Source organism: Vulpes lagopus, chromosome 12 (assembly GCF_018345385.1).
Source record: "Vulpes lagopus strain Blue_001 chromosome 12, ASM1834538v1, whole genome shotgun sequence".
NCBI lineage: Eukaryota > Metazoa > Chordata > Mammalia > Carnivora > Canidae > Vulpes > Vulpes lagopus.
In genome coordinates, this window is record NC_054835.1 from 44,624,626 (window position 1) to 44,768,804 (window position 144,179).

General features: G+C 36.5%; 1 protein-coding gene and 2 pseudogenes across 1 annotated transcript; 1 reads left to right on the forward strand and 2 right to left on the reverse strand.

Moving 5' to 3' along the window:
* The window catches only part of LOC121474009, a 4,135-nt pseudogene extending 1,846 nt beyond the window's left edge, over positions 1 to 2,289 (reverse strand).
* Positions 2,290 to 7,386: 5,097 nt separating this feature from the next.
* LOC121474010 lies at positions 7,387 to 98,069 on the forward strand. Its single transcript, XM_041726841.1, has 24 exons — positions 7,387 to 7,491; positions 13,635 to 13,739; positions 14,244 to 14,297; positions 27,559 to 27,663; positions 35,297 to 35,350; positions 36,274 to 36,327; positions 37,172 to 37,276; positions 37,809 to 37,862; positions 53,447 to 53,500; positions 54,343 to 54,447; positions 56,186 to 56,290; positions 60,419 to 60,472; positions 61,028 to 61,132; positions 70,899 to 70,952; positions 73,093 to 73,146; positions 75,300 to 75,404; positions 76,021 to 76,074; positions 76,697 to 76,801; positions 77,605 to 77,658; positions 80,422 to 80,526; positions 81,911 to 81,964; positions 82,717 to 82,821; positions 97,275 to 97,379; positions 98,017 to 98,069. Exons 1-24 carry the CDS (start codon positions 7,431 to 7,433, stop codon positions 98,019 to 98,021), a joined length of 1,815 nt encoding a protein of 604 aa, XP_041582775.1. The 5' UTR covers positions 7,387 to 7,430; the 3' UTR covers positions 98,022 to 98,069.
* A 39,737-nt stretch (positions 98,070 to 137,806) lies between these two features.
* LOC121474011 lies at positions 137,807 to 138,388 on the reverse strand (annotated as a pseudogene).
* Between the last annotated feature and the right edge of the window lie 5,791 nt (positions 138,389 to 144,179).

The following is a 144,179-nucleotide window of genomic DNA, read 5'->3' on the forward strand; positions in this document are numbered from 1 at the left end:
CATATCCTCTACTCGCTGCTGGTTGACTTCTCTTAAGTCCTGGACTGGCCTGTAATCATTAGAGTGCGGTTTCTGAACCAGCAGCAAGGGAGTGTGTTCCATGCCGATTGGCAGGGCCTTAATATGCCCGAGTCCAGTAGTTGCCGTATGTGGGGTGTGATTCCCGTACATGCTACGAGAGGCATAGGGTATTGACAGACCCTGACAGGGTCTGCCCCTGGCTTTAGTTCTATGTATGTGGCCGGTCAGTGCCAGGCCAGCCCAATTCCCCCAGTTTCTGCCCACACTTGGGGAAATTCCCACAGCTAACGGTCAATGTCAGTCATTGGGGCTGATGGTGTTTGGTGGAGACGATACTCGTCTTCTAAACTCAGGACAAGCACTTGAATAGGGTGCCCCTCCTTGTTTAGGACTTTTGCTCCTTCAGGGTGGAAGCAAATTTGTGTCCCCATCTTGGTGAGCAAATCCCAACCTAACAATGGGTAGGAACACTCAGGGATGACCATGAAGGAATGGGATACCCGGCCCATGCCGAGATCCTCAGTTCTTCAGGTAGTCCATGAGTACTGTTTGGTGCCCGTGGCCCCTTATACCCATGAAGTCTTGTTTGCCAATTTCCCTTGGGGTTGTAATAAAACCAAATGTTGTGCCCTAGTGTCCACTAGGAATTCAACAGGTTGCCTCTCCACTCTAAGAGTTACCCTGGGCTCGGGGAGGGGTGCCGAACCCCAACTCCCCTAATTGTCCAGGTCCTCCGTTTACAAGATCTTGGCAGGGGCCTAAGATCTTTTCTTAGGGCAGTCTTTCACCCAGTGGCCCTTTTCTTTGCAAAAAGCACATTGGTTTTTGTTCAGCTTAGGGCACTCCCGATGGGGACCAGGGCCATCCTCCTTACCTGTCCCTGAAGCCAGCTTCTTGAGGTGTCTCCATCTTTCCTGTGGGTCATCCATGGTTGTAGCTAGCAGGATCTTGGCCAGGTTTCAGGTCTGCTGCTCACTTAGTTTGGTTTATTGTTCTTCTGGACTTCCTCTATTATTATAGGCTCTTGACAGTGCTACTATTACTGAGTCCTGCAAGCTCTTCTCTCCTAGTCTCTCTACTCTTTGCAATTTCTTTTTAATGTCCAGAGCGGCCTGGTTAACAAAAGCCATGATAATTGCGGCCTTTGTTTCTGGGGCCTCTGGGTTCATAGGGGTGCACTGCCTAAAAGCCTCCACGATTCTAAGAAGGCTGCTGAACCCTTATCCTTACCCTGTCTTATATCATAGACCTTGGCCAGATTGGTAGGCTTGCATGGCAGCCTTGAGACCTGCCATTAGAGTCTGGCGGTAGACCCAGAGTCTCTCCTTACCTTCAGTCAAGTTGTAGTCCCAGGTGGGGCAGGATAAGGGGAAGGCAGCATTTATGAGGTCTGGGTTTTGAGTCAGCTGTCTTCTCCCAGGACAGACTTCCAGGCTTCCACCTGAATTCGTTCTCTCTCTTCGGTGGTGAGGAGAACCTGAAAGAGCTGTTGGCAGTCATCCCAAGTAGGCTGGTGGGTAAAGAGAACAGTATCTAAAAGCCCCATTAGATCTCTCGCATTATCAGAGAACTTTGCAATATAACATTAGCTGTCCGCCAGTCTCGTCATGGGGGATGGGGCATGGCGGGGAGAGGAAGGGTGGTGGAGTCGGCCAGCCCGCATTTGGAGGTGGGGCCGCCCGGTGGGTCCCTACGTGTGTCCCAGCTGCTGACCCGTGCACAGGGACTCCCTCATCAGGGAGGGGTGGCGCCCCTTCTGCAGGCCCCAGTGCCTCCAATGGAGGGGTGGAAGGGGGAGGGGGTGCCCAGTAGGTCAGCGGGAGGATCTGGTCCTCCGGGGAGGAATCCTGGAAGACTGGATAAAGGGGTTGGGTCGTAGAGTCGGTCTCCTTCTCGGCTTTCCGCAGGGCTAGAATCTTGGTAGGTCCTGCTTTGGGGGTGTAAAAATGGTTTTATCCAAGGAGGGGGATTCTCGATCATGTCCTGCCAGATCAGGATGTAGGGCACCTGGTCAGAGTGACCGTCTGGCTTGTCCCCGAAGATCACGGCCTTAACCACTTCTCCATCTTCAGGAAGAGCATGGAAGTCAATTTCGCCTCCATTCTAGTGGTTTCTGGCACTGCCTCGCTTCTGGAACAAGAAAGCTATCGTTGCTGTAAGTTCCGTATCGAAAGTATCATCTATGAATCTCAAGAGCAGGCTGGACTTGCCCACGCCACTCTCACGGATGATGAGGATCTTCAGAGTAGTCAGCACGTCCTCGTCCATCCTGACCCTCCTCCACTCTGAGCCCAGCTAGCCACACGGTCGGGTTCTCAACTGTCCCCCAGGGAGCGGAGCCCGCGCATGTGCAGCACTGCGCATCGGCCACCTTCCTTGCTCCCGGCACTGTTTAGGTTGCGCAAGCCCGGGTCTCCCCAGTTCCGCCTTCTAGTCTTATAATTCAAGAGAAAATAACAATGCTGTTAAGTGGAATCATTAGTGCTACTGATACATAATATAATTTCAAAGAACAGTTACAAAACTACAAACTTTGTTGATTTAACCTGGATTTCTAAGAGCATTGCCAGAACGTGACTCCATTTTAGTCTGTGTAACTAATTGGAGATGTCTCCTATCTTTGTTCTCATCTGCAGTTGAATTAAAATGATAATATATAAGCATGAGTGGCATTTTTCTTATGTTGAAACTGGTGATGTCTTAAACATATTTCTGGGTTCTTTTCCCAACTTCAGAAGAAATAAAATTATCAACTTTCAAAATATTTGGGGGGAGTATGGCAATTAAACACACAGATAAGTAAAATGTTTACTGACAATTTTGCCAGTGGATCAAAAGCATTTCCTTTCAAAGTTTTATCTTGAGACTTTTGTGTCATAATTTCTAGATCTATACATATCTGGTAAAATATGTTGAGAAAAATGTTAGCTTGGAAGAGGAAACTATTTTGTGATTTAGTTTTTAGAATGTGGATACTAGAGAATCATTCATTTGGGTTTTGCCATCAGGACTAAGCAGTATCTAAAGGTATTCTGGAATCACTGATAGACCTGAAGTCTAAATATAGAAAAGACAAATGATGTGAGAGGAACAGAAACAGAAAGTAGGAAAGTTGTCAGAAAGAAAAAAAAATATTAAATAGGTGTATGTGTGTAGCAGAATCAAATTTGGTATTATTTATTTCTTTCTAACTAATTTCCCTCTCAATCTCCATCCTATTCTGGCTGTGAGTGGGATATAATATGTTGAAAAGTGAGAGGACAGGACTTAAGTTGGCCAATTAAATTTCATGTAATTTCAGAGACCTCTCTCCAGGGTTAGGTTTATGGTAACTCTGGGATTGGCCTATAAACTGCAGGATACCAAGTACATCCCCTTTACTGTCCCTAACCCTAACTCTAGATTTGAGAAAGAAAAAAAAAGGATGATGTGTATATATGCATGCATATGCAGTGGACTATTATTCAGCCGTAAAGAAGAGTAGGAAAAAAAAAAAAAAAGAGTAGAATCGCCATTTGCAATGACATGGATGGAGTTAGAGAGTACTAAGCGAAATAAGCCAGTCAAAGAAAGAAAAATACCACACGATTTTTCTCATATGTGGAATTTAAGAAACAAAATGAGCAAAGAGAGGAAAAGAAAGAGGCAAACTGGGAAAGGGACTCTTTTTTTTTTTTATTTTTTTTTATTGGAGTTCAATTTGCCAACATTTAGCATAACACCCAGTGCTCATCCTGCCAAGTGCCCCCCTCAGTGTCCATCACCCAGTCATCCTAACCCTCCGCCCACCTCCCTTTCCACTGCCCCTTGTTCTTTTCCCACAGTTAGGTGTCTCATGTTTTGTCATCCTCACTGATATTTTCACTCCTTTTTTCTTGGGAAACTGACTCTTAATTACAGAGAACCGATGATTACCAGAGGGAAGGTGGGTGGGGGATGGATAAAACAGGTGATGGGGATTAAGGAGTGCACCTGTTGTGATAAGCACCAGGTGTTGTATGGAAGTGTTGAACCACTATCTTGTAGACCTGAAATTATATTATACTATATGTTAACTGGAATTTAAGTAAAAACTTAAAAAAATAAAGTTAACCTAGTTTATTCTGGTTTAAAATTAAAAGTTTCTTTTTGGTTGATTCAGTTTATTTTGGGAACTTCTACTGTATGTATATCCATTCACTTACCCATCAGTGGATACTTGAGTTGCTTCCACATTTTAGTTATTGGAAATAATGCTGCTATGAACATGGATGTACAACTTCATTCTGTTTTTGTTGCCAAATAATATATTCTGTTGTATGTGTATGTTGTGTTTATCTACTTATCAGTTGATGGGCATTTGGTTCTTTTATGTTTGGCTATAATGAACATTTCCAAGTATACACAAAATTACAAAGAGGAATATAATGAACTCACATATACCTATTACCTAGATTCAACAATTGTGAAGATTTGTTACATTTGCATCTTTTTTTTCTAACTGAAATAGTTCAAAGCAATCCCATTTCATTTTGTCCCTACATACTTCATTATCCATCTCTTAAAAATATGGACCATTTTTTACATCACTTAAATACCATTATATAGTTTAATTTTAAATTTCCCTTCTTATCTCTAAAATATTTTTTAATATTTTTATAGTGAGTTTGTTCAAATAAAAAACCAAACAGGCTTTACACACTGCATCTGACACTTGAATCTCATGTAATCTACAACTGTTCCTCCACCCTCTCTTTTTTTCTAGGCACTGTTTTTTTTTAAAGAAACTGTTGTCCAATGTGTTATAGTTTCCCATATACTGAATTTGTCTGTTTTCTCATCTATCTTCTTCCTCTATTGTCTGTATTCCTTATAAACTAGGAGTCAGCTCAAATGGCTTAATTATTTTCAGTTTCAACATTTTTAAATTTTATATATTAGTTTTAGTTTCAACATTTTTTCACAAGAATACTTCATAAGTAATACTATGTACTTCATATTCCATTCCATCAGGAAATACAGATCTCGTTTACCTTTTTGAAAATGGCTCTATAGTTGTCCAAAATCGTTTACTTAAAAGTTTGTCACTACTCCCTTCATTTTGAGATGCCATCCTAATTATATACTTGATTTCTATATGTATTTGTCTATTTGGGGAATTTACATTCTGTTCTGTTGGTTTGCTTATGTTCCAAATTGCTTTGAATATATTAATAGCTTTATAATATTTTAATATTGATAGATCTAACACCTCACTCCCCAGCCCTCATACACACACACACACACACACACACGGCTCCTCATGCCCACCCACCCCCCCACCTTGGCTCTGGCTATTCTTTATGGAAACATATTTTTTGTATGATTTTTAATAGTAAGGTATTTGGTTTTTCTTTTTTTTCCCCCATCTTCCATTTGCTGTGTTAAGTATTTCCTAATGAGAAGAAGTTTGATTTTTTAGGGTTTAGAAACCACTTAGGATATCATAGGACTTATCACATGTACATGTTTATTATCTTGCCAAGTTAAAAATCCCAATATAATGAAGAAATATGAAGGCATATAGTACACTATTATTTCTTGTTTTCTTTGGTACAGAAATATTGACCATCCTTTCTAATTTAAATTTAACATAAAAATATTCCACATTCACTATAGATTTGCATTATTCTGAGTCAAGATTAGACCATGTGGTGATGTATTCATTTGGCTCTAGCTTGGGCCTCCAGGGGTGCAGATGATGTCATACGTGCCTCAGTAGGTGTGCATAACAAGAGTGCCCCCATAGACATCCTGAGTCACCCACTAAGAAGCTCAGGAAAGAAAGACAGCACCTCTGTTTGGCACTAAGTCAATGGTTGCCCCAAGGACTTGCCTGTAACCGTAGATTCACTAGTGGGTGGAAGATGAATTCCATATGGCTCAGGGTCCCCTTCATGTTCCTGTACAGATGACCATTTCCTTCCTCCCTCCTTCCTCATCATTCCCTCTTCTTTTCATTTGTATTTTTTTTTCTTTTTCAGCTAAAGTAGGTCATTTTGTATTGTTTCCTGTTTCTTGCAGATATTTTGTAGCTTGTTTTCCATTGCTTTAAACATAGTAACCATTATAGTTTTATGACTTGTGCCTGAGAATTTCTAAATCTGAAGTTTTTGTAAGCATGTTGCTACTGCCTATTACTTATGCTTATTCTCTCTTAGGTAACTTGTTTCATTCTGCATTTGATTCTTTTGACTGTGAGAGATTTTCCTTGGATAATTATTGAAAGAACCCTTTGAGGCTAAGGATGGAAGCACATTCCTAGGGAACACTTGCTTCTGCTGGGCATTTGGACAGAATCACCCACACTCTATGAGGCAAACCATTACAGTTCAAATCCAGATGGAGCAAATATCATTTGAGCAAAAACAGTAACAATGTTCTGCTCACTTCTCTAGGTTCTTGCTTTCCATTAGATTTTGCAGTAGTAATTCCTTACTCTCTTACCAGCTTTTCAATACTTTTGAGGACATGCTTTGTTTTTAAAGATTTTATTTATTATTTGAGAGAGACAGAGATAGTATCAGAGAGTACAAGCAGGGAGGAGAAGCAGCAGCAGGCTCCCCACTGAGTAGAGAGTCCAATGTGGGGTTTGATCCCAGAACCCTGGGATCATGACCCGAGCCAAAGGCAGACACTTTGACTGAGCCACTCAGGTGCCCCAATGCTTTTTACATTTTGTCAAAGATTTCAGTTTTTAGCAGAAAGATTGGTCTGAATAACATAGGCCTCCACATAAATGGAAACAGAATGTGAGTATAGATTTTTGTCTGAAGTTAAGGTGTCGGGCAGCTCCAGTGGCCCAGTTGGTTTAGCGCTGCCTTTGGCTCCAGTATGATCCTGGAGACCCGGGGTCGAGTCCCGCGTTGGGCTCCCCGCATAGAGCCTGCTTCTCTCTCTCTCTGCCTGTGTCTCTACCTCTCTCTCTCTCTGTCTCTCATGAATAAATAAATAAAACCTTTTTTAAAAAAAATTTAAAAATAAAGTTAAGGTGTCTAAAAGTTCAGAAAAAAAAATTGTTAACCATAATTTGTTAATTATTTGTTAACAACAAATAATTATTTGTTAACTATTTGTTAACAAATAACAAATAGTTATTTGTTAACAACCTAATTGTTAACCATATTTTGATTTTACCTTTGGTGTAAATGATTTAAAAATTTCCCAATCACCTAGAAGATTTCTATTCTAATTCTAACATTCTTATTGACCCCTTTAATATTTATGAATGGACTTTATTGAATCTTGGTGTTTCTCATGAGGCAAATAATCATAATGCACCATAAATAATATCAATGGTCACATTTTGGAGTTAATAAGTTTTTCCTATATTCTTTTCTTCCCACAGAAGAGATTATTGATGTCAATAAAGTGGTACTCCTTTGCAAAATATGGGGATTAACCTTTCAGAAAAGGAAATTAATGATCTAATACATGATCTATCAGTTGATGGTGAGTATTTAAGATATATTTGAATTGGTTAGTATGGGCTTCTATAAAAGAATCTCTGAAAACTCTGGCATTAAGAAGATGGAAATATTAAAGGTGACTCAGACTATATGTAAACATGTTTTGCTCCTTGATATTTTCAGCAACTTTATTTCTGCCTGGAATAAGAATGTGAGGGGGAAGAAAATGAGATGCATAAAATAGAAGAAACTTTAATGCAGGAAAATTTTTTTAAAAATTATAGAACATAGCCCAAAGTGGGAAATTATTTTATTTTATTTTTTTGCTAAGCTCTAGGCCTGGAGCCCACCACCCCAAGATCAGGAGTCACATCCTCTATCAACTGCATCAGCTCTTAGTGGGAAGTTATTAAAATAGCATTTCTGTCCCTACCATCTTCAAGAACACTTAAAAAGACAGAATAAAGGAGGAATGTGAAGTGTAGGACTTATTTCCTACAGCAAATGAACAAGACCAAGTCTTCCAGATATCCTAGAAGGGAAAACGATCACTCAGGCCTGAATGTGTGGAATGCCTGAAGGCCCAGGAGCACCACTTGAGCTTCTGCTTACATCCACACATTCCTGAGCCAGACTCCATGATCCAAGGACTGTCCCAAAGTTCTAATATCCTTTGATGGGCTAAAGATAGTCTAATGTTGAATAAATTTTAGTAAATTCTGAATGGGGGCTAAAAGAATTCTCAAAGTAAATAAGCAAAAGTTCAATATTAGTCTGAGAACATTATAGTAGAGCTAAGAAGTAACTGTCTGGAACATTACTTAACCATCTTATAACCTGAGAGGAATCAATACTTGTTTATCCTATTGAGGCACATTTAATTCCATCATTATGTAAGGTAGACACTATTCCCTCAAATATATTTTTGTTAATTTATTTAATTTACTCTAATTTTTACCACTTAGTGTACCAGAAAGAATATGTAAGTGGTCTTCATTGTCTTATTTTCTTTACTTGCAATGAAATAAGAAAAACAGGAAAAGTGAGATTAAATGTGGAACCCCCAGGTTTCATAACAGAATACTATTCTTTGTCTTTCTGAGGTTATGGAATTTTAAAAATATTGCTAAAATAAGTAGAATTATGGGGGAAATATAGCCATTATTTGAGACTATCTTCTAGTATTGCCATTGATTTCTGTTTCTCATTTTTAAATAATAATTTAAAATCAAGACAATGACAAACACTGTTAGATTAAAAAAAAGTATACATGAAATACCATGGACATGTTGAATGATTCATCCTTCTTTTTAAAAACCAGAGTTAGAATTTTTAAATAACTGCTTATTGGTGATCTGGTCATCTGGGGAGTTACTATCAGGATTGAGCTTAATATGTTTTCTGAAAGATTAAGTCTCAAGCATAGATCCCCAGTTATAATCCTGAGGACAAATAGACCTTGAACTTCCCATTTAGGTAAAAGCTTTCCTCATAATATGTCTGTCAGGATGGAGATGTGAATTTACTGGAGAAGGCAAGGTTAGTTGAAATGTGACCCAAGGAAGCATATACTCAAATAATGAGTTTTACACCCACTAGGTGTTATCATCTTTGTTTCTGAAAATTTCCAGCAGCCCCATAAAACTGATGGATATTTTCATGCTTTGCTATCTTAGCTAGCTGATTTTCTAGTTAGTTAGAAATAACTTTTGGGAGCACCTGGGTGGCTCAGTGGTTGAGCATCTGCCTTTGGCTCAGGTCATGATCCCAGGGTCCTTGAATTGAGTCCCACATAAAGCTCCTTGCAGGGAGCCTGCTTCTCCCTCTGCCCATGTCTCTGCTTCTCTCTGTGTCTCTCATGAATAAATAAATAAAATCTTAAAAGAAAAGAAAAGAAAAGAAACAATTTTTGGAATGATCTGCCTCAACAGATCCAGAAGAAAAATAACAAAGATTCTATTTGGCCTAGATTTGACAATCATATGAATAATATGTATATTTTTTCCTGTTCTCTGTTCTAATACTTGTTATTTGTGTACCTATAAGTGTTACATGACTTCGTTAAGTCACTACATACTTCTAATTCTTCAGTAAGTAGTTGTTATCTAGACCTTCATTTGTAAATTTTTCATGATATAGGGGTTTTTGTATATTACATTCTGTATTTTATCACTCAAAATTTGACAAAAAATCAGGTATTTTTCAACTTACCAAGAGTGACAATTTTTAGGTTGTTTCTCTTTCTTCACAAAATTTGTATCCCCCAAATCATCTATTTGTGACATAATTTTTGTACTTTAATATGTTTCTATGTTAAGTCTCTTTAAATATTAATTTTTATAAAATTCAGTTGAATATAATACAAATTATGTAAATAATTAGAGTTGGGAAGTTAACCTCAAAATGAATATTTATTTCAAGTAAATCATAAATCATGTAACTCAAGAGTGAACTGATCTGCCTAGGTTAGTGAACATGAAAGCAAAATAGTAATTAGGACCTCAGTAGAGAAAAATATACTTTCAAAAAATCCAATTAAAACAGTGGTGAATAGGGATGACTGGGGGCCTCAGTCAGTTAAACATCTGCCTTCAGCTCAGGTCATGATCTCAGGGTCTTGGGAACCAGCTCCATATTGGGCTCCTTGCTCAGTACAGAGTCTGTCTCTGCTGCTCCCTCTCCACTTGCCCCTCCCCCTCACTCATGCTGTTTCTCTCAAATAAATAAATTCTTAAAAATAAAATAATAGAGGGAGTGGTAAGGTGGTGGAAGAATAGTAGAGGTCCTCAACTCACCTGGTCCCACAGACTTACCTAGATAACTTTAAAAACATCTTGGAACACCTACGAATCTGACCTAAGATTTAAAGAGAGGACATCTGGAAGCTACCGAGAGTAAAGTTTTGGTTCTAACAAGGTAGGAAGGCTAAATAAATAAATAAATAAATAAATAAATAAATAAATAAATAAAAAGTGGGGGAGGGGAATCACGAGTAGCTGGGCTAAAGCGCAGCAATGAAAGCCTCCAGGACAGGGAAGCCCAGACCTCCAGAAGCCGGAACTTTAAAATCTGCATGGTTGTTTTCTCTAATGGAAAAAGTGCTCAGCAGGGAAATGGGGCAGAATCACAGGAGGGGAGTGAAGCCTCAAGATTCCTGTAGTCACTATAAAAGGAGGGACGCCTGGGGAAAAGCTCACTGCAAACCGCAGTCTGATATAGGTAAAGGGCTGGAGCACCGCAGCCCTCCGGAGCATTTGGGAGAAGCCCAGGGGTTAGGCGGGCCATCTCCAGACCGAGGTGGCTGTGCTTCATTCCCTGGAACAGCCAGGAGTATGGATCCAGCATCACAGGGCCCTGGATCCCAGGCCACCCAAGTGGATGCTGGAGATTCTGCATTCCCCCTGGGACTGGCAGAAGCAGGGAGGGCACAGGACAGCAAGAACCATCCTGTTGCTGGGCACCCACAAGCTGTGCAGATTAGTGCACCCGCGCCAGCCCCCAGGAGCATCTAGGCCAGTGCAGACTGGGAGACTGCAGTTAGTTACTCACGGAGCTACACTACAGAGCTGGAAATCTGGCCACCACCATTGTTGTTTTCCCTCTTTGTTTCACCTTGTGCCTGGGAGAGGCGGGGCTGCCAGGGAACAAAGGCCTCACAGGATAAACAGGTCACAGTGAGCCTGACACCTGGGCAGGGCATCTCCGCCCAGGCACAGACACCTTGAGAATCAGCTTAGCAGACCCCTCCCCCAGAAGACCAGCTGGAAAAACAAGGGAAGAGCAAGTTTACTGACCAAGCAGTGCTGGAAAGCTCCAAGTCTGAGAGAAAATCGAGGGAAAATAGTACATAGAAATAGAGGGTCCCCCCCCCCCCTTTTTTTTCTTTTTCCATTACGACTCATTTTTATATCATACTAAATATATTAGTCTTATATTTTTTCCCTTTTCCCACCTTAACTACAATATTTTACAGTTCTCATTTTTAAGTTGTTTCCTTTTTGACTTTCATATTTCTACAATTACATGTCTTAAATATATTTTTCACTTCTGGATTCCCTTCAACATGATCAGTTTAATTTTGGTAGATATATGAGATATGGGTTTTTGTTTTTTGTTTTTTCTGCCTTGTTTTGTTTTACAATGGTGAAAGTTAATACTTTCTAAAACACGACCAACATACACCCAGAACCAAGTGGAATACCGTGCTGGTTTATTCTGTGAGATTATATTCTCTCTTCCTTCCCATTCTGCCCCCATCTTTTATCTTGTTTATGTTTTGGTGGTCAATGTTGGGGCTTTATAAAAGTATTGCTGGTTTATATAAATTTGGGATTGTGCATCTTCTAACAGACAGAACAAAATACACTCAGAACCAAGAGGATCACCATCTAGGACCCCTCAGGTAGACTACATTCTCTCCCACTACCACTTCTTCACCACCATCCCCCAGCCCTCCCCTTCTTTTCTCTTTTTCCTCTTTACTTTTTTTCTTTTTTTCTTTTTCTTTTTTCTTCTTTGTAGTTTTTGGCCTTTTTACTACTTTGTTTTAAAATTTGTTTTTCACTTTAGTAGTCCTTTTGTTTTATTTTGTTCTTTTTCTTTTATTTTCTGGTCTCTGACCTCTTCAGAATCAGTAAAATAGGGTGTATTTTACTTAGATCATGGTTGATATGTTTGACTCAGCCCATCCATACAGCCCCTCTGCACTGGACAAAGTGACTAGAAGGAAGAATCCACCACAAAAGAAAAAAATGGAAACAGTACCCTCTGCCATAGAGTTACAGAATTTGGACTTCAATACAATGTCAGAAAGTCAATTCAGAAGCACAAGTATAAAGCTACTGATGGCACTGGAAACAAGTATAAAGGACTCTAGAGACTTTGTCACTGCAGAATTGAGATCTAATCAGGCCAAAATTGAAAATAGATTACATGAGATGCAATCCAAACTGGTTGTACTAATTGCTAGAATTAATGAGGTGGAAGAGAGAGTGAGTGACAAGACAAGTTGATGGTAAGGAAGAAAGATGAGGAAAAAAGAGAAAACCAATTAAGCCATGAAAAAAAAGGCTTAGGGAAATAAATGATAGCCTGAGAAGGAAGAATTTATGTATGATTGGGATTCCAGAAGAGGCTGAGAGGGAGAGAGGATCACAAAGTATATTTGAACAAATCATAGCTGAGAACTTCCCTAATCTGGAGAAGGAAACAGGCATTCAGATCCAAGGATAGAGAAGACCCCACCAAAAAAAATCAATAAAAACTGCTCAACACTTTGACTTTTAATAGTAAAACTTGCAAATTCCATGGACAAATAGAAAAGTCTTAAAGCAGTGCAAGACAAGAGATTCTTAACTTATATGGGGAGAAATATCATATTAGCAGCACACCTCTCCACAGAGACCTGGCATGAAAAGGCCAGAAAGGGCTGGCATGAAATATTCAGGGTACTAAATGAGAAGAACATGCAGCCAAGAATACATTATCCAGCAAGGCTCTCATTCAGAATACAAGGAGAGATAAAGAGTTTCCAAGATAGGCAGAAAATGAAAGAATATGTGACCACCAAACCAGCTCTGTGAGAAATATTAATGGGGACCCTGTAAAAGAAAGAGGAAGCCCAAAGAAATAATCCACAAATACAGGGACTGAATAGGTATTACAATGACACTAAATTCATATCCTTCAATAGTTACTCTGAATGTGAATGGGCTAAATGATCCCATCAAAAGAGTACATTTATCATGATGAGCAATGAGTAATGTATAAAGCTGTTGGATCATTATACTGTACATTGTACAATTATCTACAATTGTATTATAAAACTGATATCTAATTATTGTCATCATGAAGAGAAAATCATGTTATTCAAACCACAAGGTAATAAATATAATAAATGACAGCTGAATATATAAAATGTCCATCTGTTATCATAATTTGCAATTGTAAAACAAATCTGTTCTCTACAGGACAGACTTGTTCCCAGAAATAAGAGACATTTCTTTTGTAAATATTAAGGGATTATGTTCTATTTTGTGAGTTCCTCACAATTCTATGTAGTTAGATATGTTTCATTTTCCCCTTATATCTCCTCAAATAGGGGGAGATACATTATAGCAAGAATGAATTTTTCACCATTTCATGTAATGATTATTCTCAGGCATTAATGTTCTTGTATTTTCAAAGGAAAAAAGGTTCATGTCAGTGACCTGAAGAAAGTTCTGGGAAGCCTGAGGATCGAGCTCACAGATGAGGAACTGAAAAAACTACAGGAAAATCTGCCAGTTGATGGTGAGCTACATAGAAGCCAAAAAGACTTTCTAGGGAACTTGGTTTTGTGGCTTGTGTGAACAATTAAAAATTTTTACCTGTTCAGGCCCTTCTGGAAATTACTGAAAATGATTAGGAAAAGATGTTGTCATTTAGATTTAGTCTGCAGTTTATCAACCGCTATGCCATCAGAATGTCAGATAATTCATCAGCCTAAATCCTAATTAAAAACAGAAGAAAACTACAAGGACTAGTAAGAAGTTAAAGGGGAAGTCAAAAGAAAAGGAAGATAAATGATTGTTTTAACAAAAGAGTGTTTCCCTCAGCCATCAGGCTCTTCCTAGTTGCCAAAAAATGCATGTATTTGTCACAGTTTTCCTTTCCGTAATCTCTTTTTAAATTTAATAATGAGACAGAACACATTCTTCACTCAATTATAAATAGTTGTCTCACTGCAATTATAAAATAAGTAAGTGAATGTTCATACCATTTCCCTTCTGATATGAATTGTTATTTTTCCTATAGCTGCTGGAAATGTATCTCAGAATAAAATGTTGGATGATGTGAAATCCATTAAGGGTAAGTTAAAAGCCTGACAAGAAAGGCAGGAATATCTGAAATCTTCAAGATTCACATTTATCATTTAGATTACAAATCCTGTCTAGCTTCCTATGTACAGATTACTTAGTTACTTTCATCATCATAATATTTTATACTGTAATGTCTCAATATATCTTTCTAGGGAATCCATACTCATGGAAAAATCTAATCATGCATAGCAAATTGTAAAGAAAAGGATTACCAAATTTTCAAGGAGTTGTGTAAGGAGAACTTTTTATGTAGGAAGATGGTAGTCAGATCCATAGAAACAAAAAGTAGATTAGTGGCTGCCAGGAGCTGGTTAGAAAGGGAAGTAGGGAGGGACTACTTCATATGTCTGGGCTCCCCTTTGGGGATGATGAAGATGTTTTGAAACTAGAAGTGATATTTGTACAACACCATGAATATGTACTAAATGCCCCTGAAGTGTTTACTTTAAAATGATTAATTTTATATGAGTTTCACCAAAAAAAAGTGCTAAGATTCTACTTGTTTTTAAAGTTATCTTATGGTTGAGAGAGCTGAAAAGTAACAGATCAGAAGGGAACAGAGAGAATATACAGAAACAGTGACTTTATAGGGAGTACAATGGCACTAAATTCATATTTTTCAATAATTACTCTGATCACAAATCAAGTCTCAACTGGTACCAAAAGATTGGGCTCAATACCTGCATATATTCAGACTACAGTGGTTTGAAACCTGAACTCAATCACAAGAGGAAATTTGGAAAGAACTCACGTACTGGGAGGCTAAAGAGCTCCCACTAAAGAATGAATGGGTCAACCAGGAAATTAAAGAGTTTTTCTTTTTTTTTAATTCATGGAAACAAATGAGGATGAAAACACAAACTGCTCAAAACCTTTGTGATGCAGCAAAGGTAGTCCTAAGAGGAGCCTCTCTCAAGAAACAAGAAGGGCCTCAAAAGCACAAGCCCACCTTACACCTAAAGGAGCTGGAGAAAGAACAGCAAATAAAGCCTAAATCCAGCAGGAGAAGAGAATTAATAAAGATTAGAGCAAAAATCAATGAAGTAGAAACAAACAAACAAAAAAATAGTAGAACAGATCAATGAAACTAAGAGCTGGTTCTTTGAAAGAATTAATAAGATTGATAAACCCCTGGCCAGATTTATCAAAAAGAAAAGAGAAAGGACCCAAATACATAAATTATGAATGAATGAGGAGAGATCACAACCAATACTAAGGAAATACAAGCAATTATAAGAATATATTATAAGCAACTATATGCCAACAAATTAGATAATCTGGAAGAAATGGATGCATTCCTAGAGATGTATAAACTACCAAAACTGAAACAGGAAGAAATAGAAAACCTGAACAGACCCATAGCCAGCAAGGAAATTGAAGCACTAATCAAAATCTCCCAGCAAACAAGAGTTCAGGGCCAAATGGCTTTCCAGGGGAATTCTGAAGCTGTTTCAGAAAGTGGTAAGGGAAGGAAAACTTCCAAACCCATTCTATGAGTCCAGCATTACCTTGATCCCAAAACCAAAGACTCTACCAAAAGGAATTACAGACCAATATCCCTGATGAACATGGAGGCAAAAATTCTCACCAATATACTAGCCAATAGGATCCAACAGTACATTGAAAGGATTATTCATCACAATCAAGTAGGATTTATTCCTGTAAGAGTGGTTCAACATCCACAAATCAATCAATGGTGATACACTACATTAATGAAAGAAGGGGCAAGAACCTCTCAATAAATGCAGAAAAAACATTTAACAAAGTACAGCATCCTTTAATGATTAAAATTCTTCATAGTGTAGGGACAGAGGGAACATAACTTAATATCTTAAAAGCCATATACAAAAAGCCCACAGCGAATATCATCCTCAATGGGGGAAAAACTGAGAGCTTTTCCCCTAAGGTCAGGAACACAGCAGGGATGTCCACTATCACCATTGTTGTTCAACGTAGTACTAGAAATCCTAGCCTCAACAGTCAGACAACAAAAAGAAATAAAAGGCATCTGAATTGACAAACTCTCACTCTTTGCGGATAACATGATACTTTATGTGGAAAACCCAAAAGACTCCATCTCAAAATTCCTAGAACTTATACAGGAATTCAACAAAGTGACAGAATATAAAATCAATGCACAGAAATCAGTTGGATTTCTATATACTAACAATGGAACAGAAGAGAAATTAAGAAGTCATTGTCATTTTCAATTGCACCAAAAACCATAAGATACCTAGGAATAAACCTTACCAAAGTTTTCTGTACTCAGAAAGCTATAGAACCCTCATGAAATAAATTGAGAAAGACACAAAGAAATGGAAAAATGTCCCATGCTTATGGATTGGAGGAACAAATATTGTTAAAATGTCTATGCTACCTGGAGCAATCTATATATTCAATCCAATCCCTATCAAAATACCATCAACTTTTTTCACAGAGCTGGAACAAATCATCCTAAAATTTGTATGGAGCCAGAAAAGATCCTTCATGGCCAAAGGAATGTTGAAAAAGAAAAACAAAACTGGTGGCATCACAGACTTCAAGCTCTATTGCAAAGCTATAATCATCAAAACAGTATGTATGGTACTGGCACAAAAACAGACACATCGATCAATGGAACAGAATAGAGAACCCAGAAATGGACCTTCAACTCTATAGTCAACTCATCTTTTACAGAGCAGAAAAGGATATCCAACTGAAAAAAAGTCTCTTCAACAAATAGTGTTGAGAAAACTGGACAGCCACATGCAGAAGAATGAAACTGGATCATTTCCTCACATCATACACAAAAATATACTCAAAATGGATGAAAGATCTAAATGTGAGACATGAATGCATTAAAATCCTAGAGGAAACACAGGTAGCAACCTCTGTTACCTCAGCCACAGCAATTTCTTGCTAAACATGGCTCCAAAGGCAAGGGAAACAATGGCAAAAATGAACTATTGGGACTTCATCAAAATAAAAATCTTTTGCACAGCAAAGGAAACAGTCAACAAAACCAAAAGGCAACCAACAGAATGGGAGAAAATATTTGTAAATGTCTTATCAGATAAAGAGCTATTATCCAAAATGTACAAAGAACTTATCAAACTCAACACCCAAAGAACAAATAATTCAATTTAAAAAAATGGGCAGACATGAACAGACATTTCTCCAAAGAAGACATACAAATGGCCAACAGACACATGAAAAAAATGTTCAACATGACTCAGCATTAGGGAAATACAAACCAAAACCACAGTGAGATACCAACTCACACCAGTCAGAATGTCTAAAATGAACAACTCAGGAAACAACAGATGTTGGAGAGGTTGCGGAAAGAGGAGAACCCTCTTACACTGTTGGTGGGAATGCAAGCTGGTGCAGCCACTCTGGAAAACAGTATGGAAGTTCCTCAAAAAGTTGAAAATAGAGCTACCCTATGACTCAACAATTGCACTACTAGGGATTTACTGCAATATAGTTATCCAAAGGGGCATCTGTACCCCCAGTGTTTATAGCAGCAATGTCCACAATAGCCAAACTATGGAAAGAGCCTAGATGTCCATCAACAGATGAATGATTAAAGAAGATATGATGTGTATGTGAGTGTGTATGTATATATAATGGAATATTACTCAGCCATCAAAAAACCCCCAAAATCTTGCCATTTGAAATGACATGGATGGAACTAGAGGTATTATGCTAAGCAAAATAAGTCAATCAAAAATAAGTCAATCAAAGAAAGACAATTATCATATGATAATATGGAATTTAAGAAACAAGACAGAGGATCATAGGGGTAGAGGGGAAAAAATAAAAGAAGATGAAATTAGAGAGGGACACAAACCATAAGAGACTACTAATCATAGGAAACAAACTGAGGGTCGCTGGAGGGGAGAGGGGTGGGGGGATGGGGTAACTGGTGATGAACATTAAAGAGGGCATGTGATGTAATGAGCACTGGGTATTATATAAGACTGATGAATCACTAACTTGCATCTGAAACTAATATATTAATTAATTGAATTTAAGCTTAAAATTTTTTAATTTTTTTAAAGTTACCTTATGAGCTTCCCTCTGTTAATTAATTAATTATTTAATTAATTAGGTCCCTAGCATCAAAGCTCATTCCTATTCTAATATTGGTTATAATCAAACCTTGTACCCTATCCCTTCATGACTATTTATAGTACAGGCTTCCACTAAGGTTTAAAGGAAGAATTACTAATTCTGATTTTTCTAATGATTAATGCTTTTAGATATCTTAAATGGGAGTCATACAGAAAAGTAATAATCACATAAGTCCATTTCCTCCTTTGTCTTTATTATAGTAATGGTAAAGTATTATATATATATATATATATATATATATATATATATATATATACACACACACACACACACACACACACACACACACACAAATATTCAGGTAATAATTCACATGCAAAGTTGTATTTTTAATATTTTAAACTCATTTTTTTCATGTTTCATTCCTGTATGGTTCCTAAGGAGGAAAGTTTAAGATGAAAAACCTGGACACTGTCCTGGAAAATCTGGGAATTCAAACTTACACAAAAGGAACATGAAAGTGTAACAGAAAATCTGCCACTTACTGGCTAGTGTTTCAAGTATTACTGTATGTTAGAGGAGAGTTTGTGCACTTGTACACAAGAGTGTCTGCAATTAGTTCTGCATGATATCAAAATATTATTTTTGCAAAAGCTTAAAGAAACCAATCTTAATGTGAGTACAAATTCCTTCCTTTGTTTCTATAAGCCCCATATCATTAACCTCTTTTCTTTTGGATTACAAACATCACACACAGAACTCTTATAACCAGTAATGAATTTACAGGAGCGAAATGAACATTGTAAGTTAGGGAATAGAAAGGAAGAAAGAAAAAAATGACTAATTGCCCTATTAGTATCCTTCAAATAGTTGTACCATAAGTCCATTAATCATTTTAACTTTTACAATTTTAACATTTCAACTTTTAACATTTTAACATTTAACATTTTAACTTTTACAATTCTCATTCATATTTCCAACTGTCATTATATCCTGAAAATTTCTAGGTGTTTATGTGCAGCCCAAATTCTTCCCCAAACATGGTTTGGGTAAAACCAAATTCTGATTCCTGTTGGATTCTACCTACCAAATTCATTCTTGCTCAGCAAAGCCTCAGATCTTTATATCTCAATTCATTATTTTCAAAAATATCTACCCAAAACTGTCTCCTAATTATACATTCCCTTTCTCAGCTGGTGGCACCATCATGTTTCTGAGTAAAACAAGTTTAAAAATTGGCATCATTTTTCGCTCCATCTTTATTTTAGTACCACATCTCATCAGATACCAAGTCCTACCAGTTAGAACTACTATTTCATAGATCTATGATCTGACCCTTACTTTCCTTTTAGCTTTATCTTGTATTATTTCCTATCTCCACAATGACCTTCAAAACTGAAGTGTCTGAACCATAGTATTGGATATAGGCATGGTTCAAGGTTTTTATATGGGATTTTCCCCAGCCTGTTGCAAAGCAGTAGCCATAAGTGGATGGATTTTAGCAGAAGGATCTCCTAATTTTATTGTCTGCTTCACCTCAACCCAACTACTCTATTTATAGTAAGTTTATTTGTCCTTCTCACCCCAGAGACTGAGTTGTTCTAAAGCAGAGACTATGTTAAATTCATTATTAACTACATTTTAATTTTTTTAGTGCCTCAGATGGTGCCAGAAATTTGGTAGATAACTCCATAAAATGTTCTTTAACCAATGAATATACAGATCTTCTTTATTATCTAATGCTTATACCATAGCATCTAATTTGACATCCAATTGTCCTTTTTCTACATACTCCTAATTTTTAGAACAGAAACACTTAGGCATATTTAATCAGGCCAGGTCTTGCCTATAATACTAATCTCAAAGTTTACCTTTTCCAGAACTTCCCTGACCCATGGAAGTCACTTTATTTTATTCCCTGACCCATACCAACCCTTCCTCTTAGTTTAAAATTCGTCGTATACAGACAGATATTATTATATACTTACCATATTGTGTAAAAAATAAGTGTCTTTGTATCACTCTTATTTATAAACTGTGATTGGTCTCACAGGCAGAAACCATGTATACATAATTTTACATTTAGGGGCAATAAATATTGAAGAATGAATGGAGTAAGGGAATAATCAGACTAAACAAAATAAATGAAAAAGAGTGAAAATACAAGTAATGCAAAGTGATAGAAAGTTTTCAAGAAGAATCTCAAAGATATTCTAGACCTCTAACATTTCAGTTGAGCAATACATAACCAGAGGGTTCCAAATAATTAGTATTAATGTTATCAAAGCAGAAGGGCTATTTCCAAGTCATCACTCATGCAGCATTCTGCTTTCCAAAGAAAGGGTTGGCAGAAAATATACTCATTTTTGAAATGACCAGCAACATCCTTGCCAATTTCAGTGGTATCCAAGAGGATACCTGTTCATACTGTGAATATACAGGTGCAAACTGCGTTCTCTTAAAATTCCCCCTCAGAACCATCCTAATTCCAGTTTATTCCCAATAAGGCATAGTATTTTTCTTCAGTTGATTGCCTTTTTATGACTTATTACCTTCTTAAAATAATTAATAGTTTATATAAAGACTTTATGAAGCTTTAGGACATGGGAGAGTAAGCTTGTACATTCTATTCATGACGTAGAATTTCTGCTAACCTATTAGCTTTGAGTGAACTGTTGAGTCCCCTTTGTAACTAATTATTATTTTACCACAAGTTCTTTCAGTTTGGGGACTATCCGAAATATCTACCCTTCTTTTAGGGTTATAGAGAAATACATACCTATTTTTAAAAGATTTAATTTATTTATTCATGAGAGTCAGAGAGAGAGAGAGAATGAGAGAGAGAGAGAGGTACAGACACAGGCAGAGGGAGAAGCAGGCTCCATTCCGTGCAGGGAGCCTGACGTGAGACTCGATTCCCGGTCTCCAAAACCATACCCTGGCTGAAGGCAGCGCTAAACCGCTAAGCCACCCGGGCTGCCCACATACCTATTTTTATAAACAAGTACATATAATGTTAATAGAAAAAACAGATCACCAATTTATGTGATCAGAAATTCCAAGATAGTTGTGATAGACAAAACAACTAGAGATAGATAAGTGAGGAAAAGGTAGGAAGATAAGAAAGGTGGTCCCCACAAAGTTGTCTGACAAATGTGGCTGAACCAAAGCTGAGAAGTTGCTACACAGCCAAATAAGTCATTGGGACCTTTCAACCTGCCAGTAAGGTAGAGAGAGAGTAGCCTTCAAATTTGAGAGGTACATTCAAAAGTCCATTTTGTCCAAGAAACAAAGACTCTCCCCTACCTATGTGTAGTTTATTCTTAATATGTAGGGTTTATATCCTTAAAGTTGAGTCAGATAAAGCCATGGAGCGAATGAACTTTGATCTCTTATTTCCCAACTTACCCATTTTTTGTCTGTTTTATATATGACTCTTTGGCATTATTACCTTAGTTTGGCTTTCCTTGTAGCTAATGGGAAGGTTGAACTCAGCACATTGATGGATGCAGCGACTGATGTTACAGGTTAGTGAATAGTTACTGCAAATCTAAGATCCTAAATTGGTTTTTTAAAGATTTTGTTTGTTTGTTTGTTTGTTTGTTTGTTTATTTATTTATTTATTTATTTATTTATTTGACAGAGAGAGAGAGCACAAGCAGGGGAAGTGGCACGCAAAGGGAGAGGGAGAGGCAGGCTCCCCACTGATCAGAGAGCCCTATGATATGGGGCTTGATCCTAGACCCTGGGATTATGACCTGAGCCAAAGGTGGACACTTAACTGACTGAACCGCCCAGGCACCCCAACATCCTAATACTTATATTAAATTGTATTTTAATGCTCTTCCAACTGTCACATCACTGCCTTTTTTACTCTGCCATTTTACCATTTTTGGGGGGGAAGTATTTCCCAACTGAATATGTATTAGGGCAAACTCTGACCCTTGGGCCAAATCTGCTTCTGTTCTTTAAACAGTTTCATCAGAACACATCTACACTCATTAGTTTATGTATTATTTACGGCTGCTTTTACAGTACAATGATGGAGCTGAGTAGTTCTGACAGAGATAATATGTCTTACAAAGCCTAAAATACTTTCTATTATTTAGTAACTGTTACAGAAAAGTTTGCTGACTCCTAGCTTAGAGTTTAACTTTAGAGTGCTATTATATCCTCATTTCCTCTAGGCATGTATGGCTTACCACTGAGGTAGGTTAATACTAACTATTTTTAACACTGTCTTTTACTCTGAGTAGCCCTTGTTTACATGATAAACTATATGCAATTTTAACTTTAGATTATTTACACTATATACTTTAGTGCAATGCCTTGATAGAAAATTCTTGATTCTCTGGGATTTTTTCCAAACAGTACTTTTTAAAAAGATTTTATTTATTTATTCATGAGAGAGAGGGACAGAGACATAGGCAGAGAGAGAAGCAGGTTCCATGCAGGAAGCCCGATGCGGGACTCGATTCCAGGACTCCGGGATCATGCCCTGAGCCAAAGACAGATGCTCAACCGCTGAGCCATCCAGACATCCCGTAAACAATATTTTAATATGCATAATCTGGGTATCATGAAAGGAAACTTTCTGCAATTGTAGCCTCAAAGTATACTACCAGACAAGCTAGCCCAGAGTTCACAGAACAGGAAGGCTCATGGACCCGGTTAAAATATTTGAATCCCACAGTTTATTAAATCATTTAAGAACACACAGCAAGTAGTAAGAGGGAAATAATATAATAAATTAACAAATTTAGGGTAAGGTGGATGGAAGTACCACAGTACCTGAATTTAAGGTACACAATGCACAAAGGAAGTTTTGTGTCTGTCTGTTCAGTAGCAGTTTTCCATACTGATGATGTGGTGACAAGGACCAGAGTTGAGGTTCAAGCAGATGGGCTCACAGATGGAAGGTGCTCTAGCCAATGATATACACTTGCTCTTTCAGAAAGACACAGGGACAAGTACCTCTAGCTAATAGGTGCAGCTTGCCATTAAGGCCATTGAAGAGCCATAGGTTTCATGTTCCTTGAGCAGAGGACACGTAACACCTTAAATGGGTGTCACCAATAGGTTGCCAAATTAAAGCCATTTGAATAATGAGTCTCATGAATATTTATCATATCTTGAATATTTAGTGCTTTTAATATCTCAAGCAATTTTAGAATATCATAAATTTTTAGGTCTTCTGATATATTTAGTGAACAGGTTCTTCATGTATATCTAATGCCTCATGAACATTAGATATTGCTCAGTCCTTCCACTCCTTTCTAATTTATATATCCTATACTTAAAAACTACTCATCTGGGGGGGGAAAGATAAGTGGGTGATAGGCACATCCCATAGGATAGCTACTTTAAAAAATGGAACAGAATATAACAAGTGTTGGTGAGAATGTGGAGAAGTTGGAAGCCGTGTGCACTGATGGTGGGCATGTGAAATGGCACAGCAATTATGAAAACCAATATGACGGTTCCAAAAATAAAATTTCTGATTCAGCAATTCCACTTCTAGGTATATGTCTTAGTTCATTCAGGCTGCTCTAACAAACTTCCAGAGACTAGATGGTTTATAAACAGAAATTCATGTCTCACAGTTCTGGGAGCTGGAAGTCCAAGATCAGGGTGCCAAAATGGTCGTGAGGGCCCTCTTCCAGGTTGCAGACTTCTCATTGTATCCTAACCAGGGGAAAAGGACAAGAGACCTCTCTGGGACATCTTTTATAAAAACTAATTTCATTCATCAGGGCTCTACCCTCATGACCTAATCACCTCCTAGAGGACCCACCTCTTAATACCATCAATTTGGGCATTAGGTTTTCATAATATGAATTTGGAAGGGACACAAATATTCACACTATTGTATATATCCAAAAATATATATCCAGCACTATTCAAATAGCCAAGAGATGGAATCAATCAATGTGTTCATTAACCTTCAAATAGAAGATTTTGACACATGCTAAGACATGAGCAAGCCTAGAAGACATTTTGCTAAGTGAAACAAGCCAATCACTAAAAGACAAATAGTGTATGATTCCATATATGTAAGATACCTTGAGTAGTTAAATCCATAGAGACAGAAGCTGGATTTAGGGAGGAATAGAGAGTATTATTTAATGAGTTGGGACTTTTGATTTGGGAAGATAAAAAGTTCTGGGCATAGATAGTGGTGATAGTTACAAAACAAAATGAGTATACTTAGTGCCATTGAACTGTACACAGAAAAATAATTGAAATGGTAAATGTATTATTCACATTTTACTGTATATATTTAAAAAGTAAAAGGGGAGGTACCTGGTTTTAACAGGGTAATAAGGATATAGGATGAATAAATACATGTCAATAAGTTTGGTAACTTAAGTAAGCTACTCTGTCCTAACAGTAAGCAAAAAGCCAAACAAATGTAAAAATCAGTAATTCTTCTTGGATCTGTGAGACTTGAGATCACAGGGAAACTGTGGCACCCAAATTGGAGGGAAATACATGCAAACCACAACTTAGTGAGCAGAAACCTCTCTGGGAACCAGTGGTAGGGCAAGAGAACCTAAACTGTAATTGATGAATTGCTAGAGACTCAGTGTGGACAAGTCAGAAACTCCAAGGGAACTGTGTCACAGAGAAGGTAGGCACACTCTTTTGTAGACTTTTATCAGAGCTTAACTGACCAAGGGAAGGAAAATACCCAGCTTCAGCATATTCTAGCCACAGCACACATGATGTTCACAGTCCAGACATGAAGGCTCACAGAAAGATTGAGATTTAATCATAGGATTATAGTACACTTCCCTTCCCCCATACCCTTTACCACCAGATTTCTAAAGGCCTCTTTATAGTAGTTATTTTTACCCAGTACATTATGCCAAGCTGTCAATAAAAAAATCACAAGCATTGTAAAAGGCAAGAAACACAATTGGAAGAGAGAGCATGGGGATCCCTGGGTGGCGCAGCGGTTTGGCGCCTGCCTTTGGCCCAGGGCGCGATCCTGGAGACCCGGGATCGAATCCCACGTCGGGCTCCCGGTGCATGGAGCCTGCTTCTCCCTCTGCCTGTGTCTCTGCTTCTCTCTCTATCTCTCTGTGACTATCATAAATAAATAAAAATTAAAAAAAAAAAGGAAGAGAGAGCATGCATTAGAACCAGTTTCAAATTTGGCAGGGGTGTTGGAATTATAAGATGAGGAATTCAAAAAATTGTGATTACTATGCTAAGGGCGATAATGGGTAAAGTAGATAGCAAACAAGAACAGATACGCAATATAAGTAGAGAAGTAGAAATCCTAAGAAGAAACACAAAGAAATGCTAGCAACCAGAAACACCCTAAGAGAAATGAAAAATGCCTTTGGTGGACTTATTAGTAGACTGGACATGGCTGAACATGCTTGATTTAAGAAAAGGCCAAAGATTTTCTCTGACAGATTTCACTTAACATTGTATTCTCTAGCTCCATCCATGTCGTTTGCAAATGGCAAGATTTCATTCTTTTTTATGGCTGAATAATAATCTCATCAAAGAAGATGTACAGTTGGCAAATAAGCATATGAAAAGATGCTCTACATCATTTGTCATTAGAGAAAAACAAATTAAACCGCAATGAGATACTACTGCATACTCATTAGAAAGACCAAAATCCATAAGAACAAGGCGAACAACTAGTGTTAAGATTAGACATTTGACAAAAGAGGAGATCTCTGAGGGGCCAATCACTTATAAAAAGTACTTCATTTCACACATAATCATGGAAATCTAAGTTAAAACAACAGTAAAATACTAATTCACAGATCTCAAGTTCACCAAAATTGTAGCAGTCAAGCCACACTAAGTCCTGACAATGATATGAAGCAACGGAAACTCTTGTGCGTTACTAGTATTAATATTAATTGTTGCAACATTTTCAAAAGCACCTGGATAAAATCTCAAGAAATTAAAAATGTATGTATTCCACTCCAGCTATTCTACTCCTGAACATACAACTCAGATTCTCACTCTTGTCAACAAAGAGACATTCACAAGAATGTGTGTTCTTTGTAATGGCAAAAAATTGAGTACAACCTAAATGTTAACAATAGGAGAATAGATCAGTATATGGTAGCATAACTACAGAAGAATAATAAATAGTATTTAAAATGAATGAAGGGTGACTGAGTGGCTCAGTCGGTTAAGCATCCAGCTCTTCATTTTGGCTCAGTTCATGATCTCAGGGTCATGAGATGGAACCCTGTAACTAGTTTCATGCTGGGCTTCGAGCCTGCTTAAGCTTCTTTCTCTCCCTCTGCCCCTCCCCCACCCCTGTTCATGTGCACTCTAAATAAATGAATGAAACAGTGTTCCATGTTTCAACATAAACAAATATAAAAAACAAAGAAGAATTCAATGAGAATGCTTGTGGCAAAAAGAAACTTACATTGTGATATGACTTATATAAACTTTAAAGTTCTGCCAAACCATTTAATATATGCAGTAAAACGTGTGGGAATTGTATAAGTCAATAAGTCACCCTGGGAAAGGTGGGAAAAGAAGGGAGGTGAGGAAGGGACTTAGAAGATATTTTGTTGTATCTATTCTATTTATCAATGAAGCTGGGTGAGAGACACAAATGTCAGTGGTGTCATCATAAAAATTTGTATCCATGTAATATTTTATAATCTGACAAAAATGAGCGGAATTATTAGACATTTTTTGGAAAATGTATTCAGAGGAGAGAACCATGTGAACTTCTGTTCAGAAAACAAAAATAATACTTTCATACTGGCAGCAGTATATGAATCTTTTTTTGTTTTGTTTTGTTTTTAATAATAAATTTATTTTTTATTGGTGTTAAATTTACCAACATACAGAATAACACCCAGTGCTCATCCTGTCAAGTGCCCCCTTCAGTGCCCGTCACCTATTCCCCCCCCGCCCTCCTCCCCTTCCACCACCCCTAGTATATGAATCTTATTTTTTCTTTCTGTAAGTAGTCTTAAGTTATGCTGCAACCTTTAAAAGCTAATTATATAAATTGATTCCCAAAACAAACTCAGTGGAGGAAATTCTAATTCCACCTTTATTACTGACAGTTTGCATACAACTGAATAGACACTCAGCCTTATTCTTTAAGGTGAAACCAAAATCTGCAACACAGTAATTCATAGCTTTTGTCACACTGTAAGGTTATTCAACTTTGCTTATATTCTCTTTCTCCCAAGGAGGAATTGTTGATGTGGCTGAATTAGACACTGCTTTGCAAAACATGGGAATTAAACTCACAGGAATGGAAAGTAACAATTTGTTAAAGAACCTACCTGTTGATGGTGAGTAAGCATATACATTTTTATACTACTAATTATAACTTGAGGTGTGAGCTTCTTTTTTTGTGCAAATTTGTGAAACTTTATTCTTATTAATTTTTTTAAAATTTAAATTCAATTTGCTAACATATGGTATACTACCCAGTGCTCATCCCATCATGGGCCCTCCTTAGTGCCCATCTCGCAGTCACCCCATCCCCCGCTCTCCTTCCACAACCTTTTCTTTGTTTCCCAGAGTTAGGAGTCTCTCATGGTTTGTCTTCCTCTCTAATTTTTCCCCACTCAGTTTCAAACTTGTGAAACTTTAAAATAAGAAATAAAAATTCAAAATAAATTCTCATCTGCACTTTCTCCTCTGTTTTTTTATAAATTTATTTTTTATTGGTGTTCAATTTGCCAACATATAGAATAACACCCAGTGCTGATCCCATCAAATGTCCCCCTCAGTGCCCGTCACCCATCCCACCCCCTGCCCACCTCCCCTTCCACCACCCCTAGTTCATTTCCAAGAGTTATGAGTCTCTCGTGTTCTGTCTCCCTTTCTGATATTTCCCACTCATTTTTTCTCCTTTTCCCTTTATTCCCTTTCACTATTTTTTATATTTTCCAAATGAATGAAACCATATAATGTTTGTCCTTCTCTGATTGACTCATTTCACTCAGCATAATACCATCAGACACATAGATCAATGCAACAGAATAGAGAATCCAGAAGTGGACTCTCAACTTTATCGTCAACTAATATTCGACAAAGGAGGAAAGACTATCCACTGGAAAAAAGACAGTCTCTTCAATAAGTGGTGCTGGGAAAATTGGACATCCACATGCAGAAGAATGAACTAGACCACTCTCTTTCAGCATACACAAAGATAAACTCAAAATGGATCTAAATGTGAGACAAGATTCCATCAAAATCCTAGAGGAAAACACAGGCAACACCCTTTTTGAACTTGGCCACAGCAACTTCTTGCAAGATACATCCATGAAGGCAAGAGAAACAAAAGCAAAAATGAACTATTGGGACTTCATCAAGATAAGAAGCTTTTGCACAGCAAAAGGAACAGTCAATAAAACTAAAAGACAACCTACAGAATGGGAGAAGATATTTTCAAATGACCTATCAGATAAAGGGCTAGTTTCCAAGATCTATAAAGAACTTCTTAAACTCAACAGCAAAGAAACCAACAATCCAATCATGAAATGAGCAAAAGACATGAACAGAAATCCCACAGAGGAAGACGTGGACATGGCCAACAAGCACATGAGAAAATGCTCCGCATCACTTGCCATCAGCGAAATACAAGTCAAAACCACAATGAGATGCCACCTCACACCCATGAGAATGGGGAAAATGAACAAGGCAGGAAACAACAAATGTTGGAGAGGATGTGGAGAAAGGGGAACCCTCTTGCACTGTTGGTGGGAATGTGAACTGGTGCAACCACTCTGGAAAACTATGTGGAGGTTCCTCAAAGAGTTAAATATAGATCTACCCTACAACCCAGCAATTGCACTGCTGGGGATTTACCCCAAAGACACAGATGCAATGAAACGCCAGGACACCTGCACCAAGATGTTTATAGCAGCAATGTCCACAATAGCCAAACTGTGGAAGGAGCCTTGGTGTCCATTGAAAGATGAATGGATAAAGAAGATGTGGTTTATGTATACAATGGAATATTACTCAGCCTTTAGAAACGACAAATACCCACCATTTGCTTCGACGTGGAGGTGTGAGCTTCTATAAACTTGCCTCTGAAAAACTTTATTTGCCAGTAAGAAAAAACATTAAAAATTTAGAAATGAGCTTCGAAAGAAAATAAGGCAATATTCTTTCTTGTCATTTTATTAACATGTATCATGAACCTTTTAAATTTTGGATCCAAAGAAACACTGAAAACATAGATAAGCCCTATTATTAGGACTATAAAAAGTGACGGAAAAGACAAGTAATTGGGTGCAAAATAGCATGAAAAACAGTCTGGAAGGATATTACTGCAGAAAAATACAAAAATAAAAGAGAAAACGTGGGAGATTATTAACATTCCATAGCCATATAATAGCACTCATTCACTTTCCCAGTCAGGGCTCTTCAAACATTCAGGCTACGATATATAGAAGTTTGCCTTTTTATGACGCTATATAATGTCCCATTCCCTATTTGAGATTCCATGATCTAAAGGCCATATTCTCAGGCATCCCCCTTAATGAATTAGAAACAAACTCTGAAATATAACTAAAGGTGAATAAGGGCCGAAATGTAGTGGATCAATGAAAATATTATGCTAAGTGAGAGAAGCAAGTCACAAAGGCCACATATTATATGATTCCATTTATATGAAATGTCTAGGATAGGCAGATCTGTATTACTGCATATTAATATTTCTGTTTGGATTTCAGAAGCTATCTCCTCATATAATATATTGACCCTTAATAGTTCCTGACATTTCCCCTGATACATAAATTAGTGATTGCCTAGGATTGAGGTTGGGACAGTAGGTGAGAGTTACAAACTATAGTATGAGATTTCTTTTTTTTCTAATGAGGTTTCTTTTCGGGATGATGAAAATGTTCTAAAATTAGATCGTGGTGATAGTTGCAGAATTCTGTGCATATCTCAAAAATGTGCATTTATATACTTTAAATGAGTGAATTATTTGGTATGTGAATTATATCTCTTTTTTGTATAGTTTTTTTATTGGGGTTGAGTTTGCCAACATATAGCATAACACCCAGTGCTCATCCCATCAAGTGCCCCCCTCAGTGCCCAAATTATATCTCAATAAATTTTTTTAAAAATGTATAATGGCCTGCTATATACTTTTAGAAGAAAATAAAGAAGAAAAATAATATGAAGCTTCTATTTAAATATTGTCATCTACAATTAGACAAAAAATATTCTATGCAAATGCAATGACTTAGTTGTTTTTTGTCTAATAAAGAAAAATAAATCTGAGATCCTATAGTGTCCGAAATTTCGGAGTTAATTCTATCTTTGTAATATCCTTTCATGTTAATGTCTTTAAATATTGATTTAAAAATATACAGAGTCTCTACATTTTAAAAAATTATCTCAAGCTAATCACTGAAGTAATTATTAATTTACTTACATAGAATAAAGGAGTAAGAAACTCTATGTCAAAGAAAAGTCAAATCCACATGCAAAAGATGACACTAGACCATTCTCTTACACCATACACAAAGATAAACTCAAAATGGATGAAAGATCTAAATGTGAGACAAGATTCCATCAAAATCCTAGAGGGGAACACAGGCAACACCCTTTTTGAACTTGGCCACAGCAACTTCTTGCAAGATACATCCATGAAGGCAAGAGAAACAAAAGCAAAAATGACTTATTGGGACTTCATCAAGATAAAAAGCTTCTGCACAGCAAAAGAAACAGTCAACAAAACTAAAAGACAACCTACAGAATGGGAGAAGATATTTTCAAATGACCTATCAGATAAAGGGCTAGTATCCAAGATATATAAAGAACTTCTTAAACTCAACAGCAAAGAAACCAACAATCCAATCATGAAATGAGCAAAAGACATGAACAGAAATCTCACAGAGGAAGACATGGACATGGCCAACAAGCACATGCGAAAATGCTGCACATCACTTGCCATCAGGGAAATAGAAATCAAAACCACAATGAGATACCACCTCACACCCGTGAGAATGGCGAAAATTAACACGACAGGAAACAAATGTTGGAGAGGATGTGGAGAAAGGGTCTTGCACTGTTGGTGGGAAGGGGAACTGGTGCAGCCACTCTGGAAAACTGTGTGGAGGTTTCTCAAAGAGTTAAATATAGATCTACCCTACAACCCAGCAATTGCACTGCTGGGGATTTACCCCAAAGATACAGATGCAGTGAAAAGCCAGGACACCTGCACCCCAATGTTTATAGCAGCAATGTCCACAATAGCCAAACTGTGGAAGGAGCCTTGGTGTCCATCAAAAGATGAATGGATAAAGAAGATGTGGTATATGTATACAAGGGAATATTACTCAGACATTAGAAATGACAAATACCCACCATTTGCTTTGACATGGATGGACATGGAGGGTATTATGCTGAGTGAAATAAGTCAATTGGAAAAGGACAAACATTATATGGTCTCATTCATTTGGGGAATATAAAAATTAGGGGGAATAAAGGGAAAGGAGAGAAAATGAATGAAAATATCAGAGAGGGTGACAAAACATGAGAGACCCCTAACTCTGGGAAATGAACAAGGGGTAGTGGAAGTGGGAGAGGTGGGCGGGGGGTTGGGTGACTGGGTGATGGGCACTGAAGGGGGCACTTGACAGGATGAGCACTGGGTGCTATGCTATATGTTGGCAAATTGAACTCCAATTAAAAAATAAAAATAAAAAAAGAAAAGTCAGGCTATTAGTTTATTAGCTAATTACACAGTATTAGCTTATTACACAGGAAGATCAATTGTAACAGCTAAATGCAAATATTGATATGTAACACACAAATTGTAAATCCTGTTCCTTATGCTTGGTGTAAACAGTAGAGAGTTTTCAAATGCATAGTAGTCATGAAGCTGACTCTATAGAATATGGTGAATAATTTTATATCTCATCCTTAACTGCCAGAGGTTTAATTTGCTACAGTTCAATGAATCAAAGCTCTAGTAATATTTTAGAACTTCTGGCTCATGGTAGTGATGAATATAGGATAAAATATTAGAGTATACATATATTGCTTTATTTTTTAATTTCATATTGCTAATGAGTGTCAGTGTTATATCTGTGTTTGACTTACATGTGTTTCTTAACAGATAATGGGAAGGTTAAATGAAAAAGTTAATGGATGCATTGAAAGCTTTTTCTAGTGAGTGGCAAGTTACTGTAAAATTGTACTATTTTATTTTTAAAATGAGGGGGGAAAAAAGAACAGAGAGGCAAACCAAAAAACAGACTCTTTTTTTAAAAGACTTTATTTATTTATTCATGAGAAACACAGAGAAGGAGAGAGAGAGAGAGAGAAGGGGGCAGGCAGAGACACAAGCAGAGGGAGAAGCAGGCTCCACACAGGGAGCCGGATGTGGGACTCGATCCTGGGACTCCAGGATCACGCACTGAGCCAAAGGCAGGTGCTAAACTGCTGAGCCACCCACGGATTCCCCCAGAAACAGACTCTTAACTATAGAGAACACATTGATGGGGGCTAAGGAGTGCACTTATTGTGATGAGCCTCGGGTGTTACATGAAAGTGTTGAATCACTATATTTTCACGAGTCTAATATTACACTACATGTTAACTGACTGAAATTAAAATAAAAAGATAAAAAAGTATCATTTAAAAAATATCTTTTCAGGGAATCCCTGGGTGGCTCAGCGGTTTAGCGCCTGCCTTTGACCCGGGGCATAATCCTGGAGTCCCGGGATCAAGTCCCGTATCTGGTTCCTGGCATGGAGCCTGCTTCTCCCCCTGCCTGTGTCTCTGCCCTTCTCTCTCTCTCTATGTCTATCAAGAATAAATAAATAAATAAAATCTTTAAAAATATTTAAAAAATATATTTTTCAACTTATCCAAACCGTTAGATTTTGTCTTTATACTATGTTTCATCAAATACTTACTTTCAGAGTCCTGTACTGCATTTATTTAAACAACTTAAATTTTTTAAAAGATTTATTCATTTTATTTATCCATGATAGACAGAGAGAGATAGAGAGAGAGAGAGAGAGAGGCAGAGACACAGGAGGAGGGAGAAGCAGGCTCCATGCCGGGAGCCCAACGCGGGACTCGATCCCAGAACTCCAGGATTGCACCATGGGCCAAAGGTGGGCGCTAAACTGCTGAGCCACCCAGGGATCCCAACAACTTAAATTTTTAACACACAATTAAAATTCTGTATTTTGGTAAGAAATTTGACAGAAATTTTTTTTAATAAGACAATAATATCATTTACTTCACCAATATTCAGATAACCCCATACCTTGACAGGCATATATAGAGAAAAATCATATAATTTATAATCTCCCCACAATTCTGAGTTCCCCTGCCAGAATTATTAATTCCATTATTCAAATTGCTAGCCAATCTCAAAGGCAAACTTATCCTCTGCTGCATTAGATGTACACAAATCCATTGCTAAGAGTACTCTTTTTTTTTTTTTTAATAAATTTTTTTTTATTTATTTATGATAGTCACAGAATGAGAGAGAGAGAGAGAGGCAGAGACACAGGCAGAGGGAGAAGCAGGCTCCATGCACCGGGAGCCCGATGTGGGATTCGATCCCGGGTCTCCAGGATCGCGCCCTGGGCCAAAGGCAGGCGCCGAACCGCTGCGCCACCCAGGGATCCCAAGAGTACTCTTTTTTTTTTAAAGATTTCACTTATTTATTCATTGTTTTGTTTTTATTGAAGTTCAATTTGCCAACATACAGTATAATACCCAGTGCTCATCCCATCAAATGCCCTCCTCACCCAGTTACTCCAACCCCCCGACAAACACGGCTTCCATAATCCTTTGTTCATTTCCCAGAGTTAGGAGTCTCTCATGGTTTCTCTCCCTCTCTAATTTTTCCTACATAGTTCCCATCCTTTCTCTTATAAGAAATAGTGAAAGGGATTATTTATTTATTTTAGAGAAAGAGAGAGATGGAGTACAGGTAGTGTGGAGGGATGGGGGAGAGGGAAAAGCAGACTCCCCACTGAGCAGGAAGCCATATGCAGGGTTCAATCCCAGGACTCCAAGATCATGACCTGAGCTGAAGGCAGATGCTTATCCAACTGAGTCCCCCAGGCACCCTGAGAGTGTTCCTTTTATGACATTAAGGACCTGTATTTTGTTTGTGGTTTCCCGGTAATTCTATGTAGTTGTATGTGTCTCATTTTGCCCATTCATTACTTACAAGTTGAAGGTGATCATTATTTCAAGCACTGATGTTCCTGTGTTTTGAAAGGAAAAAAGATTGACGTCAGTGATCTGCTGAAAATCCTGGGAAACATGGGGATCAAGCTCAGTGAGAAAGAATTTGTGAAGCTGCAACAAACAGTGCCAATCAAAAAAAAAAAAAAACAGTGCCAATCAACAGTGAGCCATATGAGTGCCAGAGTAGCTTTTCTGGAGAGCTGGGTTTTGGGGGTCATTGTAAGCATTTCTAGAATATTGCCTCTTTATTTCTTCTATAAGGTACTGAAAATGATTAGAAAAAAAGATAAGTTCACTGACATACAGATTCAATCTAGGAGTCACCAAGCTTATCAACTGAGAATTTTGCCATCAGAGTTGATGCAGATCATAATATTGCTACCCATTCCTGTTCCTGAGCAGCCTAAAGGACAGGGAAGAAAAAGAAGGAAACTGAGGGCAGTGAGAGATTAGGAAAAAGAAAAAAGACAGAAGGAACATAAAGAAGTAGTGATTTTTTTTCTGCTGGGAGTCTTCCCATCACTCTTCTTGGTTGCTGAACACTATATACATTTTTGTCACCAAGACTATTTTCTTTTTCCCAAAATAATTACTCGATGGAAAGATGGAACAGATTTCCTAAGGAAAGAGTAAAAGACTTTCTTACTAGAATTACCCAAGTTTTCCAGTAGCTCTGTAACTGTCCATGTTCTCTTCCTTCGGATATAAATTGTGTTTTTTCTGTTTTTTTTTTAATAGCTGCTGGGAAAGTGTATCAGAACAGATTGTTGGATGGTGTGAAGTCTATAAAAGGTATTTAAGAACCATGATTAGCAGAAAAGTCTGCTAAATGTCAACACAAATATCAACACAAACATTTTTACTACCAGATTTTGAATCATGTTTACATTCTTATTGAGATTTTTTAATTTTATTACATTCACCACACAGTACTTTTACATAATCGCCCATGTTACAGCATTGCAAGGAATCCATTGTCTCTTGAATGGATTTGAAATCTAATTTATACAAGAAACTAGAGAATATCATAGGCCGTTTTTTCCTGGAAATTTGCCCAATGATGATACAAAGGATTTTGGAGTGATCTTTAGTTTAATTTTATTACATGAATCAAGTTATTTTCTATAAAATGTTCTTTCCCAAAGACCAGTTAGCAACAACAGTAGCAACAACAATTGTAGAAAAGAAGCATAGTATATTGACCAAGAAGCTTTTTTACTTTCTCTTCCTATCAGTCCTTAGAAAAAGAGACAAGAAGGAAAAGTAGGAAGGGGAAGAAAAAAGGTTAAAGGTTTTGCTGACAGTCATCTCCTGCAGGTGGTAGTCAGCCATCTGACATCCCAAACCCTTGGAATAATGGCAGCCACCAACATTCCTTGAAGAATTTTGTGGTGAATGTGTTGTCCATGACACTCTTCCCTCTGAGAGCAAATGAATCACTTTTATCATCTTTTAATCATTAATACATTTTTGTGTATTGTAATAGCAGAACACTGATGATCTGAAACTTGAACTATCACTCTCATCTGATGCCTTGACTTTGTTTTGGGGACAGACATGCATAGTATTCTGTCTGTATTCTCCATGGGGACAATCCTACCATTGGTATTCTTTTGGCCCCTTTAACAGATGAGTATTACTTAATATTGCAAATAATAACTTTATTTTTTGTCTCACAGTCTATTTCTTTTTATTATTTGCATTTCTTCTTACAGCATATGGGAGAATTGTAATGAAAATGTTGTTTGATGGATTGAAAGCTTCTGCAGGTCAGTAGGAAATTATATAAAACCAAGATCCTCAGGCTTTATGTAGTAGTTTAGTTTTAAATATTTTCTACTATTTTATTACTGATTTGTAAATATTAGCTTTCAACCTTTTCTAATAAAATATTTGCTCCTCATGTCCCATAATTTGCCTTTTTATATGGTAATCAAATCTATAACTTACCAACAACTTCTAAACTTTCTGGAGTTTTTAGACTAACAATATTTATTATTTAACACTAGATTCCCAAATCAGGATATATCAAGCAACAAGATAAAGTTTTTTTATTGTCAGTATTAGAGCAAATAACATTTTATTTTATTTATTTATTTTTTTAAAGATGTTTTATTTATTTATTCATGAGAGACACAGAGAGAGAGGGATGCATAGACACAGGCAGAGGGAGAAGCAGGCTCCATGCAGGGAGCCCGACATGGGACTTGATCCTGGGTCTCCAGGATCACACTCCGGGCTGCAGGTGGTGCTAAACTGCTGCGCCACCGGGGCTGCCCAAGAGCAAATAACATTTTAGAAAAAAAAATTTTAAATGCATAATACTCTGGTAAGGTGTATAAATGAATTGATGTTGATAACCAGATAGTTATTCAGATAAAATTTATTCTCTTCTACTTTCACTCCTTGTCCAGTTAGGAAATCATACTTTTCAGTATCTTTATCTTTAAATTTGATATATGATCCTTCTTAATTTTGTATAGATATAGATGTATATATCTTATTGTATCTTTGAACTTCCACAAATTAAGAAGAAACATGTTTAATATCATTAAATTATTATTTGAAATAATCTATAAAATTATTGAATGATCACATTTCATATTTTCAAAGGACGAAAGATTAATGTGCAATATCTGCCAGATTTTGTGAGCAATATATGTATTGAGCCAACAGATAAAGAACAAAAGAGACTGCTAAAGAAACTTCCAGTTTATGGTGAGCCATAAAGATACCTTAATTGCCATCTAGAATACTTAGCTTTATGGTATGATGGGAGAAGTTTTTAAAAGTTTTTTAAAGTTCTCTTTTAGCTTTAAGAATACATTTATTTAAAGTAATTAGAAAAGGTATGTCTTAAGTTATATGGATACCCTCCTGTTCATTTTAATCCAGGCCATCAGGGGCAAAATAAATTTAATGTCATGACCTCTAGCCAAAGACAAAACCACAGGAAAGAATATGAAGAAACGTGATCTGGGGAGAGATTTTTTAGAAGAATTAGAGATCAAAGAAGAAAGAAATATCAGTGTAGAGAGTCTGTTCACAGTTCTGTCAGCTGTTTAGAATTGCATAATTCTCCCTTGAAAGTTCTCACATAGTCTCCTTTTTTTATTTTTTTACTAGAGGGTGAAATAACATATTTAATCAGTAAATGAAAACTCTCCCTGAAATTATGGAATATATGTATCATTTTTCTGACCATGTATATGACATTTTATCTGATATAGAGTGTGCTTTGCATTGGTAGCTTCTGGGAAGATCTTTCAAGATAGATTGTTGGATGATCTAAAGTCTTTCAAAGGTGAGTTAATGAGCAATTTGAGAGTTAACATTTTGATTTATTTCATTAGAGTTTTAACCAAGCCACCCTATTAGGAACTGATTTTTAAATGTATTTTCTTTATTTTAAATGTGTTATTTTATGATAGAAAAATTTTTTAATCTTTATAGGTCCCACATTTTCTTATATTTTTCAAAACTTAATCTTGAAAGTATACATTGAATTCTAGATAGATACAATAAAACATGAAGAGGATGATAGGTAGTCTGAGAATTAGTTAAACAAGCAAAAAAAACGAAAATAGATTTTTTTAAAAACCTTATTTGTTCATGAGAGACACACAGAGAGAGAGAGGCAGAGACGTAGGCAGAGGGGGAAGCAGGCTCCCTGTGAGGAGCCCAATGTGGGACTCAATCCCAGGACCCCAGGATCATGACCTGAGCCAAAGGCAGACAATCACTGAGCCATCCAGTCACCCCAACTTCAGAACATTTTTAACTGAAGTCCTCTCTGGTACTGTGCCAGGTAGTTAAAAAGATAATTTTATATATATATATATATATATATATATTTTTTTTTTTTACTAATACAAGTAGGTTTCTGCCTTAAAATATTCACCAGAAAAATCTGTGTTCATAAACTATTTTCACAACATGGGATTAAGCAGGGTTAAGGTAATTGTCAAGTTCTGGTGGAAACCAGTACAAGTTTTCTGGCAACAGAGACTTTTTAAAAAAAATCCTTCTCTACTATAAATTCAATTAATTGTCTTTATCTTCAGTTGCAAAACCCTTTCATAAATTATTTCTTGTCCATCATTTCATCTAAGCAAAACTTAAGGTTCCTTAACACATGTTAAAGTTTGGTACTCATGTTTCAAAGCAATATTAATAGTACTGAAAAATGGATTCTATTTTTCCTTATTCCTCATTTTTTCATTTTAACAGTAAAACATTTTTAATTCAATAGTAACAGAGCACTGATATATTTCTGGTACTTATTTTTTAAGTTTTTATTTATTTTTAGAGTGAGAGAGCACATGGGGGAAAGGAAGCAGGGAAAATGAGAGAATCTTAAGCAGGCTTCATCCCCAGCACAGAGCCCAACACAGGACTCAGGCTCACAACCCTAAGATCATGACCTGAGCCAAAATCCAGAGTCAGACACTTAACCAACTGAGCCGCTCAGGCACTCCAATATTTCTAGTATTTAATGTGCTTTCATATTTTAAATTTCTCACTGTTTCTGTCTCTTTCCTAAGGTGGAAGGGTTGAAGGAAGTAAAGTCAATACTGTTTTAGAAAACATGGGAATCAAGCTCACAGGAAAGGAGCTTCAAAATCTAACAGATAGGGATCCCTGGGTGGCGCAGCGGTTTGGCGCCTGCCTTTGGCCCAGGGCGCGATCCTGGAGACCCGGGATCGAGTCCCACGTCGGGCTCCCGGTGCATGGAGCCTGCTTCTCCCTCTGCCTGTGTCTCTGCCTCTCTCTGTGTGTGTGTGTGACTATCATAAATAAAAAAAAAAAAAAAAATCTAACAGATAACCTACCAGTTGATGGTGAGCACTGTGAGCATTACTCTGCCTTTCTGCAGAGCTTTACTGCAGAAAGTGTGAATGTGTATATGAAAATTTTTGAAATGAGGATTATTTGATGCTTAAAAGGAAATGTCAGTATCTTAGAGTCAAACCCATTCCTAAAATAAAAAGAAATCCTGCCCTATTTTTTTAAATTTAAATTTAGCAATATGTTTTCTTGTAGATAACAAAGGATCCAGGATGTTTGTCTGAAGAATAGTCAAAATGTAGAATAAAAAACTTATGTATTAAGTTTAAAAGTGATCATATGCTTGCTAACCCTTCATTTCTTAGATCCTCCAATCCTGAAACGTGTTTTTTTTTATTCTACATGCTTTCCTTGAGTGATTTTATGAATTCCCACTTTTAACCATGTATTTGAACTATCAAATTTTTAAAAATATTTTATTTATTTATTTGAGACAGAAAGAGTATGAGTGGAGAGGAGGGGCGGAAGGGAGCCTGATGCAGGTCTTGATCCCAGGACTCCAAGCTCATGACCTGAGCCAAAAGCAGATGCTTAACTGACAGCCAACCAGGTACCCCAAGATATTTTATTCTAAATTTTGTAAGACATTTATATTTCGTCACCCCAAACAGCTGTTCAAACATAATTTTCTTTAAAAAAAACAAACATAATTTTCTTAGAAAGAGAGGTGAGCCAGGGGGTGGGGGTGACTGGGTGACGGGCACTGAGGGGGGCACTTGATGGGATGAGCACTGGGTGTTATTCTATATGTTAGCAAATTGAGCACCAATAAAAAATAAATAAACAAACATAATTTTCTTAATCTTATATATTCTACACCTTATTAAACTGGTCCTTTTTTAAAAAAAGATTTATTTATCTATTCATGAGAGAGACAGACTGAGAGAGAGGCAGAGATACAGGCAGGGACACAAGCAGAGGGAGAAGCAGGCCCCTCACAGGGAGCCTGATGCGGGACTCGATCCTGGATCCTGGGATCATGACCTGAGCCAAAGGCAGGTGCCCAACTTCTGAGCCACCCAGGCATCCCAACTGGTCCTTTTTTTTTTTTTTTCCACTGCATTGACCCTGCCAGAAACATATATCCACTTAATTGCTTTATGCTGCCTATTTAAACCACTAAATATTTCTTAAATCAATTCCTACTCCTTAGCTCTGTATCACTGCTTATTTCTGTTTCTTTTTATCTTTGCTTAGACTACCAGATAACTCTCTCTGCCTATAATTTTGTTACTTCAAATCCACTCTTCACATAGCAGACAGAATGATCCACTTCTATGTAAATCTGATCATAACTACTTGGGGCTTCTTTCTCCCTCTCTGGTCTTCCCCTCTTCTACTTTTCTGAACCTTCTTTCAAAATGTTGAAATGCCTCAAGGCCCAGATGAGTTTTCTAAGTGATCTTGCCTGCTTTCTTAGCTGTATCTGTATGATAATGAATCACTATAGTGAAGAAAACAATCCATCATTGGAGGAATGACCACAATTCCATTTTCCCAATTTTTTGCAGATTTTATTTGTTTATTTGAGAGAGAGTGAGCGAGAACACAAGCGGAGTAAGAGGCAGAGGGAGAAGCAGACTTCTCGCTGAGCAAGGAGCCCAGTGAGGGGCTCCATCTCAGAACTCTGGGATCATGACCTGAGCTGAAGGCAGATGCTTAACCAACTGAGCCACCCAGGTGCCCCTCCATTTTCCAAAATTTTATTACAAAGCTACAACAAAATAGTTTTTGGATCTAAGAAAGGAAGATACCCACAAGTAGAGAATGTCTATTACTTGTTAATGATACATATTCAAAAGAATTGCCTATTATACACCACACACTGCAGTTGAAGGCAAAGAAGCTGCCAAATCATTCACAATAAGTGAAACAAAATGCAATGAAAGGATAGGCATCAAACATCAACTTGTCAAAATTTCTTAACTTCAATTGTACCAAAAAGAATGAAATACCTAGGAATAAACTTAACCAAAGAGGTAAAAATCCTATGCTCTAAAAACTATAAAATTTGAAAGAATTTGAAGATGACATAAGCAAATGGAAAGCTATTCAATGCTCAGGAATTGATAAAACAAATATTGTTAAAATGTCCATACTACCCATAGCAACCAGTGCAATCCCTATCAAAATACGAACAGCATGTTCTACAAAACTAGAACAAATAATCCTAAAATTTGTATGGAACCACAAAAGACCACAAATAGCCAAAGCAAATTTGAGAAAGAAAAACAAAGCTGGAGATACCACAATTCCATATTTCAAGATATACCATAAAGCTGTGGTAATCAAAACAGTATGATACTGGCATGAAATAGACACATGGATCAATGGAACAGAATAGGGATCCCAGAAATAAATCCATGATGATATGGTCAATTAATCTATGGCAAAGAAGGCAAGAATATACAATGTGGAATAGTCTCTTCAACAAATAGTGTTGGAAAGACTGAACACTGAAACTGGACCACTTTCCAATACCATACACAAAAAGAAACTTAAAATGGATTAAAAACTGGAATACCTGGGTGGCTCGGTCAGTTAAGCACCTGCCTTCTGCTTGGGTCATGATCCCAGGTTCCTGGGGTCAAGGGATGCATTTGGCTCCCTGCTCACAAGTCTGCTTGTTCTCTCTTTGTCCCTCCCCACTATTGGTGCTCTCTTTCTCTCACTGGTTCTTACATTCTGTCTCAAATAAAAAAAATAAAATCCTTTAAAAAATGGATTCAAGGGATGCCTGGGTGGCTCAGTGGTCGAGCACCTGCCTTTGGCTAGGGCATGATCCTGCAGTCCTGGGATGGAGTCCCACATCCAACTCCCTACATGGAGCCTGCTTCTCCCTCTGCTTACATCTCTGCCTCTCTCTGTGTGTCTCTCATGAATAAATGAATAAAATCTTTTAAAAAAATGGATTCAAAATCTAAATGTGAAACCTAAAACCATAAAAATCCTGTAAGAGAACACAAGCAGTAATCTCTTTGACATAAGCCATAGCAGTATTTTTCCAGATATGTCTTCTAAGGCAAGGGAGACAAAAGCAAAAATAAACTATTGGGACTACATCAAAATAAAAAGCTTTTGCACAGTGAAGGAAATCATGAACAAAACAAAAAAAAGCAACCTACCAAATGGGAGAAGATATTTGCAAATGATATATCCAATAAAGGGTTAATATCCGGAGTATATAAAGAAGTTTTACAACTTAACACCAAAAAACAATCTGATTTAAAAATGGTCAGAGGACCTGAATAGATCTTCCCTGAGGAAGACATACAGATGGCCAACAGACACATGAAAAGTTATTCAGTATCACTCATCAGGGAAATGCAAATCAAAATCACAATGAAATATCATATCACACTTGTCAAACTGGCTAAAATCAAAAACATAAGAAATAACAAGTGTTGGTGAAGATGTGGAGGAAAAGGAACTCTCATTCACTATTGGTAGTAATGTAAATTGATATAGCTGAATACAGAGATTCCTCAAGAAATTAGAAATAGAAATACCATATGATCCAATAATTCTAATACTGAGTACTTATTCAAAGAAAACGAAAATGCTAGTTCAAAAATATATACGCACCAGTGATTCTAAGTTGAAGAGTTGAATGGCAATCTGAAGGAATTAGACTCTAAATATGAAGTTATACTAATTGCAAGTTTATTTCACATATTTTTATGTTTGCATAGGAGTATTTTACAAATCTGCTTAAATATCATTCAATAAATATAAACATTCTAAATAATAAGGGAGAAAGTGACTAAACATCCAGGTCTAGATGGTTTTCATATTCTTTTTTTTTTGAGTAATATATATTATTACTTTATTTTCTTTTAATTAACTTTTATTGGTGTCAATTTACCAACATACAGAAAAACACCGAGTGCTCATCCCGTCAAGTGTCCACCTCAGTACCCGTCACCCATTCCCCTCCAACACCCGCCCTCCTCCCCTTCCACCACCCCTAGTTCGTTTCCCCGAGTTAGGAGTCTTTATGTTCTGTCTCCCTTCCTGATATTTCCCACATTTCTTTTCCCTTCCTTTATATTCCCTTTCACTATTATTCATATTCCCCAAATAAATGAGAACATACACTGTTTGTCCTTCTCCGATTGACTTATTTCACTCAGCATAATACCCTCCAGTTCCATCCACGTTGAAGCAAATGGTGGGTATTTGTCGTTTCTAATGCTGAGTAATATTCCATTGTATACATAGACCACAGCTTCTTTATCCATTCATCTTTCGATGGACACCGAGGCTCCTTCCACAGTTTGGCTATTGTGGCCATTGCTGATAGAAACATCGGGGTGCAGGTGTCCCGACGTTTCATTGCATCTGAATCTTTGGGGTAAATCCCCAACAGTGCAATTGCTGGGTCGTAGGGCAGGTCTATTTTTAACTCTTTGAGGAACCTCCACACAGTTTTCCAGAGTGGCTGCACCAGTTCACATTCCCACCAACAGTGTAAGAGGGTTCCCTTTTCTCCGCATCCTCTCCAACATTTGTGGTTTCCTGCCTTGTTAATTTTCCCCATTCTCACTGGTGTGAGGTGGTATCTCATTGTGGTTTTGATTTGTATTTCCCTGATGGCAAGTGATGCAGAGCATTTTCTTATGTGCTTGTTAGCCATGTCCATGTCTTCCTCTGTGAGATTTCTCTTCATGTCTTTTGCCCATTTCATGATTGGATTGTTTGTTTCTTTGCTGTTGAGTTTAATAAGTTCTTTATAGATTTTGGAAACTAGCCCTTTATCTGATATGTCATTTGCAAATATCTTCTCCCATTCTGTAGGTTGTCTTTTAGTTTTGTTGACTGTATCCTTTGCTGTGCAAAAGCTTCTTATCTTGATGAAGTCCCAATAGTTCATTTTTGCTTTTGTTTCTTTTGCCTTTGTGGATGTATCTTGCAAGAAGTTACTGTGGCCAAGTTCAAAAAGGGTGTTGCCTGTGTTCTCCTCTAGGATTTTGATGGAATCTTGTCTCACATTTAGATCTCTCATCCATTTTAGTTTATCTTTGTGTATGGTGAAAGAGAGTGGTCCAGTTTCATTCTTCTGCATGTGGATGTCCAATTTTCCCAGCACCATTTATTGAAGAGACTGTCTTTCTTCCAATGGATAGTCTTTCCTCCTTTATCGAATATTAGATGACCGTACATTTCAGGGTCCACTTCTGGATTCTCTATTCTGTTCCATTGATCTATGTGTCTGTTTTTGTGCCAGTACCACACGGTCTTGATGACCACAGCTTTGTAGTACAACCTGAAATCTGGCATTGTGATGCCCCCAGCTATGGTTTTCTTTTTTAAAATTCCCCTGGCTATTCGGGGTCTTTTCTGATTCCACACAAATCTTAAAATAATTTGTTCTAACTCTCTGAAGAAAGTCCATGGTATTTTGATAGGGATTGCATTAAACGTGTAAATTGCCCTGGGTAACATTGACATTTTTACAATATTAATTCTGCCAATCCATGAGCATGGAATATTTTTCCATCTCTTTGTGTCTTCCTAAATTTCTTTAAGAAGTGTTCTATAGGGATCCCTGGGTGGCGCAGCGGTTTAGCGCCTGCCTTTGGCCCGGGGCGCGATCCTGGAGACCCGGGATCGAATCCCACGTCGGGCTCCCGGTGCATGGAGCCTGCTTCTCCCTCTGCCTATGTCTCTGCCTCTCTCTCTCTCTCTCTCTCACTGTGTGCCTATCATAAATAAATAAAATTAAAAAAAAAAAAAAGAAGTATTCTATAGTTTTTAGGGTATAGATCTTTTACCTCTTTGGTTAGGTTTATTCCTAGGTATCTTATGCTTTTGGGTGCAATTGTAAATGGGATTGACTCCTTAATTTCTCTTTCTTCAGTCTCATTGTTAGTGTATAGAAATGCCATTGATTTCTGGGCATTGATTTTGTATCCTGCCACGCTACCAAATTGCTGTATGAGTTCTAGCAATCTTGGGGTGGAGGCTTTTGGGTTTTCTATGTAGAGTATCATGTCATCGGCGAAGAGGGAGAGTTTGACTTCTTCTTTGCCAATTTGAATGCCTTTAATGTCTTTTTGTTGTCTGATTGCTGAGGCGAGGACTTCCAGAACTATGTTGAACAGCAGTGGTGAGAGTGGACATCCCTGTCTTGTTCCTGATCTTAGGGGAAAGGCTCCCAGTGCTTCCCCATTGAGAATGATATTTGCTGTGGGCTTTTCGTAAATGGCTTTTAAGATGTCGAGGAAAGTTCCCTCTATCCCAACACTCTGAAGGGTTTTGATCAGGAATGGATGCTGTATTTTGTCAAATGCTTTCTCAGCATCTAATGAGAGGATCATATGGTTCTTGGTTTTTCTCTTGCTGATATGATGAATCACATTGATGGTTTTACGAGTGTTGAACCAGCCTTGTGTCCCAGGGATAAATCCTACTTGGTCATGGTGAATAATTTTCTTAATGTGTTGTTGGATCCTATTGGCTAGTATCTTGTTGAGAATTTTTGCATCCATGTTCATCAGGGATATTGGTCTGTAATTCTCCTTTTTGGTGGGGTCTTTGTCTGGTTTCGGAATTAAGGTGATGCTGGGCTCATAGAACGAATTTGGAAGTACTCCATCTCTTTCTATCTTTCCAAACAGCTTTAGTAGAATAGGTATGATTTCTTCTTTAAACGTTTGATAGAATTCCCCTGGGAAGCCATCTGGCCCTGGACTCTTGTGTCTTGGGAGGTTTTTGATGACTGCTTCAATTTCCTCCCTGGTTATTGGCCTGTTCAGGTTTTCTATTTCTTCCTGCTCCAGTTTTGGTAGTTTGTGGCTTTCCAGGAATGTGTCCATTTCTTCTAGATTGCCTAATTTATTGGCATACAGCTGTTCATAATATGTTTTTAAAATCGTTTGTATTTCCTTGGTGTTGGTAGTGATGTCCCCTTTCTCATTCATGATTTTATTAATTTTAGTCTTCTCTCTCTTCTTTTTAATAAGGTTGGCTAATGGTTTATCTATCTTATTAATTCTTTCAAAGAACCAACTCCTGGTTCTGTTGATCTGTTCCACAGTTCTTTTGGTCTCGATATCATTGAGTTCTGTTCGAATTTTAATTAACTGTCTTCTTCTGCTGGGGGTGGGGTCTATTTGTTGCTTTTTCTCTAGTTCCTTTATGTGTAAGGTGAGCTTTTGAATTTGAGATCTTTCCAGTTTTTGAATGGATGCTTGTATTGTGATGTATTTCCCCCTCAGGACTGCTTTTGCTGCATCCCAAAGATTTTGAACGGTTGTATCTTCATTCTCATTAGTTTCCATGAATCTTTTTAATTCTTCCTTAATTTCCTGGTTGACCTTTTCATCTTTTAGCAGGATGGTCCTTAACCTCCACGTGTTTGTGGTCCTTCCATACTTCTTGTTGTGATTAAGTTCTAATTTCAAGGCATTATGGTCTGAGAATATACAGGGGACTATCCTGATCTTTTGGTATCGGTTCAGACCCGATTTGTGACCCAGTATGTGGTCTATTCTGGAGAAAGTTCCATGTGCACTTGAGAAGAATGTGTATTCAGTTGAGTTTGGATGTAAAGTTCTGTAGATATCTGTGAAATCCATCTGGTCCAGTGTATCATTTAAAGCTCTCGTTTCTTTGGAGATGTTGTGCTTAGAAGACCTATCCAGGGTAGAAAGAGCTAGATTGAAGTCACCAAGTATAAGTGTATTATTATCAAGGTATTTCTTGAGTTTGGTTATTAATTGGTTTAAATATTTGGCAGCTCCCACATTCGGGGCATATATATTGAGGATTGTTAAGTCCTCTTGTTGGATAGATCCTTTGAGTATGAGATAGTGTCCCTCTTCATCTCTCACTATAGTCTTTGGGGTAAATTTTAATTTATCTGATATAAGGATGGCAACCCCTGCTTTCTTTTGAGGACCATTTGAATGGTAAATGGTTCTCCAACCTTTTATTTTCAGGTTGTAGGTGTCCTTCTGTCTAAAATGAGTCTCTTGTAGACAGCAAATAGATGGGTCCTGCTTTTTTATCCAGTCTGAAACCCTGCGCCTTTTGATGGGGTCATTAAGCCCGTTCACGTTCTGAGTTACTATTGATAGATATGAGTTTAGTGTCATCATATCTATTCAGTCCTTGTTTTTGTGGATTGTTCCACTGAACTTCTTCTTAAAGGGGAATTTTAAGAGTCCCCCTTAAAATTTCTTGCAGAGCTGGTTTGGAGGTTACATATTCTTTCAGTTCCTGCCTGTCTTGGAAGCTCTTTATCTCTCCTTCCATTTTGAATGAAAGCCTTGCTGGGTAAAGTATTCTTGGTTGCATGTTCTTTTCATTTAGTACCCTGAATATATCCTGCCAGCCCTTTCTGGCCTGCCAGATCTCTGTGGAGAGGTCTGCTGTTACCCTAATATTCCTCCCCATAAAAGTCAGGGACTTTTTTTCTCTTGCTGCTTTAAGGATCTTCTCCTTATCTTTGGAATTTGCAAGCTTCACTATTAAATGTCGAGGTGTTGAACGGTTTTTGTTGATTTTCGCGGGGGATCTCTCTATTTCCTGGATTGAATGCCTGTTTCCCTTCCCAGATTCGGAAAGTTTTCAGCTAGGATTTGTTCAAATACATATTCTGGCCCTCTGTCCCTTTCGGCGCCCTCAGGAACCCCAATTAAACGTAGGTTTTTCTTCCTCAGGCTGTCACTTATTTCCCTTAATCTATCCTCATGATCTTTTAATTGCTTGTCTCTTTTTTCCTCAGTTTCCCTCTTTGCCATCAACTTGTCTTCTATGTCACTCACTCGTTCTTCCACCTCGTTAACCCTCGTCGTTAGGACTTCTAGCTTGGATTGCATCTCATTTAATTGATTTTTAATTTCTGCCTGATTGGATCTAAAACTGCAGTCATGAAGTCTCTTGAGTCCTTTATGGTTTTTTCTAGAGCCACCAGTAGCTGTAAAATAGTGCTTCTGAATTGGCTTTCTGACATTGAATTGTAATCCATATTTTGTAACTCTGTGGGAGAGAGGGCTGTTTCTGATTCTTTTTTTTGAGGTGAGGTTTTCCTTCTAGTCATTTTGCTCAGTGCAGAGTGGCCAAAAACAAGTTGTATTGGGAAAAGGAGAAAAAGAGAGAGAAGGAAAGAAAAGAGAAAAAGAAAAAAGAGAAAGAAGAAAAAAAAGGGGAAAAAGAGAAGAAAAAGAAAGGAGAAAAAAGAAAAAAAGGGGTGGGGGTGGGGGAAGCAATCAGAAATCAAGAAGAAAGAGAGAAAAAAAAACACAAAACAAAACAAAAAAAAAACAAAAAAAAACAAAACAAAAACAAAAAAAACACGGGGGAGTATCTTCCGATTCTGTGTACTTTAAGTCCCTTGACTTCCCTTGGAACTGGTCCGTCTCGCTGGTCTTCTGGGGGAGGGGCCTGCTGTGCTGATTCTCAGGTGTTAGCACTTGGGGGAGCTGCTCTGCCCCTGCCTGGTGCAGGGCTCAGTGGGGGTTGTTCACCCCGTGAGGCCCCGGGAGGAAGCCACAGTGGCGGGGGCAGCTCTGGGACCCTGGAGTCAGCTCCCGCAGTAGCTCCGGGGCTCTCCGTCTGCAGGGCCTGGGGGCTCCCGGGCGGGGCCGCTGATCTGCTCAGTTCCAGGCAGGAGCGTCCTTGCTGTCCTGGGCCCTCCCGGCCTCTGCCTGTCCCTGGGGGAGGCCGGATCCTGGGCTGTGTCCCGGCGCCCTGTGCTCCGGGGCCTGCGCTGTTCGATTCGCGCTCCCGCCCCGCAGCCCCCTCTGCGGAGACGCAGCCCGAGCCCCTCCGAGCTGTTCCCGGAGCCGCACTGCCCCCTCCGCGCGGAGCTCCTTCCTCCGCCCGAGCCGCCGCTGCTGAGCTGTTCCCGGAGTCGCACCGCCCCCTCCGCGGAGCCGCAGCCCGAGCCCCTCCGAGCTGCTCCGGGTCCCGCCGAGCGCTGCAGCCCTTAGGGAGCTCGGCGCATCTCCCGGGGCGCAGTTCCTCTGTTACTGTCCCAGGGAGCCCGAGGGCATCCCCGCCTTTCTGGGGATCCTGCTCCAATTCCCCGGGAGGCCTTTCCGCGGGGAAGGTTGGTGCAGCTCCTGCTCCTCCGGGACGGGGCTCTCCTGTCCTGGGGACACTCGCCCCGGCCTCAGCCCGGCTCCTCGCGGGGCCCCTCCCCCTTGGAGGCCTTTTGTTCCTTTATTTCTTTTTCCCCGTCTTCCTAACTTGATAGAAGCGCGAACTCTTCTCTCTGTAGCGTTCCAGCTGGTCTCTCTTTAAATCTCAGGCCGAATTCGTAGATTTTCAGGATGATTGGATGGTTTTCTAGGTAATTTGTTGAGGACAGGTGACCTGGAGACCCTACTCTTCCGCCATCTTGCCCCTCCCCCGGTTTTCATATTCTTAATTATAGTTTATAATCTATCTTTTGCAGTAGGACACATGTATATTTAAAATATTTTGCTTAAGAATAATGGGTAATAATCCCCTAATTTAATTTGTTATATATAGAAAAGGAAAGTTACTATGTGGTGTGTATAAAAATACATCAGGCAATTGGATCAAGAGTCTTCCACAACTGTCCACTATCTCTGAAATTTATTTACTCAGCAGTTTTTCTAAACTCTGAAGTAATAGTAGAGAGTGTACTTTAAATATCTTTGTACCTCTAGCATATTTCAAATATTAGGTATGTAACGAAGGAAATGCTCTTCTCTGACAACTTTGCACATCTCTACATAAATACATCTTGACACAAATCTAACCCGAGTCTTTGTTGAAAGCTTCATGATGCCTCCTGGAACAAGGGGACATAAGCAGCCTTATGAGAAGCTGCCACCAAACAGTTTCTCCATTTGCTTCCCCATCTGCAGGAGACTGTTACAAGGTCATTGCTCCTTCATCTCCCTAAGTTCAATTGAACTCAGACTTCACACCCCTCTCCCTTAGGGTACACAGCTGCAGATTTCTGTGTAAGTCCATAAAACTGGTTGTTTATAGTGTTGAGTGAGCTCCTTGGTATCAGAAGAACTCATTGTATGTGCCACCAGTCATCTGGCCCAGCTGGTTCAGTGACCTAGGACTAAAGAGGCAGAGATCCAACACCAAGCTGATCTTGCTTCCCATTTATAAGTAATTAACTGTCTTAATCCATTTGGGCTTATTGTCTCATTACCATCAAAATCTGCAGAAATGCGACAAGCCAACCTGGCAGATTCAGATTCAGTGGTCATCTTGATGACCGGTTAAACACTACACCACTGCCTAGGGACTTCTTGGCCACTTGTCAGTAACTAATATATGACTAAATAAATAAAAGTAGTGGAAAGTAAGAAAGGAAGGGAAATTTGCCTATAATGAGATGATTAAATCTTTTTAACAGTTGCTTCAAAGGTATACCAGTAATGCGTCACTAGCTATTCCATGATTATCATAGTAATTGAAGACTTAGATTGGGAGCATATGAAAGACTGTAAAAGTATTATAATTTTTCCATTTATTATATGATGATATGTAGGCTTTATGGCCATACCATAAGTGATCAAGGTCATAGAATATGGTCAACATCAGTAATGGTTTCTCCCATGTTTATAAAGTAAGATAAATCTAAATAACGCAGAAGTATATATTGTCAGTCTGTAGACTCCATCATCTAGGGAAGAGTTGGCAATGTTTCTGTAAAGGCCAGATAATAATTATTTTAGGCTTTGTGGATGATATGATCTCTATCATCAATTCAATTTTGCTGTTGTGCAATAGCAGCCATAAACAATGTGTAAACAAATGAGTGTGTCTGTGTTCCAATAAGATTTTATTTATGTAGGTTGTCTTTTACTTTTGTTGACTGTTTCTTTTGCTGTGCAAAAGCTTCTTATCTTGATGAAGTCCCAATAGTTCATTTTTTGCTTTTGTTTCTCTTGCCTTCATGGATGTATCTTGCAAGAAGTTACTGTGGCCAAGTTCAAAAAGGGTGTTGCCTGTGTTCTCCTCTAGGATTTTGATGGATTCTTGTCTCACATTAAGATCTTTCATCCATTTTGAGTTTATCTTTGTGTATGGTGTAAGAGAATGATCTAGTTTCATTGTTCTGCATGTGGCTGTCCAATTTTTCCCAGCACCATTTATTGAAGAGACTGTCCTTTTTCCAGTGGATAGTCTTTCCTTCTTTGTCGAATATTAGTTGACCATAAAGTTGAGAGTCCACTTCTGGATTCTCTGTTCTGTTCCATTGATCTATGTGTCTGTTTTTGTGCCAGTACCACACTGTCTAGATTACCACAGCTTTTAGTACAACCTGAAATCTGGCATTGTGATGCCCCCAGCTCTGGTTTTCTTTTTTAATATTCCCCTGGCTATTCAGGGTCTTCTGATTCCACACAAATCTTAAGATGATTTGTTCCAACTCTCTGAAGAAAGTCCATGGTATTTTGATAGGGTTACATTAAATGTGTAAATTGCCCTGGGAAGCATTGACATTTTCCCAATATTAATTCTTCCAATCCATGAGCATGGAATATTTTTCCATCTCTTTGTGTCTTCCTCAGGTTCCTTCAGAAGTGTTCTGTAGTTTTTAGGGTATAGATCCTTTACCCCTTTGGTTAGGTTTATTCATAGGTATCTTATGCTTTTGGGTGCAATTGTAAATGGGATTGACTCCTTAATTTCTCTTTCTTCAGTCTCATTGTCAAGTGTACAGAAAGATATTTGCAAATGACTTATCAGATAAAGGGCTAGTATCCAAGATATATAAAGAACTTAAACTCAACAGCAAAGAAACCAACAATCCAATCATGAAATGGGCAAAAGACATGAACAGAAATCTCACAGAGGAAGACATAGACATGGCCAACAAGCACATGAGAAAATGCTCTACATCACTTGCCATCAGCAAAATCAAAACCACAATGAGATACCACCTCACACCAGTGAGAATCGGGAAAATTAACAAGGCAGGAAACAACAAATGTTGGAGAGGATGTGGAGAGAGGGGAACCCTCTTGCACTGTTGGTGGGAATGAGAACTGGTGCAGCCACTCTGGAAAACTGTGGAGGCTCCTCAGAGAATTAAAAATAGATCTGCCCTACGACCCAGCAATTGCACTGCTGAGGATTTACCCCAAAGATACAGAGGCAGTGAAACTCTGGGACACCTGCACCCCGATGTTTCTAGCAGCAATGTCCACAATAGCCAAACTATGGAAGGAGCCTCGGTGTCCATCGAAAGGTGAATGGATAAAGAAGATGTGGTGTATGTATACAATGGAATATAACTCAGCCATTAGAAACAACAAATACCCACCATTTGCTTTGACGTGGATGAAACTGGAGGGTATTATGCTGAGTGAAATAAGTCAATCAGAGAAGGACAAACTTTATATATATTTGTGGAATATAAAAAATAGTGAAAGGGAGTAAAGGGAAGAGGAGAAAAATTGAGTGGGAAATATCAGAAAGGGAGACAGAACATGAGAGAAACCTAACTCTGGGAAACGAACAAGGGGTGGTAGAAAGGGAGGTGGGCTGGGGGTGGGGGTGACTGGGTAACCGGCACTGAGGGGAGCACTTGACGGGATGAGCATTGGGTGTTATTCTATATGTTGGCAAATTGAACACCAATAAAAAAATAAATAAATAAAAATAAATAAATAAATCAGGATCCAAATTAAAAAAAAAAGATTTTATTTATAGACACTAAAATTTGAAATTTATATAAATTTTATGTGTCACAAATAATATCCTTTGGGGTTTTTCAACCATTTAAAAATGTAAAAATGATTCTTAGCTCATGGGCCATATAAAAATAGGTGGTAAAAATGTAAAAAGATACATGTACCTTAGAAAAGAAATAGATGGTGGGCTGAATTTGGCTAGTGTTCCATAGTTTACCAACCTCTAATAGGGAATAGGGCACATGTTCTATTACAGAGTTTCTAAAAGCCAGGATTTATAAGTTTAAGATTGAGATAGGGCACAATGAGAAAAAGTAGACTTTCACAATATAGGGGTTTCATACTTTGTTTCTCTGAGTCTGGATCACCTTATTATTCTTATTTTTACCCATTCTTACAGGTTATGGGAAGGTTGATTTTGATAAATTGATGGATGGAGTGAAAACTCTTACAGGTGAGAAGTTAATATTAATCTAAGAGTATACGTTTTACTCAAAATTATATTTCAAAGATTTTTTATTTCTTTGTTTATTCTACCATTTTGTCTTTTATTTTATAGAATTTTTAAAATATTTTATTTATTTATTCATGAGAGAACAGGGAGAGGTAGAGACATAGCAGAGGGAGAAGTAGGCTCCCTGCAAGGAGCCTGATATGGAACTTGATTCCGGTACCCTGGGATCACACCCTGAACCAAAGGCAGACGCTCAACTGCTGAGCTGCCCAAGTGTACCTGATAGAATTTTTTAAATCTTACTTCTTAGAATTAGGATTTTAATTGTCTACACCTTAGTATTAACAATTTCAGTTCTGTGTCTGGGTACCAAATTCTTTGTTTTTTGAATTTGACATTAATATATCACTTTCTATGTTCGGGGGGGAATACTCTAAATCAAATCAATAAGTAGTAAAGTGCTAATAAAGATATAGGTGATTATATTATTTAAAGATGATCAGAAACATTGTCTAATCTGATGACAGAATCATTTGGATAAATCCTAACAAAATCCTAATTCACTAGAAAATATGTAATCCTTATTTTCTTGTGTTGATAGTCCACTTTTTGTAATTGTGTTATTTTATATCCATTAGATATGACATCATGGTCATTTTAGTAGTGTTAAGGGAAGGGATTTATTTACATGAAAGCTACTAGTTATATAATTGGATATGTCACACCCTGCTTTCATCAAGCAGTAAAATTCACATGGAACAGACTGAGTTGATTTTTTTTTCACATTTTGAAATTAGGTCATTCTTAAAGTTATTATCTAATTCCATCTTGTGTTTTTGAAGGAGGGGAAATTGATGTCAGTGATGTGGGAAATCATCTAGGAAACACAGGAATAGAGGTCACAAGAAAGGAATGGTTTACGCTGCTGAAAAATCTACCAATAAATGGTAAGAAAGAATTTCGATACTACTATAGACTTTAAGAGAACTTACTGTTACATATTTGTGAAAAGTTTAAAATTTTTCTTTATTTGATCATGGAAAAAAGAATACATATCTTGAAACACTCAGCATGATTTTGTTCTGCCTCAGAATGAAGAAGTTCCATCTCAGTTTAGGAATAACAAAAACAACAGTCATGCATTCTGCCATTAAGGAGAAAAAAATCATATTGTCACTTTTGAGTCCTCTGAGAGGCAAAAAATTAAACTGTGAACATGAGAACAAAGTAGGTACTAGAGGTGAAGAAAGACAAGTCAAAAGGAGAAATGAAAAAAAATATATTTCAGTATGGGCATTAGCCAAGAGCAGCTGCCTCTACTGCTAATGAGCTGGTGGAATATCTGCATTGTGAGTCTTCTTTTTTTTCTTGATTTTATTATTTTAGAGTAAATTGGATATTTCTAGTGTAAGTAATCAAATATATCTTTTTAAAATTCTAGATCCTATATTTTACCTTAGTGAATTTCTACATAATTTGTGACCCTTGTGCAATTTCTTACAGCAAATGGAAAGATCTATCAAAATAGACTGATGAGTGGTATTAAGTCTCTTAGTGGTGTGTAAGAATTGTGAGAAAATACAAATAGATCTGAAATCTCTCAAGCTTTTTATTTCTACTCTTCCATAGTCATTAAATTTTGAATGTTACTGGGCATCTTTATTGATCTTATGCTCCTTCATAAGACTATAATTTGCTATTGTATTTTTATTTTTGTGTGCTGGGAAGAAGTCTCCGTACTCTTAGGGAATTTTTTGGACTTTGAAGAATAAAAATGAATGTTTTTTTTTAAAAAAAGGAATGGCTCAGTTATGCAGGTAATTTGGTCATTAGTAGAAATAATCACAAGTTTCAGTTAACAAAAATAAACTTCACTTATTGATCAAATAAAATATAAAAGCTGTCATCTCCATATGACTCCAATACTGAATTGACTATACAGTAGTCTCCCCTTATCCACAGGAGATGTGTTCTAAGATCTCCAGTGGATCCCTGAAACCCTGGATAGTACTGAACCCTATATATACTATATTTTTTCATATATATATGTGTGTGTGTGTATATAAATATATAAAACATAAACTATGTTTCTTCATATATATATGCCTATGATAAAGTTTAATTTACAAGCACAGTAAGGGATTAATAATAATAATAGAACAGTTATAACAATATACTATAATAAATGTTATATGAATGTGGTCTCTCTCTCTCTCTCTCTCTCTCTCTCTCTCTCTCTCTCTCAAAATATCCTATTGTACTGTGCTCACCCTTCTCCCTTGTGATGATGTGAGGTGGTAAAATGCCTACCATGATGAGATGAAGGGACATGGATGACGTAGGCATTGTGACGTAGCATTAGGCTACTATTGACCTTCCAATGGTATGTCTGGAAGATATATGCTTCCGGACCATGGTAGACAGTGGGTAATTGACACTGCAGAAAGCTAAACTGCAGATAACCTTCAAATTAATTAATTTTCCTCTTTAAAGTATTATGACAAGTACTAAGTAGATTAGTACTTGAAACCAGATTTATTTGAAGCAAAGGTTTTAATTATTATCTGTCGTTGATTTTTGTTCCATTTTTATCAGAAAGTGTTAATCATAATACTATAAAAATTAGTGGGTTTGTTATTTTTTGGATTCCTTAAATTTTATCTATATACATGTCTCTTTGCCAAGGAGGAATGGTTGATGTCAACAAGCTGGACACAGTTCTAGGAAGTATGGGCATGAGCCTCACAGAAGAGGAACTTAAAGATCTGACACAGAATCTTCCAGAAAATGGTAAACATGTAAACATTACTGTTTTGTAAACAAACTGTACTTCACAGGAGCACAGGAAAATGTGCATTTTCTTAACAAAAAACCCTGAGTATGATTATTTGGAATAAAAAAGCCATTTGGAAAAACTTAGATGGAAAAAAGAGGCTTACAGTGAGACTCAATCCTTTCTCCCATCAGTCTCATCAACTTCCCAAAAGCTTTTTGCACTGTGGAGCTAAGCTCAAGGAAATCCGTAGGACTACTGACAAGACAGAGAAAAAGAATAAATCAGAAAAGAGGAAAATGTAAAAGGAGTAAAATAAGAGGAAGATGAGGAGAGGTGGTAGTAGAATATAATGAGGAATAGAAGGAAGAAATTATAATAATTGAATATTACTAAAGTGCTACCAGGAATTTTCTTAAGTAAATAGCGATAGTCCTATTTCTGGTAGTATTCAGAATAGAACATTAAGGGACAGCTGGGTGGCTCAGGCAGTTCAGTGTCTGCCTTTAGCTCAGGTCATGATCTCCAGGTCCTGGGATTGAGCCACACCTCAGGCTCTGGGCTCAGCAGGGAGTCTGCTTCTCTCTTTCTCTCAATCTCTCTCTCTCTCCCTGTCCCTCCCTCCCTTCATCCCTCCTTCTTCTCTACCTCTCTTTCCCACTGCCCCTCTCCCCCACTGTTCTCTCTCTCTCAAATAAATAAGTAAATAAATAAAATCTTTTTAAAAAATAGAAAGTTAAAAAGAATAAGGAGTGATGAATATGACTGCCCCTTCACTGTGGATGGCAGCCACCACAGAGGAAGACCACTGTGGTGAGTCTAGGAAGTAAGTCCAGTTTCTCCCACTCCTGACACTATGGATTGCCACATCTCTAGGCAAGTTTCCATGAGTCCATGCTAATGTTCAGGAATTTTTTGTTTTGTTTTGTTCAGGAATTTTAAATTCCATTTGTAAGGTGGAAACAGTGAGGCTTTTCCTAACTTCCCTATTCATGTTTCAGAATCAATGAACAACATGTATATAATTTTTATTGGCATATTTTCTTGTTAACTTGCCATTTGTTTGATCCTACGAAACAAACCTGAGCAGAGATTTATATGCAAGAGGTTTCTTGGGGGATACTCTCAGGACAATATCTATAAGGGAATGAAGGAAGCAGGATTGGGCAGAGGAAGTTCACCTACAGTTCAATTGCTACAGAAGCCTCTGCTGGCCTCAAGGGGCTGTGCCTTGGTGCCTACACCAACTCGTCATTGAGCGTAAGCTGTTCTCAGAAAGGAGACATAATCTTAGGTGAGGCAGCTCCTTTGATGCTGATGGGAGCCTCGCATGGTGAGTTATTATACAGAGTCAAACCAGTGCAGTAGTGAAAGGCACAGACTCTGAAGCCAGGCTGACTAGGTTTGAATTCTGACCCTTCAGCTTAAAATTTGTGTCACCTGAATGTTTCTATGCCTTAGTTTCTTCATCTATGAAAGTGGTACATTAAGAACACCTACTTAATAAGAGATTTTTTAAGGATTAAATCAGACCGGTGCCTGGCACATAATAGTGTTCAATGATGTTGCTTATTATTATCATCATTTTATTTTTATAATCATTACTATTATTATTAAGTCCCTCTGAAAGCTTGTGGGATTCTATTTACAAACCTTTTCAAAATGTTCACTTGACATCAATCATTTAGAAAAACTTTGAGAAAGACCCAATACTAAAGTAAAGACAAACCTTTTCTCTTGACATTTACATCAATCTCTTAGTGGTTTCTTTTACTGTGAAGTCTACACATTGCTAAGAATGTCACCAGGATTGGTGAAGGGCCAGGAGGGAGGCAAGGAAAAAGAAAAAATGTGGAAATAGAGTACAGAGGAGAAGACAGGACCTGTGACCATGGAATGTAAGAGAATTTAAAAGAGCCAAATGAAAATAAATAAGGGAGAAACAGAGAAAGCCTAATGAGCATAAGGATTAAAATTTCAGGGATCCCTGGGTGGTGCAGTGGTTTGGCGCCTGCCTATGACCCAGGGCGCAATCCTGGTAGACCCGGGATCGAATCCCATGTCGGGCTCCCTGCATGGAGCCTGCTTCTCCCTCTGCCTATGTCTCTGCCTCTCTCTGTGTGTGTGTGTGTGTGTGTGTGTGACTATCATAAATAAATAAAATTTTTAAAAAATTTTTAAAAAAGGATTAAAATTTCACCCCAAATCGCTTTAAATTTGCAGAAACCAAAAAAAAAAAGACTTTTTTGCAGAGACCATGTTCCCCCAGCTTTTTAAAATATGGCGAAAGAAATAGTGTGTCACCATTTTTGTTCCCTCATAGACCCTTTTTCACGGAGCAAAGTTATCCACAGTTTGGGCCAGCATGTTTGACATGTTCTCCCTTCTTAGAAGGCTTTAGGATTCCCATATGATGTATGCAGACTCCACCCATCATCCAAGAGCTGATAACAGGCTTCAGGTCCCTTTTAATAAGCTAGAAACAGGGCAGGCTTGGTGGCTAAGCGGTTTAGTGCTGCCTTCAGCCCAGAGTGTGATCCTGGAGACCCGGAATTGAGTCCCACGTCAGGCTCCCTGCATGGAGCCTGCTTCTCCCTCTGCCTGTGTTTTTGCCTCTCTCTCTCTCTCTCTGTCTCTCATATGAATAAATAAATAAAATCTTAAAAATAAATAAATAAATAAATAAATAAATAAATAAATAAATAAATAAGCTAGAAACAAGCTCTGGTTTCTAAGAAATGTTAAATAAGATTGAAGTGTGACTTTTCAGAAAGTGATTCCCTTCTGGAAGGACAAGAACTGAAATATGTTAACCTCAGAACATTCCAGTAAGGCCAAAAAATATCTCACCTGGAACATTTCCTACATAGCTACTTCCATTGAACAAATTGGTTTTTTCTCACCTTATTCTGATGCCGTTCTGTCTCATCTTTTGCCATTTCTTACTTTCCATTTGTCAGAGATAAGCTTCTTATAAAAGATATTTTGTTAAATTACTCTTTTATTGCCCATTATTTTTGATCTACCAGTGCAACATGTGTGTTTAGTTTCCTTATTTTGTTTGTTTTCTTGAATTTATACTAATATTCAGAGAAACAGGATTCTAGATGTGGACCATTCAACTTTTGCCTTAAAGACCTTCTTTTAGCTCAAAATGCCTATCTAAGATCATAATGGATTTTCCTATTGTCCTTATTAGTTACATTTTCTCAATAATGTAGTTTATATTTCAAACTTTTTCTTCTTAGTCAAACAATAGGTAAATATTCAGAAAATAAATGCACGAAAATGTTTTTTGCTGCTTTTCTCTTTCTGGGAACACAGTATAATTGAGATTCTGATCTATGAGCTAATTCTATGTAGCATTTCCATATTATTGTCCCTTTAAAAATTGATACACAGACATCTGGGTGGCTCAGTCAGTTGAACATCCAACTCTTGGTTTTAGTTCAGGTCATGATCTCAGGGTAATGAGATTGAATCCCACATCCAGCTTTACAGTCAGCGAGAAGGCTGCTTGAGATTCTCTCTCCCCCTCTTTCGCTGTCCCTCACCCCCCATGTACTTGCTTGCATGCTGTCTCTCTTTCTGTCTCAAATAAATAAATTTTTAAAAAATTTTTAAATAAAAACTGATGAAATGAACCATTGAATATCTATTACATGTAAAGGCTACAGTTAACCTCTAGTATGTCTTAAATCATTTCTAACTTGCACATATAAAGAATCAATGAAGTCTTTTCAGTTTAATTGAAATAATGATTAAATAGTGAGTATGGGCTGACTTTAAATGAATGGAAATTTTCCAAACTTAAAACATTCTAATATTGTAGATGTTAACTTTTTAATTTTTCCCCAATAGCCTGGGTAAATAATAATTTTCTAAGATCCAAATGGTAGAAAGAAGCTAAGATAGAAGGGATTTTCTTAACATATTCTTTTATGGCTAAAAGTTTTAATATCTTAAAGCAAAAAAGTTAATGTCATATTAACTGTATTTGTGAAGTTTAAAACCCTTTTCTTCTTCACACTAATGAAAGGGGTAAATAGGATAAGATTCTAGAGCAAATGATAATTACTAAATTCTTTTTGTTCATTTTCTCATCTCTAGTGCTATATAAGTGTAATTTGTATGTTGTCTTTCAGTTGATGGGAAAGTTGATCTGAAACAGGTAATGGATGCAGTGAAATCTTTCACAGGTTAGTGATACATTACTAATAAACTGGGGGCCTCAAGGCTTTACAATAATTTCTGTTTTCCTGTGATGTTTTCCCAATATTCTGCCACTAGATCCAATAGAAAGTTTTGTCTTAAATTATATAAATTTAAGTTTGGCAAAAGGAAGTCAAAATAAAACAATACAAAAAACATCTACAGGACTAAATCTTAGTAAGATCCTGAGTTCTGTAGAGTTTTACTTCCTAATAAAATATTTCCCTGCACAAAACTCTAGATAGGCACGGTAAGTGGCACGGTGAATTTTTGAAGGAATGAGTTAACATTGGCAAGAATACATTATTAATAAAGTTATATAACTCTTTCTTACATTAGCTACCTATGTGGATTAATTTTAACAGTAATAGGAACTAATTTATTTTTCCCAGAATTTACAAAGATCCCTTACCTTTTAGTATGAAAGATCAACTAAGGTTTCAAGACTATGTAATGAATGAGGACTTGCATTGTGTTTTTGCTATCTAACCTAAAAGTGGGGATCATCAATAATATGTACAACTATTTCTAATGTTTTTAAGGTGAAAAGGTTGATATCAATAACTTGGAAAATTTACTGAGAAATATGGGGATCGAACTTGCTGATACAGAATATACAAAGCTGGTGAAAACACTGCCACTTAGTGGTAAGCCTAAAAAATACAGCTGGAAATTTTTTAACGACTAGACTTTGCATAAGCCTGAGAGGGAAGTCCAAAAGCTACTGGAGCTTTAGGCATTAGAATTTAATGCCTAAAGACTACTGGAAAATAGAAAATTTGGGTTATTTTTAAAAACCTGTCACCCAGAGGATATTTTACAAAATAAGTGGTTTGTACTCTCCAAAAAAAATGTTAAAATCATGAAGTACAAGGACTGAAGAATTGTCCTACACTAAAGAGTAAAGAGAGGACACCTAGGTGGCTCAGTCAGTTAAGCGTCTGCCTTCGGTTTGGGCCATAATCTCAGGGTCCTGGGATGGAGCCCTGCTTTCAGGCTCTCTGCTCAGCAGGGGGCCTACTTCTCCATCTCCCTTTGTCCCTCCCCTCTCCCCAACTTGTACTTGCTCTCTCTTTCTCAAATAAATAAATAAAATTGTTTTTTTTTTAAGTATAACAAGACATGACAACTTAATGCTTAATTGCTATAGATGATATCAATGGAGCAATTAGTGATATTTGAGTAAATTCTGTACATAAGTTAAGTGTACCATACCAATTTTAAACTTTTAATTTGGATAATTATACTGTGGTTATGTGAGAAAAATATATATGCATGTTTATATATGTATGTATATATTTTTAATTTTTATTTTAATTCAATTTAATTAACATATACTGTATTATTAATTTCAGAGGTAGAATTTAGTGATTTATCAGTTATATACTTTTTTTATAAAGAAAATACACACTGAAGTATTCAGAAGTTGAGGGCATTGTGTCTTCAACTCACAAACTTAGGAAAAAAATAACATTCACATACAGAAAGGATAATAAAACAAATATAGTAAAATGTTAACACTTGAAAAATCTGGGTGAAGAGTACAAGAATTTTTGTACTATTTTTGCCACTTTCTGTAAGCCTCAAGCCACATTAAAATAAAAGGCTAAAATTAAAAATTAATAAAGCTCTGTCATTGTCATATATAGATTTTGGTTTGAGAATCTTTAAACTCTCCAGTGAAAACCTGCCATGATAAGGTAAGCAATGACCCAAATGTTGCTTAGAAAGAATTTTAATATTTTTATATGGTTGGATTTTTTGGTTCCTATTAACTTTTTATTTTTATTTTGACATAATTGCAAACTTATAGAGAAGTCTCAAGAATAGTACAAAGAACTCCCTTTATTCAGAATCACCAATTTGTTCAGTTTACCCACTTGTTTTATCATTTAGTATAATACTTTCTTTTTCTCTCTCCAACACACACACACACACACACACACACACACACACTTTTTTCTGAATCAATTGCAGAAATATTTACCATCAAACACCCAAAAATAACAAATTTACAAGATTTAAAACTTCTGCATGAGAGAAAAAAAAGCAAATTACAATTTAGAGAAACTATTTGCATCAGGTGTAATAAAAATATAATGAAGGGCTTCTTTAAAGACCTTTTTGTTAAGTAAAAAGACAACCCAATATAAGAATGGACACTGGACAAAGGACATCAACATGTGTGTGTAAATGGATGTGAAATACCTGAAATACTTTTATTTTTACAACCTGATCATATATATTTCAGCATGATAGAATTCTGCTAAAAATAGCCTTGTGAGACAAAGTGTACATTTAAAGGTTTCAGCATTCCTTAACTTTAGTGCTACTTCTAGGTAAAATAGAACAAAAATGTTCTAGAAGAAATTATTATTATTTCTGAATATAAGAAATAAATTATATTCTTATGCATTCTCTTATTTATTTTCCTGTATCATAAAGTAACTCCATTTTTTAAAACAGATGATGGAAACGTGTCTCAAAATAGACTATTACAGGCTATGAAGTCTTTAAAAAGTAAGAATTCTAATGCATTGTTTTTGTCTGAAATCTTCAGACTTTGCATAAGATTTTGAGTCCTATTTCCCTTTTTATATTTTTATTCCTTACTTTTGCTTCTTTCACTGTATTTTCACTTGACAGAGAAATGGCGTATGTACTTTTATCCTCTTGGAAATAACATACTTGGAAATGTCCTAATTTTATCCCCCAAAAAATAACTGGCATTTGGATATGCACAGCAAAATTGAAGTAGAGGATTAGCTTCACTTTACCACATTTAGGAAAGCTGTCCAGCAGCAGACACAGCCAATCTTGGAGTCTGAGCAATGAAATAAATACCTCTTATTGTGTGTTAGGATTGTTAGAAGTAACAGATGAGTAGGTGCCAGTTGCTCTTAAACCTGATTTTCTTCTTCTAAGAACTTCTTTTCTGTGTAGACTTGTCACCAATATAGGTTTTAAGGAAATGTATTCCATTTCCATTGTTCCTATTGACTTTCTCTATACTCTTGATAAAGCCAAATGGAAGTTATAGTCTTATCAGTAACGGCAATAAGAATACAAAGATGCAAATCATATTTTTGTTGTCTCTTATAAATAGCTATGCATACGCACTAAAAACAGTCAAAGGCATTAAAGTATTTTTCATGTTTTAAATCATTTATTCTCCTGTTCCTTTTCTGCCCTTCTTAAGGGGGAAAAGTTGGTATAAAAAACTTGATACCTCTTCTGGAAAAGATGGATATCAAGCTCACTGAAAAAGAACTTGCACAGCTGAGAGAAAATCTACATGTTGATAGTATGGATAATAGATATTAATGCCAGTCCCTAAAAGGAATTTTTTCTGTCTTGTAGATAAGATTTTCTAATGCTAGATTTAGTTAGTGGTATAATAAATGTTCAAAATCTTAGGGAACCCTAAAATTAGGAGCAAGGCACAGATGCCCACTGATGTTACTGCCATGCAACATTGTTTAAAGGTTCTAGCTACTGCAGTGAGAAAGTAAGATTTAAAAATATTGGGAAAGATACTGTAACCTTTAGTTTCAGATGGTATGTGTATCTAGGAAACCCAATAAACACACAAACTAAAAGAAATCTATTAGAACTGAGTCTTCAATAAGCCATTTTGATTCAGGTGGCTCAACATAAGATAAATGTGCAAAACTTAATTGCTTTCCCTAAGCTAGCAAAAACCGAGTAGAAATAGAAATAGGAAAAATATCTATTTATAACATCAACAAAAACCATTAAATATCTAGGAATGAATTTTATAGAAATAGGATTCATATAAATAAAACTATAAAATCTTAACTGGAACATAAAATAAAATATTAATGTTCTTGAAAAATAAACTAACATACAGGATCATATGTTAAATCAGACTCTCATGAATCAGAGATGTAACCAAGTATCAAGCTTTACTAAATAATGTCAAGGATAAAAGCAATCAAAAAAAGCAAATACAAGTCTGAAATGTCAAGAGCAACTTCATAGTTTCTTCCTTCCCATGTTGGACATGCCATTCTGGCCCAGAATAAATGAAGTCTCTCTGTGAATGCCACAGGGTCACCTTACACAACAGAAGCACTTAAATTATGAAACATCTCCAGAGAGTTGTATAGCCTATGTTATTTTTCCAGGAAGCCATGCCTCATAAGTCATGGGTTCTATTTACTGTATGTAATTCTTATCCAGAGACATACTGCTAAGGGCATTTCAAACATAAAATCTCTTCCCCCCCAAAAAAAATCTCTTCCCATAACTAATATTATTAGTCTGTTTATCTGGAGGACCATTTGACAAAGATATTAAACTGGGTCACTTGCCTCCTTTTTTCCTCCAAGGGCATCCCCACAGTAAAGGAAGTTCATGTATTATAGACCATCTATTAAAACTCTTTCCTCTCAAAAATATTTAATATAAAATTTTCAGAATCCTAGTGGGGTCTTATTATAAGAGCTTATAAATTATTTAAAAGAACAAATGAAAGAATAAATGCCCAACTCTAACCAAAAAAATTATGAAAAAGAAAACTAGGATGGAGATTTGCTCTACTGTATATCAGCAGTTACTATAAAACTACTATAATCAAAACAAAGTTTCATTGTAAGTAATACATAAAGGAGTAGACTAAAAAAAATAGTTAAAAAATAGATCCCAGTATAATTGCTATGTTGATTTATATTAAATGATTTTTAAATAGTATTGGCAATCTGTCTAAAAGAAAAAAATGAGAAATCTCTTACCTTACAAATAAATAAAAATACTTTCTATGTGAATTGAAGCTTTAAATGTAAAATATAAATAAATAAAAATATTAGGAAAAATTGGGGGAATATTTTATGACATTAGGTTGAAGGAGATTTTCTTAAATAAGCAAGAAAAGAAAAAAATAAATGTATTTGCCTAAACAAAAAGTTTAATATGTGATATTGAAAAAGGCACAGTTTCAGTTAGGATTTGATCAAGAAAGCAGAGTGATCTAGGATAAGGGATTCATTATTGGGAATAAACTTGACACAGTTACAGAAGCTGGTAAAATACATGAAGGTTATTGCTCTGCATCTTATGTCTAGGAGACATGAACTCTTTTTTTTAAGATTTTATTTATTTATTTTTTTAAAGATTTTATTTATTTATTCATGCGAGACACAGAGAAAGAGGCAGAGACACAGGCAGAGGCAGAGGGAGAAGCAGACTCCAAGCTAGGAGCCCCATGCAGGACTCGATCCTGGGTCTCCAGGATGCCCTGGGCTGAAGGCAGACACTTAACTGCTGAGCCACCCAGGCGTCCCTATTTTTTTAAGATTTTATTTATTTAGTCATAAAAAAGAAGAAAATCTACCATATGTGACAACATGGATGGACCTTGAGGGCTAAGTGAAATAAGTCAGACAAAGAAAGGCAAATACTGTATGATCTCCTTTATATGTTTAATATAAAAAACCCAAACTCATGGAAACAGAACAGATTGGTATCAAGGAAAAAAAATGGAAGAAAGTTTCTTAAAAAATTAAGGACATGAGTATCCAGATGGAATAGCCTACTTTGTGACCAGCAAAAATTAATCTTTAGTTGCTTAGGCAACCATACTGTTGTAAAATTTCAGAATCCTAAGAACTATAAAAATAAAGAGTAAATCCTAAAAAACAAAGATGATAAACCAAAGAATTAAAGGCCTAAGTATATTTTACAGTTACAAAAATCATCTATAAAAAATTTAAAATAGGGGTGTTTCGGTGGCTCAGTTGGTTAGGCATCTGACTTTTGATTTTGGCTCAGGTCATGGTCTCAAGGTCCTGAGATTGAACCCTGTATCTTAAGGAATCTGCTTGACATTCTCTCCCCCTCTTTCTGCTCCTCTCCCTGCTCATGCACACTCTCTCTCAAATAAATCTTCTTTAAAAATTTAAAATAAAAATATTCCCCAAAAATAAGAAAAGAGGATTAAGGCCATCCCTAGTAGTATTAGTATTGGAAATGAAATAAATGTTACCTTTTATAATAACTAAAAGACATTCACAACATCGATTATTGAAGAAACACAGGAATAAACATATAATTCAGTTAGGGAGAAAACAACCAGAAGAACTAAAAACAAAATAGCAAAACATGGTGATGAGAAGTAGAACCTAAGGGTAAGAGATTGAGGATGGATAGAAAGTAGCTATTCTGTCAATTTTGTCTTTTTTTTTTAATAAATTTATTTTTTATTGGTGTTCAGTTTACCAACATACAGAATAACACCCAGTGCTCATCCCGTCAAGTGCCCCCCTCAGTGCCCATCACCTATTCACCCCCACCCCTCACTCTCCTCCCCTTCCACCATCCCTAGTTCGTTTCCCAGAGTTAGGAGTCTTTATGTTCTGTCTCCCTTTCTGATATTTCCCACACATTTCTTCTCCCTTCCCTTATATTCCCTTTCACTATTATTTATATTCCCCAAATGAATGAGAGCATATAATGTTTGTCCTTCTCCGATTGACTTACTTCACTCAGCATAATACCCTCCAGTTCCATCCACGTTGAAGCAAATGGTGGGTATTTGTCATTTCTAATGGCTAAGTAATATTCCATTGTGTACATAAACCATATCTTCTTTATCCATTCATCTTTTGATGGACACCGAGGCTCCTTCCACAGTTTGGCTATTGTAATTTTGTCTTGTATATATTGATTTTTATCTCTCTTTTTCCAGTTTTATTGAGTTACAATTGACATATTCATAAGTTTAAGAATAATGATTTGGTAATATATGTATTACAAAATAATTAAATCCCACAAGAAGTTTAGTTAACATATATCATTTCATAGTTACAAATTTTTGTTTTTAGGATGACAACTCTTTTCCCCCAAAATTTTTATTTAAATTCTAGTTGGTTAACATTTAGTGTAATATTGGTTTCAGGGGTAGAAGTTAGTGATTCATCATTTATATATAATACCCAGTGTTCATCATAACAAGTGCCCTCCTTAATACCTAGCACCTATTTAGCCCATCCCCCACCCACCTCCCTCTGTCACCCTTAGTTTGTTCTTTATCATGAAGAGTCTCTTATGGTTTGTTTCCCTCTCTTTTTTCCTCCTTCCCTTATGTTCATCTGTTTTGTTACCTAAATTCTACATATGAGTGAAATCGTATGGTATTTGTCTTTCTCTGACTGATTTGACTGATTTGTTTCACTTAGCATAATACACTCTAGCTCAATCCAGATCATTGCAAATGGCAAGATTTCATTCTTTTTGATGGCTAAGTAATATTCCATTGATACCACACCTTCTTTATTCATTTAGGATGACAACTCTTAAGCCTACTCGGCAATTTTCAAATATACAATGCAGTATTGTTAACTATAGTCATCATGCTGTATATTATATCCCCAGAAATTATTTATATTATAAGTAGAAGTTTGTACTTTTGACCACCTTTACCAATTTCCCCCACACTCCAGCCCCATCCTTGGCAATCACCAATCTGTTCTGTTTCCATGAGTTTGGGTTTTTTATATTAGACATATAAAGGAGATCATACAGTATTTGCCTTTCTTTGACTTATTTCACTTAACCCTCAAGGTCCATCCATGTTGTCACATATGGTAGATTTTCTTCTTTTTTATGACTGAATAATATTCCATTGTATATATACACCACATTCTCTTTATCCATTCATCCATTGATAGACGCTTAGGTTGTTTCCATGTCTTTGCTATTATAAATAAATTATGCTACAATGGATGTGGGAGTACAGATATCTCTTCAAGATAGTAATTTTTTTTACTTTGGATATATACACAGAAGTGTAATTGCCGGATCATATGGTAGTTCTATTTTTTAATTTTTTAATTTTTTTTTATTTATGATAGTCACAGAGAGAGAGAGAGAGAGAGAGAGAGAGGCAGAGACACAGGCAGAGGGAGAAGCAGGCTCCATGCACCGGGAGCCCGACATGGGATTCGATCCCGGGTCTCCAGGATCGTGCCCTGGGCCAAAGGCAGGCGCCAAACCACTGCACCACGCAGGGATCCCCTATTTTTTAATTTTTTGAGGAAACTTCATACTCTTCACATTGGCTGCATCAGTTTACACTTTCACCAATAGTGCACAACGGTTCCCTTTTCCCCACATCCTTGTCAGTACTTGCTATCTCTTGTCTTTTTGATACTAACCATTCTAACAGGTGGAAGATGATATTTCATTGTGATTCTGATTTGCATCTCCCTGATGATTAGTGAGGATGAGCTACTTTCTCATGGACCTTGTAAGTGAGTTTGGCAGTGTTCTGTCCCCTTAAATTTTGGAGTTTGAGAAGGATTGGTCTTAACTCTTCATTAAATGTTTACTTAAAATTCACCAATAAAACCATCTGATCCTGGACTTTTGTTGGGGAAATTTTAATTATTGACTCAATATCCTTAGTTGTTATTGGTCTCTTCAGATTTACTATTTTTTGATGACTCAGTCTTAGTAGGTTATATGTTTCTAGGAATTTATCCATTTTTCTAGGTTGTCAAATTTTTTGACTCTGCTCAGTCACCATTATAAGCAGATCCTTAAGATGGGCTGTATAGCTTCCCAGGTATTTTGGTTAGGCTTCCTGATCAGACAGAGCTGGAAGCTATATTCATCCATGATTAGGACTTTGAATGTCCTTCCCAGCCCAGGAGTCTCTATAGTACAGGCTCCTTTGCTGATATGGCTTGTTGGCTGGGTACCTGATCAGACAGGACTATCCATTGTTTTCCCTAGACAGGCAGTGCCACCAAGCTCAGCTCTGGAGATGGGCAGAGCCAACAACTGAGTTCTTCATTCAGGCACTGCTGCAAGAAGGACTGTAAGGCCACCTACACAGTCTCTGGGATACTCTCAATAGGCTTCTTGGTCAGGCAGGACAGAGGGCTATACCCAGCAGTAGGCAGGAGTCATAAATTTGCTTCCTCTCCTGGGTAGGGTAGCAGAACAGGCTCCAAGGCCATCATGGCTTATTGGCTGGGGACCCTAATCACCCAGAACAGTTCTCTGGCCAGAGGGGCCACCAGCTTGTCTCCACATTGGGGCAAAGCCACTGTCTTTTTTTTTTTTACTCAGACACTTATTTACTCAGGCACTGCTGCTAGAAGAAACACAGTCTGCCAGGATTCAAGGGCTGGTTGCTCTAAGCCATGCTCCCCTTCCCAGGGAGATCAAATCCAGTGGTCAAGTTCCACAGATTCTTCTGCAATACCTATGAGACAAGACCCAGATGGGCCTTGCAGGAAGCAATCTATAACTCTGAAGGAGCTGGATGTTCCCCTCAGGTTCTTTTTCCCACCAGAGAAACTGTAGCTCTGGGAAGCCCTCTCGGTGCAGCACTGGACCAGCCCAGGAGAGGGACAGTACTGTCAGAGTACAGCCAATTCTATCACCCTTCAAAGGCAGTCCTTCTCAGCCTCTGTAGTTTAGGGAGATGCTTCAGCCTCACCACCATATTCTGGGATTTTTCCCAATGATGTCTTGTCTATGGATACTTGGAAGATGGTCTTTTTGTGAGGGGGACTAAAGTCGGGAATGACCTATGTCACCATCTTGATGACATCACTCTCTTATTTCAGTATAAGCTTTTGTTAGAAGCAATTATGATGTAACATTAAATAAAGTTAAAATAAAATGCAAATTGGTCCATATCATCTCTGAACTTATAACCCCTCAATGATTCTGTATAATCTAGTAGATAAGAGCTAAGCTTTTTAAATTAGCTTACAAATCCCTCAATTATCTGAGCTCAACCTGCTGCCTCTCTTATATGAACTTTCCTCTCCCAAATCCATACTTTATTCTTCTGCCATGCTTAACTGACTGTGGTTCTCCATACATTGTGTATGTATACATTATATATGTTGTACCTAGGTTTTGAGGTGTTGTGGTTTTTTGTTTTTGTGTGTGTGTGTGTGTGTGTGTGTGTGTGTTTTACATTTCTCAGCCTCTCTTCCATGTAGAAGGCTCTTTTTATGCATGCCCCTTTCTTTTAGTTAAAGTTTGATATTTTAACTTGATCAGGCACTACATGCTTTAGGATGCAATCATTTAACAGCCTAATTTGCATTAATGGTACCTATATGATCTGTGGCACTCACAGCTCATGACAATACCTGAAGGGTTACCAGATAGCTGACCAATAACAATGATCCAGAAACACTGGAAAAATTGCCTTTTCCTTTGTGCAACTCCAATATCTAAGACATCTTTTTACAAATATATAGATCAGCTTAAATCCTTGAAATTCAGGATTTAATGATTTAATGAAAATGTGGGTAAAATTATGATATAAATGGAACTTATCTGGAATTTTTCATCAACATGCATCCTTTGTATATGTTTTTGGAGCTCATGACATTGAGTATACATCTCAATTGTCACTTCTTTGCATAGCTAATGGAAAACTTGATCTGAGTAAAGTGATGGATGGAGTAAAAGCTATTATAGGTGAGTGAGAAGTTAATGTAAATATAGGATCCTAATTTTTATAATGACTATTTTTCTTCATGCCTTAATTGATATGCTAATTCTATCTTTTTTGCCTATTTGTTTAGTGTTTTCATACCAGAAATCCAAAAGTTGGAGTATTTTCTGATGTGTTTTCCACTAATACAGTTCATTTTCCTTATTTTAAGACAGCCATGAGGCACCAGGGTGGCTCAGTTGGTTAAGCATCTGCCTTCAGCACAAGTCATGATCCCAGGGTCCTATGATTGAACCTCCTGTAGGGCTCTCTGCTCAGCAAAGAGCCTACTTCTTCATCTCCCTCTGCGTGCCACTCACCCTGCTTGTGCTCTCGCGCGCTCGCTCTCACTTCTGTCAAATAAATAAGATATTAAAAAAAATAAGACAGCCAGAATTTGCAATAAAAGGTGAAATGATCTTTGGAAAAGACTCTGGTAATCACTTAAAGAAGACGTGATAGGTTCTTCATGTTGATTGAATTATTAGGATAAGCTGTTTGCAGTTTGCTAATTAACAAAAGAGATTTATAATGCCCATTTCTTGTCATTATCATTTTGAGTTTGTTAGTCCAGGCCTTCCAAGAAACCAAGGAAGGATTAAACATGAAGGACATTATTAGGGGAAATGTCTGCCTAAGAGAAAATAAGGAGGAAACATGAAAATGCTGGAAGGCTGTCAGACTGCAATGCAAATCTGACACCAAGTGAAGGAAAAAGGAAGAAAAGGTTGGGTGGAAGCATCCTAGATTGCAATGCAGTCCAAAGATGATCTGGCAATACTGCTTTCAAGAATCCTCTGGTTAGGGGCACTTGGGTGGCTTGGTTTGTTTAAGTGTCTGCCTTTGGCTCAGGTCATGATCTTGGGGTCCTAGTGTCCTACATTGAGCTCCCTGCTTAACGGGGAGTCTACTTCTCCCTTGTCCTCTGCTCTTCCACCCCATTCATGTGTGCACTCACTTGTGCATGCTCGCTCTCTCTCTCTCTCAAATAAATAAATAAAATCAGTGAAAAAAAAAGAAGAGGAGGAGGAGGATAGGAGGAGGAGGAGAAAGGAAAGGAAAAAGAAAAGAAAAGAAAGAAAGAAAAAAGAAAATAAAAGAAAATAGAAAAGAAAAGAAAAGAAAAAAGAACCCTAAGGTCAAAGTCATCATCCCATCTCCCTCAGGAACAGGGCTCTCTTGGTATCTATGCTGCATCCAGTCCTTGGCCAGTGCCAATGGTAGGTATGGCCTTAGTGCAAAAAACCACAGATTAATTTTAAGACAGAAGGTGTGGCCCTTGGTTAATTATGTTCTCCATAGTTAGAAGTCCTACAGGATATATTCTCATGGTTACCACTGAGAGTACCCTCTCTTATTAGCCTTTAGAAAACCAATTATGTTTCTACGAATGACATTACTTCTATTTATTTGGTCAGAGCTCAGAGATCCTCACTTTCCCCAGCTTGTACTCATTTTGTATAGGCATCATAATTTAGTTTCATTATTTGAAATTGTTCAATTGTACGTCAATTCCATGGATGTCATTATTTTAAGCCTTTTATTAAGGAGAAAAGGCAGATCCCAACAGTGTGAAAACTTCCCTGGAAAACATGGGGATAGAGCTCAAACATAAAGAATCCTTGAACCTGGTCCAACATTTTCCTTCTAAGAGTAAGCATTTTAAATACTAATATAACCAGAAAGAGGTTTTCGATTTCTGTGTCTTGAGAACCTCTAAAATTATCTTCATTTTCTCAGCTCAAGGAAATAGAAAGTTCATCTTAAAAAAATTTTTTTTAGAACGTCCATTTATACCTGAAATTAATCCCTATTACACAGTTTTACTTTTCGATTGGGAAACAGCATTTCCATTATGATGAGTGCTATTATCAAGAATGAAAAAAAGGGGGGGTGTTAATCTGGGATTTGGGGAAAGAGGAAAAGGATTGCTTAGAAATGAATAAAGCAGAATTGGGGAAAGAAAAGAGGCGTGAGTGTTGTAGAATGCTTGGTGTGTTAATTTCACCCAGTTTTCTCTCAATTTTTATTATAAGAGAAATTTCTTGAAAAGTCACTTTTCCTAAGAATATTCTAATAATTTTCCAAATTTCTCTGCAATTTAAATTCTGCCTTTTCTTATAGATGATGACAAGATCTTTCAAAACAGGTTGCGAGAAGTTCTGAAGTCTCTAAAAGGTATGTGAGCAGCATAATGAAAGTGCAGACAAATGGGATCCTTGCATTTATATTGTTTCCAAGATGTTAGTGAATACTGCTATCTCACATATACTGATTGCAAATGTATGCTACCACTGAAGATAAAGCTTCACTTTAGCTGCCAATACTTTGAATCCAGGAAGAAAGTCTTCCACTTTCTCAAGATTTTCCCAAACTTTTCAAGAAAACAAATATCCAATATCAAAGGTTTTTTTATAAATTTATTTTTTATTGGTGTTCAATTTGTCAACATACAGAATAACACCCAGTGCTCATTCCATCAAGTGCCCCCCTCAGTGCCCGTCACCCAGTCACCCCCACCCCCTGCCCACCTCCCCTTCCACCACCCCTAGTTCGTTTCCCAAAGTTAGGAGTCTTTCATGTTCTGTCTCCCTTTCTGATATTTCCCACTCATTTTTTCTCCTTTCCCCTTTACTCTCTTTCACTATTTTTTATATTCCCCAAATGAATGAGACCATATAATGTTTGTCCTTCTCCGATTGACTTATTTCACTCAGCATAATACCCTCCATGTCCATCCATGTCGAAGCAAATGGTGGGTATTTGTCGTTTCTAATGGCTGAGTAATATTCCATTGTATACATACACAACATCTTCTTTATCCATTCATCTTTCGATGGACACCGAGGCTCCTTCCACAGTTTGGCTATTGTGGACATTGCTGCTATAAACATCGGGGTGCAGGTGTCCCAGCATTTCATGGCGTCTGTATCTTTGGGATAAATCCCCAGCAGTGCAATTGCTGGGTCATAGGACAGATCTATTTTTAACTCCTTGAGGAACCTCCACACAGTTTTCCAGAGTGGCTGAGCAAATTCACATTCCCACAAACAGTGCAGGAGGGTTCCCCTTTCTCCACATCCTCTCCAACAATTGTTGTTTCCTGCTTTGTTAATTTTCCCCATTCTCACTGGTGTGAGGTGGTATCTCATTGTGGTTTTGATTTGTATTTCCCTGATGGCAAGTGATGTGGAGCATTTCCTCATGTACTTGTTGGCCATGTCTATGTCTTCCTCTGTGAGATTTGTATTCATGTCTTTTGCCCATTTCATGATTGGATTGTTTCTTTGCTGTTGAGTTTAATAAGTTCTTTATAGATCTTGGAAACTAGCCCTTTATCTGATACGTCATTTGCAAATGTCTTCTCCCATTCTGTAGGTTGTCTTTAAGTTTTGTTGACGGTATCTTTTGTTTTGCAAAGCTTCTTATCTTGATGAAGTCAAGTCACCTGTCCCCCCAATATCAAGTTTGGACAGCAAAATGTAACAGAAAAGATTAGCAGTGACTCAGGGAATTTAACCAGCTGCCAATAAATACTAAACTGGGAGTTTGGTCATCAAATTAAGTATTGTTACTTCTTTATCACATCAAATTAAATATTATTACTTCGTTATTATATCCAATTAAATATAGTTACTACTTTACTTCTGAACAAATAACAAAATATTGTTCAGAAGTAAAACACGTTTCCATCCAGAATAGAATTCACTCAACATTTATTCAGTGCTGTTTAAAATTTTGTGTTTAATACTCTGGTCCCCAAGACAAGTCTCAAGAGAAGTGACCTTAATTCTAATGTCATAGTTGACATTCTCTGTAGACATAAAGTCCTTAGTCTCTTGTTCTAAAATTGATGGGTTTTTTTTGACACTTTACAGGTATTATTAATTCTATTACTGAGGGGGGGTGTCTATGAATAGGCTTCAGGGAATACATGGCCCCCCTGAAATTATATACAATCTTTATGAACACAGACATATAGTTCATGAAATTCACAACAGGGTTTGTGTCTCTAAAGGATTAAAAACCTTTTGGGGAGGCTCCTTGGTGGTTTAGTGGTTGAGCATCTGCCTTTGGCTCAGGGTGTGATCCTGGGGTCCTGGGATTGAGTCCCATATCAAGTTCCCTACACGGAGCCTGCTTCTTCCTCTGCCTATGTCTCTGCCTCTCTCTATATGTCTCTCTTGAATGAATGGATGAATGAATGAATGAATGAATAAATAAATAAATAAATAAATAAATAAATAAATAAATAAATAAATAAAATTTTAAAAAACAAAACTCTTCTTTGGAGTTACATAATTTTCTTCCTGGACTTTCTCTTTCTTTAGATGGGAAGATCAATACCAACGACTTGAGTGCTATACTGGATAATATGGGAGTCAAGATCTCAAATAAAGACCATAAGGCTCTGACTAAAAATTTCCCTGCTGATGGTGAGCAAGTTTTCCGATACCATAGGTGCATGCCGAGAGATCTTAAGTATAAGAACCACAGACAGCGGTCCAAAGGAAAGGGGCATTAGGAATGGTAATCTACCCTGATAGTAATCAAGAAGCTATAAATACAGACAAAGCATGTAACCAACATATAAGCAGGCAGTTACCAAAATCAACATGAAAGCATTGCACTTTGTATGTATGTCTTTTATGTTCATTATCTATTTTATGGTTACTAGAAAACAGTCTTCCACATTTTGAGTAGAAAAATGTAGGCCACTTCAATGCTGGTACTTCTGAATTCCTTCCCATTACTAACACACAGGGGTTTGAAATATTATAGAACTATAAGTAAACTTTATATTATTGAAATGGTATATTTTTATATTTAAGCTTTTCTTTCTAATAATAAAGAAAACAATAAAACTGAATAAATCCATATCCTAGAAAAATATTATTCAGTAAATATTTCTTAAATAAGCATATATAAGGCACTTAAGATAATGCCTGTCACATAGTAAATGAGGATTTGTTATCTTTATTCCTATGTTCTCTTTCGCAGTATTTTGTGAGTCTTTTTAATCTCAATATGACTTTGACTTTTGTCCTACAGATGATAGGATTTCACTTAAAAGACTGATGAATGAAGTGAAGGCTAATTTCACAGGTAAGTGAGAAATTAAGGTAAATCTAGGGTTTCAGTCCTTTGTATTAGTTTTTTTCAGTGGCATTTCTAGTATCTTACTAAAGTCTGATGTTTCCTTATTAAATACATGCATCTAAGGCCCCTTGGATTGGCATTAAGAAGGCTTCTGCAATAGAATACAAGACTACATGTCAATTTTAAATCCTAAGTTTTCTGTTGCTTGTGCAAGTAATATGCTTCATGTCACGAATATTTAGATGAACGTAATCTAGAAATGTATATGGTAAAGTTTATAAAAGATTGAGATAATATATTCACTTAAATCATCAATAATTCTCACCAAAACAATCAAATGCTTTGAAGAATAATTCAAATACAAATCAGCATTATCTTAATTCACTCCTCAGATTTTATTCTGGAAATTGTCTTTTCCAACTTTAGCAAAAACTCTTTTAATTTCTATTTAAATCAGTTTTAATAAATACCATAGGACATGCTCAATGATTCTACGACTGATAATATCTTTTCCTAACTCTTCATCTTGAATTTGGGATATCATTAAGCTGCAGAGAGCATATTTTATAACTTGAGATAATATGAGAGTACCTAAAGCTCTTATGTGTACCCTCCCCTCTCTTGAAAGGTAGGAAGATTGATTCTAGTGACCAGAAGAATTTCCTGGGAAGCCTGGGGATTGAGCTCACAGATAAGGAAAAAGAGAAGCTTCTGAAAACATTGCCAATTGATGGTGAGACATCATAGAGGTGCCATGGAGGTCTTTTGTGGGTCTTTAGGTCAATGTAAATATCTCCAACTTCATTTCTGTTTCTTTTCCTCCAAAAATACAAAAGAAAAAATATTAAAGTGAATTCTAAGTTATATAGCAACCTGTCTTAGAATTTATAATGGAAGTTAAGTAACTCTTCAGATGAGAGTTGACATTAACAGCTAAACATTTTGTTACTCATCAAGCCAGAAAGCATAAATAAAAAGAAAGGGTAATTCTTTTTTATTTCACTCATGTGAATTTAAGAAACAAAAGAGATGAACATAGAGGAAAGGAAGGAAAAATAAAATAAGACAAAAACAGAGAGGGAGATGAGCCATAAGAGACTCTTAACTATAAGAAACAAACTGAGTGTTGCTGGAGGGGAGGGGAGGGAAGAGTGGGATGGGGTAACTGGGCAATGGGCATTAAGGAGGTCACTTGATATAATAAACACTGAATGTTATATGCGACTGATGAATCACTAAATTCTACCCTGAAACTAATAATACACTCTATGTTAACTAAATTAAATTTAAATAAAAATGAAAGAATAAAAAAAGAAAGGGAAGCTATATTTATGTTTAAGCAAGTAGACTCCCTCAGGTACTGGAATAGGAAGATTTGTCACCATGAGAGAAGTTTCTATTTCTATATTAGATGAAATAAACTAAAAATAAGAGACAACTTTTCTTAAAATACTATTTCTGAAATTATTTAATTCATGCCATTTTTGTGATTCCATGTTAGCTTCACCCTAACATGAATTATGACTTTTCTTACAGCTGCTGGAAAGGTATATCAAAATGGGTTGCTGAAGGGTATGAAGTCTCTCAGTGGTAAGAAACCGAAGTAAAAATTGTATTTTATGACATTGTCCAACTTGACCACTGTTCAGTTACAAATCCCGGCTCCTTACTTTGGTATCATTCCTTATTTATGATTCTTTCAGTCTATCCACATTTTAACTCATAACAGCATATAGTTTATCTTGTAGGAAATTCCATATACTCTTGCATTTTTTTCAAATCTGTATACCCCTCCCCCACAAAAAAGCAATCAAACCTAGAAAGTCACAGCATAAAGTGAAGTATTAGGCTTATTCAAGGAATTGAGTCAGCTCTAACATAGAAACTCAAGCAAAAATATATATATTCATACCCTTTATTTATTGCATACAAGTATTATATTGGTTGTCTACAGTTCCACTGGCTTCAACCTCTTAATTTGTTTTATTATATAAGCTTGTTACTAAGACAAGCTCTAATTTTAACTGTTTTATTGACTTTCTCCATACTTGGACAAGTCTATTTGGGATTTTAGCTTTGTTGAAAGGTAAGTATACAAACACTAAAAATACATTTTTCTTTTTTTCTGTTTTACTTTGATAGAATTTATGATTATTATATCCATTAGGGCTTGATTGGGGAAGCAAAATCATGATGAATGACATGGAATAAGAGATTTATTATAAGGATTAGATTATATATAATTGTGAGAGCTGGTGAAGAAGTCTGTGAAAGCTGTCACCTCTGCTTTTGTTGGTGGGCCTGAAGTCCTGAAATCACTACAGTCAGCAGGATCAGTACTCAGGAGGAAAAATTGGACATGAAAGAGTTGGAGAAAACAAAAGAAAACTAGAACGCATGAAGACAAACCGGAATCCACGTCAGTCTTATTTCCCCCCATCCTTAAGCATACAAGTGACATGATGGGGCACCCGGGTGTCTCAGTTAGTTGAGTGTCTGACTCTTGATTTCAGCTGAGGTCATGGTCTCAGGGTCCTGGGATCAAGCCCAGTGTTGAGCTCGGCACTTATGCAGAGTCTGCTTGTCCTTCTCTCTCTGCTCTTCCCCTACTCTTTCTCTCTTTCTCTAAAATAAATAAATAAATAAAATATTTTTTTAAAAAAGAGTACAAGTGAATACAAGCACATATACATTCCCCATGGAGATGTATATGTGCTTAACCCAAGATTAGGAGAAGTGGCAAGAGCCAGAAGATTGTAGGCCTGGCTTCCAACTCATGTCAACAAAGCAATCCAGAAGGTTAAGAATAATATCATGAGCTGTAATGGCACCTAGAACCTGACACTGAGCTTTACTTACTTATTTTTTGTAAATTTTTTTTGAGAGACTGAGCATGTGCCTGTGAGCCTGGGCAGTGGGGGGTGGGAGGCAGAGGGGTAGGAGGGAGGTCAGAGGGAGAGACAGAGAATCTTAAGACTCTATACCAAGTGTGGAGCCCAATGCAGGACTCGATCTCACCTCCTTGAGGTGAGACCTGAGCCAAAATCAAAAGTCGGATGCTTAACCAATCGAGCCACCCAAGAGCCCCTGATGCTGATTTTTAGAGTATAATAGCAGCCTCTTCATTTGTGCCTTCCAAATCTTATGCAAAATATTCTGCAGCAAGCCAGAACTCTATAGGGAAGGGAAATCATAGAATATAATTACAGCTTAGCTAATATGACATAGTAAAAGTTAACCATCAATCACCCCTTGGCAACTAAGCATCCATGTGTACATCTTAATATTTCTTAATAAGAAATCCTGGAGCCCTGGGATCGAGTCCTGCGTCAGGCTCCCGGCATGGAGCCTGCTTCTCCCTCTGCCTGTGTCTCTGCCTCTCTCTCTCTCTCTCTCTCTCTCTCTCTCTCTCTCTCTATCATGAATAAATAAATTTTTAAAAATCTTTAAAAAACAGTAATAACCATTTCTCATACAACCAAAATTATGCTAACACTCTTCTCAGAAGATGTTTCAAAATCCCAACTATCATTCTCTCCTTCTCTAGGTTATGTTTATTTTCTAATTGACTCACATTCTTCCTTGACATCCCATAACTTAAACAATGATATGTAAGGCTAATACTGTTCACAAATCCTTTGTAGATGTGAGGAAATAGGAGATAAAAAGAAAGGAATTGGTTAAAATATCCACAAGTATATCTATATCAAATAATATACTCATGACTATTATAATCCTATGCAGTCCTTTAGCAACCTGTCATGTAGTTGTAACTAGTATATATCTTTCTTTTCACACTCCCATTCCATATTGCTCTTTTTCTCACCAAGAACTTTGGCTTCTCCTACTTCCTTACCTGGTAGGTGATCCTAAATTTTGTTCCTGAGGGATAAGGGTCATTATCAGACCTGTCTGCATTGTATTAGGTTGTTTAATTTACAATTAATCACAAGACAACGGAATATCATCAGATGTCCTATATTCTATACATATTTATCTATATTCTCAGAGTGTATTGATTCCCTGATGGTCAGGAGAATAAATCACTCCAACCAGTAAAGTCATCCTTTTCTCATAGATTCACAGCAACAGGAAGCCAAAATGGCTCAGATTCAGTTTTTTTTTCTTCCTCAGTTGGCCATAGGATATTCTTTTCTTTATCAACTTTATTGATACATAATTGACATATAACGTGTAGGTTTAAAGTATACGGTATGATGATTTGATACACTATTACATTGCAAAATGATTACCACATTCATCACCTCACCTTAAACAAACAATAGATAAATAGAATGTAAAATTTTGGTATAATACACTTTTTTTATATTCCTACATTGTCTCTTTCCTAAGGGGGGAAGTTTCATGTAAACAACCTGGACAACACTCTAAAAAAATTAGGAATTGAACTCACAGAAGAGGAACTTTCAAAGCTACCAAAAAACCTACAAATTGATGGTGAGCACTACAGATATCCTCAGGGCATCTTTTTATTTTTGCTTTGTATCTGATATGTTTAAAAATATATGTAATTGGCAGACACATGTTAGAAAGGTTCAAGGAGAGCCCAGTCTTTTTAATTTAGGGTTTTTTATTTTAATTACAGTATATTTGACATACAATTTATATTAGTTCAGATATACAATATAGTGATTCAACAATTGGAGACATTACTCAGTGCTCATCTTGCTAAGTGTACTCTTTAATCCCTTTCACCTATATCCCCCATCCCCTCCAGCCACCTCCCCTCAGCTAACCATCAGTTTGTTCCCTATAGTTGAGTCTGTTTCTTGATTTGTCTCTCCCCCTCCTTTTTTTCTTTGTTCCTTTGTTTTGTTTCTAAAATATCACAGATGAGTGAAATCATGGTATTTGTCTTTCTCTGAGTGACTTATCTCACTTAGCATTATATTCTCCATCCATGTTACTGCAAATGGCCTTTTCTATGGCTGAATAATATCCCTTGTGTGTGTGTGTGTGTGTACCACATCTTTATCCACTCGTTTATCAATGGATACTTGGCAGAGAACCTAATTTCAAAGTCAGAATAAATCTTGGATCTTCATTATAATTAATCTAAAATAGTATCACCTTTCTTATGTATACCAAGAATTGCAGAGGGTATTAGGATTCTAATAGGTCTGGATAATAAGAAACCAAAATAATAAGGATATGAACATCTATTTATAGAGAAGTCAGTAGGCCCATTCTTCTATCTATCCTTCTGTCTACCGAAGTCTTCACTCTAATATGAATTCAAAGATTCTTATCGTAGTGCATGAGACATTCAATCTCCATCTGCCTGTCTGGATATATCTCCTCTCATTTTTCTTCTGTTCAAGCCATGTTGAACTCTTTGTAGTCTCATACGCATAGCATGATGTCCCTAGACTTTTCCCTTTTCTTCACTTCTCCTCCATGTGAAACCTCTTCCATCCCTCCATAGTTAGATCAGCGGCTCTGATACATTAATATAGTTCATGCATTATCTCCTGCAGGAAACAATCTTAGAACATACCAAGCTAGATTAATGGTCCCTTCCTCAGCTGTTTTTTGGTACACAAAGTTTCCAGAATACCTGATCAACCCCAATAGTATCTTCAACTATGGCTTATAATGGCATCTGAAAACACAAGAAAGAGCACTTTTCCTGACCCAATTTCTCAGATATAAGAGACCGTTGTATTAATGGAAATCATCTTAACTCCCTGAGAGGCATTTAATAAATGGTCTCAGGTAAAATGAAAATATAAGAAATTTTTAATGGAATTGTTTCCACAAAATATATTTTTTAAATTTGTGTTCTGCACTTCCGACATTTCCATTGTGCTTTTTCTTGTAGCTAATGGGATGATTGGTCTGAAAGAGGTGATGGATGGAGTAAAAGCTACTACAGGTAAGTGAGAAAATATCAATCTAAGCCATTTAGTATTTATAGTAATTATATTTTATCATTATCCCTCAATTGCCATTTAGTTGTGGCATTTATTTCCTTATTGATTAAATTACTAGCAATTCATTTATTTTCTGGTAGATTTTTTTATTTATATATTTTGCTCTTTTTTTTTAGAACAGCCAAACTCTATATTAGTAAAATAACATATGAAGTAGAATTTTAGTAAAGACTATAGAAAACTTACAAAAATGAGACTAAACAGTTCTTACCTTATTGATAAAATTATTTGAATAATTTATAATAATTCTAATTGAATAGACAAATACATAACATAAATTTCACTGGGTTCAGGGCAGCCCCGGTGGCGCAGCAGTTTGGCGCCGCCTGCAGCCTGGAGTGTGATCCTGGAGACCCAGGATGGAGTCCCACATCGGGCTCCCTGCATGGAGCATGCGTCTCCCTCTCTCTCTGCCTGTGTCTCTGCCTCTCTGTGTCTATGAATAAATAAATAAAATCTTAAAAAAAAATTTCACTGGGTCAGAGTTGCCTTGCCATTGTCACTTCTTTTGTTATATTTAAAAATTAAATTCTTTTCCTGTGAATGTCATAGCCAGTATACTTGGAGAAGTCTCATTGGCCTTTGCTCTTCATTCTCTACATATTCAAGCTACATAGGCATAGATTAATTATCGCTATTTAGAATCATTAGATTCTTTAAATTCTTATGTGTAATGATATCTGTCTTTTTTAAGGAGGGGAGGTTGATGTCAAATATGTAAAAACTATTCTGAAAAATATGGGAATAGAGTTCACAGATAAGGAACATTTGAAGCTGATGAAAAATCTGCCTTTCAATGGTAAGCATTTCAAATACTGATGTGAGAGTTTTATAAACTTTTCTTTAAAAATTTTAAATTTAACTTCCGATTAGTTAGCATACAGTGTAATATTAGTTTCAGGTGTAGAATTTTGTGATTCAACACTTCCATATATCACCCTGTGTTCATCATAAGTGTACTCCTTAATCCCCGTCACCTATTTCACACATTCCCTCCATCCTTCTCCCCTTTGGTAACCAACAGTTTGTTACCTATAGCTAAGAGTCTGTTTCTTGGTTTTGCTATTTTGTTCCCCTATGTACATTTGTTTTGTTTCCTTCTAAGCTTTTTTAAAAACTCAAGCTATCCCCCTTTGCTAAGATGCAAAAATAAATCAATAAATGCCCATATCAAAATAATTTAAATGTTCACTTATTCCTGAGGGAAATTTCCATCTATGTTTAACTTTCAGTTTTAGAATAAGCATCTACATCACGTTGACTCATACCATTGAGGGGAAAATATTTCTGAGGCTACCCTTACCTTGTAGATACCTACAGGCAAATGTGGGAAGTCAGGGAAAGAGGCGTGTTAAACTGGAAGGGGATAAGAGGTGAGAGGTGCTATTAACAAAAGAAATTGTGCATAATATATGGTGCCTTGTGTGCCAAATTTTGAATAGATTTACCATATTATAAACTTTACTGGAGGCGGGGTGAAATGGCAGAAGAGTAGGGGCCCTCAACTGACCTGTCCCACCAACTTAACTACATAACTTTCAAATCACCCAGAACACCTACAAATTCGACCTGAGATTTAAAAAGAGAACAGCTGGAATGCTACAGAGAGAAGGGTTTTTGCTTCTTTTTTTTTTTAAGATAGATAGATAGATAGATAGATAGATAGATAGATTTATTCATTCATTCATTCATTCATTCATGATAGAGAGAGAGAGGCAGAGACACAGGAGGAGGGAAAAACAGGCTCCATGCCGGGAGCCTGATATGAGATTCATCCCGGGACTCCAGGATTGCGCCCTGGGCCAAAGGCAGGTGCTAAACCGCTGAGCCACCCAGGGACCCCCTGGGGTTTTCGCTTCTAACAAGAATCATCTAGGGTGAAATTTACTTAGGTCATGGTTGAGGTTCTTCACTCAGCCCACTCATACAGCCACTCTGCACTGAGCAGAATGACTAGAATGAAATATTCAACACAAAAGAAAGTATCAGAAACAGTACTCTCTGCCACAGAGTTATAGATTATGAATTACAATTTGATGTCAGAAAGCCAATTCAGAATCACAATTATAAAGCTATTGGAGGCTCTAGAAAAAACCATAAAGGATTCAGGAAACTTCATGACTGCACAATTTAGATCTAATCAAGCCAAAATTAAAAATCAATTAAATGAGGTGCAATCCAAACTAGAGGTCCTAATGATGAGATTAATGAGGTGGAAGTAACAGTGAGCAATATAGAAGACAAGTTGATGGCAAGGAAGGAAGCTGAGGGAAAAAAAAGAAAAACAATTAAAAGACCATGAGGAAAGTTTAAGGGAAATAAATGATAGCCTCAGAAGGAAGAATCTATGTATAATTGGGGTTCCAGAAAGCGCCAAGAGGGACAGAGGGCCAGAAAGCATATTTGAACAAATCATAGCTGAGAACTTCCCTAATTTGGGGAGGGAAACAGGAATTCAGCTCCAGGAGATAGAGAGGTTCCCACCCCAAAATCAATAAAAACCATTCAACACCTCAACATTTAATAGTGAAACTTGCAAATTTGAAAGATAAAGAACAAATACTTAAAGCAGCAAAGGATCCCTGACTTATATGAGGAGAAATATTAGATTAACAACAGATCTCTCCACAGAGACCTGGAAGGCCAGAAAGGACTGGGTCCTAAATGAGAAGAACATGCAGCCAAGAATACTATATCCAGCAAGGCTCTCTTTCAGAATAGAAGGGGATATAAAGAACTTCCAAGATAGACAGAAACTGAAGGAATATGTGGCCACCAAACCAGCTCTGCAAGAAATACTAAGGGGGACCCTGAAAAAGAAAGAGGAAGCCCAAATAAATAATCCACAAAAGCAGGGACTGAATAGGTATTATGATGACACTAAATTCATATCTTTCAATAGTTACTCTGAACGTGAATGGGCTAAATGATCCCATCAAAAGATGCAGGGTTTCAGACGGGATAAAAAAGCAAGACCCATTTATTTGCTGTCTACAAGAGACTCATTTTTAGACCAAAGGACTCCTGTAGCCTGAAAATGAAAGGTTGGAGGACCATTTACCATTCAAATGGTCCTCAAAATAAAGTTGGGGTAGCCATCCTCATAACAGATAAATTAAAGTTAGTACCAAAGACTGTAGTAGAGATGAAGAGGGACACTATATCATACTTAAAGGATCTATCTAACAAAAGTACCTAACAATCATGTATATTTATGCCTCTAATGTGAGAGCTGCCAAGTATATCAAACGGTTAATAACCAAAATAAAGGGAACCCCAGGTGGTGCAGTGGTTTAGTGCCTGCCTTTGGCCCAGGGCGCGATCCTGGAGACCTGGGATCGAATCCCACATCGGGCTCCCGGTGCATGGAGCCTGCTTCTCCCTCTGCCTATGTCTCTGCCTCTCTCTCTCTCTGTGTGACTATCATAAATAAATAAAAATTAAAAAAATAACCAAAATAAAGAGATACTTAGATAATAATACACTAATACTGGTAGACTTCAACACGGCACTTTCTGCAAATGACAGATATTCTAAGCACAGCATCACCAAAGAAACAAGGGCTTTAAATGATACATTGGACCAGATGGATTTCATAGATATTTACAGAACTTTACATCCAAATGCATCTGAATACACATTCTTCTCTAGTGCACATGGAACTTTCTCCAGAATAGACCACATACTGGGTCACAAAACAGGTCTCAAATGATATCAAGAAATTGGGATTGTCCCCTGCATATTTTCAGACCACATGCTTTGAAACTAGAATGCAATCACAAGAAGAAATCTGGAAGAAACTCAAACACATGGAGTTTAAAGAGCATCCTACTAAAAGATGAATGGGTAAACCAGGAAATTAGAAAAGAATTAAAATGATTCACGGAAACTAATGAGAATGAAGATACAACCATTCAAAATCTTTGGGATACAGCAAAAGCAGTCCTGAGAGGGAAATACATCGCAATACAAGCATCCCTCAAAAAAATTGGAAAAAACTCAAATACACCTTGCACCTAAGGTGTAACCTCGCTAACCTCGCACCTAAAGGAACTGGAGAAACAACAGCAAATAAAACCTACACCAAGCAGAAGAAGAGAGATAATAAATATTCAAGCAGAACTCAATGAAATAGAGCCCAGAATAACTGTAGAACAGATCAACAAAACCAGGAGTTGGTTCCTCGAAAGAATAAGATAGATAAAACCCTAGCTAGCCTTATTAAAAAAAAGAGAGAGAGAAAAGACTCAAATTAATAAAATCAAAAATCAAAGAGGAGAGATCACAACCAATATCAAGGAAATACAAATAATTTTAAAACATATGAGCAGCTATACACCAATAAATTAGGCAATCTAGAAGAAATGGATACATTTCTGGAAAACTATAAATTATGAAAACTAGAACAGGAGGAAATAGAAAACCTGAACAGGCCGATAACCAGGGAGGAAATCAGTCATCAAAAACCTCCCAAAACACAAAAGTCCACGGCCAGATGGCTTCCCAGGGGAATTCTATCAAATGTTTAAAGAAGAAACAATACCTATTCTACTAAAGCTGTTCTGAAGGATAGAAATGTAACAGAATACTTCCAAACTCGTTTTATGAGGCCAGCATCACCTTAATTCCAAAACCAGACAAAGACACCACCAAAAAGGAGAATTATAGACCAATATCCCTGATGAACACAGATATAAAAATTCACAACAAGATTCTAGCCAATAGGATCCAACAGTACATTAAGAAGATTATTCACCATGACTAAGTGGAATTTATCCATAGGATGCAAGGGTGGTTCGAAACTCAAAACAATCAATGTGATAGATCATATCAACAAGAGAAAAAACAAGAACCATCTGATCCTCTCAATAGATGTAGAGAAAAGCACTTGATGAAATACAGCATACATTCCTGATCAAAACTTTTCAGAGTGTAGGAATAGACAGAACATTCCTCAGCATCTTAAAATCTATTTATGAAAAGCCCACAGCAAATATCATTCTCAATGGGGAAACACTGAGAGCCTTTCCCCTAAGATCAGGAAACATGATAAGGATGTCCACTCTCACCACTGCTCTTCAACATAGTACTAGAAGTCCTAGCCTCAGCAATCAGACAACAAAAAGAAATAAAAGGCATTCGAATTGGCAAAGAAGGAGTCAAAATCTCCCTCTTTCAGATGACATGATTCTGTACATAGAAAACCCAAAAGACTCCACCCCAAAATTGATAGAACTCATACAGCAAATGGCAATGTGGCAGGATACAAAATCAATGCCTAGAAATCTGTGGCATTTCTATACACTAACAATGAGACTGAAGAAAGAGAAATTAAGGAGTCAATCCCATTTATAATTGCACCCAAAAGCATAAGATACCTAGGAATAAACCTAACCAAAGAGGTAAAGGATCTATACCCTAAAAACTACAGAACACTTCTGAAAGAAATTGAGGAAGACACAAAGAGATGGAAAAACATTCCATGCTCCTGGATTGGAAGAATAAATATTGTGAAAATGTCTATGCTACCCAGGACAATTTACATGTTCAGTGCAATCTCTATCAAAATACCATGGACTTTCTTCAGAGAGTTGGAACAAATCATCTTAAGATTTGTGTGGAATCATAAAAGACCCCAAATATCCAGGGGAATATTGAAAAAGAAAACCAATGCCGGGGGCATCACAATGCCAGATTTCAAGTTGTACTACAAAGCTGTGATCATCAAGACAGTGTGGTACTGGCAAAAAAACAAACCCATAGATAAATGGAGGAGAATAGAGAACCCAGAAATGGGCCCTCAACTCTATGGGCAACTAATACTCATCAAAGCAGGAAAGACCATCCACTGGAAAAAGGACACTCTCTTCAATAAATGGTGCTGGGAAAATTGGACATCCACATGCATAAGAATGAAACTAGACCATTCTCTTACACCGTACACAAAGATAATCTCAGAATGGATGAAAGATCTAAATGTGAGACAAGAATCCATCAAAATCCTAGAGGAGAACACAGGCAACACCCTTTTTGAACTTAGCCACAGCATTTCTTGCAAGATACATCTATGAAGGCAAAGGAAACAAAAGCAAAAATTAACTATTGGGACTTCATCAAGATAAAAAGCTTCTGCACAGCAAAAGTAACTGTCAACAAAACTAAAAGCCTACAGGTTGGGAGAAGATATTTGCAAATTACCTTTCAGATAAAGGGCTAGTATCCAAGATCTATAAAGAACTTATTAAACTCAACAGCAAAGAAACAAACAATCCAATCATGAAATGGGCAAAAGACATGAACAGAAATTTCACAGAGGAAGACATAGACATGGCCAACAAGTACATGAGAAAATGCTCCGCATCACTTGCCATCAGGGAAATACAAATCAAAACCACAATGAGATACCACCTCACACCCATGAGAATGGGGAAAATGAACACGACAGGAAACAACAAATGTTGGAGAGGATGTGGAGAAAGGGGAACCCTCTTGCACTGTTGGTGGGAATGTGAACTGGTGCAGCCACTCTGGAAAACTGTGGAGGTTCTTCAAAGAGTTAAAAATAGAGCTACCCTACGACCCAGCAATTGCACTACTGGGGATTTACCCCAAAGACACAGATGCAGTGAAATGCTGGGACTCTTGCACCCCAATGTTTATAGCAGCAATGTCCACAGTAGCCAAACTGTGGAAGGAGCCTTGGTGTCCATTGAAAAATGAATGGATAAAGAAGATGTGGTCTATATATACAAGGGAATATTACTCAGCCATTAGAAAGGATGAATACCCATCATTTGCTTCAACATGGATGGAACTGTAGGGTATTATGCTGATTGAAGTAAGTCAATCGGAAAAGGACAATCATCACATGGTTTCACTCATACAGGGAATATAAAAAATAGTGAAAGGGATTATAGGGGATTGGAGAGAAAGTGAGTGGGGAAAAAATCAGAGAGGGTGACAAAACATGAGACTCCTAACTCTGGGAAACGAACAACGGGTAGTGGAAAGGGAGGTAGCCAGGGGGATGAGGTGACTGGGTGACGGGCATTGAGGGGGGCACTTGACGGGATGAGCACTGGGTGTTATACTGTATGTTGGCAAATCGAACTCCAATAAAAAAAATATGCAAAAAATAAAATAAACTTTCCCTAATTTTCTCTCAAATTTTATTTTAGTGGGGGAAATTTCTAGGGCACATCATGAAAACCTCAGTTTTACTGAAATAATTTTAGTATAAAACCACATCATTTCTCTACGATCTTAATTGTGCCCTTCTTTATAGATGATAACAAGGTCTTTAAGAACAGATTTCTAGAAGGTGTGAGGTCTCTTAAAGGTAAGTGAGAAGCATAATGAGAGTGCAAATGAATCATTTTATACTGTTTCAGAAATATGAATTTGCTGCCATCTGCTTATACTGATTGCAAATGTATACTTTTTTAGAGCTCAATCTTTATCTTAGCAGATGAATCTCATGTTCTATCTTGGAAGTAAAGCACCACACTTTCTTGTCATTTTCCAAAGTTTTAGGAAGAAAAATATCAAATTTCAAGTTTTCATAGCAAAAAAATATAGAAATGATTAGCAGTAATTCAGGAAATTTAATAAATAGAAAAAACTAAACTGGAAGTTCATTCATCAAAAGTCAACCTACAGTTGTTTAGAACTAAAGAATATTTACCTTCAGTACCAGAATTCCCTGAGCATTTATTGAACACCAATTTTTTCCCACCAGATTTTTTTTTATTCATTGAGAAAATAGAGGCTAGCAAGAGTGATAGCCCTCAGCTCTCTATCTCTAATCCCTACCTTTAGAGATATCTTTAAGCACACCTATCCTAGTATCAAAGGATGAGTGAAGAGTACCTCTTCCTCCTCAAGGCTTACCAGGATGCCCTTGAATCCACTCTCTCCCACATCTTTAAGACCCCACCCCATTGGCCATTTTCCACCTCTTCTCCTATGGACAAGCCTTCCTTTCAGCCCATGCACATACTCAACATACCCCATCCTATAAAATAAACAAACTAAAACTCTTCACACTCCTCTTTGGCCACAGCTCAAGCTCCCTTTCTCATCTACTTCATGAGAGACTTGTCCATACCCTGAGCCTCTATTTCTGTACCTCGCTCTCTTTCTCAACCTAATTTCTCTTTTTAAAAGATTTTATTAATTTATTCATGAGAGACAGAGAGAGAGAGGCAGAGACACAGGCTGAGGGAGAAGCAGGCTCCCTGCAGGGGGCCCAATGAGTGACTTAATCCAGGAGTTCTGGGATCATGCCCTGAGCTGAAGGCAGACACTCAACCTCTGAGCCACCCAGGCATTCCTCTCAAACTAATTTCAGTATTGAATACCATCTAAAACCTTGTGTTGTGTAGGCTGGTCTCCAAGAAAAGTCTCAAGGAAAGTAGCCTTAATAATAACTTTGTAGTTGATGGCTTAAAATATTTGATCTCTGTACAGCCACTCTGCACTGAGCAGAATGACTAGAATGAAATATTCAACACAAAAGAAAGTATCAGAAACAGTACTCTCTGCCACAGAGTTATAGATTATGAATTACAATTTGATGTCAGAAAGCCAATTCAGAATCACAATTATAAAGCTATTGGAGGCTCTAGAAAAAACCATAAAGGATTCAGGAAACTTCATGACTGCACAATTTAGATCTAATCAAGCCAAAATTAAAAATCAATTAAATGAGGTGCAATCCAAACTAGAGGTCCTAATGATGAGATTAATGAGGTGGAAGTAACAGTGAGCAATATAGAAGACAAGTTGATGGCAAGGAAGGAAGCTGAGGGAAAAAAAAGAAAAACAATTAAAAGACCATGAGGAAAGTTTAAGGGAAATAAATGATAGCCTCAGAAGGAAGAATCTATGTATAATTGGGGTTCCAGAAAGCGCCAAGAGGGACAGAGGGCCAGAAAGCATATTTGAACAAATCATAGCTGAGAACTTCCCTAATTTGGGGAGGGAAACAGGAATTCAGCTCCAGGAGATAGAGAGGTTCCCACCCCAAAATCAATAAAAACCATTCAACACCTCAACATTTAATAGTGAAACTTGCAAATTTGAAAGATAAAGAACAAATACTTAAAGCAGCAAAGGATCCCTGACTTATATGAGGAGAAATATTAGATTAACAACAGATCTCTCCACAGAGACCTGGAAGGCCAGAAAGGACTGGGTCCTAAATGAGAAGAACATGCAGCCAAGAATACTATATCCAGCAAGGCTCTCTTTCAGAATAGAAGGGGATATAAAGAACTTCCAAGATAGACAGAAACTGAAGGAATATGTGGCCACCAAACCAGCTCTGCAAGAAATACTAAGGGGGACCCTGAAAAAGAAAGAGGAAGCCCAAATAAATAATCCACAAAAGCAGGGACTGAATAGGTATTATGATGACACTAAATTCATATCTTTCAATAGTTACTCTGAACGTGAATGGGCTAAATGATCCCATCAAAAGATGCAGGGTTTCAGACGGGATAAAAAAGCAAGACCCATTTATTTGCTGTCTACAAGAGACTCATTTTTAGACCAAAGGACTCCTGTAGCCTGAAAATGAAAGGTTGGAGGACCATTTACCATTCAAATGGTCCTCAAAATAAAGTTGGGGTAGCCATCCTCATAACAGATAAATTAAAGTTAGTACCAAAGACTGTAGTAGAGATGAAGAGGGACACTATATCATACTTAAAGGATCTATCTAACAAAAGTACCTAACAATCATGTATATTTATGCCTCTAATGTGAGAGCTGCCAAGTATATCAAACGGTTAATAACCAAAATAAAGGGAACCCCAGGTGGTGCAGTGGTTTAGTGCCTGCCTTTGGCCCAGGGCGCGATCCTGGAGACCTGGGATCGAATCCCACATCGGGCTCCCGGTGCATGGAGCCTGCTTCTCCCTCTGCCTATGTCTCTGCCTCTCTCTCTCTCTGTGTGACTATCATAAATAAATAAAAATTAAAAAAATAACCAAAATAAAGAGATACTTAGATAATAATACACTAATACTGGTAGACTTCAACACGGCACTTTCTGCAAATGACAGATATTCTAAGCACAGCATCACCAAAGAAACAAGGGCTTTAAATGATACATTGGACCAGATGGATTTCATAGATATTTACAGAACTTTACATCCAAATGCATCTGAATACACATTCTTCTCTAGTGCACATGGAACTTTCTCCAGAATAGACCACATACTGGGTCACAAAACAGGTCTCAAATGATATCAAGAAATTGGGATTGTCCCCTGCATATTTTCAGACCACATGCTTTGAAACTAGAATGCAATCACAAGAAGAAATCTGGAAGAAACTCAAACACATGGAGTTTAAAGAGCATCCTACTAAAAGATGAATGGGTAAACCAGGAAATTAGAAAAGAATTAAAATGATTCACGGAAACTAATGAGAATGAAGATACAACCATTCAAAATCTTTGGGATACAGCAAAAGCAGTCCTGAGAGGGAAATACATCGCAATACAAGCATCCCTCAAAAAAATTGGAAAAAACTCAAATACACCTTGCACCTAAGGTGTAACCTCGCTAACCTCGCACCTAAAGGAACTGGAGAAACAACAGCAAATAAAACCTACACCAAGCAGAAGAAGAGAGATAATAAATATTCAAGCAGAACTCAATGAAATAGAGCCCAGAATAACTGTAGAACAGATCAACAAAACCAGGAGTTGGTTCCTCGAAAGAATAAGATAGATAAAACCCTAGCTAGCCTTATTAAAAAAAAGAGAGAGAGAAAAGACTCAAATTAATAAAATCAAAAATCAAAGAGGAGAGATCACAACCAATATCAAGGAAATACAAATAATTTTAAAACATATGAGCAGCTATACACCAATAAATTAGGCAATCTAGAAGAAATGGATACATTTCTGGAAAACTATAAATTATGAAAACTAGAACAGGAGGAAATAGAAAACCTGAACAGGCCGATAACCAGGGAGGAAATCAGTCATCAAAAACCTCCCAAAACACAAAAGTCCACGGCCAGATGGCTTCCCAGGGGAATTCTATCAAATGTTTAAAGAAGAAACAATACCTATTCTACTAAAGCTGTTCTGAAGGATAGAAATGTAACAGAATACTTCCAAACTCGTTTTATGAGGCCAGCATCACCTTAATTCCAAAACCAGACAAAGACACCACCAAAAAGGAGAATTATAGACCAATATCCCTGATGAACACAGATATAAAAATTCACAACAAGATTCTAGCCAATAGGATCCAACAGTACATTAAGAAGATTATTCACCATGACTAAGTGGAATTTATCCATAGGATGCAAGGGTGGTTCGAAACTCAAAACAATCAATGTGATAGATCATATCAACAAGAGAAAAAACAAGAACCATCTGATCCTCTCAATAGATGTAGAGAAAAGCACTTGATGAAATACAGCATACATTCCTGATCAAAACTTTTCAGAGTGTAGGAATAGACAGAACATTCCTCAGCATCTTAAAATCTATTTATGAAAAGCCCACAGCAAATATCATTCTCAATGGGGAAACACTGAGAGCCTTTCCCCTAAGATCAGGAAACATGATAAGGATGTCCACTCTCACCACTGCTCTTCAACATAGTACTAGAAGTCCTAGCCTCAGCAATCAGACAACAAAAAGAAATAAAAGGCATTCGAATTGGCAAAGAAGGAGTCAAAATCTCCCTCTTTCAGATGACATGATTCTGTACATAGAAAACCCAAAAGACTCCACCCCAAAATTGATAGAACTCATACAGCAAATGGCAATGTGGCAGGATACAAAATCAATGCCTAGAAATCTGTGGCATTTCTATACACTAACAATGAGACTGAAGAAAGAGAAATTAAGGAGTCAATCCCATTTATAATTGCACCCAAAAGCATAAGATACCTAGGAATAAACCTAACCAAAGAGGTAAAGGATCTATACCCTAAAAACTACAGAACACTTCTGAAAGAAATTGAGGAAGACACAAAGAGATGGAAAAACATTCCATGCTCCTGGATTGGAAGAATAAATATTGTGAAAATGTCTATGCTACCCAGGACAATTTACATGTTCAGTGCAATCTCTATCAAAATACCATGGACTTTCTTCAGAGAGTTGGAACAAATCATCTTAAGATTTGTGTGGAATCATAAAAGACCCCAAATATCCAGGGGAATATTGAAAAAGAAAACCAATGCCGGGGGCATCACAATGCCAGATTTCAAGTTGTACTACAAAGCTGTGATCATCAAGACAGTGTGGTACTGGCAAAAAAACAAACCCATAGATAAATGGAGGAGAATAGAGAACCCAGAAATGGGCCCTCAACTCTATGGGCAACTAATACTCATCAAAGCAGGAAAGACCATCCACTGGAAAAAGGACACTCTCTTCAATAAATGGTGCTGGGAAAATTGGACATCCACATGCATAAGAATGAAACTAGACCATTCTCTTACACCGTACACAAAGATAATCTCAGAATGGATGAAAGATCTAAATGTGAGACAAGAATCCATCAAAATCCTAGAGGAGAACACAGGCAACACCCTTTTTGAACTTAGCCACAGCATTTCTTGCAAGATACATCTATGAAGGCAAAGGAAACAAAAGCAAAAATTAACTATTGGGACTTCATCAAGATAAAAAGCTTCTGCACAGCAAAAGTAACTGTCAACAAAACTAAAAGCCTACAGGTTGGGAGAAGATATTTGCAAATTACCTTTCAGATAAAGGGCTAGTATCCAAGATCTATAAAGAACTTATTAAACTCAACAGCAAAGAAACAAACAATCCAATCATGAAATGGGCAAAAGACATGAACAGAAATTTCACAGAGGAAGACATAGACATGGCCAACAAGTACATGAGAAAATGCTCCGCATCACTTGCCATCAGGGAAATACAAATCAAAACCACAATGAGATACCACCTCACACCCATGAGAATGGGGAAAATGAACACGACAGGAAACAACAAATGTTGGAGAGGATGTGGAGAAAGGGGAACCCTCTTGCACTGTTGGTGGGAATGTGAACTGGTGCAGCCACTCTGGAAAACTGTGGAGGTTCTTCAAAGAGTTAAAAATAGAGCTACCCTACGACCCAGCAATTGCACTACTGGGGATTTACCCCAAAGACACAGATGCAGTGAAATGCTGGGACTCTTGCACCCCAATGTTTATAGCAGCAATGTCCACAGTAGCCAAACTGTGGAAGGAGCCTTGGTGTCCATTGAAAAATGAATGGATAAAGAAGATGTGGTCTATATATACAAGGGAATATTACTCAGCCATTAGAAAGGATGAATACCCATCATTTGCTTCAACATGGATGGAACTGTAGGGTATTATGCTGATTGAAGTAAGTCAATCGGAAAAGGACAATCATCACATGGTTTCACTCATACAGGGAATATAAAAAATAGTGAAAGGGATTATAGGGGATTGGAGAGAAAGTGAGTGGGGAAAAAATCAGAGAGGGTGACAAAACATGAGACTCCTAACTCTGGGAAACGAACAACGGGTAGTGGAAAGGGAGGTAGCCAGGGGGATGAGGTGACTGGGTGACGGGCATTGAGGGGGGCACTTGACGGGATGAGCACTGGGTGTTATACTGTATGTTGGCAAATCGAACTCCAATAAAAAAAATATGCAAAAAATAAAATAAACTTTCCCTAATTTTCTCTCAAATTTTATTTTAGTGGGGGAAATTTCTAGGGCACATCATGAAAACCTCAGTTTTACTGAAATAATTTTAGTATAAAACCACATCATTTCTCTACGATCTTAATTGTGCCCTTCTTTATAGATGATAACAAGGTCTTTAAGAACAGATTTCTAGAAGGTGTGAGGTCTCTTAAAGGTAAGTGAGAAGCATAATGAGAGTGCAAATGAATCATTTTATACTGTTTCAGAAATATGAATTTGCTGCCATCTGCTTATACTGATTGCAAATGTATACTTTTTTAGAGCTCAATCTTTATCTTAGCAGATGAATCTCATGTTCTATCTTGGAAGTAAAGCACCACACTTTCTTGTCATTTTCCAAAGTTTTAGGAAGAAAAATATCAAATTTCAAGTTTTCATAGCAAAAAAATATAGAAATGATTAGCAGTAATTCAGGAAATTTAATAAATAGAAAAAACTAAACTGGAAGTTCATTCATCAAAAGTCAACCTACAGTTGTTTAGAACTAAAGAATATTTACCTTCAGTACCAGAATTCCCTGAGCATTTATTGAACACCAATTTTTTCCCACCAGATTTTTTTTTATTCATTGAGAAAATAGAGGCTAGCAAGAGTGATAGCCCTCAGCTCTCTATCTCTAATCCCTACCTTTAGAGATATCTTTAAGCACACCTATCCTAGTATCAAAGGATGAGTGAAGAGTACCTCTTCCTCCTCAAGGCTTACCAGGATGCCCTTGAATCCACTCTCTCCCACATCTTTAAGACCCCACCCCATTGGCCATTTTCCACCTCTTCTCCTATGGACAAGCCTTCCTTTCAGCCCATGCACATACTCAACATACCCCATCCTATAAAATAAACAAACTAAAACTCTTCACACTCCTCTTTGGCCACAGCTCAAGCTCCCTTTCTCATCTACTTCATGAGAGACTTGTCCATACCCTGAGCCTCTATTTCTGTACCTCGCTCTCTTTCTCAACCTAATTTCTCTTTTTAAAAGATTTTATTAATTTATTCATGAGAGACAGAGAGAGAGAGGCAGAGACACAGGCTGAGGGAGAAGCAGGCTCCCTGCAGGGGGCCCAATGAGTGACTTAATCCAGGAGTTCTGGGATCATGCCCTGAGCTGAAGGCAGACACTCAACCTCTGAGCCACCCAGGCATTCCTCTCAAACTAATTTCAGTATTGAATACCATCTAAAACCTTGTGTTGTGTAGGCTGGTCTCCAAGAAAAGTCTCAAGGAAAGTAGCCTTAATAATAACTTTGTAGTTGATGGCTTAAAATATTTGATCTCTGTGCTAAAGTTGTTGAACATTAACTAATTTACTTTTTTCACTTTAGAATGAAATATTCTTTACTTTAGACAGATAGTAGGTTTGAGGGAATCCTTTTATAGGCTTTAGTAAGTATATAACCTGTCTGAAATAGTGTGCAAATTTTATGAGAAATTATCTGCTTAAGAAATTCACAATGGGTTATGTATATCAAAAGAATATAAAAACTTCTCTTTTGGAGTCAATATTCTTTATGGACTTATTTTCTTAGGTGGGAAGGTCAATATCAACAACCTAGACACCACTCTGAGCAACCTGGGGATCAAGCTTGCAGATACGGAACTTAAAGATCTGGCTAAAAACATGCACATTGGTGGTAAGCATACTATCAGATACACTGGTTAACCCTGGAGAGAGTTTAGGTAAAAGAACCTTTGAGGGAAGAAATGCCTTTTCCATAAGGAGAAGGGAAGCCCCAAGAGCAGTATGGTGGTACACATCAATGACTAAAACATAGAAAATGTCATTTAAGTTTATGAGTATCCAGTTAACAAAATTAAAAGTTTTATTATATGTGTGATATGTGTAACTTTTATCCTCTCTACAAGTATCGTGGTTAGTAGTCTTTCCAATTTTGGATGCAAGAATGCAGATTCTTTAGACACAGTCAACTTCTGAATAACTTCCTCTTACTAACACAAATAAATCTGAGCTATTATAGGCCATATTGCATCATTGCAATTGTATGGTTTTCATGTTTCGAATTTTCTTCTTATACATGCTTGTCTTAAAATAAAAATTGGGTAGAATACTAATCTGGAAAGTGTATTAAAAATATTTGTTAAATAAATATATAAAGCAATTAGAATGGGGCCTGACACATAGCAAGTGCAACTATTATAGTTGTTTCTATGTTTTTCCACAAAGTTTTGCATTATATCATAATATATTAGATCTATATAATATATAAGATCTATAATATAATATACTGTGATTTTGATCTTCTCCTATAGTTTAAGGGAAAATTCCTCTAGAAACATTGATGGAAAATGTCACAGATTTTACAGGCAAGTGAAAAGTTACCATAAATTAGGATTTCAATTATCTACATTAAATTTTGTTTTTTCTTGGTATTTCCTAGTATTCTACCATTGACTTATAAATTGTTATTTCTCTATATTTATTAATGAAATATTTGCCTCTAGTGTTTCATGTATTGATATAAAATTGTCTGTTTTTGCAATGAAATCACCATACTATTTCTTGCTTTCAAGTTCTGTAATCTCTGTTGTTTATATTAATAATATAATTCACTTCACCAGTGTTTAATAACTACAGTGTAGAATGACACAGCAAATCAGAAAATGAAGCATAAAATTGATTGAGGTAATGTCTTCATTGTATTTATCATATAATTCTTATTTTTTTAATTAAAATACTTTTTCGGGCAGCCCGGGTGACTCAGTGGTTTAGTGCCACCTTCGGCCCAGGGCGTGATCCTGGAGACCCGAGATTGAGTCCCACGTTGGGCTCCCTGCATGAAGCCTGCTTCTCCTTCTTGCCTATGTCTCTGCCTCTCTCTATGTCTCTCATAAATAAATAAAATCTTTAATAAAATAAATAAAAATAAAATAAATAAAAGACTTTTCAAAGAAAAATTCATGCAAGCATCTATTTTTTTAATTATTAGATCAAATTTTATTCCAAAAGTAGTCCCTGATTTTAGAAGAAACTTTCTTGTTCAAATTAAGGAAATAAATTTGACCTAACATCTACATTGATTCTGTATTTGAAAATGTCTTATTTTTACTTTAATCTTCAATCTGAAAATGAGATATTAATTATCCTAAAAAAATGTTTTCATTAGAAATAACTACTGCTATGTAAAATGAAAATGTGTACCAAATTTCTTATTTTCAAAGGTGAGAAGATTGACTCAAGTGCTCTAAAAAAATGTTCTGGGAAATCTCGGAATTGAGCTTACAGATAGGGAACTAGAGAAGCAGCTGAAAATACTGCCAATCGATGGTGAGTCATACAAGTGTCTATGGAGCTTCCAGGGAACTTGGATTTTTGTAGATCTGTATGAAAATTTTAATTTTTTTCTAAAACATGATAGAACATTTTTTAAAAACTAAAATGTAAGCTACATATAAAAACTGTAAGTTTCATTTAGAGTTTATTTTAGAAGCCGAGAAATTCCTCAAATATAAGTTGCCATCAAAGCTAACAAATGCCTACTATTGTCCTTCACAGCTTGTACCATAAGAAGTAAAAAGAGATAAGAGATTAGTGGAAGAAATTAAAGATAAAAGTCAGAATTAAAAAGAAAAGGAAGATATATTTATACAGTACAATAAGCCCACTCAATGAGACAAGTTTATCATATTGAAAAAGGCTTCTCTTCCTTAATTTTATTGTTATATAAAAATGAAAACTTTGGGTAAAACATTTTTAACAGCATTACTGAGATATCATCCACATACCATATCAATTAACCCAATAAAGTAAACAATTCAGTGAATTCTAATATATTTACAAAGTTGTGCATTCTTCACCATGATCAATTTTAGAATATTTTTATTATCCCAGAAAAGTACCCCATATCTATTGATAACCACCTCCCAATTTCTCCATCCCCTCAGCTCTGAGCAACCGGTAATCTATTTTCTGTCTCCACAATTTTCCTATTCTGAAATTTCCACATAAATGGAATCATACAATATGTACTCCTTTGTGACTAGTTTCACTTAGCATGTTTTCAAGGTTCATCCTTGTTCTGTTATGTGTTAATACAGTTGACCTTTGAACAACCTGGGGGTTAGGAGCACTGACTCCCTGTGCAGTCAAAAATCCGTGTAAAACTTTTGACTCTCCAAAAACTTAACTAATTGCCTACTGTTGACCAAAAGACTTACTGATAATATAAACAGTCAATATATATTTTGTAGGCTATCTATATCGTATACCCTATTCTTACAATAGGTAAGCTAGAGAAAAGAAAGTGTTATTAAGAAAATCATAAGGAAGAGAGGGGCACCTGGGTGGCTCAGTCTGTTAAGCCTCCAACTCTTGATTACAGCTCAGGTCATGATCTCACAGTCCTGGGACTGAGCCCCACATCAAGCTCCAAGCTTAACACAGTCTGCTTGAGACTCTTTCCCTCTGCCTCTGCCTTTTCACACTCCCTCTGCTCGTACTCTTTTTCTCTAAATAAAAATCTTTTTTTAAAAAAGGAAATCATAAGGAAGAAAAATACACTTACAGTACTATAAAAACTCCATGTATGATTGGACCTGTACAGTTCAAACCCCTGTTTTTCAAAGGTCAACTGTACTTTGTTTCTTTTCACTGCTGAATAATATGCTATTATATGGATATACCACATTTTATTTATCCATTTTTGGTTAATGGACGTTTGGATGGTTTCCACATTCTATCTATTATGAATTATACTCCTCTGAACATTCATGTACAAGTTTTTTCATGGATACACATCTTCTTTTGTCTTGGGTATACACCTTAAGAGTAAAATTGTTGGGTCATATGATAACTATGTTTAACCTTTTGAGGAAGCCGGGCTGTTTTCCAAAGCGGCTACCCTACTTTACATTTCCACCAACAGTGTATCAGAGTTCCAATTTCTACACTTCCTAGTTGACACTTGTTATTTGCCCTTTGATTATATTATAGTGAGTGTGAGGTAGTATGTTATTCTGGTTTTGATTTTCCTGATGGCTAATGATGTTAAGCACCTCATCATGCGCACATTGGTTAAATGTATATCTCTTCTGGAGAAAAATCTATTCATATCCCTTGTACATTTTTAATTTGATTGTCTTTATTATTGAATCATAGGAGTTTTTTATATATTCTAGATACAAGTTCCTTATCAAATATATGTTTGTAAAAGTTTTCTCACATTCTGTGAATTATCTTTTTTACTTTCTTGATAGTATTCCTTGATGCGCAAAAGTTTTTAATTTTGATGATGTCCAGATTATAATTTTTTTCTTTTGTGCTTTGGGTGTCATATATAAAAAAAACATTGTATAATCTAAGGTTAAGAAAATTTACTGCTGTGTTTTCTTCTAACATTTTTATAGTTTTAACACTTGTAATTAGGTCTTTGATCTATCTTGAATTAATTTTTTATTTTTTTATTTTTTTATTTTGCAGAGAGAGAGAGAGTGCAAGCAGGGGCAGCAGGAGAGGGAGAGAGAATCCCAAGCTGGCTCCACACCCAGCATGAAGCCCTATGTGGGGCTCAGTCCCATGACCTTGAGATCATAACCCCAGCCAAAATCAAGAGTCAGACACTTAACTGACTGAGCCACCCTGGTGCCCCATCTTGAGTTAATTTTTGTATATGGTGTGGGTTAGGGATCCAAAGAAATATTCTCTTTGCACATGAATATCCAGTTGTCCTAGCACCATTTGTTGAAAAGACCCTTCTTTCTTCATTGAATAGTGCTGATAGCCTTGTCAAAAATCAATTGACTATAAATTGGAAGGTTTATTTTTGGACCTAAATTCTATTTTTTGATTGATCTACATATCTAGTTCTATGCCTGTACCGCACTGTCTTGATTCCTGTCATTTTGTAGTTTTTAAACTGACAAGTGTGAGGGGTGCCTGGGTGGCTCAGTTGGTTAAGTGTACAACCATTGGTTTCATCTCAAATCATGATCTCATGGGTTATGGGATTGAGCCTTGTATGAGGTCCTGCACTCAGCAGGGAGTCTGCCTGAGATTCTTTACCTCTGCCTGTGCCCCTCACCCATGCACACTTGTGAGCATACATGCTCTTCTCTCAAATAAATAAATCTTTTTTTAAAAAAGGAAGAAAGAGGGGATCCCTGGGTGGCGCAGCGGTTTGGCGCCTGCCTTTGGCCCAGGGCGCGATCCTGGAGACCCGGGATCGAATCCCACATCGGGCTCCCGGTGCATGGAGCCTGCTTCTCCCTCTGCCTGTGTCTCTGCCTGTCTCTCTCTCTCTCTCTGACTATAATACATAAATAATAAATAAAATAAAAAAATAAAAAAGGAAGAAAGAAAAGTGTGAGCCCCCCACTTCATTTTCCTTTTCAAGATTATTTTTTCTATTTGGGGCTCCAGCTTTACCATATGAATATTGGGATCGGCTCATCAATTTCTGCAAACAAACCAGCTAGAATTTTTTATAAAATTGCATTGAATCCATGGATCAATTTGGGGAGCATTGCCATATTCACAATATTAAGTTTTCCAATCCATAAACATAGGATATCTTTTCATTTATTGAGGTCATCCACAATGTTTTATAGTTTCCAAAGTTTAGGTTTTGTACTTCTTTTGTTAAATTTATTCTTAAGCATTTTATTCTTTTTGATGCTCTTGTAAATGGAATTGCTTTTTTAGTTTCCTTTTTGGTTTGCTTTTTGCGACAGTATAGAAATACAATTGATTTATATATGTTGTTAAAAGGCTACAATTTCTGTTTCTGAAATTATTCCATTCATGCTCTTCTTGTGAATCTCATATTCATTCTACCATTACATGAATTATGACTTTTCTTACAGCTAATGGAAAGTTATATCATAATAGATTACTGAAGGCTATGAAGTCTCTCAAAGGTAAGTAAGAAACAAAATTATAAGGCATGTTATTTAGGTTCTCCAGATATATCATCCAAGCATGAATCTTGGCCCCATATAAGTTTTCACTTATGATTCTTTCAGCATAACTACATTTTATCTGCTGTTAATATACACTTTCTCCTGGCAGAAAGTCTAGAATCCTCTTAGATTTCTTTTCAACTTTTTCTCAGAAAGAAAAATCAACCCTAGCAAATACAAACAAAAAATGCTGGTCATTACTGAAGAGCAATGGTCAGCTACAATGTTAACTAATATGTCAAGTCAATTAAAAAAAAAATTTACTACTACTTTTGTGCTGAGTAATTGAGTTAGTTGTCTGCAGTTCTATTTGTTCAAGCCCCTTAACCCTGTTTTATTATGTAGGTTTCTCAACAAAAATAGATGAAAGGAAATACAATTCTAATTCTGATTCTCTTGACTTTCTCTTTGGTTCTTCCAGTGGACAAGTCTATTTGGGGTTTCAGTCTTGTTGAGATGTAATGATAACGGAGGCATGAAATATATTTTATCTTTTGTCTCTTTTTTTATAATATATTAAACTATTAAAGTTAATAGTTTTACTAAAAATATTTTTTTAGTTTTGCTATATAGAACTTTTTTTCAAATGTTTCTTTACTGTCACTTTCCTAAGATGGGAAGATTAAAAAGAATAACCTCCATACTAGCTTGGAAAATATGGGAATGAGGCTCACAGAAGAGGAGCTTGCTGAATTGTCAGGACAACTACAAGTTGATGGTGAGTACTAGAAATAGCATTAGGGCATCTGTTTCTCTTCTATTTGAAGGAATGTCAATTAAAATTAGGAGGTGAGTCAAATTTAGCTGGACTTTATTATTCTATATGAATAATTTATATCTTTTTCTAAGCTAACGTCATTGATTATATGTCTCTTTTGGACTGACATAGCAAATGGGAATGTTGATCTGCCTAATTTGATGGAAGTAGTGAAAGCTATTACAGGTGAATTTAAGTCACTATAAACATATAATTAATTGCCATGTTGATTCTGTTAGTATACTCCCCCTATTATAAATATTTGTCTAGAGTTGGACTTTGTGATATTCATGTTTTAGTAATAAAATTTTAGTTTTATTTCTTGATAGACCCATATTCTCTAAAAAAAATTTTAAATTAATAACCTTTTTAGTAACTAAATTTTCCTCACAGGCCTTTCTCTTTTTGATTAAAGGAAGTTTGACATCAAGAACCTGGAAACCATTCTAGGCAACATGGGAATAAATCTCACTGACAAGGAACTTGAAGATCTGAAACAAAATCTGCCAGTCAGTGGTGAGCATATGAGATACCATTGGTTTTTTGTTTTTGTTTTCGTTTTTGTTTTGTTTTGTTTTTTTACCATTGGGTTTTGAGCTTTAGGTTTTATGTACCTTTAGCAATGAAAGGAATGGAATACAGAATTTTTTATGCAGATGTCAAGATTGGAGATGAGGCAATAACACTGACAAAGAAGTTAGGAATGTAGAAGTTGGACACAGGTGGCATTGTCACTAGAAGAGTCTCCCAAATTCTGAAAACAAGATAGCCACGTTTGAATCCCATCTTTTCATCATCAAGTTCTAGTTGATATTTTATTAAATAGAAAGTCAAATTTACATTTTTTAAATAAATATATTTTAATATATTAAATTTTTTCTTCTACTCTATGCTCATCACATATTCTGATTAAACATTTGTTGAATGACTATTTAAAGTGCTTAATAAAATGCCTGGGACACAAGTGCTGTTATAATCTGAAGGGGAAAAGAATGTTCTTATGCTATTTTACATCATTTTATGAGCTTCAAGTTACAGTTTTTTTTGTTACAGTTGATAAGAAAGTTGTTCTGAAAACTTTGAAGGATGAAGTAAAAGCTTTTACAGGTAAGAATTTGTTATAAATGATTTGCAGTAAACCATGACTTACATTAAAATTTTAATAGCATTTTCTCTATAAATTGTATTAGTGGCTTATAAATTCACGTATTTTCAGTATTCATTTTAATTAATATTTGTATCTACTGATCGGCAGTTCAATCTAATATTACCTAGGTTTATAAGTAAAATAAAAGATAATTTCCTCATAAGAAGTCTTATATTCTTTGATGCTTTTTTAAAAAGATTTATTTATTTATTCATGAGAGACACAGAGAGAGAGAAAGGCAGAGACATAGGCAGAGGGAGAAGCAGACTCTCTGTGGGGAGCCCAATATAGGACTTGATCCCAGGACCCCAGGATCATGCCCTGAGCCAAAGGCAGACACTCAGCCACTGAGCCACCAAGGCACCTGATGCTTTTTTTTTCAATGAAAGTATCTGGCTGGTACTTATAAACCCAAAAACTAGATGGACACAGTAAAAACAGGGTAGAACCCAAAAATAGTGAGTCCATTGCCAATAGCTAATCACATAGAGTTAACATATTCAGTAAAATATGTCGTAGTTTGTTAATTGTGTATTATATTATACTAACCATCTCTTGACCTTATTTCTGGATAATTATATGACCAGATTTGCTTCTGCACTATGTGGTATGATTCTCAGTGTTAAGAATACAATCTATTTATTAACATTAAGGGACAAATGCTGATTTTTATTTACCATTTGATTCTTTTTATCAGGAAATCCTTAACTTTGCCTTTTCCTTTTCATTCTGGTATTATAAAAAGACTAGAGCAGCAAAAATATATGTTTAGATGATTTTAAATAATTAGAACATCCCTTGGTATTTTAACTTATAACTATTCCATCTTTTCAAAGGAGAAAAGATTGATTCTAGTGACCTACAAGATATTCTGAAAGACATGGGGATTGAGCTTGCAGATAAGGAGTACAAGCAACTGCTGAAAACACTGCCCATTGATGGTAAGTAAATAAATGCCATATAAATGCCAACATGCCTTCCAGGGAACTTGATTTTATGGGTCAGTGTGAGCCATTCTCAATATTTTAACAGTACAGTTTTGTCTTTAAAATGCCATAAATTAATATAAAGTCACATCTGACTTGAAAAGAAATTCTATCATTACTTCTTCAAACACAATTTGAGACATCACTACATTGCTGTATAGTTGTCTAGGTGACTAATACTACTCCCTCAGATCAGCATTCGTTTTGCAATAAGGGCAATGAAAAATAATGGAGAAATGGAACATCTGTGGAATAAAAAGAAAGAAACATTTTAATGTGTTTTTGAGAATTGCACCATAAGAGAGTTTAACAAATGTCTCTACACCTAACTCTGGCAAATGAACAAGGGGTAGTGGAATGGGAGGTGGGCGGAGGGTTGGAGTGACTGGGTGATGGGCACTGAGGGGGGCACTTGGTAGGAGCACTGGTTGTTATGCTATATGTTGGCAAATTGAACATAAATAAATAAATAAATAAATAAATAAATAAATAAATAACTGAAAGGGAGAAGGTGGGAAGCGGATAAATCAATTAGGAGACTATTTCAATACTCTAGGTAAGAACTGAAAGTGGAGATCCCTGGGTGGCGCAGCGGTTTAGCGCCAGCCTTTGGCCTGGGGCGTGATCCTGGAGACCCGGGATCAAATCCCATGTTGGGCTCCCGGTGCATGGAGCCTGCTTCTCCCTCTGCCTATGTCTCTGCCTCTCTCTCTCTCTCTCTGTGTGTGTGTCTATCATAAATAAATAAAAATTAATAAAAAAAAGAACTGAAAGTGATACAAACAGGGTGGAGGCATAGACATAGCAATAGGAAAAAAATGTCTCTAATTCCAAAGAATGGGTAAGTTTGTCACTGTTGAAAATACTTATATTTTTAAATGTCCGGTTTGTACAACTATAAAATAGATTATTTTTATAGCAAATCATTGAAATATATCTTTCTACAATCATATAATTGGTAATGTTTTGGTGAATCTTCATATCAATTTTCTAGAGATCTGAATTGTACCTTTTCTTACAGCTCATGAAAAGGTGTTTTAAAACAGGTTGCTGAAGGATGTGAGATTTTTATAATAAAAGTGAGTAAGAAGTGCGAAGAGGAGGCATATGAAATATCCTTAGCATTAAGTTTTTAAATTTTTATTTAAATTCAAGTTAGTTAACATGTAGTATATTATTAGTTTCAGGAGTAGAATGTAGTGATTCATCACTTACATATAATACCTAGTGCTCATTATATCACGTGCCTTCCTGAATCCCCATCACTGATTTAGTTCATCCCCCAACCCACCTCCCCTCCAGCAACCCTCTCTATCTTTAAGAGTTTCTTATGGTTTGGCTCCCTCTCTCTTTTCATCTTATTGTATTTTTCCTTCTCTTTCCCCTGTGTTCATGTTTTGTTTCTTAATTCCACATAAGAGTAAAATCATGAAGTATTTTTATTTCTCTGACTGACTTCATTTAGCATAATACACTCTGGTTCCATCCACATCATTGCAAATGGCAAGATTTCATTCTTTTTGGTGGCTGAGTCATAACCCATTGTGTGTGTGTGTATACATCTGTATACACATATATGCATACCACATCTTCTTTTTCCATTCATCAGTTGAAGGACATTTGGGCTCTCTCCTTATTAGCATTCAATTTATATCAATAGAATATAACACATTATTTTGCTGCTTGTATCACATCTGTGGGGTTTTTTGGTAATAACCCTTACTTTATGTTAGATGAAAGCTCTCCACTGGTTTGCACTTTTCAATATTTCTCTAAAGTAAGATATGAACAGAAATAAAGATAGGAGGGAAGAAAGGAAGCAAAGAAAGAAGGGTAGAGAGGGAGGAAGGGAGGGAGGAAAGAGGAAGGTTTAGCATTTATTCCAAAATGTGAGCAGTAGCAGAGAAAACAATCTGAGAATAAGAATAGGAAACACACACACACACACAAAAAAAAAAAAGAATAGGAAACACATACAATCTCTATTTCTTTGTGGAGATTATTGATTAGTGCTCTTTAGTTGCAATTGTATAGCCCTGTCCCACCTAACTTTTTCCTAGGCCCATATGTTTAACATTCAAGGAAACAAATCCTAACTTTTAACTCTTAAATTGTGACTTTGCTTGCAAAGAATTGTGCAGATCTATTGTAGTTTTGTTCTTTGTTTGAAAATTTTAGCAGTTGTACTAGATTATAAAGCAATTCTCTTTTAGCAGTGTATATTTATGTAACAGTAACAACTAGTACTATCTTAAAGAGATACTTGCACCCCCATGTTCATTGGAGCATTATTTATAATACCAAGACACAGAAACAATGTGTCTATGCACAGATGAATGAATAAAGAAAATAGGACGTGTATGTACACACACACACACATACATACATACATACATAAATAATAGAATATTATTCAGCTTTAAAAAAACAATAAAAGAGGGAAGTCCTGCCATTTACAGCAACATGGATGAACCTTGAGGGCACTATGCTACGTGAAATAAGTCAGTCAGAAAAAAAAACAGTATATGATATCACTTATAATGTAGAATCTAAAAAAAAAATCAAACTCATAGAAACAGAGCTGACTGGTAGTTGCCAGAAGCAGGGGGATGGATGGGGAAAGGAATGGGCGAAGGTGGTCAAAGGATACAAACTTCCAGCTATAAGAGGAGTTAGTTCTGGAGATATAATGTACAACATGGTGACTATAGTTGACAACACTGTGGAAAACACTAAAAGAGTAAACCTTACTCTTACTCTCACCTTACTCTCACCACACACACACACACACACACACACACACACACACACAAATATAACTATGTGAGATGGTGGATGTGCTAACTAACTATGTGGTAATCATTTTGCAGTATACATATATCAAAATAATTACATTGTACACCTTAAACTTATATAATATTATATGTCAATTATATCTCAGAAAATCTGGGTAAAAACAGTAATGCCTATTAGTTGAAGATAATAATTTGTGTTTATGAATTTTTCTAAATATTTTATCATCATTCCATTTTTTTCCTTTTCCTTTCATGTTTTCAAGGAGGGAAGGTTGATGTAAATAAGCTGGATCCTGTTTTAGAAGCCATAGAGGTCAAGCTTACAGAAGAGGAACTTGATCTGATAAAGGATCTTCTGAGGGGTGAGCACTGTGAAAAACAATGTGATTTTTAAACAGATGTTGAGCTTGCAGGATTAATTATGACTGTTTCAAAGGTTTAAATTATTTGTTGCCCAAAGCCATTTGAGCTTTCAGAAGAACTCAAGGGAAAAAAGGCTGTTCATTTTTGTTGCTTTAAAACCTGTAATCTATTTCTTTATACATCTCAGAGTAGAGATGGGTGCTAGTGAGAAGGGGAGGAGTTCTTGTTGTCTGGTTTTACAAAAATAGGATCTGCAACATGTTTTTTCATCTTTCTGCTTTATTATTAAATGAAGGAGTTTAAGGCCATACATTTTCTTCTGAATGCAGCTTCACTAAGTCCTGTTCATTTTGATATGAAGAATTCTTACTTGTTACTTTCTACTAGTTGATACAAAGATACATTTCTTACTTTCTTTTTCTTTTTAAGTCTTTTAAGTTTTTATTATATATAAACTTTGGAGTTCTATCAGATAATGCGGCCACTAAGATATTAAGAAGAATCTCTGTTTTGATAAAGTTTTCATTAAAACCATTACTTAATCAATTTTTGTTAAGTTTTTAGGCATATAAAAATAATTTATAGTCTCTAGTGAGTACATGTGGACTTCTATATATGTATTATGAAATCAAGTTTATCAGTAGTGTTATTCAATTCCTTTGTGTCGCGACTACTGTAGCAGATCATACAGAGGAGGTGGTGGAGGAGGAGGAGGATAGAGAGCTGCTCAAGATAGGGATCAGATTACAGAAGGCAGTCACCTTCTCCTTACTATAGTCGTGGAGGATACAGATCACGTTCTAGATCTCGATTGTACTCACCTTGTGGCTATTAAAGCATGAAGATGAAGACTTTCTGAAACCTACCCTAAAGTTGGGATATTGTTTGTAGACAATATTTTTTATTGTCTCCTGTTTAAAAAGTGAACAGTGCCTAGTGAAGTTAGGTGACTTTTACACCTTTTATGATGACTGCTTTTGGTGGAGTTGAAATGCTGTTTTCATTCTGCATTTGTGTAGTTCGGTGCTTTGTTCAAAGTTAAGTGTTTTCAGAAAAGTATGTTTTGCATGTATTTTTTTACAGTCTAAATTTTGAGTGCTGAGAAGTTTCTATTGTACAAAACTTCATTTAAAAGGTTTTTCTACTGAATCCAGGGTATTCTGAAGATCGAAGCCTGTGTGTAAAAATGTTACCAAATGGTAAAAAGCAACAATAAAGTTTGGTTTTTACTTTTCTTTCTAAAAAAAAGGACCTTTTGTCCTATGTATCTTTTCTCTGAGTCCATGTTATTGTTTTTCTCTGATTAAACTTTGTCTTACAGCCTAGAAGAGAGTTGATCTGAAAATGCTGTTGGATAAAGTGGAGGCTGTTACAGGTAAGAAAGAAGTTATCAAATACATATGATTCCAATTCTTTATACATATTGTATATTCTTTCCTGTCATTCCCTTTAAATTATGCTATTTTTAATAAACTGATTGTAGTTTGATTTCCTAGACTTGGACTTTGATTTGTCAGTGTTTCAGCAACAAAACACAGTGCCACATTTTGTTAGGCCCTATGATCTCATTTTTTTTCCAAATTAAGGTATTTACTGAAAATATGTTAGTGTAAAAAAAAGAGACTAAAGTTTCATTACCTATTATTAATCTCTCATAATAGAAAATTATGAAATGCATTATTATGCAAACATATTTTGTCTTTATTATTACTAAAGCTATGGAAATAAACACTTCAGTGTTATGCCATAACTATACTGAAACAAGATTCATTTGACTTTATTATGCATTAAGTAGTTGGAGCTAATACTTAAACAGTATTAGAAGATTTCATCTATTTTAGAATAATTAGATGGTTCTTTAAAATCATACATTACTATTTCTATCCTTTTGAAGGAGAGGAAGTTGTTGATGTCAACGACATAGGAACGGTTCTAGGAAACATGGGAGTAGAACTCACTGATAAGGAACTCTTGCAACTGGTGAAAAACCTGCCAGTTGATAGTGAGTATTTCAAAATAAAATATAGTCATCCAGGGAAGCATATTATTAAATTGCAAAAATTTCTAAAATTGTCTCCATCTTATTGCTTATCAGAAGTAATCTTATGATCAATGTTATATAATTTAAAATGACTCTATTATATCTTGGGATGCCTGAGTGGCTCAGTGGTTGAGCATCTCCCTTTGGCTCAGATCATGATCCCGGGGTCCTGGGATTGGGTCCCACATCGGGCTCCCTTCAGGCAGCCTGCTTCTCCCTCTGCCTATGTCTCTGCCACTCTCTCTGTGTGTCTCTAATGAACAAATGAATAAAATCTTTAAAAATAATAAAAAATAAAAATAAAATAAATGTGTCTTTAATTTTATAAGAATCTGTTAGATACTTTTCCAAAGTGAATGTATGCTCCCACCAACAATGTCTGAAGGTTCTCATAGCTCAACTCCTCACCACCATTTGTTATTATCATTATTTTTAATTTTAGTCCTGCTGTTAGTGTGTGGTGCTATCTCAATATGGCCTTAATTTACATTTCCCTGATAACTAATGATATTGAGTACTTTTTCAAGTCCTTATTAGACATTTATACTTCATTTATAAAGTATCTGTTCAAATTGTTTGCCCACTTTTTATCTAATTGTTTGTCCCACCACTTGGGGAATGCTTGTTTCTCTTTCATACCACTCTGCTAGGATTACTAAGTCTTAAAAGGTTATCTGTGCCATTTAATCTTTTTTTAAGATTTTATTTATTTACTTGAGAGAGAGAGAGAGAACATGAGGGAGAGAAAGATTACAAGCAAGAGGAGAGGGATAGAGGGAGAAGCCGACTCCTGACTGAGCAGGGAGCCTGACTCTGGACTTGATCCCAGCCAAGAGCAGATGCTTAACCAAGTGAGCCACCCATGCACCCTGTGCCATTTAATCTTTAGTTTGAGAATCAATAATTATGTCATCATGATTCCTATCATCAGGGTTTGATTATATCTTTTATATAATTATATCTTTTATAACTTTTGAGTCTATCAAAAGATCTGAAATTTAAGCCAGAATAAATGAGAAAAATAAAGAGCAATATAATAAGGGAAAATGAAAATATCACAAAATTAAAGGAAAAGAGATGTTTCAGAATGGTAGAGTGTCAGTATCCCTATGCCCTATAATTTCATTATTTGCCACTAAATCAGAAAATTTCTACAGTAGTTCATAAAATATGTCTTACTTAAATTGCTGGTTTCTTACCATCTATGAAACTCCACATTGTAAGTTTCTATGACCTGAACAGTGCTTTCCTTACAGATGGAAAGGTCTATCAAAGAAGGTTGCTGGATGGTATAAATTTTCTTAAAGGTAAGGGGGAAACTTAATAGAACACAAATCAATCTGAGATCATCACGTTTGGCATTTCTACAAATTTCTTGTAATTAAATTGTCAACCCTATTAACACATTATTACCTACTTTTGTTTTGTCTACAAAATAGATCTTCTATTAAGAGGGTTAAGATCTCTTACTTTAATTGAATTTTTATAAAATTCTTGGGACACTTGGGTGGCTCTTTTGGTTGGGTGTCTGACTCTTGATTCTGGCTCAGGTCATATTCTCAGGGTCCTGGGATTGAGCCCCATGTCAGGCTCCTCGCTCAGCAGGGAGTCTGCTTGAGATTCTCTCTCCTTCTGCCCCTCTCCCCACTCATACACACTCACTCTCACTCGTGCTCTCTCTCTCTCAAATAAATCTTTTTTTTAAAATTCCTTAAATTACTAATAGTCTTTGCTTTATAGGTCTATACTGTTATAATATTCTTCATAAATTGTACCTTTTGATGTCCTTCTTTATCTACATCTATTTTGATGATTTGACACTAAGTTTTACTTTGATATTAACAATTGCCAGCACTGGTTTCTTTTTGCTTGTATATGCCTTATATATCTTTGCCCATTCCTTTATTTCCAATCTTCTTTATCATGTCGTTGAAATATATTTTGTGAAATCATTATATAGCTGGGTTTTTAAGGAACCCATCTGATAATCTTTTCTTTTTTAAAGAGGAATTTCAGTTTGTTCAAATTTAGTGTAATACTGGATATATGTATTATTTTCATCTTGTTTTATGTTTATTAGTCATTTTCTACTCTTGTTTTCTCTTTTCTCTTATGCTTATTATACTGGTTTGTTCAAGTTGTCATTCATTGTATTTCTTTTCTTCCTAATTAATTTTGAAGTTCCAGAAGAGGGTCACATTTCATTAATTCTTGCATTTCTTTTCTTTTCTTTTTTTTAATTTGTGACTATGTGGAGCAACAGGAACTCTTAAACACTGATGTTGGAAGCGGCAGTTGGTACAACTTTGATAGGCAATTTAGTAGTCTCCAGTAAAATTGAAAGTACACATACTTTATGAGCCAGATTCCACTCCTAGGTGTGGGGTGATCTGATCTGATGGAGGCTGTTGGTGCTGCCAGTGAAAGAGTTCACCCAAGGCAGAAAAAAAGAGAAGTTTATCGAATACATGCAATACAAGATGACAAGATGGAGAGGGAAGTATAACAAAGAAGAGACTTCAATGAGGCTGTGGGGAGGGGCCACAATTATAGGGTAGCATAAACGAGTATGGGAACTTAGGGAATTTTCCCTTATTTGGTAATATTAGGAACTGTACCTGGGTGTGATTGGTCAGTTAGGGCCTATGGCTATTTCAAGGTGGGTTACTTAGTGAGCCTGTACGTATTCATCTCCTTCCTGGTCGCTGCCTTGGGGCCTTTTGCCTTGCTGCCTTTTGCCTTGCTCAAGTTTCCATCACTCAAACCTGTTGCCTTTTTTTTTTTTAATTTAATTTAATTTTTTTTAAATTTCTTTTTATTGGAGTTCAATTTACCAACACATAGCATAACACCCAGTGCTCATCCCATCAAGTGCCCCCCTCAGTGCCCATCACCCAGTCACCCCAACCCCCCACCCACCTCCCTTTCCACCACCCCGTTTGTTTCCCAGAGTTAGGAGTCTCTCATGTTCTGTCACCCTCTCTGATATTTCCCACTCATTTTCTCTGAATGGTAAAGAAGATGTGGTATATGTATACAATGGAATATTACTCAGCCATTAGAAACGACAAATACCCACCATTTGCTTCGAGGTGGAGGGACCTGGAGGGTATTATGCTGAGTGAAATAAGTCAGAGAAGGACAAACATTATATGGTCTCATTCACTTGGGGAATATAAAAATAGTGAAAGGAAATAAAGGGGAAAGGAGAGAAAATGAGTGGAAAATTGCATTTCTTTTCTTCTCATTCATTGTCATACTTACATACATAACTTAATTATTAATGGCAACAAAATACTGCTTTATTCTCCATCAGGATGCTCGTACCCATCAGATATTTCATTCACCTTTATCCCTTCTTCCACTCCATCCCCACCCCCAATCCCAATAAGCGGAAACTTTTAGAATACTCATTCCTCCCACCATTTCCCCTACTCCCCACCATGAGACCTTTGGAATGTCTTTACTTCCCTAGCTATACATTTTCAATTTTATAATCAATTCCTAAGATTTCTCTTACATAATTTTCCTTCAACTTCAAGATTCTTTATTTAGCACTTAATATTATATATTCCATAACACTGTTTTCAAACTTATAGAAAAGAAGGTAGCATTTGTTCTGGTATGTCTGTATTTCCACCACCTGAGGGAAATAAATGTTTCTGCCCACCTGTTTTATTCCTTCTTGATCTTTTAGAGGTCAGAGGAATTAGAATGCCCTCATGCTGGCCTTTAATTGACCTTCAGCAGGGTCTTCAGGATTCTAAACGCAAAGCATTTCCCAGCTTTCCAGTTCTGTTCATGTGTTCTGACACCTCTCTGATGCTTCCCTCGTATTAGAGTGGAAAGAAGCCCATTCTCATTCTTTCTTCCAGAACATAACCAGAACCCAAGTTTTGATATAGCCCTAGCAGCCTAGAAAGACCATCAACATTTGAATTTCAAAAGGCAACTGCTTTGAGGCAGTAAAAAAAGGGTATGAGCCATGCTCCAGTCTCTATGTTCATAAAAGCCCTTCCAAATTTTTATTAAATACAGAAGAGTAAGAATAAAGTTATAAGTAAAATTGAAAATGACCAACTTTGGTTTAAAAAAATTTCCTTTATCACACAGATGTTTTAATTCCTACTACTAGGTTCTTCCTCAGCTGAGATGAACTTGGAATATTTTAATGAAAGAGAACTTTCCTGAATTAGATGGCCTATGGCAGAGAGCCCTTTCATCTTGGGTCAGAATTTTACCAGTAATAAACCAGATGGACAAAGAAAAGGATGAATAGACAACCATAGAGATGCATATACAAAGACAGGCAAAAAAATTGTAATCCCCTCCAAGGATCCCATCTCTTTTTCATGATAGGCTTGGTTCCCTATAATAGCCCAGATAAACCAACAGATGTTTTCCATTTTGCCCTGACTGTAGCTTTGTATTGATGCAGAAGTTATTGGTGGCCAAGAATACTTTAATATACAAAGAATAAGGCCCACAAATTCTCACCACAGAATTACCAACATTATTGGTAACTGATAGACTTTTTCTGGCCGTTCTACTGTTACTTTGTGGGTACTCAAAAACAAGTTCATTAAATTTATGATTAACTCTATTTTATTCCACGTTTCCTAGGTTACGGCTAGATTTTTCTCATCAACATGGAGTATTATTTTGCTGCAGGGGCGGGGAGCACTTTTCTCTTCAGAAATTAAATGACAGGAATTAGCCACTTTTCTTCCCTGAGCACAATATATTGGAATAATCACACTTATTATCACTCAGGCTGTCATCCTTCCTCTTTTACCTTCCTGTAAAAGATGTAGCAAGAGGTTAAGTTTTCGTGTGTGTGTGTGTGTGTGTGTGTGTGTGTGTGTGTGTGTATGAAACCAGCTTCTGTATTTTATATTGAGGTATAATTGACAGTTTAGTTAAATAACATAATTTTTCAATATTTATATGTATTGCAAAATGATCACCACAGTAAGTCTAGTTAACATCCATCATTATACATACAGTTACAATTTTTTGTTGTGATGAGAACTTTTAAAATCTACTCTCTTAGATAACTTTCAGATATTATTTCAATATTAACTATAATCATCATACTATATATTACAACCCCATGATTTACTTTTTAACTGAAAGTGTGTACCTGCAAAAGGTTAAATTTTCTAGAGCAAATAAATATTGCTAAGTTTTTTGCTCCATGTTCTTGGCCTCATTGTCATGTTTCTATCCAATTAATTCCTTGTCTTACAGTTAAAGGTAAAGTTGATCTGGAAAAGCTGATAAATGAAGTGAAATCTTTTTCAGGTAAGTAATACATTACTAAGACATTTTTAATTAAATTCTAACCTTGTATTATATTTTGCATAGTGTTTTCTCAATATTATATCATAAATTTATTAATGTTGATATTTTACATATTTTAATGAAATATTTATATTCAACTTTACTTTTGCCTTTGATTTTGAATTATCTAGGATTTGGCTGTAAAATAAAGGGGTGAGGGGCACCTGGGTGGCTCAGTTGATTAAGCATCTACCTTTGGCTCAAGTCATGAGCCCGACATCCAGGCTCCCTGCTTAGCGGGGAGTCTGCTTCTTCCTTTACCTCTTCCCGCTCCCTACTTGTGCATGCGCATGCGCGCGCTCTCTCTCATATAAATAAATTAAATAAATAAATAAATAAATAAATTAATTAATTAATTAAATATTTTAAATAAATAAAGGTGATGCTTAAGTAATAAATTATATTTTCTGTAGTTTCTGCCAGTATTTTTTTAAGATTTTATTTATTTATTCATGAGAGACACAGAGACATAGGCAGAAGGAGAAGCAGGCTCCCTGTAAGGAGCCTGATGTGGGACTTGATCCTAGGACCCCAGGATCACAACCTGAGCCAAAGGCAAATGCTCAACCACGGAGCCACCCAGGTGCCCCGGTTTCTACCAGTATTATACTGATCTTAACTAGTGTTTAAATCAGAGGTTTAACAAATTGGCCATCCATGAATTGAGTCCAATCTGTAGTCAAGTTTTCTAAGATCTAGTAACACTGGTCCTGTATTCCCTCACAATAACTGATGCATTTTCTTTTTGGACAAGGCATGTGCTGTCTAGTTTACCACAGCCAGTTTCACTCATTTCTTCTACTTCTAAGCTCCTACAAACTTTTGAATTAATAACTGCTAGCTTAAATAACCAAATGTAGGTAGGCACAGAATATAAGATGAATATTTTTATAAAATTAAGTTAGTAGGATTGCTTTAAATAATAATCACATGATTCAGCATTAAAAATTTTAAAAGACTAGATATCCTAAATTACAGGCCAATTATGCTATGGTATCTTGCCATCTAGGAGACCACTCTCTCTTTATGAAGAATCAAGAAATAAGTTCTGCCTCATTATCCTTAAACACTATTGAAATGTGTGAGAATATATGTTAGGATGACATTCTTTAAACCAGCTTTTTCATTATTTTACATCATTATAATATCCTAAAGTTGCCATGTGTCAATACTCCATTTTTCTTTTAAAGGAGACAAAGTTGATGCTAATAAACTTGAAAGTTTTGGGAAACTTGGGGACTGAGCTCACACCTAATGAACATTTGAACTTGCTGAAGACACTGCCACTTAATGGTGAGTCTTATGGGTGCTATAGGCCTAGTTTTGTGGAACTATTTACATATGTGAGAAGTTATGAAATAAACTAAACATGCTAAACTGTTAAAACTAGAACTGTTTAAATCTAATGTTAAAAATCTGTTTAACTGTTAAAAATCTAATGAAAATACAAAGAAAAATCTCATCACTTAGATTTTCATTTAAAAATCATCAATCTGGGGGATCTCTGGGTGGCTCAGCGGTTTAGTGCCTGCCTTCAGCCCAGGGCGCAATCCTGGAGTCTCGGGATCGAGTCCCACATCGGGCTCCCTGCATGGAGCCTGCTTCTCCCTCCTCCTGTGTCTCTGCCTCTCTCTCTCTCTCTCCCTATGACTATCATAAATAAATAAATACATAAATCTTTAAAAAAATTAAAATAAAATAAAAATCATCAACCTGGGCAGCCCAGGTGGCTCAGCGCGGTTTAGCACCGCGTTCAGTCCAGGGCATGATCCTGGAAACCCAGGATCAAGTCCCACATCAGGCTCGTGGAGCCTGCTTCTCCCTCTGCCTGTGTCTCTGCCTCTCTCTCTCTCTCTCTCTCTCTCTGTCTCTCATGAGTAAATAAATAAAATCTTAAAAAAATAAAAATCATCAGTCTAACCCATTTCAGTTTAAGTTGCTATCAAAGGCAAAGTTCAATATTCAGCCCTCAAGTTGCTGATCAGCTGAATTTGTAAAAAAAAAAAAAAAAAAAAAAAAAAAAAGAAGAAGAAGAAGAAGAAGAAAGGATTAAAAAAAAGAAGAGGGAGAGAGGCATCCAGTTTTCCCAGCACCCACTAATAATGTAGCTATGTGCGTTTCTGCAACATCAAATATATAGTTTACCAATAAATGGGTAATTTTGTACACTGAGAAAAGGCTTCAGTTCTTAACTTCCTCATTAGCTTAAATAAAACAAAAAACATTATTTAAAAATGCTTTTTAATCCCATAACCCAAAGATAACCATTATTAATATTTTGGTACACTTACTTTTAGTGCTCAGTAGATAATTTGATAGATAATATTTATGTGTATATTAATTTACTTATAATTCTTATCTCTTCACAATGTTAACATGCATATTTATCAATGGAAACCTTGATAATACAGATAAGTAAAAATAAAACATCTCTATTCCCAACTCAAAGCGATAACTACTGTGAAAATTCTCATGTGTATTTTTCTAGTTCTACATCTATGAATATATATCCTTCTTTTTATTTGGCAACCTGTGGATAAATCTTTGCAAACATTCTAAAATTTCTTAAGATTAAATTCCTTTAAGGAGAGTTACAAAATGGAAGATATTTTGTTTGTTTTCTCACGTTTCCTTCCAGAATATTGTAATTTGAACTCTCACAGCCAGCATTTGAGGATTTATTTTCTCTACATTGTCAATACAAAGAAAAAAAAAGAGCATCTCATACTATGTGTTACAATTCACTCCTTTACCACTGAAGTGAACATTTTGGCATATCTATTTATCTATTTGCATTTGAATGTTCCTTAGGCAAAGATTTCTAAATTCTTTCTTTCTGAAATTAAAAAATGCATACTATCTTTCTGACTCCATTTTCAAAATATCCCATTTGTTATAGCTGATGGAAAAGTATATCTAAAAAGGCTGATGAAGGACATAAAGTCTCTCAAACGTGAGTAAGAAGCATAGTGAAAAGATTGACTCTGAAACATTTATTTGTGTTGTTAAACTATGAATCATTGTTTCCTATATTTTTATTTATGCTTTCTTCAGTAGATCTGCACTTTACCAGGTAAACCAAGTAGTTCCTGCACTAGGATTTAGCAGAAAGTGTTAAACTTTCTTGGATTTTCCTACTTCAGCCCCAAAGAAACAAAATAAAAACACAAAGCAAAAGGTGAAGAATGAACTGTCAGATAAAGATTTCAGTCAAAAGCAGAGGCAAATAATTTGAAAATACAGACAACAAAAACAACTCCTGTTTTATAAAATACTAGTCCTCTCTAGCTCTCACTTTTCAAAATCCTAACATAAAATTGAGACAAATTTTTATTCTCCTATTAACTGAACAAAACTAGTTTCCTGGTATTCATCTTGAAAATCTTAACAATAATACTAAGAAATATGTGAACTGTTTTTTATTGTAATAAAACACATGCTTGATAAAGAAAAATAATAACAGAGTGAATGCGTGGTCCAGTTTAGAAACATTCAATTTACTATATTCCTTTCCTGCTCCTTACTTAGGAGGCAATTTTGATGTCAATAAGCTGGATACTCTTTTAGAAAACATGGGAATCAGCATCAAAGAAAGAGAATTCATGGACCTGATAGAAAGACTGCCAGATGCTGGTGAGCACCCCTGTGCTTTTTAAGGAGTACTTATTGTTTTCATCTTTACTGAGATATAACTGACATATAACATTGTGTAAGTTTAAGGTATACAACTGTTGATTTGATATACTTGTATATTGCAAAATGATTACCACTATAGCCAACACCTCTGAGATATCACATAATTATTTCTTTTTTTTATGGTAAGAACATTTAAGATCTATTCATAGGAACTTTCAAGTATATAATACAGTGCTATTAACTATAATCACCATTCTGTATTATGTTCTCAGAATTTATTCACATTAGAAATGGGAGTTTGTACCTTTTACCTAACATCTCTACATTTCCCCAACTCCTCCCTCTGCCCCTGATAATGACCATTCTGCTCTGTTTCTATGAGTTCAGAATTTTTGTCTTTGTTCTTTTTTAAAGATCTTTTCATTTGAGAGGGGGGAGGGCTAAACAGGGAGAGAGAGAGTCTTAACCAGACTCCACACTGAGCTCCCTAAAATCACAATGTGAGCTAAAACCAAGAGTTGGATGTTCATCCAACTGTGCCACCCACACACCCCAAGTTCAGCATTTTTAGATTCCACATATCAGTGGTATACAGTATTGGTATTTCTCTGTCCAACTTATTTCACTTAGCATAATGCCCTCAAAGTTTATCCATGGTGTCACAAATGGCAAGATTTCCTTCTTTCTCATGGCTGAGTAATTTTTTATTGTACATAATGCACCACATCTTCTTTATACATTCATCCACTGACAGACATATATCTTGGCTAATGTGATTAATGTTGCAATAAACATAAGAGTGCAGATATCTTTCTGAAATCCTATTTCCAAGTGGGATTTTGAATTACATGCTATGCTGTGGGATTAATGGCTCATATGATAGTTCTATTTTTAATTTCTTAAGGAACTGATATACTGTTTCCCACAATGACTGCACCAATTTATAGTCCCACCAAGAATGACCAAGAGTTTCCTCTTCATATCCCCACCAGCATTTGCTATCGCCTATCTTTTTGATGATATCCATTCTAACAAGTGTGAGGTGACATCTCATTGTGGTTTTAATTTACACTTCTCAATGATGAGTGATACTGAACACCTTTTCATGTACCTGTTGGCCACTTGTGTATGTTCTTTATAAATATGGCTATTCAGTTCCTCTGCCCATATTTTAATTGGATTTGGGGGGATTTTGCTATTGAGTGTATGCATTCCTTATATATTTTGAATATTAATCCCTTATCAGATATATGGTTTGCAAATATTTTCTACCATTCTGTAAGTTGCCTTTTCATTTTGTTGATTATTTATGTTTATGTGCAGAAGCCTTTTAGTTTGATGCAGTCCCATTTTTAAATTTTTTCTTTTGTTGCTTGTGCTTTTGTTGTCATAACTAAAAAAATAATGGCCAAGATTCATGTCAAGGAGCTTTTTCCCTCTATTTTTTTTCTGGAAGTTTTATTGTTTTGTGTCCTACATTTAAGTCTTTAATCCATTTCAAATTCATCTTTTTGAGTGGTATAAGGATAGTGGTACAATTTCATTTTTTGCCTGTAGTTATCCAGCTTTCCCAACACCATTTATTAAAAGAGACTGTCCTTCCTTATTGAGTATTCTTGGCTGCCTTGTTGATGGTTGACTGTATACATAAGGTTTTATTTCTGGACTCTTGATTCTGTTCTGTTAGTCCAAGTATCTATTTTTATGCTGTGCCAAATTGTTTGATTAGCTTTGTAGTATAGTTTGAGGGGGAGTTAAGATGGTGGAGAAATAGGGGGACCCTAAGCATGTCTCATCCCTGGAATATAGCTAGATAATTATCAAGTCACTCTGAACACCCAAGAAATCAATCATAAGTCTCAAAGAATGAAAATTGCAAGTCTACAAGCAGAAAAGTGACCACCTTCTGGAATATTCTTTTAACAAGCAGACCAAAACACACCCAGGATCTAGTTTTGTTGTTGCTGTTGTGGGTTTTTTGTATTGTCTTTTTCTTTCTTATTTTCTTTTCTGGACAGAATGATGAGATGGAGAAATTCACACACACACACACCCACACACAAAAAAGAACAGAAGGTAGTACAACCAGGAATTTAATCAATACAGATATAAGTAAGATGTCTGAACTGGAATTTAAAACAATGATTATAAGGATATCAGCTGGACTTGAAAAAAGCATAGAAGATACTAGAGAAGAATCCATTACTGCAGAGACAAAATAACTAAACTCTAGTCAGGCTGAAATTTAAAATGCTATAACCAAGATGCAATTCCAAGTGGAGGCCATAAAAATAAGGATAGATGAAGTAGAGGAGCAAATCAGTGATACAGAAGATAAAATTATGGGAGGGTGGGAATGAAGCAAAAGAGAAGAGGAAAAGAAAGGTAATGGACCATAAAGGTAGACTTAGGGAACTCAGGGACTTATTAAAATGTAATAACCTTCATATCATAGGAGTCCCAGAAGATGAAGAGAGAGAAAAAGGGGCAGAAGGTTTATTTGAACAAATTATCACTGAAAACTTTCCTATTCTGGGGAAGGACAACAGATATCAAAACCCAAGAAGTGCAAGAACTCCCATTAAATTCAACAAAAGCCAACCATGATACACCAAAGCGTATCATAGTCAAATTCACAAAATATGAAGACAAGGAAAGACTCCTAAAAGCAGCAAGGGAAAAGAAGTCTTTAACCTACAAGGGAAGACAGAACCGGTTTGCAGAAAATCTGTCCACTGAAACCTGGCAGGCCAGAAAGAAGGGAAAGGAAATGTTCAACATGCTGAAGGGGGAAAATATGCAGCCAAGAATTCTTTATCCAGCAAAGCTGTCATTCAGAACAGAAGGAGAGCATGAGTTTCCCAGACAAACAAAAACTAAAGGAGTTCAGGACCACTAAACCAGCCCTGCAAGAAATGTTAAGGGGTACTCTCTTTGGGTGGTGGGGAAAAAAACAAAAGCAACAAAGACTAAAAAGGACCTGAGAACATCACCAGAAACATCAACTCTACAGGTAACACAATGGCACTAAATTCATATCTTTCAATAATCACTCTGTAGTATCATTTGAAATCAAGAAGGGTAATACTTCCAGCTTTGTTCTATGTCAGTATTACTTTGGCTGTTCGGGGTTTTTTGTGGTTCCATTTAATTTAAGGATATTTTTCTATGCCTGTGAATAAATACTGTTGGAATTTTATAGGAATCAATAGAATTCTATAGGAATCTATAGATGACTTTTGATAGTTATGGACATTTTAACAATATTAGTTTTTCTGGCCCATGAATGTGAGCTGTATTTCCATTTGTGTCTTTTTCAATTTCTTTCATCATGGTTTTGTAGTTTTCATTGTATAGATCTTTCACCTCCTTATTTAAATTTATTTCCAAGTATTTTGTTGTTTTTCATGCTATTGTGAATGGTATTGCTTTCTTTATATATTTTTCAGATATAAAGTGTATAGAAATGCAACTGATTTCCGTATGCTGATTTTGTATCCTGCAACTTTACTGAATTCTTTGATTAGTTCTAAAAGGTTTTTGGTGGAGTCTTTATGATTTTCTATATATAAGATCATATCATCTGCAAACAAAGACAATATTCTTCTTCCTTTCTTATTTGCATGCCTTTTTTTTTTCTTGCCTGATGCTCTGGCTTAGACTTCTAGTGCTATGATGAATAACAGTGGTGAGAACAAGATAAGACAATGTTGTTTTGTTCATAAGGCTCATTTTCTTATAGGCTTCTCTTTGTCCCTTCAAACCAGTGGGTTAAGTGAGTATTTTTTAATGAAATAGTAAAGCTAGATATTGTTTCATAAACCTTCATAATCAATTGTGTGTGTATATATGTATGTATTTAGAATTTTTAATGCAGCTAACAATAAACATTTTTGACAATCACTGGCTTAGATAATAGTAATGTAACAGTTTATTTTCAGTCTATTGTTCTTTCCACTCTCTTCCTGGATGATTCCACTTAACCATATATGTTTAGTATTTCAAATCTCTTATCTCAAACCTATACTTATTTCATGCATTTCAGTTTAGGGCAATGAGGTCTTTTTATGTAGCATGATGGGGGCAAGTATTTGATCAGATACTCTAAAATCCAGTCAGAGTAAGGAATAATAAAAATGATGTGTATGTACCTTACATGTTTTATTTCCTTGAAAAAAAAAGGGACACTTTAACTTAGTGTCGCCATACTCTTTATCGAGATTTTCTTGCACAAAAATACCTGTTTATCATCTACACTCCCACTTTAAGTTTAAGTGTAACAAAGTGCTTTTTCTTTAAGTTGAGCAGAAATTTCCATCAGAACCCATCTAGATTTTAATTCTTTTCCCAATCTTCTTACAGTTATTTATCCACACCAAATTCAGCAGAACTTTTTTTAGCAATTTGCCCTTATGTAAACTTTTTAAAACATTCTAGTCTGCTTTTATGATAATAACTCCCTTTTCTATTTATAGTTCATCAGTTTATATAATGTTATCATCAATTTAATAATAAGTACAACTCTTTATAAAAAAGCCTGGAAACAAACTCAACAACTCAACCCATAAGAACACAAATGCGCTGACTTGCTAAAAGTGTAGACTACTAATGCAAAGTTTAGCATGCCATCATTATCAGTATGTATGTTTTACAGTAGGAATGAAGAATATAGTTCAGGCCATCAGGGTGGATAAATGGAGGTCAATTAAGAGATCTCCTATATCAACAAACCTCTGCTGACACATACATTTCCCACTGGAAATCCAAATTCAACATAAAAAGTAAACTATCTTCCCGGTTAAATTCATTTATTCATTCATGTAAAATACCTATTGAACACCTAACACTTAGCAGTCTCTGTTTTGGTCTTAGGAATACAGCCATAAATAAAACAAATTAATGTAAATTTTGTGGAGCTAGGATTTTTATCTTTTTTTTTTTCACTGCTCTATTCCCAAATCCAAGCAGTCTGATGTCAAAGTCTAAACTGTTAGCTCCAACCAATCTCTTTCAACTCATTTTTCCACTCCCTACATGGCCTTTTTCCCTCAAGCACAATTTAAAAGCTTTAGTTTGGGATCCCTGGGTGGCGCAGCGGTTTGGCGCCTGCCTTTGGCCCAGGGCGCGATCCTGGAGACCCGGGATCGAATCCCACGTCAGGCTCCCGGTGCATGGAGCCTGCTTCTCCCTCTGCCTGTGTCTCTGCCTCTCTCTCTCTCTGACTATCATAAATAAACAAAAATTAAAAAAAAAAATAAACATTAAAAGCTTTAGTTTACCACACACTGTGCTCTTCATTGCTCCTTTTCCTGGGCTTCTTTGTCTTTCTCCAATGATAAAAAAAAAAAACAATACCATGAACAATGGTTTTAAATGTATACCAATCATGTGTTATCAGCCATTCCTAGAGAAATGTGGAGTTAGGAATAGAATGAAACCAAAAGACTTGAAAGAACATTTTTCCTAAGGTAGACTTTATGGTTCAAAGAATTTTAGTGCCCCTTGCAGATAATGGAGCTATCTATTAAAATTCAAGAATTATAAATTTAAAAATGACAAGATATAGTGAATAGTTTTCAACTAGGCTCTATTTCATAATTTACATGTTTTGCGCTTTCTGCTTTTTTCCTGAGTTTGGATTACCAGTGTCTAAATTTTGTCTTGATTTACAGATGAAGGGAAGGTCAAACTAAATACACTGATGGAAGAATTGAATACTGTTCTAGGTAAGTGAAAAATTACTTAATTCTTTATACTGTTATAATATTTTCTACCGTCCCTTAATTTCCTTGTTAATTTCACCATTTTAATCCTTCACTAATTAAACATTTTCATTAATTAACATTAATTAAACACTTCTATCTGCTCTGATAACCTATTTTTTTTTTATAATCTATGCTTTTGCAACAAAGGTACCAGGTCTTAGCATATGACAAGGAATTTTAAAATTCAGATTATAAATTGATACTATGTATAAACATAATTATTTGTATAGGTCATCAACAATATAATTTCTTAGGCAATTATATTAGCCTTATATTATTATATGTAGTATTTTTCTCTAATATTGTGAAGATATGCCTTTTATTATAAATAAGGGACAATGTTATATTTTTAAGTCTAATGTTCACTCTGCATAATACAGCAGGTGACCTTAAGTCATTGTTGTTCCTCTAGCAATAGAAGATGGTACTGTACAAACACATCTTGTTTTTCATAATTTATATTCATTTGATAATGTTCTATTATAGTCATGGCAACAGCTTTTTCTTAATAATGTGGGAATGTTTTTATTCCTAATTCTACCTTTTGATCTTCATTTAACCAAAGCCATAGGAGAGATATGAGGAACTGTCCAGACTTTCACTATTGTTGATTTTCCCGAATGTCAGGATAATTTCATCTTGGTTTTGTCTTTGAATTATTTGTTTAATTATTTGTACAGTGACTACATAGAAGCATTTAATCCCTGAAAAACAGACCTCAAACAGCTCTCAGACAAACAAAACTAGCTGAAGGTACACTAGAATTTTAGTCCAATATTTCCTCAGGCCTAAAAAAAAAATAACTAGTCCTAATAATGCCTTGAGTCTATCTTACATACCCAAGTTGTCTGTTCCTTTCTTAGATAATTAAATCTATAGTGTAAATCCAAGTATAATATGCATTATGTATATGGTACAAATCCCCCTAGTTGGTGAAAAGAACATTCAAGACAATTCTGTCATTTATCTAGGAAATTTTAATTGGCTTATTTTACTAAATAATAGGGCATGAACTGTATTATATGCTAGGTCAGCCACAAATGTATCTATTACTGTGAATAGAACACATTATACTTAGGAATCTCTTCCACCAGACATTATTTCCCCCAGAAAAGTTTCTGTCCCCTTGGACTAAGAAGACAAGATCCATTAGTACTGTTGGAAAGTCATCCACAATTCATACACATAAATTTTCCATTAACCCTACAGTAATTCTTTAAATTGGTTTACTAGTAAAAGCCTGAGTTATAGAGTTAGGATTGTCCTAACTCTAGCAAAGTGATTGTCTCTAGTAAAACTAGACATCATATGTCATTAGGGAATTGCAACTTAAAATAATGCAGGAATGCTACACACCTATTAGAATGGCCAGTAAGAGGAACTCTCATTCATGGCTAGTGGGAGGGCAAAATGGTATAGTTACTTTGGAAGACAGTTTGCCAGTTTCTTACAAAGCTAAATTTAATATTACCATAAGATCCAATAATCACAAATTAGGTATTTACCCAAATGACCTGAAAACATGTACACAAAAACCTGCTCACAAGTATTTATAGCAGTTTTATTTATAATTGCCAAAATTTGCAAGCAAATAATATGTCCTTGAATACAAAAATGGATAAACAAACTGTGGTACATCCATATAATGAAATATTATTCAATGATAAAAAAGAAATGAGCTATCAATCTATGAAAAGACATGGAAAGATCCGTGGTTGCCAAGAGTTTAGGAGGGTGGAATAGGGAAGAGAGATGAATATAAGGGCCCAATGTTGCCGTGTGTGCCCAGGGAAGCCCACTGGAGACTCAGTGCCCAAGGTTTTTTATTTGGGGCTACTCACATAGGCACACTCTGCCTATCAACTACAAATATACCAGAATCCCAGAAGAAAAACAAATAAGTATTCACCATAAATCACATTGTTTACACAAGTCTAGACACAGTGAACTAGCCTTTTCAGTTGGTATTTTAGGGAACATTCTAAAATCCAAGTTCCCAGTGCCAGCCAAGTACCAACATGCAAGCAGGCTCTTCTAAATATAGCAGCCTCAGGCCTGTTTTGTTAACCCTTTTCTGTACAGTTTATTTAGTAAGATCTGCTAAAGCATTTTCTCTAGTCTTTATATAATCTGTGTGCCCGTCAGAGCACACAGACACTGAAAGAAATGGACCAGACACTAACCATCAGAACCCCCAGAATAAGACCTCCCCGTTCTCCGTGTCCCCAACTGGCCCCAGCACCAAGGTGCAGTTCTGGCCTTAGCCCTTGGAGCGGAGCACGTGTCCATCGCCCTGACCCTCTCCCTCCTCAGCTGTGTCACAGCAGCCCTGCTTCTCTGTGGGGAAGCCAGGGTGTGGATGGGGGGGTGCCCTGAGAAGGAGGGGTTCTCCCTACCCTTCCCTGGCCTGGACCCCGGTTCCTCAGGAAAGCCCGAGGCAGAGAGGGTGTTGACCTCTGACTCCGGCCTCTGTCCACACCTTGTCCTGTTCACTGGGTGCCTTTCCTTTACCCAACTGCAGTGATTTACGTGCTCCCATCATGATTTCAGACACATTCACACACCACCACGTACAACTACTTACATTGCACTTGTGTTAATTGGCTTCATTTTAAAAAACATTTTATTATGGAAAATGTGAAGCAGATACAAACGGAGAAAAAAAGAGTATCATGAAAATAAGCCCCCAGGTACCCATCAATCAGCTTCAACAATTTTCAGCTCATGAACTGGCTTGCTTTTTCAACAGCTCAAATAAATGTTTTTTAAATGGAAAAAAAAAAATGTTTTTTTAGAAAACAAAACATTTTTATTTGGTCCATTGGAGCCTGAGTGTGGAAACCCCCGTGAAGAACCATCCTACAGGGACGGGGACTGCAAGTGATAAAATAGTCTCTGTTGGAAGAGCTGGCCGTATATACAGGGTTAAAAATATTCACAGCTCAGAGTAAAAGGAAGGGCTATAAAGGAGGCCCCAGGGAGGGCCGTGCTGCCCCAAGTGTCTCCTGGTGTAGGAGGGCCCGGGGCTTCCCACGGCTCACGGGGCCGGGCACCGAGACCAGGGGCCCAGGAAACTGGCCTCAGAGGTCCCTGGCAGACGCTGGACACCGGCCTGACGGCGCTGCGGGGGAGAACGGCGGGGGGCCATGGGCCACTCTGGGGTCTGAGGTGGGGGAGGAGCCGGAGGGGCTGCCGGCCCTGGTCCTCCCGGCAGAGGTCAGGCGGCGCTGCGCGCACCACCTTGCCACGCAGCAGGGCTGGGCCTGGTGGGACCCTGACCCGCAGCCCCTGGGACATGGCTTCTTGGGTCCTGGCAGGGGCTCCAGGAATTGCATAGTGTCGCCAGAGGGGCCACGGGCCCTTCCCCATCCCGGTCCCGAGCCCACGGTCGCCAGGCACCCGCCTCCTGGGACACGCAGCTGGGAGTCCAGGGGCCCCGCTTGCCCTGCGGGGGCCAGGGGCAGGCAATGTGCTCTGGGGGCAAGCTGGGGACAGACGGCTCTTGGTCTCAGGGCCCACAGACAGGGTGGTCCCTGCTCGCCCTGGGGTCCCAGCCTCTGATCTGTCATAGAGGAGATGATCGCTCTTCACCCTGGGTCCCAACCCGACCCCTACAAGGGAGGGACCCCTGCTCTTTTTTTTTTTTTTTTTTTTTTTTTTTTTTTTTTTTTTTTGCCAGCACATCTTTATTGTGTCTCCAAGTGAGGTGTGGTGAATAACTTATTACAGAAGGAACACTCCCCATTTGTAGACAATGCCCACTTACAGAATGCTGGTGGTGAACATGGTGTGAAGCTATTTACGGGAGCTGAGGAGCAAGGGGATGACAGAAGAATCAGTGCCAGGAATTTAGGGCAAGAACAGTGCACAAATGTCTCCTGGCAGAGGGAAATCGGGCTTGTCCCTGCTAGGGAAATATAGAAGAGGAATTTCTGGTAACGCATGAGGGGGTGCATATTTCTGGAGATGGGCAGCAAGTTTGGGAATGGTGACCTGTGAATTGGTGCTGGGGAGCCTCAGGGGCTCTGTGCTAGCACCACGTGTGGGTGACCTTTGGCCTCTCCTACCCAGACAAGATGCGTGGGTGCCAGTAAGTTGGCTTCCAGTGTAGATATTGGCAAGGACAGGCCTTTGCTGTTTTTGCTCAGATCTGCAGATCTGCTCTGGGCCAAGCGATCCTCACAAAACCAGCCTTGAGTCAGAAGAGCTAGCTCCTGAAATGAACTGAGTCAGTAAGGGGTCCGATGACCAGAGCTTTAGTCACTTGTGGAATGACTGGGCATAGTAATGGGCACACCCTGAGTTGCCTGAGACTCCCTCCCATTTAAAAGAAGTATCCTAAGTACGGGACAAAGGAAAAACACTAGAGTGTTTTACTGTGAGCTTCTACCTTTAAGATAGCAATTTCTTTGAGCAGTATCAAAGTATCAAGTAATAACTAAGTCAATCGGAGAAGGACAAACAGTGTATGTTCTCATTCATTTGGGGAATATGAATAATAGTGAAAGGGAATATAAAGGAAGGGAAAAGAAATGTTGGGAAATATCAGGAAGGGAGACAGAACATAAAGACTCCTAACTCTGGGAAACGAACTAGGGGTGGTGGAAGGGGAGGAGGGCGGGTGTTGGAGGGGAATGGGTGACAGGCACTGAGGTGGACACCTGACGGGATGAGCACTGGGTGTTTTTCTGTATGTTGGTAAATTGAACACCAATAAAAATTAATTAAAAAAAAGTATATTGCCTATAATTTAGTTTACCAATTTAAAATCTCTAGAAAGGGCCAATGTTCAGACACTTGAACCAATCTTGTATCTGCTAAGGACTTGGATCTTTCAAAAGAAACTAAACTTTATTGCATCTTTAGCCTACAATGGTTCCTTTTCATCAACAAATAATATTAAGTCAGAATGGTGTTAAAATACCCAAAAGATCTGTTTAGGACAGAAATACTATTACAGAAATTAAAATAATAGAAGTAGAAAACTTCTTCATGGAGTAAAGGTAATAGAGTCACTGGATTGAGAGTATTATACCAATGGATAGTAATGTGGGGAGAAAGTAGCAGTATTCCATAATTAGTAACCAACTAGCCAAAAAATATTGGATCATTTCAGTCAGCAATAGAGATTATTATTGCACAGTACCATAAGATTTAAATATGAATTTAATATGAGATTGAAGATGTTGGGATCCCTGGGTGGCGCAGCGGTTTGGCACCTGCCTTTGGCCCAGGGCGCGATCCTGGAGACCCGGGATCGAATCCCACGTCGGGCTCCCGGTGCATGGAGCCTGCTTCTCCCTCTGCCTGTGTCTCTGCCTCTCTCTCTCTCTCTGTGTGACTGTCATAAATAAAATAAAAAAAAAAAAAAGAGATTGAAGATGTTTTAACTAACTTTAGAAACCACAGTTGTGGGAACCCTGGGTGGCGCAGCGGTTTGGCGCCTGCCTTTGGCCCAGGGCCCGATCCTGGAGACCGAGGATCGAATTCCACGTCAGGCTCCCGGTGCATGGAGCCTGCTTCTCCCTCTGCCTGTGTCTCTGCCTCTCTCTCCCTTTCTCTCTCTCTCTCTCTCTGTGTGTGACTATCATAAATAAGTAGAAATTTTAAAACTTTTTTTAAAAATTAAAAAAAAAAGAAACTGCAGTTGCTCTGAAGCAAGAATATAGTCAAGGCCACTGAATTAAGAGAAGCTATAATAAGTAATGGGTCTTTAACGTACACTATTGATGTACTCTGTTAACACTCCTGAAGCATGGCCTAAATTCATGCACTGATAATCTAGAATGAATCAATCTGACTCTCTAAAGGATACTGTTCTTCTTAAAACAAAATTTCAGGGCAGCCCCCGTGGCGCAGCGGTTTAGCACCGCCTGCAGCCAGGGATGTGATCCTGGAGACCCAGGATCCAGTCCCACATCAGGCTTCCTGCACGGAGCCTGCTTCTCCCTCTGCCTGTGTCTCTGCCTCTCTCTCTCTCTCTCTCTCTCTCTCTCTCTCTCTCTCTGTGTGTGTGTGTGTGTGTCTCTATGAATGAATAAACAAAATCTTTTAAAAATTTTTTCACATAAAGAGCAATTCATAGTTTAAAATTATTAAATATAGAAGGAAATGAGGCAACATGAGTGAGACACCCCTCATGAACAACAGCAGAATCAGATCAGCAAAGGTTTTAGATTTTGGAATTATCAGACCAAAAATTATTAAATAAGCATGCTTAATATAATTTAATAATTTAAGGAGAAGCTTGAATACATTTGAGAAAGAGCATGCAGATTTGATAAAGAACCAAATAGACTTTTGAGCAATGAAAATACTAAAAATTTAAAACATTTGAAGGATTTAACAGTAATTTATAAACAGCTGAAGAAAGAACTAAGGAACTTAAGAAATTACAAGGTATATAACACAGAAAGATAAAAGATAAAGAAATAGGAAATATAAAAGTAAATTTATATTACTAGTTATATTTTATAAAAACATAAAAGACACAGAGGATAGGTAAGAAAATCTAAGATATATCTAATTGAAATTCTAGGAAGAAAAGAGAAAGAGAAACAAGACAGAGGCAATATTTGAAGAGAACTTTCCAGAATAGGTAAAAGTGCCAATTTGAAGAAGCCAAGTAACTCCTAAGCATAATAAATAAAAAGAAATCCATTCTAGACATATACATTTAAAATACGCAACATATTTAATTTATGGATTAAAGTTTAGGATTCTAGAAAGTAAGCTTTCAGAGATTCAGTTTCCACTGATTTAAACCAAAAGACTTAATTAAACCAAAATTATTTTGCCTTTCTAAAGTTACAAAGTATAAAAAAATAAATAAAGTTACAAAGTATAAAACTATTTACAATAATCAAAAGATTATTTACCATAAAAATACTACAAAACAAAAAATTATTATGGAAGCCTGAGGCCCTGTTTTTGAAACATACTTTCTAACAAACATTAACTATGTGCATTTAATATATATAGTGTGTTAATTATTTAATTCATATAAGCATGTAATCTATGTATATGTCTATATTTATGTGCCTAACATCCTGCTCCTAAAGTAATTATAATTTCAATGTATCAGGAAAACTACTTTTCTATTTTGTGAAGGAAAGACCCAAATTATTATTTGTCTCATTTCTTACATTTTATATAATCACTCAAGGTGACAATAAATTTTAATGTTTTTAGAATACATAATTGTTAACTACCCATGAAATTATTTTAATGGCACATAAGTGAAAATATTGCTAGTTAACAGCATTTGATTTAATAACTCATTAATTTTGTATTCTTAGATTCTCCTTTGTCACCATTTCTATCTTTTCTAGGAGAGCAGGTAGATGTCAGTGATGTATGTGATGCTCTGAAAGACATGAAAGTTGAGGTCACAGACAAGGAATACTTTAATTTAGTAAAAACTCTACCACTTGATGGTAAGGATTTAAAAAATATATATATATATTTCAAGGAGCTTTAGAATGCTGTAGGATTTTCTTCTAAAATGATACCAGATTGTTACCAGGTTGTTTTGTTTAATCATTTTTGAAGACTTAGAATTATTTAATTTTTGCCAAAGAAAATTTGGGTTATTTAGTTTTTATTATGGTAGGCAATAGCTATTTCACTTAATCCTGCCAATAACATGTGTATTGTTCTCCTTAGTTCCATAAATATTCCTAAGAGTAAGTGGAAAGATGTAAAAATGGAATAAAGAGTGTAAGGAAAGAAATTAGAGATAAATGTAAATCAAAAGAGATATATGTTTTATAAGTTTTAAGCCATAATCCTTGCCTTTTATGCAAGAGTGAATAAATTTGCCTCATTAAAATATTTCTCCAAACAAATTTTGTGATTATTTGAGAACAAATTAGGTAAATTTCAGAAAAATCATTAAAGTCTATCTTTTTGAAATTTATGGAATTAGAGGAAAATTGTAGAATATTTATTGTTTAGGTGAAAGTCCCTTATTATTTTTCTCTGACCTGAATTATGCCTTTTCCTACAGCTGAAGGAAAGGTGTATCAAAAAAGGTTGCTAGATGGTGTGAAGACTCTTAAAAGTGAGTGAGAAGTATGATGAGAAAGCAGATAAATCTGAGATATTCTCTTATTTTTCATATATACTAGTTTATTTTTATTACATTAAAAAGTTCACATATGTATTTACAAATATTTATGGATATGGTACATATATGTATATATAACATGCATACATGTATACATATGTGTATACATATACATATATAACATATCTATACATATATACATATATAACATACATATATACATATATAACATGCATACATATATGTATGTTATGTATATAACACTTTCACTGTGTTGATATAACAAAAGATATAGTCAGAGGATGAAACTCTATATATGTTTTTAATATTGACCCTCCTTGTATGCCTAACTAGGTCTTACTGGACCTTAATGTCTTTATGATAATTCTAGATTTAAAAAAATGTCTTTATGAGTAAAGTGATAACCATAATATATATGAATTAATGAGGAATTTTTCACATTTTGGTTTTTTATGATATGTTGTCTCCCCTAAGGAGGAAAGGTTAATATGAATAACCTGAACACATTTCTGAAAAATACAGGGATTAAGCTCTCACCTAAAGAACTTGAAGATTTTTCACAAGACCTACCAGTTGATGGTGAGTATTGTACATAAAAATGTATTCTCTTTAGGACAGCCTGGGTTTGAGAATATCAAGAGACCAGTGATAGTGTTTATTTAGTATCAACAGGACTTTTTTTTTTAAGATTGTATTTATTTATTAGAGAGAGAGAGAGAGTAAAAGGGCATGGACAGAGGGAGGAGCAGAAGGAGAGAGAGAAGCATACTCCCCACTGCTTCTGGCTCCATCCCAGGACCCTGGGATCATGACCTGAGCCAAAGGCAGACGCTTAACCAACTGAGCCACCTAGGCACCTTTCAACAGAACATTTTTAAAGCATGTATCTGAATTCAGGTCTCAAATGAAAGCACATCCTGGCTCTTCATTAACAGAGTATATGAATAATGAAAATTAGAGTTCTGCCAAGCCATTCTTAGGTCAAAGCATGAAGAAGAAAAGGAAAGTAGAATGTGAAACATTTAAAAGGAATATTAAAAAGTAAGTAAGAGAACAGTCTACGATGAAGAATGATTAAATTGCCTGGTGGTTATTTCCAGTAGGTATGCCTTGGCTGTATGCCTGGAAAGGGATAGAGAGAAACATACTAAGAATTTTAAAAGAGAGATAACTCTGGATATCGAACATAATACTGCTATGACAGTAAGAAACCATGTATAACATGAGATTAAGATGTTAAATATATTAGTAAAGTGAAGACTTTTCCAGAACAAAAGAAATAAATTACCAATATTGATCAATAAGAAGTGAAAAATATAGACAGACCAATAATGATAGTTGAAAAAAGTATCAAATAATTACATCTATCAATTTTCCAGCACCGCTCAGCACTCTAACAAAAGGTAACAGACCCAGAGGGTTTTAAGAGTAAGTTCTTTCAAATCTTTAAGGAACTGTTTATAGCAGTTACTGTTTAACAGTAATGCTTACTGATCCAGAGGGCTTCAGTTTAAGATGATAAAGAAACCAAAATCTGCCTAGTTTTTCTTTCCTCCAATACCTAACAAAGTGAACGAGAACAAAAAAGTAAAAATCAGCAAAGGAAATTCAGCACCAATCAAATAATAAAAGGAGGCCAATCTAATGCCATAAATGTTTAATGAGGACAACCAAAGAAATAAAAGATTTTAGAGTAGTACAGCAGAACTAGCCTTCTCTTAGCCTTTCTCCTCCCTCAGAAACAAAAATGGTGAAATCCAGAGATTTCTTACTAAAATGCCCAGATTTGGAGTGAAGCAAATTGGATAAATTTCTCTCTCCTCCTTCTCCTCCTGCCTCCGTCCCTCCCTCCCTCCCTCCTAGGAAGGAATAGAAACCACTGCTGGGGAAAAAAATCAATAAAATGGGAGAAATGAATAATAGGAATCACTAATTAGTGAAAGTAAATGCCTCAGGACCACAGGCAGAATTGGAGATCTGATGTGAAGCTCAAGAATACCATCCCATGCACGGATCTATGGTTTGGTGAAATGTCTTTACCAGGGTTCATTCTACTTAATTAGAGCAATGAACCCTGTTGGGACATTTGACCAGACCTCTCGTATGAGAGCAGGGCTCAAGTATAACACGTAATACCTCACCACACCCTCAGATTACGGCAGAAGTGAGTAGAACAGTTTTCCTCAACTGCATTTCACTGAGGAAAGCAAAGTGGCCTTGGATGCTACAGAAAGAGCAACTAAAGATCACATTAAACTCTTAAACTAAAATGAAGATCTGAACAGAACTGCTGAAGCCAATGCAATATAAAAAGAAGGGACATGGCAACTCTCCTAGCATTAACATAGCAAAGAAAAATAGCAAAAGGGAAATAAGAAAGAAAGAAGACAGAATGGAAGGAAGATAGCATGTGAAAAACAAATAACCCAGTCTAGTAGTACAATCAGTATAACATAAGGAACAACCAAAAAGAAGTACTTGACAATTCATAATACAGAGCAACTTGTCAACTAAAAGAATCTAAATCAGATTGAGATCCCATCTTTGAGCAGACTTTACAGTGGCAAAAGAAATGTATTAAAAGACAAATATTTCTCTTTTTTTTAAGATTTTATTTATTTACTCATGAGAGACACATGGGGGCGGGGGGCGGATGCAGAGACACAGTCAGAGGGAGAAGCAGACTCCATGCAGGGAGCCTGATGCAGGACTGGATCCTGGGACTCCAGGATCACGCTCTGTGCCAAAGGCAGGCATTGAACTGCTGAGCCACCCAGAGATCCCCCAGATAAGTATTTCTTATCTTTTGATACCATAACTCAGAACTATTCTGCACTACCAATCAAGAAAATCTTTGCCTGATACTTTAATCGAATGGCTGCTTAAAAAAGAAGTCAATGAGGCATCAATGAAAATTTTTATAACAATGTAAAATGACTGGGCCAAGTTTGGATTAAAATTTTTTTTCGTGGGCAGCCCGGGTGGCTCAGCGGTTTAGCGCTGCCTTCAGCCCAGGACCTGATCCTGGAGACCTGGAATAGAGTCCCATGTTGGGCCGCCTGCATGGAGCCTACTTCTCCCTCTGCCTGTATCTCTGCCTCTCTCTGTGTCTCTCGTGAATAAATAAATAAAATCTTTTTAAAAATTTTTTTAATTTTTTTTTCGTGATTGACAGGACTTCCTACCTCTGAATTTTAAAAGCCATCACTCTGGGAGCACCTGGATGACTCCGTTGGTTGAGCATCCAACTCTTGGTTTTGGCTCAGGTCATGATGTTAGGATTGTGAGTTGGAGCCCCAAGTTAGGATCCACGCTCAACCCAGATCTTGGAGAGATTGTCCTCTCTCTTTATCCCTCTGCCCCTCCCCCTGCTCATACGATAGATAGATAGATAGATAAAATCTTTTTTAAAAAATAAAATAAAAACCATCACTCTGATCAGGATATCACCAAGGGAGATGCAATTTCAGGCCATTCAACAGAGATCTAATGACTGCACATCTATTAAGAATACACTTCTGGTAATCCTTCCAGAAAAGGCAACTGTTTTTTAAAGATTTTATTTATTTATTCATGAGAGAACAGAGCAAGAGAGAGAGAGAGAGAGAGAGAGAGAGAGGCAGAGACACAGGGAGAGGGAGAAGCAGGCTCCATGCAGGGAGCCCAACGTGGGACTCAATCCCAGGTCTCCAAGATCACAACCTGGGCCAAAGGCAGCGCTAAACCGCTGAGCCAACCAAGCTGCCCAGAAAATGCAACTTTAATGAAATTAGTTTAGAAAGGATGCAAGGAAGTCAAGTGCAGTGTAAGATTTCGTGGTTTTTTACCTTTAAAAAACAGAAAAATGGGTGGGACAGATGGATGAGCTAGGTAAAGGAGATTAAGACTACAATTATCTTGATGAGCTCTGAGAAATGTATAGAATGGCTTAATCATTATATTATACACCTGAATCTAATATAATACATGAATTTTTAAAAAGGGGGGAAAACAGAAAAATAACCCCCCAAAAGCGATTTCTTATTTTCTCTCCCCTAAAAAGAATACAAACGTCATTTCTCAAATCTAACAGTGGCTTCATTTTCAAAATGCATCACTGTATTTTCCTCATAAGGCAGCCATACATTACAAACCTTCAGCACATAACAGTCACATGATTTCTTCAGTAAGCCTGAAGGCTACCACAAACCTCCTGGAGCTTACATCCAGACTAGTTCTGAGGTTTCAAATATTAAAGTTTTTTCCACAGTCACAAGTTTCTTTCATGTTTGGGTTATTGAACACAAACTTGGGATAAGTTGTCTTCAACCTAGTCCAATTCTGTTCCTTAAAGTGTTAACTGTTCTTTCTTTTCTTTTTTTTTTTTAAATTCTTTTTTTTTTAATTTTTATTTATTTATGATAGTCACACAAAGAGAGAGAGAGGGGCAGAGACATAGGCAGAGGGAGAAGCAGGCTCCAACACTGGGAGCCCGACGTGGGATTCGATCCCGGGTCTCCAGGATCACGCCCCGGGCCAAAGGCAGGCGCTAAACCGCTGTGCCACCCAGGGATCCCTGTTCTTTCTTTTCAATGAACATTCTGACTCCATCTTAAACAACTTCTCCATCCGAATATACTTTTGTCTTTGTATATTCTAGACTATAAGAAAAGCTATTACAACCCTCAGTTTGAAGTGTAAAAATTTAAGCTTCTTTTTAAGAAGTTCTTTACTGCTGAGAGTGTCAGGGTGAGGGCAGACTGGGCGGGTTGTCAGCTTCCTCTTGCTCACAGCCCAAACAGTGGCTTGGATTAGCAATGCCAACATCTTTACCTTCCTGGTGACTTAGTGCCCTAGACTGGCTATTTTATAATTTTATATGTAAAGTTTTACATTTAATTCAATGGGTTTATTCCTAGGTATTTTTTATATTATTGTAAATAGTATTTCTTAAAATTTTCTTTTTTCAGCTTGTTGCTGATACATAAAAAATTATTGATTTTTGTGTAATGAGCTTGTATCCAGCAACCTGTCTTCACTTTTATAAATTATAATTATCTGAATATTCTCATATATAATCATGTTTCCAAATAATAGTTTTCTTTTTCTCTTTTGAATAATTATATCTTTTAGTCTTTGTCTTGCCTTACTTCATCAGTTAGGATTTCTAGTATAATATTGTCAAAATGCAATGATAATGGGCATCCTTTTTTTTTTTTTTTTTTTTTTATGATAGTCACACAGAGAGAGAGAGAGGCAGAGATACAGGCAGAGGGAGAAGCAGGCTCCATGCACCGGGTGCCTGACGTGGGATTCGATCCCGGGTCTCCAGGATCGCGCCCTGGGCCAAAGGCAGGCGCCAAACCGCTGCGCCACCCAGGGATCCCGATAATGGGCATCCTTATCTCATTTCTAATCTCAAAGAGAAGTATTTCCATATTTCCCCTTAAGTATTACTTTGCTGAAGGTGTATATATATATATATATATATATATATATATAACTTTTATTAGATTAGAGGAGTTCTATTCCTATTTTGCTAAGAGATTTTTTTTTTATCTTACTGCTGTCAACAAAATTTTGTAGTGTTTGAAGTATGAATTTTGTGCTTCTTTTGTTAGATTTATTCCTAGGTGACTTATTCTATTGTGCTATTGTAAATAAAACTTAATATTTTTGGATTGTTTTTTGCCATTGCTTTTAAATTTATTGAGATTTGACTTTATAATACAGGATATTGTCATTTTTTTCTAAATATTCCCTATGTGAAGAAATACGTATCCTGAAATTATTGGATTGTCTATATGTCCATTAAATCAAGTTTGGTAAATTTATTGTTCAAATTTCCTAAAGTCATAAAGATTTTTCTCTGCTTATTCTATTAACTACTGACAAATATGTATCAAAATCTTCAACTATAATTTTTGATTTTTCTATTTCTCAATGTAATTTTAAATTTTTCTTTATGTATTTTGAGGCCATATTATTAGGAGCATACAAGTTTAGAATTATGACATCTTCATGTTGAATTAAACCTTTTTGTTATCTTTAGAAATGCTTTTTCTTTTTTTCTTAGAAATGCTTTTTCTTAAAGTTTATTTTGTTTGACATTAATATTCCTACACTATTTTACATAGTATTTGTATAGTCCATAGTTATCCATCCTTTTACATTCAACCTCTCTGAATCCTTAGACTTAAGATATTTTTAATTCTTAGGTTTTAGAGGCTTAGATCACTTCCTTGATGAATTTTATCTAGTATATGCATAATAAATAATGCCCATGTTACTCAGCTCTTCAAAAACACAAAATCAAAGAACACTTCCCAGCTTGATTTATGAAACTATCATAATCTTGATACCAAATTTTGATGAAAACAATACAAAAAAAGGAAGATCACAGGCTAATCTCTCTCATAAGTAAATGCAAAAATCCTAAACAATTAGCAATCTGAAATCATTTACATTTTTACAATATTAGTAGTAATTATGAAATTACTGACATATCTGTTTTCAAATCTACTTTTACTGAATACCTGTACTTATATCACATGTTCAATATTCTATTTCCTTCCATTCTTGCCTGCCTTTTGGAATGATTATATTTTATTTTTCTTGTTAATTTGGAAGTTTTAAAGGTTACTGTAAAAATTACAATATGCATCCTTAATTTATCATAATCCAATTTTATATTAGATTTTTATCCTCATTCAAGATGACTGTCTTATCCCCTTCCCAATTTATTGTTTTTGTTTTATATAATGTGTTCCCTGAATTACTCACATATTATCATTTCATTTCTTCTTATCCTTCCCTGTAGTCCTATATTGAAAGGGAACACAGAGCTAAGTTGGATTACAAAACTTTTCCAAAAAAATTTTTTCATCCTATGCCTAAACATCCTTATAAAATTTAATAACATCAGGAACAAAGAGAAATTTATACATAACAGGAGAAAAAAACAGACTACACACAAAATAAAAAAAGATATATATGAATACAAGAGAAAATACTGGGATGAACCAAAGTGGAGGAAATAACTTTTAAAAACTTATATCTCAGGATGCCGGAGTGGCTCAGCGGTCAGGCATCTGCCTTTGGCTCAGATCATGTTCCCGTACACCCAGGATCAAGTCCCACATTGGGCTCCCTGCGTGGAGCCTGCTTTTCTCTCTGCCTCTCTCTCTCTCTCTCTCTGTCTCTCATGAATAAATAAATAAAATCTTAAAAAAAAACTTATATCTCAGTAAGTATGATGAAAAATGTAACATAATAGTCTAGAACTAAAATTCAAGATGATATCAACATTCTAGTGGAGGGACAGATGTCATAGGAAGAGAAAAAAGAAGGAACAGTCTCATTTTTGGTCTGTGACTGCTCTTTGTCTTAGAGTTGATGGGAAGGTTGATCTGGAAAATATGACACTGAAAATGAAAGATTCTACAGGTGAGTGTTCTATAATAAATTATATTTTAAATGTTATTCTCCCAGTAGTCTATTCATACTAATTTTGCCATCTTACCTACTTATTATAAAATATTTCTGCCTGATAAAATCCATTTGATCTTGGATTATCTATTTTAAAAATAAACCACAGAACTTGTTTTTGATAACAAGTCCTATACACTGTAGAGGTGTTTTTCTCACATATGTATATATGTCTTTGCCTACATGTAAATAGCTAAATTTTAGGTAAACACATGAATAAAATAAGGCAAAGTTTTATAAAGCTCAAGATAATGTGGATTTGAACTTGAACTTTTCTTACAGATAATAAGAAAGTTTTTCAGAATAGATTGCTATCAGCTTTGAAGTCATTCAAAGGTGAGTAAGAAACAATGAGAAAGTATGTAAAATTGAGATTTTTAATCTCTGTATTTATTTTCCTAGTTACTAGATCATGATTCCTCTGCCATTCCTTCTATATATTATTAATCTTATCATCTTTTTTTTTTTTATCCTGTGTAGGCTTAATTCCAGGGTCAGACAAAAAAATCAGTACTCAGGATCTCCACAGTTATCTTTCTATGTACTTTTGGATAGGTCTAATTAGACTATTAGCCTTCATAGTACTGAAAATAATCATGATAATGCTCAGCTGGGAATTGTTAGTTTTCTTCTATTTTTCTTTCTTTTCTTTTTTAGTTTTTTTAGAGAGAGAGAACAAGAGAGTAAGCCAGGGGGAGGGGCAGAAGGAGAGGGAGAGAGAGAATATTAAGCAGACTCCATTACCAATGCAGAGCCCAATGCAAGGCTCAGTCTCAGGAACCCTGAGATCATGACCTGAGCTGAAATCAAGAGTCGGACACTTAGGGCAGCCTGGGTGGCTCAGCGGTTTAGCACCGCCTTCAGCCCAGGGCGTGGTCCTGGAGACTCGGGATCGAGTCCCACATCAGGCTCCCTGCATGGGGCCTGCTTTACCCTCTGCTTGTGTCTCTGCCTCTCTCATGAATAAATATATAAAATCTTAAAAAAAAAAAAAAAAAAGAGTCGGACACTTAAGCAACTGAGCCACTCAGGCACCCTTCTTCTTCTATTTTTTCAATATAAAAGGTGTTACATGACCAATAAATATAAATTAAGGATAAAATAATCACTCATAATCTTGCTATCCAATCATTACCATTCTTAATATTATGAAACCCTATATAGTTAAAATAGTAATAATCTCATTGAGTCAAAAGTGCTCTGAAATTCCATTGGAAGACTCTGTAAGAGATACCAACATACTAGTCACTTTTTCTTCCAGTGATGGAATACATTGTTATTGCTATAGTTAAGCAATTATATAGTTTACTTGCCTAAGAGCCATAATATTAAAAAACTGCATCTAATACTAGAATCGCATTGACTTAAGATACTTACAATATGATAGACATAGGGGAAATGAATCCATATGATGGAATAATAAATTGATGTTATCCACCTAAGGTTCATTCTATTTATGTGTTTGCTAACTACAGAATGTCAGAGTCAAATGCATTTACATTGTTCTTTTTATGTGTATTTTCACTGTGCATATGATTTTAATTCATATATGTTAAATGATTGCATGATGGAACTTCATCCTATAAAATAACAGTTTTTTTGCCTCTGGTAGTCACCTTTTGTACCAGCTATGGTTATGTAACTTTCTGTAGATTGAAGATACATTGGTTTACTTTCCAGTACCTTGTCATTAGAAATTTAAATTGTGGGTTCTTTCTTTCTTTCTTTCTTTCTTTCTTTCTTTCTTTCTTTCTTTCTTTCTTTCCTTCCTTCCTTCTTTCCTTCTTTCCTTCTTTCTTTCCTTATTACAAGTAAGATTATAATGAACATTTCCCTCTCCCCTTTGGCATAGCCTTTTCTGCATTCCCATAAATGGAATTAGTGGGCTAAAAGTTATAAACATTTCAAAGAACCATAATAGTTACTACCAAACCACTTTCCAATAAGGTAATTCCAGTTAACATTCTAACCAGCAGCCAGGCCTATTGAGAATTGAATTAACTCATCAGCACAAGAATTATTTGTTCATATTGTGTCTTAACTGGTTTTTTCTTACATCTCCATCCCTTTCTAAGGAGGAAAGATCGATGTCAATAACCTGAACACACTTCTGAGGAACATGGGGATCAAGCTCAAAAATAAAGAATTTAAAAGTGTAGTACATCAACCTATGGATGGTGAGCATTGTAAACAATTATTTTGCCTTTTAGAGGAGAACTTAGAATCTTGGGATCCATGTATAAGAATTTCTAAAACTAGGGCAGCCCCAGTGGTGCAGCGGTTTAGCGCCGCCTGCAGCCCAGGGTGTGATCCTGGAGACCTGGGATCAAGTCCCACATCGGGCTCCCTGCATGGAGCCTGCTTCTCCTTCTGCCTGTGTCTCTGCCTCTTTGTGTGTCTCTCATGAATAAACAAATAAAATCTTTAAAAAATAAAAAAAGAAGAATTTCTAAAACTAGATTGATTTGAGGAGTTTAAGATATTTTTAAGAGTCATGGAGAAGAACTTGGCCTTCAATAAAAAGAAATCCTGTCTTTTTTCATTTGTATTCATCTGAAATTAGAACAAGAGAGTAGCCAGGGGGGGAGGGGCAGAAGGAGAGAGTGAAAGAGAATCTCAAGCAGTGCTCCCAGCACAGAGCCTGATGCGAGACTCAGTCTCATGACCCTGAGATCAAGACCTGAGCCAAAATCAAGAGTCAGACACTTATGCAACTCTTCTTCTCCTATTTTTTCAATATAAAAGGTATTACCAACGATGTAACGGTGTTACCAATTAATCCTACTCAACGATGATTACTGCTGAGAAGGTATTCACAGCTGTTATCATGCCAGAGAATGGTAGAGAGAAACAACATGGGAGCAGCGGGGGAAATAAATGCATGTCTAATCAAGAAAGCCTGGAATACTTGAGAGAAAAATATCCATAATAGGAACTAGTAGAACATCATTAATTATTTCCTCAAATATCCAACAAGTACATGTCACCACCATTTTAAGATAGATTCAGGAGTTGAAATACTTGAGAAAAGCTTATTGCAAATAGCTGGAAGATGTGAAGACCCTTCCTTATCTGTGTTAGATATAAGGTTCACCAAAAACAAACAAAACAAAATAAACTGACTTCTATA

Coding starts and splice junctions, on each gene's coding strand:
- LOC121474010 (XM_041726841.1), top strand. CDS start 7,431: ATGGGGATTAACCTTTCAGAAAAGGAAATTAATGATCTAATACATGAT. Junction 13,740..14,243: donor GGAAAATCTGCCAGTTGATG/GTGAGCTACATA, acceptor TTTTTCCTATAG/CTGCTGGAAATGTATCTCAG. Junction 77,659..80,421: donor GGGTATGAAGTCTCTCAGTG/GTAAGAAACCGA, acceptor CTCTTTCCTAAG/GGGGGAAGTTTCATGTAAAC.